At 39.9% G+C, this 118648-nt stretch overlaps 2 protein-coding genes across 5 annotated transcripts; both read right to left on the bottom strand.

Moving 5' to 3' along the window:
- Positions 1-7961: 7961 nt before the first annotated feature.
- On the bottom strand, positions 7962-59492 carry mybl2b (v-myb avian myeloblastosis viral oncogene homolog-like 2b). Of its 3 annotated transcripts, none has more exons than XM_060836120.1 (15): positions 59239-59492; positions 52888-52987; positions 50995-51066; positions 47818-47910; positions 40113-40333; positions 37533-37689; positions 28702-28770; positions 26209-26448; positions 23419-23775; positions 15400-15542; positions 12617-12719; positions 12428-12502; positions 11799-11912; positions 10858-10992; positions 7962-10106 (listed from the first exon to the last, which is right to left on the bottom strand). In XM_060836120.1, exons 1-15 carry the CDS (start codon positions 59289-59291, stop codon positions 9981-9983), a joined length of 2058 nt encoding a protein of 685 aa, XP_060692103.1. In that variant the 5' UTR covers positions 59292-59492; the 3' UTR covers positions 7962-9980. The 3 variants fall into 3 exon arrangements, with proteins under 3 accessions (XP_060692103.1, XP_060692102.1, XP_060692101.1); XM_060836119.1 differs by having other exon boundaries at positions 10858-10989; positions 12428-12523; XM_060836118.1 differs by having other exon boundaries at positions 12428-12523.
- An 8119-nt stretch (positions 59493-67611) lies between these two features.
- Positions 67612-106436, bottom strand: ift52 (intraflagellar transport 52 homolog (Chlamydomonas)). Of its 2 annotated transcripts, XM_060836123.1 has the most exons (15): positions 106382-106418; positions 94026-94146; positions 91451-91575; positions 87945-88032; positions 85429-85558; positions 85258-85333; positions 84167-84238; positions 82947-83073; positions 78859-78945; positions 74194-74262; positions 73552-73706; positions 72645-72732; positions 72052-72160; positions 68136-68275; positions 67612-67971 (listed from the first exon to the last, which is right to left on the bottom strand). In XM_060836123.1, exons 3-15 carry the CDS (start codon positions 91567-91569, stop codon positions 67918-67920), a joined length of 1314 nt encoding a protein of 437 aa, XP_060692106.1. In that variant the 5' UTR covers positions 91570-91575; positions 94026-94146; positions 106382-106418; the 3' UTR covers positions 67612-67917. The 2 variants fall into 2 exon arrangements, with proteins under 2 accessions (XP_060692106.1, XP_060692104.1); XM_060836121.1 differs by lacking the exon at positions 94026-94146 and having other exon boundaries at positions 106382-106436.
- Positions 106437-118648: the final 12212 nt, after the last annotated feature.

Consider the following 118648-nt stretch of genomic DNA (forward strand, 5'->3'; position numbering starts at 1 on the left):
TCAAAAATTCTGTGATTTACTCTGTACAGCTGTATCTTAAGAAAATAATTTTAATCCAAGACTAAAAATGAGTCAGTATTACCAAACTAGATGCTTTATTAACAGAAGGTAGAATTGGATAAAGGCCAATTATGTGACATTATTGGCTACAATATGGATTGATGGGTGATGAAATGAATCCAGTTGCAATATAATCCTCCTATACAGGAACCAATTCCTGCTAATTTTCTTGGCAGTACAAATGTAAGTTTCTTGAATACAGAGTAGTATTTCATCAAAAGTGTTTGTATTAAGGGACAGGTTCTAGTGTTCCATTAAAATCAGAACTGTTACAGCACAGGAGGCCACCGGACTTGTTAAATTTGCACCAACTCCCTGCACGGACAGTTCAGCAAATTCAACTCTTTGGCCGCTTTTCTTTGAAGAAAGGGTATATTGTTTTGCAATTTGATTTCCCTCTTCAGGCATTTATCAAGATCTCTTTCAAAAGTCACAATTAAAATCATCCCCACTTTTTTTTCTAGCAGCATCTAACAATTTGTGCCCAGTCATGTTTTAAAATCATTTTTCTCATGTCACTTTTAATGAATGCCAGCTTCTCCAATCTATGCGATTGAAGCCCCTCAAGTCCCAAAACTATTCAGGATTAAAACTTCCTTGCACCTTCTCATAACCCCTGCATATCCTGCCTAAAGTGTGGTGCCTAGAATTGAACAGTACTCCTGTGTAGGCCAAACCAAATATTATGTAAAAAAGGTTCAATGTAAGTTTCATTTTTGTAGTCCATGCCTCCATTTATGAAACCTAGGATCTTGTGGGACTTTTAAAAATATCTAACTTCTCAATCTGCTGACCACATTCAATGACTTTGTTTCTGCACCCCTTTAGAATTGTACCTTTTGGTTTAAATTGCTTCTTCCCATTTGTCCTACCAAAAGTTGCCATCAACCATTTTTCATATTATCTCATTTAAAAAAAATTTGGATTGATCACAATTTGCCTTTAGTAAGCACTTAACTAATCCACATTTGATCTAGTGACTAACTCCTCCTGAGCAAGGTTAAACAAGCTTTTCTGTAGTTATTGAATTTACCCTTGGACCATTTTTTGAATATGGACACAGCATGCACCAATCTATGCATAGGGGTTTTGAAAAATTATGGTCAGTGCATCTGCAATTTCTACCCGAGTTTCCTTATTATCTTTGGATGCATCCAATTAATCCTCATGCTTTGTCAGCATTAAGTAAAGTGGCTTTTGTAGTAGGTGTGTTCATTCATTTTAGTCCACCTAGTATCTCAACTACCTCCTAGTTGCTATAATATTGGCAGCATCTATCTTGGTAAAGACCACTACAGAAAAGTTTCAATAATAAAGTCAGTCAGACCACTTGCAGGGCTCTGGGCACTGAATAGATTGCCTTCATTATCAATCAATAGTGCAAAGTCTTATCATTATTATTCAAGAACATGTAACAAATATGGACAGCTCTCATAAGGACTAATCAATCAACAGCCTGACATGGTCATACTCATAGAATCACACCTTATAGCCAATGTCCCAGAGTTCTCAAGCACCGTCCCAGAGTATGCACTGTCTCACCAGTAGGACAGACCCATAGGAGGTGACAGGCAGAATGGATTAGTCAGGAAGGAGTGGCCCTGGAGGTCTTCAACATTAACTCCATATTCCAGGAGGTCTCATAGCATCAGGCCTAATATGAGCAAGCATACATCTTCTTGGGGCTTTTCTTCAACTGATAAATTGATACTCCATTTTGAACACCATTTGGAAATACTGAAGGTAGAGTTTCAATCTCTGTAGATAACTTTAAAGAGTTTTGAATTCCTAGTGAACTTGAGAAAATTCATGATGAGATCTTAAAATGGAGACTTTACTATAACAGAATATAAACAAAATCAACTAAAAACATTAAACATGCAGTCCATATGGCATACTTGGCAACTGATTGATCCTAATGTTACGACATGGGGTATACTCTCCTGCTTATTTTAAACCAGCCACCGAGAAAAAAAATTATCCTATGCAGTAATCTGTGAAAATTCGATAGGCCAAGAACTAGTTAAAGTAACAACTATTTCTTAAAGTATAACAGAATAATTAACTAACCAATATTTACAATTCCTTACTCTAACCTATCAGTTACCTTCCCTTCTATAATACTCGTCCGATAAAACTCGATTACAATTTACAGAAACATTTAAATTTTAAAACAAGCTCGGGGCCGAATCATCTTTTATCTTCGTTGGTAGATATGCTCCCCGGGTCAGTGGAGAGGCTTCTCTGTGTGAACTCCTTCTTTGGACAGGTACTTCTCAAAGTTCTGACTGGCAGTCTACAGCTGTTAATCTGGTGGCAGTTCTCCTTCCAACTATTCAATTTCCTCCAGTGAAAGCATCAGATTGTGTCATTGGCTTTTAAGATTGTCAATACAATCAATTCAAACTTGATTGGAATTTGGTATTTTTTCAGACTATAATTTAAACTGATTAGAATTCAGCCAATCTGTTTCCGGGCAACTAGCTACCCCAGTAGCTGGAGCACATATTACACTGTGTCCTATTGAGAATACTTGGTGCTGTCATTACTAGCTTTTAACTCTGTTTAAAAAAAAAAGGTATAGTAAACTCATTTCTTCATAACACTAATGAGAAAAACAATGCAGAAAGTGTCAGCTCCTAATGGGGTCAGTCTCCTGGTTTCTCAAGAGATATATTTTTTTTTGAGAATTCTCAAACAGACCACCAACAATCCAGTGACTTCTCCTCCCAAATCGCACTAGGGCAAATCTTCCAGCGTGATTTCTCCTACACGTTTGCCTGGTAGCTCAGAGGATCAGGAGTTTTGTCCTTTCCACCGACCACACCAGTTACAATCTTTGTCTCAAAGACCTCCCCTCGCTTGCTTTCTGTGCAAAAACCCAAAAAGAGAGAGTCTGTTTGTTCAGTTAAAAAGGTGCTGAATGTTTACATTTATAACCCAGAGCAGCTGGGCTCTCAGCAAATCACAATAGTAATCAAGCCTGACACAGGCACATTGGCAGAAGTCATGGCTGCTTACATGGCAGTCTTCACTGCTCCATTCCACCTTGAATTAAAGGGATGGCCCAAATTAAAATCTTATTAAAAATTTCACATTTGCAACAGTACAAAGAGCACAAAACGTACCCTAGGGAGAGCACTTCCATCACCAAGTGTGGCTTTGTAGTATCCGCTAATGAACAAAGTTAAAAATCACACCAGGTCATAGTCAAACAGGTTTAATTGGAAGCATTAGCCTTTGGAAGCACTAGCACTAGCCTCCGTCATCAGGTATTGTGGAGTACACAATTGTTAGACATAGAATTTGTAGCAAACATTTAGTGTGATTTAAATGAAATTATACATTGAAAAATGCATTGATTGTTTGTCAAGTCTCTCATCTGTTAGAATGACCATGCTAGTTTCACTTCTTTCATATGTAAATCACAGAACCTTTTTTAAAAGTTACATTCTTAGGTGAACTTTATCAATTTGTGTCAGCCAAGATAATGTGTTGGTGTTAACCCCGTGTGCTGCTGTCTGTGCCATAATGTTTAGAAGGATTCTAATCTAAAAAAATGAATGAACAGAAACTGGATTCATGCAGTTTTTGAGCAAAGTACAATGTAACTCTAAGTACAAATGCACCCCACATACGTGTGCAAGCGTGTGCGTGTGTGGGGGGTTGAGTGTCTGTGAGAGAGAGTTTGTGTGTGAGAGAATGTAAAGTCTGTGAGAGGGCGCATGTGGGAGTGTGTCTGTAGGAGTGTCTGTGTATGTGTCTATAGTGCAATGGGGTCACCTGTAGTGTAACATTAACCCAAGGTCCCAGTTGAGGCCCTCCCAATGGGTACCGAACTTAGCTATCAACACCTGCTGCCTATCCCTAAGTCTGCCTTAGAGGATGGTCACCCAAAGGTCCGAGGTCAAACTGAAACACTCCTGTCTGTCGATTGTTGTGCGGTGCCCATTCATCCATTGCTGTAGCCTCTGCTCTGTTTCACCAATGTACCATGCCTCAGGGCATCCTTGCCTGTAGCGTATGAGATAGGCAACGTTGGCTGAGTAACATGAGTACCTGCCATATATATGGCAGGTGGTATCCCCATGGTATTCATGTCCACACTGACATGTTTTGCAGCGCCTACTGTGACAGGGTTATATGGAGTTATCCTGAAAGCCGGGCAGTTTGCTACAAACATTGATTTGTTTGAGGTTTGGTGGTTGTTTAATGGCGAACAGTGGAGTTGTGGGGAAGGTCTTGGCGAGATGCTCATCCTCAGTGATAACATATTGCAGGCTGCAAAAAACATGGCATTGTTTTTCAGCTTCTGGGAAGTACTGGATAACGAAGGGTACCCTGTCGGTTGCAGCACATGTCTGTCTCCTGAGGTCATTACGGTTCCTTGCTGTGGTACATCAGAACTGGTAGTTAATGAGTTGAGCATTGTATCCTGTTCTTATGAAGGCATCCCAGAGTACTTTCAGGTGCCTGTTCTTCCTCATCTGAACAGATCCAGTGTATGCGTAGGGCTTGTCCATAGGGGATGGCTGTTTTAATAAGTTCTGGGTGGAAGCTGGAGAAGTGTAGTAATGTGAGGTTATCTGTAGGTTTGCGGTAGTGAGTTGCTGAGGTGTCCATCCTTGATGGAGATGCATGTGTCCAAGAATGAAAGAGATAGTAGAGTAGCCCATGGGGAGTTTGATTGGTGGGATGAAACTTGTTGATATCACTGTGTAATTTTATCAGTGATTCCTTGCCATGAGTCCAGAGGAAGAAATTGTAATCAATGTACTTGGTGTCTAGTGTTGGTTGAAGGTCCTGTGTAGAGAAGTCTTGTTCGAACCTGTGCATGAAGATGTTGGCATATTGAGGTGCAAATTTGGTCCCCATGGCTGTTCCATGTATCTGGATGAAGAACTGGTTATCAAAGGTAAAGATGTTGTGATTGAGGATAAAGCAGATGAGTTGTAGGACGGTGTTCGGAGATTGGCAGTTGTTGGTGTTGAGTACTGAGGCTGTTGCCGCGATGCCGTCATTGTGGGGGATATTGGTATGGAGTGCTGAAACATCCATTGTGACAAAGAATATTCCAGGTTTGATTGGCCCATGGGGTGTTGAGTTTCTGTAAGAAATCCGTAGTGTCGCGACAGAAGCTGGGGATCCCCTGTACAACAGGTTTCAAAATAAGCTTGAGAACGCTGAATGTTTGCAGGTTGCAATTTTCTAAAGTATAATATTTTTATACAAGTTATTTGGCAAAGGACTTAGTTTAAATATAAAATCAAAAGATGAGAATGCTTCCTGTGATGATTCAAACACAAACTCCTACAACAAATCTGCCAAAACTATTAGGAGGCATGCAAGAACTCAATCTAGCAAAAGCTATGTTCAGGAAGTGAATTTAACTCAATTCTTCAAAAACAACAAGCAATTCAGCACTTCTTGTAAAATGATACTTTAAACAAAACTGAAATAAATTTGGTTGCCATGAAGTGATTTAAAGACACAATCTTTACATAAATATGAAAATCTATTGATTTTCTTTCATTAGCTATTCATAATAACTTTAATGCAATTGAATTAAGATAACTTTTTTTTTAAACACTGGTTGAAAAACTGAACACATTTAAAGATGATCAAATTTGTTCTGAAATAATTTCAGCACAAAATTCTTAATCACAGCATAAAATTAGAGCAGCAGTTACGCACATGAAACTAAAGACCGCATAATGTGTGCATAATGAGCATGATTATGTAAAGTTTACTTTGATTGCAATTAGTCACTCAACTTATGTAAGTTCTTAAGAGAAATCACAAACTTACAAAATCAAAATAGGTTTACACATCAACATTTTGCCTACTGGTCTGCCCTGCCAGTAAAATTTTCGTCTTTAGATAACAAATTGGACTTCAGGATTTTTGATTCTGTTACAATATACAACAGGGTAAATTAAAGTCTCTGAATATCAATCACAAATGTGCTGGCACACAAGAACTAATACTTGAAGCATTTTTGCAAAAGCCCTGATGCAACCTACCCAATTTCAGAACTCATTACCCTACCATGTTCAATCAAGGAAACACAAGTGCATTCAAATTCAATTGCATTAGGTGCCTGGCTGAAAGATGTTGAAATAGCCTTGTTCCTTAAAAGGTCGAATATTTAAATGATGAAATTTGTATGCATTTAACCAACGTTAATACAGGAATAGTAAATTTGTTTCATTTTAAAATTCAATATACCTTTTCAGTCTACACTACGTACTGAATGTGTATGTTCAATCATTTGATAGTACAGAATTTGAGTATTGTTGATGAGACATTGTCAGTTTGCACTCAACAGAACATTCATAAGAATACCAACATAATAGAGAATGACATTTTATACTGTTTAAGAAGCCCATACTGATGGCACAGACATTGCCATGAAGAATGCACCAATTACACAAATGACTATGTTTAACTGCCAAGCTCGTTTAAATTTAAACCAGCCCTGTCGACGCAAATTGATCAGGTATTATCTTGAGGAATGAACTAGTAACAAGTCTCCTACTCTGTTGAGATTTCAGAGGCAGTGTGTACACATGTTTTTTCTGTCTGCAAACAGTATGTTTTAATATATGTAACCTCTTGCACATATAATTGTGCTAGTGAGCCCAACAATCCTAAAATGATTTTCCTTAGCACAAAAAGGATTATTTAGCAATTTGTTAGGCAATGGAAGAATCACAACTAAGGTTGGATACTTCTGAATTTTATAAGCCAATATGGGTCCTGTTGTTACCTTGTTCATTGCAAGAAGCCAAAATGTTTTGTTCTTTGATGTGATCCACCACTTTTTGGGATGTATACAGCATTTCATCCAGCACTGAATTTCATACACAATCATTTCGTGTGGAAGGCAGAACGTATTTTTGCCTCGAATCAGCAACTTGTTAGTGGCAGACAGTAGCTTCATTTTATTTTTGAGATAGCTTAGCTTTCCAAGCTAGCCTAATATAAATGGGACACGTTTCAGGACCAAAAATAGTTGCATTAGGCACAATCTTTAGTTTGCTGGATAATAAGAAAAGATTCAATCAGTGTACCCATTATCTCACAGCATGGCTTTGATGCACTCCATTTCAACTTCATGTTTGCAAGATGAGCAAGTGACTTGGACTTCATTTGCGGTTGCCAATGAAACCAACCTTATAGCCATGCAACATAAAGATTGCCATTGTGTATATTGATTGCCGATAGTTTTGTGATTGGGAGCATAGAACAAAAGCAGATTTCTCAACTAGCACATCAAGGGGTACTCCATTTCAAAAAGGAGAATGGAGTGCACGCAAGACGTTCTAAGACAAAGAAATTTGCATATGCGACTGATTCAAGCATAGTGTTGTATCATTTACATACTGCAAATATGCAAAGAGTAAGAGATTAGATCTTGTCCCATCGGAGGTGTTTCTCACCGAACCCAAAAAGAATGTTTGAGAGAGCTGGGCTTAAGAGACGATTATACGATACTACCAACCACTTGAGCATACCTGGCATCATTAAAACTGAAATCAACAACATGAGTCATTCAATGAATATTGATTCTCACAATGCTGGCAGATCTAGATCACCATGAATAATGCTGCAGTGCAAATGTGTCTGTCTTCCTTAAATGACACACTGCTGACTGGAATCTCAAATGAGCACTTGGACTGGCATCACTACCAATATGCAAATATCACGGAATATTCTTTGTAGATGTGAAAAACCTACTCAAAACTGATAAAATTTCCCATCCATTTTGTCAACTCATGCTGTGCAGAACCAAAGACGGGATGTAAAGGACCATTGTTTCATCTAACTGGAGCAATCCACATACCAATGTCTCTATCACAGACTGTCTGCCAATAAATTAACACCACCTTTGCACAGTATAAAATACTATTCTTTTATTGATCTGCAAATATGAGTGCAGATTACAAAACTAATATTTTTAACACTGTCATTTTGTTTAAAAATCACATCCTTTCAACGCTTATTATGTTTTTAACCTGGTTACTTAGTCCAAAGGATTTTTTCAACCAAGTGCAATTGGACTTTCAAGCCATGAAAACTTGGCTTGATCAAAATAAGGTATTAACATTATCAATAAAAATTCTCTCTATTGTACTGAAGCAGTTTATTGAGTATACATGTTCATATGTTACTACTATCAACACTTCTTCTGTAAAAAAAACAAGCAAACTCCCAAAATCTCTATCCAGGAGATAAGGGAGCAACTGGCTGCTTTACATTCTACCTACTAAATTAACAATGTTGAAATTCCAATCGGTAGGACAGGAAGGAAAATAATTTAAAACAATTTAAATTCTAATCAACTGTGAAACTCAAATCTATCCCATCTATTTTACATGAGAAGAATGTTGAAATAAACATACAAAACATGATTCAGATTGTTTGCAGCAGTTTCAAAGGTTCACTCAATGTCTTTCCTTTTGAACCTTAAAGGTCAAACTTAACTTAGGTACCAGTGATATAACAGATATGCAGGTTGCTCTTTGGAGAAAGTAGAGACTAAATTGACATAAAATTATATTAAATATGTGCATCTTATGTACATGGGAGAGATGGGTAGGTGACAAGAGACAGGAAAAGGAACATTGCTAGGATAAAAATCACGCAGTTACATGACCTTACACAAGTTGGGAAATTGAATAAAAGACTTCTAGTTAGAACATAAGTTGTTTGATTCTGATGGAAATTGATGAGTATTAATGTCATTAGGTTATTAAGCATTCCATCCTTCTGCATACTACAGTCAACATTAATAACTGAGGCCCGGAAGGCCAGAGCAATATATCTCAGAATTTCATGCATAACTCATCATTGCAGTTTAGGCAAAATTCTTGCATCTCAACAGCTGGGAGAGAACTGTGACAACTTTTCCACAATTTCTATCGTAACCATATCAAATTTTATATCAGAGTCCTAAATGATCAGTTGTGCATCCTTTGGCATTGGAGTTACTGCTTTTAGGATTTAAAATGATCACCTTCAATTCCCTGACAGGAACAGAGACCAATGATATGGGACAGAAGGATCTCAAATGACAAATTATCACATTCCAGCAATGCTCAGTACTTTCAGTCTTAAATGTTGGAATGGTGCAAATTATGAAAAATAGAATGGAACAAGTTTTCTACTCGTGTTTTGAATAATGGTAACTAGCTTTATAACAGACTTGGGAGGATTAGTTGATGATAAAATCGATACTTTGTGAAAGATCAACTGAGTTACCTTGGAAGCAGACTGTCATATTAACTAGTATTTGAGTTATAAACAGTGGCTTTGTTCCAGTGAAAACATTCTTCTGCATTAAACACTGCACATCTTTTGTCATGCCAGAGCTATAATATGAGAATATTGCAACTGGAGAAGCAAACTTAACTCATGCTGTTGTTGGAACAAATAAGAGCTTTCACTCTTGATTTTATGCTACAAGCAACAAAAAGTGCACTTCAATTTGAAGAGCTAATTGAACATAGTTACATTAATAATGTCTTATCACATTTGTCAGAGAACTCTTCTCAATTACCTAAGCACAATTTTGTCGGTGCAAGTAACTGTTCCACTTTGAAGCTTTCCAGTGAAAAAAGTTAGATGGTTATTAAATTAATAATTTTTTGTTATAAAGGTAAAGTCTACAATCGGTCATGTTCTTATGACTTGAAGTTTCCAAACCAGTAATGCAGCATGTAAATTGGCTTTACAAAATTAGTTGTTCTCAGATAGGACAATATTGCCCTCCACTATGATATACTGTTTTGACTCAAAAAAATAAATTGCTGAAGCATCAGTTTTATAAATCCATGATTGTTTAGTTTGTGTTCCACAAACTAAATCTTTCCATTGAAAGAGTCATCCAAGCACAATGTTCAAAGCTGTTGGACACATTATAAAATCAAAGTCCTAGATGTGTGAGTTGTTTTGAATGCCTTTAAGTACTTTCTGGCTTTCTCAGTCATTATAAGCTGATCTTTTGTTCTTCCATAGGCTACTGTTTCCCAAGCACTACTCATCTGCAAACAATAAGGGAAAATATTTTTATTGCCACGAACAAAACATGCTTGAGTTCCAACTATGCAAGTTACTTTTCAAGTACATTATTCTCAAAGAACTTTAAAATACTGAAGGCTAAATGTATCATAGAATGCAACGCATGAGATTGTGTCAAAATGTCTACATAGGCCCATAATCTACATACATCCCTTTAAACCCTTCCCTCATTTTCCAGTTGATAAATGCATGCCATATGGAGTGCTCCTCAATTTTCCAGCTCAGAAATATATAGTAAGGGTTATATTTGCCCTGTGTTCAAGCAGGTGGTACGGGCTGAGTCATCAAGAAAATAAATGTAAGTTTAAAAACTCACACACACCCCCAACCATTTACATTAGCTAGACAACAGAAAACATTTAAAGAACAATTTTGAAGGAGGGTTACTGGATTCGAAACATTATCAATTTTCTCTTTACAAATGCTGCCAGACCTACTTGGGGGTTTCTGCAACAATTTCTATTATCTCAAGTTTTTATTGAATTACCAAATCATGCTGTAAAGCAAAGACATTTTGTAGACCACTATAACGATAATTTTCACCGAGCTGAAATCAAATAACCTGAAGAGTCAAGACAGAATCAACTACAAGACAAAAAAAGCTATTAAATTGTGAACTGCACACATTGTAAACAAGCGGTTAGTGGCCCTCAGCTGGCATTTCTATAGACAAATAACTAAACAAATCCACTTTGAATTAGCAACATGACTTACCCATTTTGGAGTTTCTGGTTTAGAAGGCTTGAATGAAAAACTAGTCTCTTTATTGGGTATAATAAAACCTCTGTTCAAAGTATCATTTTTACTTGAAGAGCTGTTCAAAGACTTTGATAAAGAATCTTTTGTCTGCTTATAAAGAGAAAATAAAATTACAGATAAGACCACACCAGTAATTGTGTACAGTCCCTTGTTCCACACCAAAGGAAGACTATATTTTCTTCAAAAATTTATTTGCAGTGAATACAAAAATGTTTACTAAATCGTTCCCTAGGATGTAGAGACTAACTTACAGGACACAAAGTGGACCAAGTCCCACGCTCCTTATATCCCCAGAGATGTATGCCTGGACTCATTTTTAAAATATTTTAATGAACCTACCTGTGCTCAAAAGTGTACTTGTTCTTTTTGTTTCAAGATGATTGTTTTTAATAAGATTGAACTGAGCCTCAGAAACCTTGCTACTTCAATTGCTGAATACTAAAGAAAAAACTACATCAGGAGATTTGATAAGAAAGACTAAAAGTTTGAAAAGTGTTGAAGACCTTCCTTTACTTTATCGCACATAAAAGAAAAATCACCGTTCCACTTCCATTTGGATACAGCAGTGAGTAAAAGTCATGGCTAAGTGATTCTCTCTCTACTGAAAGCCAACTGATCAAAGATCATCTTTGGGAAAGCTAATCTTTATCTGTTCTTACTGAAATCTTATGTAACTGCAAAGACGTCTAAAACCAGCATGGTTGACACTCTTTAGCCAGTTATTGAACAACAGGTGTTTGGTTCTGAATTATTTTGACTGGATAAGTCATCAAACAATTAAAGCAAAGAAATATTTGAACTATTTTCAAAATTTAAAAAATAAGTTAAATATTACCATTTACCAGATTCTTATTCTAGCTCAACATTGTGCATACTCCTATTTGCAGGCAGGTTACCTGTTTGGTTATGCTGAGGGTGCTGAAAACAGGCTGATTTGTTTTACCCCCATCCTTTTCCACAATATCCAAAGCCAAGGACTTCCGCACTTTCTTCATAAGAGGTCTGTGTAGCTAAACAAACAAGAGCAGTCGCACTGAAACAAATTATTCTTTGCAGGATTTTAGACAGATTATAAAACATTCCAGACATTAGAAATACTTAACAAGCTGCAAGGCACAAATTTAAACGCAACCTATAAAATAATTTTGACCTAATAACTGGTGAATTTGTGGATCAAGAGGAAGTCAGAAATTATTTGTCTCTTGAAAGGACTTCACAGAAAAAGCCCTAATTTCTGTGCCTCATGCAAGACCCGTATAATGGTTTCAATTATTCTACTTAAACCCATTAAAAGCAGATCTCTATAAGTCAAATTTGTGACAAATACTACTGTTATGCTGATAGACGCAAGTTGCGAAACAAGCAACTCTACAAATAACCAGTAAATGAATCTATACAGTTTCATAAAATAAATGTGAACAAACTTCATAAAATGAGAACCTAGAGTGAAAAATATGATCTAAGAAGTAATGACTAAATAGTGAAAAAAATCATAATTTTATTGGCTAAACGTATGCATACTAACCCCATGCTGCTTTCGTTTTGCTAACTGAACTTCCTCTTCCTGCAAAACATTCTTCAAACCATCTTTTAGTTCCTCCTCAATTTGAGACACAGGATACTAAGTTTACACAAGAGGGAGAATCACATTTGTGCAATTATTTTCAGAAATACATTAGTGATAAATCCTGTTTACAAATTAATCAATACAAACCCGAGGTTTTGCTGCTCCATATTTTTCCAGCCCATTTTTGAAAGGAGTAGGTGTTCTTGGTGTACTGTCTAAAAGAGACCTTCGACTTCTGGGTGTTCGAAAACTATGAAGTTAAAAAATACATAATAAATAATTCACAACAAACTACATATTCCTTCAGTCACAAGCTGCATGACCTAATCAATTATTGAAGCAGTATGTCAAATTAACACTAGTTAAAATTCTGTTTACTATTGTTTTGAACATGCTTTATACAGCTAAGAAACAAACTTAATTTTCCTTCGATCTCCTTCAATCTAAAAAGGGGAGGGTTTTTTTTGCTACACTGGGGGAACAGCAACAACCCAAGTGTAATTAGATTCATGATCAGTTGCTTGGCTGAATTAGGATGCAGAGGGGGATCTTTTTGAGGAAGCCTATTTATTAGGGGTGGTGGAAGAGGGGATATGGTTTGTTTTGTTCATATTATTCTGTTCCTTGAAAATATAATTAAAGTAGTAAGTAAATGATAGATACCAAAATGTTCATAAAAATCAAAATGAACTAAAGTTTTTATGATGTTTTTGCACATCTTCATGTTTAAAAATTACAGCAAATTGTATGATACAAGAATGAAGCTGGTTCATAGTCACCCATATTTAAATGACCTAAGCAAAACTAAAAGATATTAATTTGTTTGACTTCAATGGTTGGCTTTTACACAATACATTATGTATACGCGTATATCTCTTAAATCTCCACATTTTAAAATTGTTAAAAGCCCTGGACTGCCCAAGTACACTGTAAGTCAGAATAGTTAAGTTTGTGGAAAATAACTTTCCCAGTTTGCAACAGTGATCTTGCTACATTGGCTTACCGTGTATCAGTCACATAGTTAATAAAACATATTACTGTCAGTAGTTTTAAAAATGTAAACCACTGACATTGTATCAAACTAACTCAACTCAGCACTATAATTTTGTTTTAAAAATAAATTTTATTGTAAAGCTTTTAGGCTATTGGCTATAGAAACTAGATATACTAAATATAGTGAATGCTGGAAATCTGAAAATCAGAACAGAAAATCTTGGAAATGTTCATCTGAAGAGAGAAAAGCAAAAATCAATGTTTCAGGTTGATAATTTCTAATCACTCCAGCTTTAGATAGTCTTGTATCAGCAGGAACAGATGAAACTATTTAAAAACAAGTCTTAAATTTCTAGCAGATAAGAAAATAATTAACTGCTCTCAGTGGAGTTTAACGAGTTCTCATAACTGAGCAATAGTTTTATTAGGGTTACCAATAAAATTTAGAAATGCAAAATACTGCAAATACTAGAAATCAGATAAAAGCCAAACATTGCATGTGCTGATCAGATCAGGCAGCATCTGTGGACAGAAATAGAGTTAATATTTCAAGTCAATGACCCTTCATTGGAAGGGGGAAATATATTTGGCTGTGCCTCGGGGAGGAGGATTACTTGCTTCCATGATTGTACATGATCTTTCCACTGCTTGTGCTTGGCCTCCACTTGCTGCTGTTATGGACCAGGCCTGACCCCTCAAAACATTTTTAAGCAGGTAGCTCAGATCCTAACTTTGCTAACTGTTTTAAGCAAGTGTATAGTGGATATTCACGGATGCTGTTCTGAAACTACTTGCAACAGTCCCAATAGACACATCCCTTAGCATGAAGAGTCAAAATGACACAAAAGGCTGACAGGTTACAAAGTCAGAAGGGCAGAAACAGGGAGAAAGCTTCCAGTTTCAACGGTGACTCAGACTCAACTAACACTCGAACTGAACTGAAATGTGCAGTTAGAGCTGGCCATGCCCTTTGATTATACCTTTGTTTTTAAAAAGGCATAAAAGCCTTAGACCGCAGGCATCATCTAGTAGGGGTAAACAAAAATGGTGCCAATAAACCTTTCAAACCCAGCCTAGTTGGAGTCTGGCCAATTACCTCTCTCTGGAAAATAACTCAAGAGCATAGTAACCTTGGCAAAAAGGACCAGCATTGTGACACTGCACTCGATGATGCTCAAAGCAGTTGGTGTCATTGAGGATGCCCTAGTGTGTCTTCTAGGGCAAGCGATTCCCACATGTCAGTGGAGATGTTGCATTTGATTAGGCAGGCTTTCCAGGTATCCTCAGAGCATTTTTCTGCCTGTGTTGATTTGGGGCCTGGTTGATGGAGATGGTAGAGTGATTAGTCTGTGATGGGTCAAGCAGTCAACATTCAACATGGGTGACATGGAAGTGGAATGGGGTCATAGATTCAATGTAAAGTTGACTGTTAATGTCTTGAAATTCCTTTGAAAACAGGTTAACTTGAATATAAAGTGTAAAACTGAACCACCAGCGTAGGTAATTGTCATCTGTCATTCATCTTGTGGGCTCTGCTTTATTTGCTTAGCTTGAACTTCTGTGGACCTCTGCAATACAGTTCATAAACACTTTCTTGATCCCTTAGTCTGTTTTAAGCACTACTTAAACACCCATTTGTGGGGTGAAAAAAGAAGTCAACGAGGAATGCACATATATATCAAGGTGTAAAAGGAATGTCCATTCATGTAAATTATATACAAATATACCCTTTTTGAACCCAACGAAGTGGTATTGTCTTGTGTCAGTTCTATTGATCCCCATCCCACCCTGCTTCCAAACTCTGTTAAAACACATCACAAACTTTTCTCAAGTTCTATTGAAAGGACATAGACCCAAAACATGTATTCTTGTCCTTTGGACAGATGTCCCGCATCCACAGTACATTTTCTCAAGTACTTATGCATTTAACTACTTACACAGAGTTCTCTTTTTGAACTTTGGGTGTATAGTCTCGTTGGAGTGGAGCTGTAACTATGATTTTCTGGCTACAAACTGGGGTTGAGGTAAGAGATGGATTTTCAAGATCAAGATTATCTTGTTTGGTCCAGAAGTTTAAAAACTACAAGAGGAGGAAAGAGGAATATGCAACAAAATTGTATTTAACAATTTCAACCAGCATACTTAAATCACATTAAATTACAGAAGAAAATTAAAATTGAATCACCTGTGAAATTTCCAAGTCACCTAACTACATTTGTTCTTATCCCAACAAATTAATTAGACACTTCTACTGAAATAGTCCCACAGACAAACACTAGAAAGAGATGAACCTTGAGTGTAGGAGAAGGCAAGGACTAGGATAGGGAAATGGGATTAAAAATATCATACCCAAGTTTAAACTTTAGCTAAAGAAAACATATCTTATTAGAAACGTAATGGAAAAGCGCAACAATTTTCCAAAGGAAACTAGCAGTGATTGACTAAAAGGAGCTCAGAGAAAACCAGAGGAGGTACTTATTAAAATTTGAGGGGCGATGGACAAACAGTACCCCACAAGTTAACTTGTTCCTTACTACCAGTTAAAATCCATTCTTCAACCAGCAATTGTTCTCTTCTCTCGGATTTAAATTACATTAGAGGAAAAGAAAGCTGATGCAATGCAAATAGAATGAGCACAAATGTTGAAAATGTGTTGCTGGAAAAGTGCAGCAAGTCAGGCAGCACCCAGAGAGCAGGAGAATTGACATTTCGGGCATGAGCCCTTCTTCAGGAATGAGGAAAGTGTGTCCAGCAGGCTAAGATAAAAGGTAAGGAGGGGGGACTTGGGGGAGGGGTATTGGAAATGCGATAGGTGGAAGGAGGTCAAGGTGAGGGTGATAGGTCGGAGTGGGGGTGGGGGAGGAGAGGTCAGGAAGATGATTGCAGGTTAGGAAGGCGGTGCTGAGTTCGAGGGATTTGACTGAGAGAAGGTGGGGGGGAGGGGAAATGAGGAACTGGACAAATCGGAGTTCATCCCTTGTGGTTGGAGGGTTACTAGGCGGAAGATGAGGCGCTCTTCCTCCAGCCGTTGTGTTGCTATGGTCTGGCGATGGAGGAGTCCAAGGACCTGCATGTCCTTGGTGGAGTGGGAGGGAGAGGTGAAGTGTTGGGGTTGCTTGGTGTCCCAGAGGTGTTCTCTGGAACGTTCCGCAAGTAAGTGGCCTGTCTCCCCAATATAGAGGAGGCCACATCAGGTGCAGCGGATGCAGTAAATGATGTGTGGGGATGGGCAGGTGAATTTGTGGTGGATATGGAAGGATCCCTTGGGGCCTTGGAGGGAAGTAAGGGGGTGGGCGCAAGTTTTGCATTTCTTGTGGTTGCAGGGGAAGGTGCCGGGAGTGGAAGTTGGGTTGGTGGGGGATGCGGACCTGACGAGGGAGTCACGGAGGGAGTGGTCTTTTCGGAACGCTGATAGGGGAGGGGAGGGAAATATCTCTCTGGTGGTGGGGTCCATTTGGAGGTGGCGGAAATGACGACGGATGATGTGATGTATATGGGAGGTTGGTGGGGTGGTAGGTGAGGACCAGTGGGGTTCTGTCCTGGTGGCAATTGGAGGGATGGGAAGTGGAGGAAATGCGGTGAGGGCATCGTTGATCACATGTGCAGTGAGAGAGGGACTCATTGAAATCCTCCCTTTACAAGGATTTCAGTGAGTCCCTCTCTCACTGCATACCCCAGGTCGTCTCCTCTACTCGGACCAACCAACCCAACCACCCCGTGGCTCAACACTTTAACTCCCCCTCCCACTCCACCAAGGACATGCAGGTCCTTGGACTCCTCCATCGCCAGACCATAGAAACACGAAGCCTGGAGGAAGCACGCCTCATCTTCCGTCTAGGAACCCTCCAACCACAAGGGATGAATTCCGATTTCTCCAGTTTCCTCATTTCCCCTCCCCCCACCTTGTCTCAGTCAAATCCCTTGAACTCAGCACCACCTTCCTAACCTGCAATCTTCTTCCTGACCTCTCCGTCCCACCCCCACTCTGACCTCCTTCTACCTATCGCATTTCTAACACCCCTCCCCCAAGTCCCTCCTCCCTACCTTTTATCTTAGCCTGCTGGACACACTTTCCTCATTCCTGAAGAAGGGCTCATGCCCGAAACATCGACTGTCCTGCTCTTTGGATGCTGCCTGACCTGCTGCGCTTTTCCAGCAACACATTTTCAGCTCTGATCTCCAGCATCTGCAGTCTCACTTTCTCCTGAGCACAAATGTTGACAGCTTGAGCAAAGTCAGGTGACAAACTAAAGTTGAACTAGTTTTTGGAAAGCAGTAGATGCACAGAAATTACTAGGAAGATAGTGTTCGATTGTGCAAAGCAATTAGATGGAAATTGGAAGCATACTCAATTTGTTTTGTCCTTGGGAATCTGACTTTGCCTAATCTTCTCACTGGCAATTCCTGCTTCACAAAGTAAACTGTTATGCTAAACAGCAAGTTTCTAATCACAAACCTGCGCAGAAAAGAGGCACCAAGTGCTTTCCTTTATAAAAGTAAAATTAGAACTCAACTGCAGGAATGAAAACACTTTCAGAGAGGTAAAGTCGACTGGCAGCAGGTATTTTCACAGTGTAAAACACATCTGTCCGTATAGCTTCCAATGCCGTCCAAGTAAACTACTATTTAGATGACAGGAGCTTCAGATTGCATGGAGCAACTATTGGCAACTTAGTGTCTGAGAATCCTCTGATTTGCTTTATTAATGCAATTGGCTTTTCACGATACTGTTATTTGTCACACTTGCAGAACTAAACACAGAAAATACAGCAGAAGGTGGCTATTACAGCCTGCTCAGTCATACAATAAATATCCATTTCCCGCTTTCTCCCCACATCCTTGATCCTTTCAGCCTCAAGAACTATATCGGACTCCCTCTTGAAAATAGCTGAAAATGTGTTGCTGGTTAAAGCACAGCAGGTTAGGCAGCATCCTAGGAACAGGAAATTCGACGTTTCGGGCCAGAGCCCTTCATCAGGAATGAGGAGTGTGCGCCAGGCAGGCTAAGATAAAAGGTAGGGAGGAGGGACTTGGGGGAGGGGCGATGGAGATGTGATAGGTGGAAGGAGGTCAAGGTGAGGGTGATAGGCTGGAGTGGGGTAGGGGCGGAGAGGTCAGGAAGAAGATTGCAGGTTAGGAGGGCGGTGCTGAGTTGAGGGAACCGACTGAGACCTGTCCATGTACACCTCCATCCCCCATCACGAAGAACTCAAAGCCCTCCACTTCTTCCTTTCCTGCCGCACCAACCAGTACCCTTACACTGACACCCTCCTTCGACTGACTGAACGGGTCCTTACCCTGAATAACTTCTCTTTCCAATCCTCCCACTTCCTCCAAACTAAAGGAGTTGCCATGGGTACCCGCATGGGCCCCAGCTATGCCTGTCTCTTCGTAGGATATGTGGAACAGTCCATCTTCCGCAACTACACTGGCACCACCCCCCACCTTTTCCTCCGCTACATCGATGACTGCATCGGCGCTGCCTCGTGCTCTCACGAGGAGGTTGAACAGTTCATCAACTTTACCAACACCTTCCATCCCGACCTCAAATTCACCTGGACTGTCTCAGACTCCTCCCTCCCCTTCCTAGACCTTTCCATTTCTATCTCGGGCGACCGACTCAACACAGACATCTACTATAAACCGACTGACTCCCACAGCTACCCGGACTACACCTCCTCCCACCCTGCCCCCTGTAAAAACGCCATCCCATATTCCCAATTCCTTCGCCTCCGCCGCATCTGCTCCCAGGAGGACCAGTTCCAATACCGTACAGCCCAGATGGCCTCCTTCTTCAAGGACCGCAGATTCCCCCCAGACGTGATCGACGATGCCCTCCACCGCATCTCCTCCACTTCCTGCTCCTCCGCCCTTGAGCCCCGCTCCTCCAACCGCCACCAAGACAGAACCCCACTGGTTTTCACCTACCACCCCACCAACCTCCGCATACAACGTATCATCCGCCGTCATTTCCGCCACCTCCAAACGGACCCCACCACCAGGGATATATCTCCCTCCCCTCCCCTATCAGCGTTCCGCAAAGACCACTCCCTCCATGACTCCCTCATCAAGTCCGCACCCCCACCAACCCAACCTCCACTCCCGGCACCTTCCCCTGCAACCGCAGGAAATGTAAAACTTGCGCCCACACCTCCTCCCTTACTTCTCTCCAAGGCCAAAAAATGAGGTCTGCAGATGCTGGAGATCACAGCTGAAAATGTGTTGCTGATTAAAGCACAGCAGGTCAGGCATCATCCAAGGAATAGGAAATTCGACGTTTCGGGCATAAGCCCTTCATCGCACCAAGGGATCCTTCCATATCCGCCACAAATTCACCTGCACCTCCACACACATCATCTATTGCATCCGCTGCACCCGATGTGGCCTCCTCCATATTTGGGAGACAGGCCGGCTACTTACGGAACGCTTCAGGGAACACCTCTGGGACGCCTGGACCAACCAACCCAACCACCCAGTGGCTCAACACTTTAACTCTCCCTCCCACTCCACCGAGGACATGCAGGTCCTTGGACTCCTCCATCGGCAGACCATAACAACACGACGGTTGGAGGAAGAGCCCTCATCTTCCACCTGGGAACCCTCCAACCACAAGGGATGAACTCAGATTTCTCCAGTTTCCTCATTTCCCCTCCCCCCACCTTGTCTCAGTCGGTTCCCTCAACTCAGCACCGCCCTCCTAACCTGCAATCTTCTTCCTGACCTCTCCGCCCCCACCCCACTCCAGCCTATCACCCTCACCTTGACCTCCTTCCACCTATCACAGCTCCATCGCCCCTCCTCCCTACCTTTTATCTTAGCCTGCCTGGCACACACTCCTCATTCCTGATGAAGGACTCTGGCCCGAAACGTCGAATTTCCTGTTCCTAGGATGCTGCCTAACCTGCTGTGCTTTAACCAGCAACACATTTTCAGCTCTGATCTCCAGCATCTGCAGACCTCACTTTTTACCCTCTTGAAAATATCCAAGATTTTGATCTCAATCACTTTCTGCAGCAGAGAATTCCACAGGGTCACCAACCTCAGGGTGAATAAACCTCTCATCACAGTTTTAAATGAGACAGCTTTGGTAAATAGGGTTAAGGAGAACCCAAAGGGATTCTGAAAATACATTAAGGACAAAAGGCAACTAGGAAGAGAACAGGAGCCCTCAAAGATCAATAAGGTCACCTAAGTGTGGAACTGCAGGAGATGGGAGAGATACTAAATGGATTATTTTGCATTAGTGTTTACTATGGAGAAGGATATGGAAAAGGATATGGAAGGTATAGAATGTGGGGAAATAAATCGTGACATCTTGAAAAATGTCCAGTTAAGAGAGGTGGTGGTGCTGGATGGCTTAAAAAGCATAAAGGTGAATAAATCCCCCAGACCTGATCAGGTGTACCCCAGAACTCTATGGGAAGCTAGGGAAGTGATGACTGAGCCCCTTGAGATATCTTTCATCGATAGCCACAGGTGAAGTGCCAGAAGACTGGAGGTTGGCTCATGAGGTGCCACTATTTAAGAAGGGTGGTAAGAAAAAGCCAGGGAACTATAGACCAGTGAGCCAGATATCAGTGGTGGGCAAGTTGTTGCAGGGAATCCTGAGGGGCAGGTTTTACATGTACTTGGAAAGGTGAAGACTCATTAGGGATAGTCAACATGGCTTCGTGTGGGAAATAGCACTACATGAACTTGATTGAGTTCTTTGAAGAAATAATAAAGACTGATGAGGGTAAAGTGGTGGATGTGATCTATATGGGCTTTAGGAAGGCATTTGACAAGGTTCCTCACGTAGACTGGTTACCACGGAAAACTAACCATTTGGATACAGAAATTGTTCGAAAGGTAGAAGACAGAGGTTGGTAGTGGAGGTTTGCTTTTCAGACTGGAGGCCTGTGACCAGCAGTGTGCCGCAGGATTGGTGTTGGGTCCGCTGCTTTTCATCATTTACAAAATGATTTGAATGCGATCATAGGAGGTATCAGTAGTAAGTTTGCAGATGACGCCAAATTGGAGGTGCAGTGGACAGCAAAGAAGGTGACCTCAGAGTACAATGGGATCTTGATCACATAGGCCAATGGGCCAAGGCGTGGCAGATGGGGTTTAATTTAGGTAAGTGCAGGGTGCTGCATTTTGAAGAATGCAAATCAGGGCAGGATTTAATGGTAAGGTCCTGGGGAATGTTGCTGAACAAAAAGACTTTGGAGTGCAAGTTCATTGAAAGCAGAGTCACAGGTAGCTAGGACAGCAAAGGCAGCCTTTGGTATGCTTACCTTTATTGATCAGTGTATTGACTAAAGGAATTGAGAGGTCATGTTGCAGCTATACAGGTCATTGATTTGGCCACTTTTGGAATATTGTGTGCAATTTTGGTCTCCCTACTGTAGAAAAGATGTTGTAAAACTTGAAAGGGTTCAGAAAAGATTTACAAGGATGTTGCCAGGGTTGGAGAGTTTGAGCTATAAGAAGAGGTTGAACAGGCTGAGGATATTTTCCCAGGAACGTCAGAGACTGAGTGACTTTATAGAGGTTGGTAAAATCAGGCGGAGCACAGATAGGGTGAATACCTAAACATCTTTTCCCTGGGGTGGGGGGGGGGGGGGGGGGAGTCCAAAATCAGAGGGCATAGGTTTAAGGTAAAGGGCACCTTAAGGGGCAACATCTCATGCAGAGGGTGGTGAGTGTTTGGAATGAACTGCCAGAGGATGTGGTGAAGGCTGGTTCAATTACAGCATTTAAAAGGCACCTGCATGGGCACACGAATAGAAAGAGTTTAGCAGAATATGGGCCAAATGCTGGCAAATGGGACTGGATTTATTTAGAATAGCTGGGCTGCATGAATGGGTTGGACCAAAGGGTCTGTTTCCATGCTATACAACTCTATGATTCTATAAATGGCCCACCTCATTCTTAAATTGTGATCCCTGGTGCTGCACTCCCTGATCACCAGGAATGTCCTTCCTGTATTTACTGTTTAGTCATAAGTAGTTTATAGGTTTCCATGAGATCCCTCTTAATTCTTCTAAACTCCAGTGTATGCAATCCTAACTGATCCAGTCTCATAATTCAGCCCTGCCATCTAAGGAATCAGTCTGGTAACACCCTCTCTATAGGCAGAGAAACCTTGCGGAACGTTTCAGAGAACACCCCTGGGACACCCGGACCAACCAACCCAACCAGCCTGTGGCTCAACACTTCAACTCCCCCTCCCACTCCACCAAGGACATGCAGGTCCTTGGACTCCTCCATCACCAGACGATAGCAACATAACGGCTGGAGGAAAAGCGCCTCATCTTCCGCCTAGGAACCCTCCAACCACAAGGGATGAACTCAGACTTCTCCAGTTTCCTCATTTCCCCTCCCCCCACCTTGTCTCAGTCCCAACCCTCGAACTCAGCACCACCTTCCTAACCGACAATCTTCTTCCTGACCTCTCCGGCCCCGGCCTATCACCCTCACCTTAACCTCCTTCTACCTATCGCATTTCCAACGCCCTCCCCCCAACCTTTTATCTTAGCCCACTTGGCACACTCTCCTCATTCCTGAAGAAGGGCTCATGCCCGAAACGTCGACTCTCCTGCTCCTTGGATGCTGCCTGACCTGCTGCGCTTTTCCAGCAACACATTTTCAGCTCTGATCTCCAGCATCTGCAGTCCTCACTTTCTCCTATCACTGTTTCTTGTTCTTTTGTACATTTTATCAGCAGCTATGAAAGAGTACTATGTTGGTTGAAAAACTTGGACAAACAACAATAAACCAAGTGGTGGGGAGGGATTTTGTTCATGAAGTAAAACAACAAACCAAGTAAATTGTTACAAAATTTACCAACATTACATTATTTAGTAGTGGTCTGTAGCTAAATGATTCTGGTCTTTTCTGTTCATTTTTGGCATTCTATTTTCCTACAAGTCAACCTGGAAGGCAAAAGAGAATTGCTGAGTTTGCATCATTACCTGTGATGGTGAGAAAGGCAATGTCTTCACTGGAGTACTTTTTGGAGTCATGCTGCTGCTGGTACTGCTTTCAAAAATAGCAAAGCTATTCCCACAACTGTCATTGACAGGTGAAAGTGTAATTTTTGTTTTTTTCTTGCGCCTCAGGATTGTCGGTGGTGTACTAAAGCTTCCTGCAACTGGCGAGGTGATCATGGGTATGAGTTCACCCTTCTTGGCACTTTTGCTTAGGTCGGAGATGGTATGTGCATCAATGCGATATTCTGTCAAAGTCTGCTGTGACTTCTTATCAGGGGTCTGTTTGATTAGATCCTCCGGTAAATCAAAGCAAGACAGGTCAGACCATGTATCTGGATCCTGAAGTATGGAAAACAGAAAATAAACAAGACAGTAAGCAATTCCGTAGAGATGTGACAGATTACCTGCAATGTGCTTAGATTATCACCCATTCGTTCACCCATTAATATCAGAACTGGAAATTAACAGAATTAAACACAGGAGGTAACCATTCAGGTCTTCAGATATTAAGAGCTGAAGTGAAAATCTAGTACTATACATCAAAAACCCAAAGTAAATGTTTGTAAGAAAGTGACTTTACAGTCTCTCAGGAGGTATGGGAAAGACAAACCAGTCCCACCAATCAGGTAGGTTCACACCCAAAACAAATAGAGATGATGTCTCATATTGCAAATACTTGTTGCACCATATAAATGTGTTTCGTTAATAATATAAACGTTACTGATATCTAAACATTTAAGTGCATGTTTAGGTTAATCCAGTGTCTAAAACTGAAGTGACTTTATGGAAACTTTGGGAGTATTTTATGTTCATATTGCTCAATGAGCAATGGGAAAACACTTATTTAACAGTGTACGTTGAATAATGCAGAATATTTAAAATGTAACTCACATGGAGCAAGCCAAGATCTTTAATGCATGTCCTCACTAATTGCTCAGACAAATATCAGGCCCAGATGACCACACATCTCAGATATGCTAACAACTATCAACATACTTAACGTAATACAACTGAAGGAACTCTGCGAATAGTTGGCAAACCCAACTTATACTGAATAACCTCCGAGGTCCTGGGAATGCGGATTTATTTCTTCCTCAATGTATGGCAATATGAAATTATCCAAACAATCATCTCCTTTCAACTTATCACAGCCAAAGAAAGGAGTTTTGGCGTCCCATGGCAGGAAGGAGAGAGAGTGAAGTCTGACTTTCACCTCCCCCACATCCCCCAAACATGTTTCAGCAACACAAGAGAGATGAAATCAATATTATTTCCACCTAGTTGACCTTTGCCTCTTACTGGAACAAAGGCAAGATCTGACAGGATCATAATCATTAACTAAATTGCAAAGCGAAGAACACCAAACTCTAAGAGAGGAAGAAAGATTCACATACTTGGCAGTCCATATTGGTAGCAAGGATGTGGAGGTGGCAGTGTTAGACCAGGGTGGACAAAGTTAGAAGTGACTTCAACTGACGAAGAAACAGCACTGTGAAAGCTTGTGATTTCAAATACACCTATTGGACTATACCATGGTGTTGCATGACTTCTGACTCTGGCAGGCTATGGTTCAGTGCAATGCAACCCCCCAGCCTCTTTTTCAAAATAAATTGAAAAACTCTGCTACAGGAACGGTTTGAAGTTTGCCCACCCTTCCCTGTTGAATAAATTGATTTTCTGGGTCCCACTTCTAATTCCAGTACCTCAGAAAAACCATTGTTTGCTGTGTCTCAAATCAGCTTCATCTTTGTTTTCAAATTATCCAATAAGTGGCAGAAACCTTAGGAGCACTGATATACAGATAGCTTTGGGCATGTACGCCTACAGATCCCTGAAAGTGACAACACAGGTGGATAAGGTGGTCAAGACAGCGTACACAGCATGCTTGCTTTCATCTGCTAGGGCTTCAAGTGCAAAAGTTGGTAAGCTGTATAGAACTTTAGTTAGGCCACATTTGGAATAGTGTGCGCAGTTCTGGTTGCCACACTACCAGAAGAATGTGGATGCTCTGGAGAGGTGCAGAGAAGGTTTACCAGGAAGTTGCCAGGTCTGGAGGGTTTTATTTATGAGGTTGGAGAAATGCGGATTGTTTTCATTGGAAAGACGGAGGCTGAGGGGCCACCTGATACAAAGTTATGAGAAACATAGATCGGGTGGATAGTGAGAGGCTTTTTCACAGGGTGGGAAGGTCAACTACAACGGGGCACAGGTTCAAGGTGAGAGGAGAATGTTTAGGCGAGAAGTGCGGGGATAATTTTTCCAGAGGCGGTGGGTGACTGGAACACATTACCAGTGGGGGTGGTGGAAGCAGGTACATTATCAACGTTTATGGTGTATCTTGATGGACAGATGAACAGGAGGCAAACAGAGGGATAGAAACCACGCATTGGCAGTAAGTAACTAAATAAAAGATTAGAATCGATGCAGGCTTGGTGGGCTGAAGGGCCTGTTCCTGTGCTGTATTGAATTGTACTGTATGCATTGTATATGTTTACTAACAGAGTGGCCGTTATACACAAGCAATTAAAGACACAAGATAAACAGTTAAAAATTCAAGAGAGAGAGAGAGAGAGAGAGAGAGAGAGATCATTATAGAACTTTAACAATTCGTACCATTTATCAGAATCCATCAATATCCAGAATGGCACTTGAACAGTAGGCAAGTTCTATGCAAATGAACAGAGCCTGCTACTGACTCAGAAAACATTCCTGCACTGAAAAATCTTTTGAAACAGTTGCAGAGTGGCTGTTTTCAGTGTTTTGGAAACTTACACATTTGATTAGCTCCAGAGGCTCAGAGAATTCAGGAGCTGACTGCGGAGAAAATATTGTCCCAGAATCTACAATCAGAAACATGCTGCCAGACCCCTCTTCTACAGACTGATTAGGTTCCTGGGATTGATCAGAAATCGACTGATCTTGCGGAGTTTCAGAAATGCCCGATTGTCCATGATCACTAGGTAATGTGTTATCCGCGAGAATATTGCCTAGCCAGCTGGCAACACTGTCCTCCTGATGACAAAGGAAAAAGAAATGTAAAACCTTAACTCAAGAGGAATTACAAAAGATGGATTTTGCTGTGAAGTGCAAAATGAACCCAAAATTGGAGAAACGTAGATGAGCTTTGTAAACATTGGTAATCATTAAAAAAGTCACCTAAACGTATTTTAATGGAAATTTTTCTTTTCATAAATATTTCTATTTTCACATAGTTCTCGAAAACTACCTCTCAGAATAAGACCATAAGACACAGAATCAGAAGCAAGCCAGCCACTTAGCTTATCAAGTCTGCTCTACCATTCAGTGAGATCATGTCTGATATGCTAATCCTGAACTTCATTTTCCTACTTTTTCCCCATAACCCTTGATTCCATTACTAATTAAAGGTCTTTCAGCCTCGAATATGCATATTAACTCAGACTCAACAGTCCTCTGTGGTAAAGAAAAATTCCAGATTCACTACCCACTGAAAAGAAATTCTTCCTCCGGTGAGTTAAATATATGATCCCATATCCTTAGATTATCTCCTCTGGTCCTAGACTCTCCCATAAAGGGAAACTACCTTTCCACGTCTCTCCTGTCAAGTCTTCTAAACTTGTATATTTCAAAAAGGTTTCCTCATTCTTCTAAATTCTGAGCACAGGCCCAAATTATTCAACCTCTCAAAACAGTGCCCCCATACCTGGGGTCAGTTGAGTGAACTTTCTCTGGACTGCCTCCAACGGCAGTATATCTTTCCTTTGAAACTGGGCCTAAAACTCTTCACAGCATTCCAGCTGTGGTCTGACGTTTGTTGTGTCTAAATATTAGCAAACTTTATAGTCCATTCCCATGGAAATAAAGGTCACCACTGAACTTTGATGCTAGCTTTGTTTGATTCATGGACAAGAATTCCTAAATTTCTGTTCTGGAGCTTTCTGCAGTCTTTTTCCATTTAAATGGTATTCAGCTCCTCTATTCTTTTGCCAAAGTACACACCTTACATTATATTCCATCTTCCAAATGTTTGCTTCACACAGCCTGTCTTTCTCTCTCTCTATACAGGCTCGGTTTCATCCTCACCACTTGCTTTTCCACCTATTCTTGTGTCTTCTGCAAATTTGGCTATAGTACATTAGTTTTCTCATTCTAAATCATTAATTTGCATTATAAATAATTGAGACTCCAGCATTGATCCTTATTGCAGTTACAGGCTGTCATCCTGAAAATGCCTCCTTATCTTAGCTGCCTTGTACCGTTAGTTAATCCTCCATCCTTGCTATTTTACTGTCTCCAACGCCATAGGATCTTAAGTAGCTAATGTATGACATCAAAAGCCTTCTGGAAAACCAAATAAATTATATTCACTGCTTCCCCTTTATTTACATTGCTTGTTACCTCCTCAAAGAATTCTCGTAAATTTGTTTTTCCCAAGTTGAAAATCCCAGGTTACTCTAAATCTTTCCTCATAGCTCAAATCTTCAAAATGCAATCACCCTCAGTTCTTCTCTGCTCAACCTGTACTTGGATATCTCTACAGCATACTGGATGCAGTACAGAGAAGTGCCAAAGTTATAAGAAATAACATGAAAAACCTGGACTTGCAAAAGGAGACATCTGAGATCATTATGGAAATGGAAAATGTAACCTCGAGTGCTAGTTTAACTTAAATTGAGATGTGCTGAAACAAGGACACTGTTTAAATGAATTTAGAACAGATGCCAGGAACAGCAACATACAGGTGAAATCTCCATATGGAATTTTTCTAGATAAAGTGTTTTAAGACACACTGAATTACCTTCATTATTTGCAATCTTGTAAATGTTGAAATTGAGTAGTTAGTTAATCTGACAGAAAACTAAACATATAAAAGGTCTAGTCAAATAAATGCAAAATACAGCAGGTGCTGGAAATCCAAAATAAAATTAGAAAATGCAGTAGCTCTCCCCAGATACTGCCAAGTCTGCTGAATTTCTGCAGCTTTTTTTTTAATATACCAAAGAATTAATGTTCTGGCTACTCATTAAGAAAGTTGCTTTACACATTTTAGAAAGAAACAAAACTTATAAACATGATATTGAGCTTTTAATTGCTTTTCAAGTGTTTTTGAAAGTAAGAAATTTTGTAACTTCCTTAAAACCTTGAAGGAAAAAGCATATTGTATAATATATGTTTTACAATTATTTTAAGCATTCTATATATTAAAAATGTTCATACATATAACAAGCCTAGTAAATGTTAAAGCTTGCAAATAATTGCAGTGTTTTATTCCCACTATTCTCTAACCTGCTTTATAGTAACAGATGGCTGCTGTGGAACTGGTTCTACAGAAACAGGTTCATGTTTTGAAGATGTCTGAAAGGAAAAGAAAACAAGATCATGTCACAGTTTTGTTTTGAATGCGCTCAAATTATTCAGGAAATTTATCAAAAGTGTTTCCTAAGTTTAAAGCTCTCAAGCTGAAAGTTTGTACTGCAATACAGTCAATGCACTTAATGAAAATATTCAGAGAAGATTAGCAAGGAAGGCTAGTTGATTGATTGAACAAGAAAATTAATTCTATGCCTCCTGGGGAAAAAAATGACAGGACCACAGTAAAGGAAGAAACATTTACCTATTTGTCCCTTTTCAAAAACCATGAAGGAAAGTGATGTGTGCAAAGCATCTCAAATTTTGAGGCACAAAAAGCTATTTGGTCTTAATGTTGGCACCAGCTCTCCAAGACAACATCATGACATAGCCCATTCTCCTTCCTTTTCACTGTAACCCCACACCGTTAGTTAATTATAAATAACCTCTAAACTACTCTTAAATACTTAAATAAAACTGCCTCCACCACACTTCCAAGCAGCACATTCCAGACCTGAACTACTTGCTGTGTGAACAAGATTTTTTTTCCCCCTCACATCACATTTGGCTCCTTTGCAAAGGACTTCAAAATCTGTGCCTCTCATTCTTGATCCATTTATGAGTGGGAACATCTTTTCACTATCTACTCTGTCCAGGCTCGTCATGATTTTGAAAGCTTCTAGCAATTCCTTCTATTGAATCTTCTCAGCCTTCTCGCTGAAGAAAACGGTTCCAACTTCTTCAATCTATCTTCACAACTAAAGTTCATCCAGAACCACTCTTGTAAACTTCTGCTTTCCCCCAAATGCATTTATATCCTTGAACCGTGGTTCCCAAAACTGTAGAACATTCCAGCTGAAATCTGCATACAGGTTCAGCATGACTTCCTTAATCTTATATTCTATGTCTCCATTAATAAAAACTAGATACTGTATGCTTTAACTGCTGTCTCCACCTGCTGATACTTAAACGACTTATGCACTTACATAGCCATGCCTCTCTGCACACCTAGAGTAATTCACTGTTTTATAGCGTCTCTCTATGCTCTACCAAAATTAACAGCTAACCTCTCCACACTGAAGTTCACTTGCCATGTATCCAACCATTCAACCATACTTCTTGAAATTCTACACTGTCCTGTTCACAAAGCTCCCAAATTTTGTAGAGTCTGGAAACATGGAACTTGTCCACTGTATGCCAAACTCTAGATCACTAAAATATTAGCAGGAAAAGCCAGAGTCCCAGAATTGACCCTTAAGGAGCTCACTACAAACCTTCCCCCAGATGGAGGAATATCTATTACTTTCCATTTCCAATCACACAGCCAATTTTCTATCTATATTGTTACTGTCCCTTTTAATCCACGAACTTTAACAGTTCTCAAATGTTATGCAGCATTAATTCAAATGCCTTTTGGAACACTGTTTACACATGGATTGCATTAACCTCTGTTTTAACCATGTCATTTAAGACTATTCTGAATTATTGCCTCTAGCAGTTTCACAACCATCCAAACTAAACTAGCCTGCCTGTAATTGCTGGGGGTTTATCCTTATATTCTTTTTAAAAACAAAACATTTACAATTCTTCAGACTTTCAGTACATAGAACATAGAACAATACAGCACAGAAATGGCCCTTCGACCCACGATGTGCCGAACATTTGTCCTAGCTTAAGCACCTATCCATGTACCTATCCAATTGCCTCTTAAAGGTCACCAATGATTCTGACTCTGCCACTCCCACAGGCAGCGCATTCCATGCCCCCACCGCTCTCTGGGTAAAGAACTTACCCTGGACATCCCCCCTAAACTTTCCACCCTTCACCTTAAATTTATGTCCCCATGTAACACTCTGTTGTACCTGGGGGAAAAAGTCTCTGACTGTCTACTCTATCTATTCCCCTGATCATGTTATAAACCTCTATCAAGTCACCCCTCATCCTTCACCGTTCCAATGAGAAAAGGCCTAGCACTCTCAACCTATCTTCGCACCACCTATTCTCTATTCCAGGCAACATCCTGGTAAATCTCCTCTGCACTCTCTCCAAAGCTTCCACATCTTTCCTAAAGTGAGGCAACAGAACTGCACACAGTACTCCAAACGTGGCCTTACCAAAGTCCCGTACAGCTGCAACATCACCTCACGACTCTTGAATTCAATCCCTCTGGTAGTAAACGCTAATATACTATAGGCCTTCTTACAAGCTCTATCCATCTGAATGGCAATTTTCAAAGATCTATGAACATAGACCCCAAGATCCCTCTGCTCCTCCACCTTACTAAGAACACTTCCGTTAACCCTGTATTCCGCATTCTTATTTGTCCTTCCAAAATGGACAACCTCACACTTGACAGGGTTGAACTCCATCTGCCACTCCTCAGCCCAGCTCTTCATCATATCTAAGTCCCTTTGCAGCCCACAACAGCCCCCCTCACTATCCACAACTCCACCAATCTTCGTATCATCTGCAGATTTACTGAACCACTCTTTGACTCCCTCTTCCAAGTCATTAATAAAAATTACAAACAGCAGAGGACCCAGAATTGATCCCTGTGGAACTCCACTTGTAACTGGGCTCCAGGTTGAATATTTACCATCTACCACCACTCTCTGACTTTGACCGGTTAGCCAGTTCTCTATCCAACTGGCCAAATTTCCCACTATCCCTTGCCTCCTGACTTTCCGCATAAGCCTACCATGGGGAACCTTATCAAATGCCTTACTAAAATCCATGTACACTGCATCTACTGTTCTAACCTCATCCACATGCTTGGTCACCTCCTCAAAAAATTCAATAAGACTTGTAAGGCAAGACCTACCCCTCACAAATCCGTGCTGGCTGTCCTTAATCAAGCAGTGTCATTCCAGATATTTATAATCCTATCCCTCAGTACCCTTTCCATTACTTTGCCTACCACCGAAGTAAGACTAACTGGCCTGTAATTCCTGGGGTTATCCTATTCCCTTTTTTGAACAGGGGCACAACATTCGCCACTCTCCAGTCCCCTGGTACCATGTCTGTTGACAGTGAAGACGAAAAGATCATTGCCAACGGCTCTGCAATTTCCCACATAATCCTAGGATATATCCCGTCAGGCCCGGGGAACTTGTCTACCCTCAAGTTTTCAAAGTGCCCAACATCCTTCCTAACAAGTATCTCCTCTAGCTTACCAGTCTGTTTCATACTCTCCTCTTCAACAATATGGTCCCTCTCATTTGTAAATACATCAAGTACATCAAGTCTACAGGCCACAAACATTATGGCCAGTGACACCACAACTTACACAATCTCTGTAAGTATGCGTAGATATATCTCAGTCAATTTTGGATCCTTACCAACAGATAAGAGAAAAAAAAAGCCATTTGGTCCCCCAAGCCTGTTTTGCCAGTTAATAATATCGTGGTTGATCTGGGTTACGAAATTCACATTCCCAACAATTGACAATATCCTTTTAATTCCCACGCCAAACAAGAATCTACTTTGCCTCAACAACCCCAAGTCCACCACTTTCTACAGCAGAGAATTCCAAAGCCTCAGATAATGTTTCTTCTCATTTGACCAAAATTGACAACCTCCAACCTTAAATCAATGCCGTCGAGTTCTCAATTCACTCTTAAGAGGAAACATCCTTTCCATGTCTAACTTATTAAGACGATTCATTTCAGTCAAATGAATTCTTCATTCCTCACATTTCCAATAAAAACAAGCACATTCTGTCCGATCTTTCATGTGAAAAACAAGCCTACTCTGTCCAATCTTTCCTTAATGCAATCTGAACCACTTACGAAACATTTATATCCTTTCTTAGATAAGGCGGCCAAAACTGCACCATGTATTTGAGATGTGATCTCATCAACGTTCAATAATTGTACACTTTCACTCCCCCTTCCCTGAAGCGCTGAAATAAATTGTAAAAAGTTAAGGCCCCAACACAGATCCCATGCAGTTCCATCACATCCTGCCAATCTGACATAAAAAAAGCTTACATACAAGTTTTCAGCCAAGCAGCCAATCTTCTAACCATGCTCACATATTAACCCAACATTATGAGCTTCTACTTTGTGCAACAATGTTTTATGGGGCAGATTGTCAAATTTCTTCTGGAAATCAAAAAGTATGTCTATAGGCTCCCTTCAGCCATAGCACAAGTTATTCCTTCAAAGAATTCCATCAAGTTATTAAATGCCATTTCCCTTTCAGCTTCCCAATAACCTTGAGTTTTCTTTTTTTAAAAGACAAAAATACGTGCTAAGCCAAAACCTCCTCATTTCCCACAACAAACATCAAATGAATTGGCCTATAGCTTCCTACCTCCTTCAAGGAGAAATATATGTATGACTTTCCTGTTTGATGAAACCTTTCCTAAATCTATTGACTTTTGGAAAGTTAACACAAACTGATCTACTATCTCATTAACCACAATTTTTAAGACCCTCGGATGAAGTCCAACAGGACCCAGGGATTAGTCAGCCCACAGTCCGTATATTTGCACAATAGAACTTACTTTGAAATTATCACTAAGGTCCTATTTTCCTTCCTTGTCCCGATTTACAGCTTTACTGGAACTTCTTTATATCCTCTAAAGAAGCAATATTTGTTCATTTCATCTGCCATTTCCTTATTACTTACTATTAACTTCCCTCTCACTCTCTAAATGAGTAACACTCAAATAAAAGCAAGTACTGTTGATGCTGGAAATCTGAAATAAAAACAGGAAGTGCTAGAGAAACTCAGCAAATCTGGCATCTGTGGAGAGAGAAGCCAAGATAATATTTTAAATCTTATATCTTTGCAACTCATTCAGTTTACTTCCTCTATTCCTCTTCAAATACCTGCGGAAACAATTGCTATTGATTTTTTAAGATTTATAGCTAGTTTCTTCATACTAATTTCTTTCACCAGATTATTCAGTCATTATTTTCCATTCTTTAGATTCTGACTAATCATCTCACCTGCCTCTCATGTTTGCACAGTATGCTTTTCTCAATTTTAATTATTCCTTTAACTTCAGATAGGGTCTCTTGAATTTGTTGTGGTAAGAACATATGTATTTTGAAGTATCACCTTGCTTCTGTACTGACCCATCCTCTAGTCCAGTACCTCATCAAGTTGCTCAGATTTCATGGTCTTACAAACAAAGGTCTTAAACCCATTTTTCTACCTTTGAAGCTAGATATAAATTCAAACCATATTGTGGTAGCTGCTGTAGTTACTCTGATGTTATTTGTCAATCCTGTCACATTACACAATACTAAATTGAGCAAAACAGCTCTCTGGTTAGTGCCAAAATATTTTTTGAAGTATTGATACTCACCTAGACTACCAACATCAATCTGATTTTACCAGTTTACAGGTATCGCAAAACCAGCCATGATTATTGCCGTTCCTCTAATACCTCATATCTACTTTTGCATACTTTGCTAAAGAGCTGTAGACATCTAGTGATTTCTTTCTCCTACTACTCATCTCTAACCAAACTGATCGCACATCCTGGTCTCCTGAACCAATGTCATCTAACTCATGCACAAATGTATTATTTGTTAAACATTGTTAATTCTCCAACTTTATGTAGCCTCCTATTCTTGAATATCAAATACTCCCAAACATTCTGTATCTAGTTCTTATAATGAAATGAGTTTCAGTAATTGATCAGAGTGGTGCTGGAAAAGCACAGCAGGTCAGGCAGCATCCGAGGAGCAGGAAAATCAACGTTTCGGGCAAAAGCCCTTCATCAGCCTCGGATGCTGCCTGACCTGCTGTGCTTTTCCCGCACCACTCAGACCTAAACTCTGGTTTCCAGCATCTGTAGTCCTCACTTTTGCCTAGTTGAGTTTCAGTAATGGCTATCGTGTTTTACTTAATTATGACTCATGTTTCTTATGAATGCTGCACGTATATAGATACAGAACCTTTAGTTTTCAGTTTTATAGAATCTGGTCTTGACCTTTGGTGTAGATATTTTTAACATGTTATGCATGTCTGAGGCAGATGGGACTTGAACTGAGGACATTACCTTGGTGCTATAGGACTCTCCCCGACTACAGTCTATACTTGGGTTTGTTCTCTGTCCCTTCCTGTTGATCAAACTTAAATTTTCTATATTGCTATTATTTTATTCTCAGCCTTGAATCTACTGCTTTATTCACTGGAGAAGGAATACAAGTGTATGTCCAAACCAAGATGTTGCAGGACACAAGGACAATTTGGAGGTCCAATGATCTGCTGTTCTTCTCCTGGTTGGAGAAGTTGCGTGTTTGGAAGGTGTATATAGTTTGAGAAGTGGCATAAACTGCTGCCACCATACACCAGTGGTGAAATGTGAATGCTTAAGAAATGTGGATGGGGCTGATCAAGTGCACTGTTTAATCTCGGATGGTATAGAGCTTCAAACAAGTTGTTGGCACACTCATCCAGACAAGTGGATGGTATAACCCTGATTTCTACCTTGCATAAGTTTGGGAGTAAGGAGACAAGTTACTCACTGTAGAATACCCAGCCCCTGAGCTGCTTGTGCAGCAATTATATGGCTAGCTCAATTCAGTTTTCAGTTAATTGTAACCCTAGGATGCTGGTGGGGATTTCAGCAATAGCAATGCCATTAAATACGATGGGGACATGATTAGATCGGAAATATCATTGCCACGAACTTGTGTCATATGAATGATACTTGTCACTTGTCAATTAAAGCCTGATATGCTGTCCAGGGTAAGCAAGTATCTGCATCGTTTCAGTGGGACTGTACACGAAGCATCAGCAAACATCCCCACTTCAACGTTAAATTCGAGAGATAACACATGAAGATAATTATGCTCGCAACAGAGCACTGAGGACTTCCTGCAACAATGCCCTGGAAGTTAGATGATTGTTAAATATAGAACTTAAGGCCAAAGGTTATCAAAGGGTATGAAGAGAAAGTGTGTACGGGGTATGGAGTTGAATGATCAGCCATGATCAGCTTGAATGGCAGAGAAAGCTTGAAGGGCCAGATTGCCTATTCCTGCTCCTTATTTAATATAAACACAGCTATTGTTGGAGGACACAGCAACAGAGATAATGTGATCCAGCCAGTGAAGAACTTGCCAATTCTGTTGATTTTAATTGTACTAGGTTTCCTGATGCCACACTTTGTCAAATGCCACATTATCATCATCAGCCATGCAAACCTCATATCTGGCCAACTTGGGCAAAAGTTGCAATCAAGTTGGAGCAGATGGTCCTGGCGAAAACCAAATCAAACATAGTTACAACTCACTGAGGGAGCATTTTGGAAATCAAGTCCTGCTATTCTCAGAGTCATCAGAAAAGTAAAAGATATGCAAAATTTCCTAATTTACCCAACTTTTGACCCCAGGTTGATAGAAAGCATGGACCAGATTTCTATAGCGAACAAGTAATAACTATATATTACAAGTAATTAGACTCAAGCCAATTAAAACTCAAATTATTTTATAAACTCTTTCATTCATAGATTATTGGGCAGAGGGGGAAAGAAAACTGGAAAGACACTTCAGAAACATCTCTCTCCAGGTTCTGTCATTGAGATGACCTTCAGAACATTTCTGCTGGTCAGCAGATTGCTTCAGTCATCTTTCTGCAGGTACTTCCTCTGGTTGGAAAGAGACACAAGGTGGTTGGTTCACTTCAAAAAAAGTGAAAAGTCACAGCTTACAACTGTTGCAGGGAAGGTAAACTAGTTTTCAAATTTAAATTTAGTTTTGACTGCAGAGAACAGATAGATTGTTCCCGAACTTTGGAAGAACTGAACAGCTCTTTCTAACTTGCAAAACCTCCAAGCTGCTTAGTTATCAAAGAACCAATCACACAATTGTTGGAAGGCAAAAGGACTCTCGTTGATAACTGGTCTCTAGTCCAATCAGCTTCTTATTGCCAACAAAAGCTGCATCTGTACACTGTCAGCTCAAAATCATCTATAACTCAAACTTCAGAGGTGGTTGATTGAAACAGTTGTTTACATGTTGCTTAACATGGGTACACTTGCTTTCAAAACATACAGCAGGCTTTAAAATAGCTCTTCATTTCAGTCCACAGTTTAAAAACAAAATGAACAGACACAATCCTTACACATCACTTAGCTGGTTAATGCTAAGTAAGCACCTCTTGACAGTGTTGACAGAAAGCTACTGATTTAGAATACACCACTGGTGCTGTAATTGACTGGATTGAATTGTGTTCCTATATGTACTGGAAAAACCTGAGCATTTTCTATGTTGTTGGGTAGATGGTGGCATGGTAGCTGATCTGGAAGAGCGTGGTTAAAGCTGCAGCTAGTTTGAAGCACAAGTCTTCAGTTGGGCTTTTGCTGGGGCCCAAACACTTTAGCAAAGTGAACGTACAAGCTGCTATGGGAACATCTGAAGAAAGTAAAGGCGTTCTCTTCCCGGTCTGACCAATAGCTAGTCCTCAACTAATATTACTGAAATAGTAAAGAGCTAAAACACTTTGGGCACCCCTCGTGTCACAGTAGGTGCTGCACCAAAATGGGGTTGAATCTCTAAATTTCACTTCAATCCAAACGATTAACTGGAAAAAAGCATAACTGGAAAGCAGAGCAAAAATTAGCAAACAACAGGGGAAAAAAAAAAGTAAGTAACTTGGGCATTTTATTATTAATTCTGATTTCTAATTAAATCAAAGATAAAAATGACATTCATTTTTCTTTCCCAATGAAAGATTTTACCAAGTTTCTTATTAACTAGAGAAAAAAAAATCAGTAAACTATTACAAATCTCTGAAAGTGAACAAACCTGAGTCAGTTTGGTCCTGAAACACTGTATTTCACCATCCTCCGAATGAGCAAATAAAAACATTGGCATATCCTGGTTACCATCTTGTAAGTAGCCTTCAACCTCTACCTTCCTTTTCAATGTCGAGTTCCAGTGATTTTTTACAGCATTGTCTGTTCTGTAATTTGAAATAAGTGCCATTACTCAGAGTTGCTATATTAAATTAAAAAGCCAAGAATGTTTAAAACCTGATCAAAACTGTCAAATTATGGCAGACCTCAAGTTATGTAAATACAACATGTGTAAGGAACAGGAGTAGACCATTCAGCCCCTCAAGCCTGCTCCACCATTCAATAAGATCATGGCTGAACTGATTGTAATCTCAAATTTACATTTGTCTAGTATGACAACTCCTCGCCCCATTAAAAAGAATTTACCCCTGGATTTACAAAAAAAAAAATCATGGACTCTGGTCCCACCACTATAACTCTGCAATCTCATGCAAATCCCAGTCACTTTTATGGCAATAGCAAAGCAATAATCTATCAGAATGACAAAGTAATTTATGAACCAATTATTGTGTAATTAAAATTTTGTTACAAGAGCATGTAGCCACTCTCTCAAACCTAAAATGGAGTAGTACAGCATGGTTTAAGCTTCTTGGGTTCAACAGAACGAACACTCAAAATTCAGTGATTTTTACTATTTTACAGCATATGGACATCATTAACTAAGATAGCCATTATTACATAGGCTTAATTATTTGAGATGATGGTCGTGAGCCATCTTCTTGAAGATCGCAGTCTATGTGGTGCAGGTACACCCACATTTCTTATGGAGGGAAAGGATGCTAAGCTAGTTACAGTAATAGGTAATACATTCTAAAGTTAGGATGGTGTGTGATTTGGAGGGAACTTGTAGATGGTCAAGTTCCCACGCATCTGCTGCTTGTGTCTTTCTGGGAGGTAGAGATGCCATCTTTGAATGGCATAGGAGGCAGCTGGCAAATTGTGATAAACTGCAAGGCATTAATAGCTAGGGTTTCAGTGACAATGATGCCATTGAATATCAAGGAAACAAAGCTTCGATTTTTTTTTGGAGGTGGTCACTTCCTGGTACAGGCATGGTGCAAGTTTTACTAAATACCATTTCACCCTAACCCTCAATGTTATCCAGATCTTTTTGCATATGAAGCAGGGGATTGCCTCAGTATCAAAGGAGTTACAAATGGTACTGACATTGAGCAATCATCCCCACTTCTGACCATACAAATGCAAAGAAGGTTATTGATGAAGCAGCTGAAGATGGTTGGTCTCAGGACATTACCTGGAAGACCTTCTGAAGGAATATCCTGAAAATTGGCCTCAACATCCAACTTATCTTCCTTTCTGCAAGAGTGGAGCATTTTCCTCCAGACTTTCATCAGTTTTGCTAGGGCTTCTCATTTCTACTCAGGCAAATGCTACCTTGGTATCAAGTGCAAACACATTAGTCTACCTTCTGGAGTTCAGTTCAATCGATCCATGTTTGGACCAAGATCGTAATGAAGTCAGAAGCCAATGGCAACACTGAGCAGGTTATTGCTGTTTGATGGCACCATTGATGATGCCTCCCATCACTTTGCATATCAAGGTGCTTAATGGGTCAAAAAGTTGAATTATGTCAACAAGTTAGAATTGGAGCAATCTTCTATATTGTCTGGCAGTATTATATTTAAACTTGAACAACTTGGATAGGATACTACATTTCTGGAGCATAAGTCCACTATATTATAGTCAGAAAGTTGTCAGGGTGCATAACTTTTGCAACATACAGTGTCTTCAGACATGTCTTAATATCAAAAGGGATGAATCAAATTGGCAATGATGATGCTGGGGACCTCAGGTGGAGGCAGAGATGGATAACCCAATCAGCATTTCTGCATTATCATTTGCACTAATAATATATGAACTCATTAATTTAATCTGGACAAAATAATGTTGATGTATTATCACTTCCTCTTTCTTTCTCCAATGCACCCAATAGGGCAGAACAGTGACTCCGTGGTAAGCACTGCTGCCTCACAGCACCAGGGACTTGGTACTATTCCCACCTTAGGCGACTATGTCGAATTTGCCCATTTTCCCAGTGTCTGCATGGGTACCTCCTGGGGTCCAAAGATGTGAAGGTTATGTGGATTGGCCATGCGAAGTTGCCCATATAGGTGTACAGGGATGTATTGGCTAGGTGGGTTAGCCATAGTAAATATGGGTTATAGGGTGTCTTTCCCTCCGTTGCATTTTATGTTTTGACTCAATTCCTTTCAATAGTCCCACTTCCCCTTTTTTAAAAACTTCATTCACTGAAAAATAATACTTTCACAGCAGATGGAAAGCTAGTAATCAATCTTACTTTATTAAAAATGTATTCATCCACATAACCATTATAGCATGCAGAACTTAGACTATAATACTAACAGCAACCAACTGAAACGGTGCAAGAACAGTTTTGTAGCAATCCAAGTACCCATTGGCTCTTACTAATTTTTAATCCAATAGAAAACAAGCTAAAAGAAATGTTAATTCCTAGCACATTGGTGACAAAACCCAATGGAACACTTGCCTCCCTGGTAGCAGTTTTGCAATCTCTGCCCAGCGGTTACCAAGGACCTTGTGTGCTTCATAAATAATCTTGTCCTCCTCTTTAGTCCAAGATGACTTCTTAACCTCAGGGTTGAGATGATTGTGCCAGCGCTCACGGCATTGTTTGCCAAGTCTACCTTTTAGATGTCTTGCAATCAATGACCAACGTTTTGGCCCATGTTTCTGAACTAATTCAATTACCTAAAATGAAACAATAGGAATCAAAGGTCAGTTCATTCACCCTGCTATATTTAATGCACTAACTTAATACATTTGTACATTTCTTTCAAATTTTCCTACACATGCAACCTGATCTCAGCCCTCAACCAACATTGCTGCACCTATCTGCAGCAATAAGGGAAAAAAGCCAGGTGATTTTATTCAACCTTTCCACTTCTCATCCCAATTAGGTCGGCACATAAACCATTACTCAGACTGTTTGTCTATTAGGCATCCACAGATGAAGTTGCGGGGTTATCTGTTCTGCGGCCAGCAGCGAACAATCATAATGATGTGTTGCTTCTCTGGTGCCAGGATCAAGGATGTCTCAGAGAGGGTGCAGAATGTTCTCAAGGGGGAAGAGGGCCCAGCAGGAGGTTCACTGTACACACTGGAACCAAAGACATAGGAAGGGAAAAGGATGAGATTCTGTAAGGAGAATTGAGAGAGTGTTAGGCAGGAATTTAAAAAGGAGGTCCTCAAGAGTAATAACATCTGGATTACTCCCAGTGCTACAAGCTCGTGAGGGCAGGAATAGGAGGATAGAGCAGATGAATGAATGGCTGAGGAGCTGGTACATGGCAGAAGAATTCACATTATTGGATCATTAGAATCTCTTCTGACGTAGAAGTGACCTTTACAAGAAAGACAGATTGCATCTGAACTGGAAGGGGACCAATACACTGGCAGGGAGATTTGCTAGAGTTGCTTGGGAGGATTTCAACTAGTAAGGTGGGGGGACCCAGGGAGATAGTGAGAAAAAAAATCAATCCGAGACTAGTACAGTTGAGAAAGGGAGTCAGTCAGGGCAGGCACGGACAAAGCAAAAAACAAAGGTAGGACTGATTAATTAAACTGCATTTATTTCAATGCAAGAAGCCTAACAGGGAAGGCACATGAACTCAGGGCATGGTTAGGAACATGGGACTGGGATATCACAGCAATTACAGAAACATGGCTCAGGGATGGGCAGGACTGGCAGCTTAAATGTTCCAGGATACATATGTTAAAGGAAGGACAAAAAGGGATGCAAGAGAGTAGGGGGAGTGACGTTTCTGATAAGGGATTACAGCTGTACTGAAAGGAGGATATTCCTGGAAAAGATAACCAGGAAAGTTATCTGGGTGGAACTGAGAAATATGAAAGGGATGATCACCTTATTGGGATTGTATTGTAGACCATCTAATAGTCAGAGGGAAATTGAGTAGCAAATTTGTAAGGAGATCACAGCTATCTGTTAAGAATAATAGGGTGATTATGGTAGGGGATTTTAACTTTCCAAACATAACACTATGGCAGTCCCAGTCTAAGAGTTGAGATAAAGAGAAATTTGTTAAGTGTGTACAAGAAAATGTTCTGATTCAGTATGTGGATGTGCTTACAAGAGACGGTGCAAAACCTGACCTACTCTTGGGAAATAAGGCAGGACAGTTGACTGAGCTTTCAGTGGGGGAGCACTTTGGGGCCAGCGACCATGATTCTATTAGTTTTAAAATAGTGATGGAAAAGGATAGACCAGATCTAAAAGTTGAAGTTCTAAATTGAAGAAAGGCCAATTGACAGTATTAGGCAAGAACTTTTGAAAACTGACTGGGGGCAGATGTTCGCAGGTAAAGAGGCAGATGGAAAAAAGGTCCACAGAAAGTATATTCCTGTTAGGCTGAAAGGAAAGCCAAGTAGGCGTAGGGAATGTTGGATGACTAAAGAAACTGAGGGTTTAGTGAAGAAAAAGCTGGAAGCATATGTCAGGTATAGACAGGATAGATCGAGTGAACCCTTAGAAGTGTATAAAGGCAGCAGTATACTTAAGAGGGAAATCAGGAGGGCAAAAAGGGGACATGAGATAGCTTTGGCAAAGAGTTGAGGAGAATTCAAAAGGGTTTTTACAAATACATTAAGGACAAAAGAATAACTAGGGGGAGAATAGGATCCCTTAAAGATCAGCAAGGTGGCTTTTGGATGGAGCCACAGGAGATACTAAATGAATATTTTGCATCAGGGTTTACAGTGGAAAAGGACATAGAAGATATAGGATATAGGGAAATAGATGGTGATATCTTGAAAAATGTCCATATTACAGAGGAACAAATGCTGGATGTCGTGAAACGCAAGGAAATGGATAAATCCCCAGGAGCTCATCAGGTGTATCTTAGAATTCTGTGGGAAACTAGGGAAGTGATTACCGGGCCCCTTGCTGAGATATTTGTATCATCGATAGTCACAGGTGAATTGCCAGAAGATTTGTGGTTGACTAACGTGATGGCACTATTTAAGAAAGGTGATAAGGACAAGCCAGGGAACTACGGACCGGTGAGCCTGACGTCAGTGGTGGGCAAGTTGGTGGAGGGAATCCTGAGGGACAGGATGTACTTGCATTTGGAAAGGCAAGGACTGATTAGGGATAGTCAACATGGCTTTGTGCGTGGGAAATCATGTCTCAAATTTGATTTAGTTTTTTGAGTAAGTAGTAAAGAGGATTGATGAGGGCAGATGGACTTCAGTAAGGCATTTGACAAGGTTTCCCACTGGAGACTGGTGAGCAAGGTTAGAACTCATGGAATACAGGGAGAAGTAACCATTTGGATACAGAAATGGCTCAAAGGGTAGAAGATAGAGGCCGGTGGTGGAGGGCTGTTTTTCAGACAGGAGGCCTGTGACCAGTGGAGTGCCACAAGGATTGGTGCTAGGTCCACTTCTCTTCGTCACTTATATAAATGATTTGGATGGGAGCTTAAGAGGTGTAGTTGCTAAGTTTGCAGATTGCACCAAATTTAGAGGTGTAGTGGAAAGCGAAGGTTACCTCAGATTACAATGGGATCTTGATCAGATGGGCCAAGAAGTTGAAAAGTGGCAGATGAGTTTAGTTTAGATAAATGCGAGGTACTGCATTTTGGGAAAGCAAATCTTAGCAGGACTTATACACTTAATGGTAAGATCCTAGGGAGTGTTGCTGAACAAAGAGACTTTGGAGTGCAGGTACATAGCTCCTTCAAAGTGGAGTCGCAGGTAGATAGGACAGTGAAGACATTTGGTACGCTTTCCTTGATTGGTCAGAGCATTGAATACAGGAGTTGGGAGGTCATGTTGCAGCTATACAGGACATCGATTAGGCTGCTTTTGGAATACTGCGTGCACTTCTGGTCTCCTTCCTATTGAAAGGATGTTGTGAAACTTGTAAAGGGTTCAGAAAAGATTTACAAGGGTATTGCCAGGATTGGAGGATTTGAGCTCTAGGGACAGGCTGAATAGATTGGGGCAGTTTTCCCTGGAGCGTTGGAGGCTGAGAGGTTACTTTATAGAGGTTTATGAAATCATGAGGTGTATGAATAGGATAAATATACAAGGTCTTTTCCCTGGGTTGTGGGCAATCCAGAACTAGAGGGCATAGGTTTAGGGTGAGAGGGGAAAGATATATTAAAAAAAAAGAGAGACCAGAGGGGCAACGTTTTCACACAGAGGAATGAGCTGCCACAGGATATTGCGGAGGCTGGTATAATTGCAACATTTAAAAGGCATCTGGATGGGTATATGAATAGGAAGGGTTGAAAGGGATATGAGATGGGTGCTGGCAGGTGGGACTAGATTGGGTTGGGCTATCAGGTCAGCATGGATGAGTTTGCTCAAAAGGTCTGTTTCCATGCTGTACATCTCTATGACTCTAGGACATCCAGGAATGGGGGTCGATTGTTGGTTTCCTCCTGTCTTGTAAACCTAATCCTTGTGAGTATGGTGCTGACAATCCAGTGTTCTCAATTTCTGTTCTCTTAAATGATAACAAAAGTGTCGTCTACATATCTGATCCAGATTTTGGGTTGGATTTGTGGTAGGATTTGGGTTGGATTATTCCAATCTTTGCATCACTGCTTCTGCTATTAAGGGTGAGCCCATAGGGTGTTCCATTGATCTGTTGATCAATTTGGTTGTTGAATGTGAAGTGTGTCGTCAAGCACAGGTCTAGTAGTTTGAGCATGCAGTCTTTGTTGGTAGGTTCCCTGTCGTGTTGTCTGTTCTGCTTGTCCAGGAGGTTGGGTATGGTCTCTCTGGCTCGAATTTTGTCAATTGAAGTGAACAGTGTCGTTACATCAAATGAAAGCATTGCTTCATCCTTGTCAATGTTTGTGTTGTCCAGGAATTCTTGTGATGATTGTATGAGTGTTTGGATCCGCTAAGAGGTTGTAGCTTTTGTTTGAATTCTTTTTCAAGTTTATGTGATGGCATTCCTGGGAGTGCCACAATGGGTCTAAGTGGAGTGTTTGGTTTGTGTACTTTGGGTAATCTGTGAAACTTTAGGGTGTTGTTGCTTTTTTTTTCATCCTTTGTAGGTCAACCCTGTTATTAGTCTGTTTTTTGAAGGTTCCATAGTGTGTTGTTTACTCTATTGGTTAGCTATGGTGTGGGGTCACACTCCCTCTGTAGGTATGTGTCAGTATCTGCAAGTAGTTTATCCGCTTTCTGAATATATTCAGTCTTGTCCATGATAAGCATCATTCTGCCCTTGTCCACTGGTACTATGATTATGTTATCATTTTTGAGTGTTCTTAGGGCTTTTCTCTTTGATGTTGAGATTGCTTGTTTGTCTTTTGTTAGTAAGGATACAATAGTTTGTCTGACTTTGCTGTGTTTCTTTGGTTAGTTTGGAGTATACATTCCAGTGCAACTAGATAGTTGTTGTTTTTGCATCCCTGGGGTTGTAGTCGAATCCCTTGTAGTATGACTTTTTAGGTTTCTGTAAGCTGTTGGAGAGGTTTGTAAATCAGGTATGCGTTATGTTGTCTTCTCTGCTGTTGGTTAGCTTAGTTACTTTGTCCTGTAGTGCCGTTCTCTTTCTGTATGTGGTTCTGTTCTGTCTTATGGTGATGGCCTGTTCGATTGTCATGTTCCACTCCTGATTGGCTGTTTTTGAAATTAACGATTTTGTGGCATGCAAAATCTTCTCTGTACCTGTATAGTCTGTTGTGTGCATCATAATCATAATCTGGATAATCCCAAGGCCATTTTTGTCTGACTACTTCCCTGGCTTGTGGTTGTTGATTGGTGGTGTTTACCTGACACAGGGTGGTAGTATTTGATTCTTGCGGCACCCACGTAGGAATCACAGTTGTTCGTAGGTAGCGCTTAGGCGGTTGGCACAGTACTCCCATTTCTTTGCTTGTCTTAGTGTCTCTTGCCCGTAGGTTTTCAAGGTTTGTGTAAAGGTTTGTAGTTTGGATGTTGATTGTTGTAGTTGTGGGTATGTTTGCCAAGCTGGAAAATTGCTTTGCAGATGTTTCACTTCTGTCTAGATGACATTCAGTTCTTTGGAGCCTCCTTTGAAGTGCTGCTATACGGTCTTCTGCAATTTATTTGGTTCTGGTGCTGCTATTGCTTCCGATTGCCAGTTCTGGTTGATCGTTGAAGTGGCTGGTAAATAAGGTGTAGGTCAATGTGCTTGTTGATGGAGGGTGTGGCAGAGTGCCATGCTCCTAGAAATTCTCCGGCTGTCCTATGATAATTGTGCTGTCCTAGTTGAATTTGAGGTCCTTTTCAACTGTGTGTATGGTTACAAGGAACAGCTGGTCACTAGCCACACTATCTCAAATTTAAAAAAAAGTTGTCTTGGAACTGACAGCCAGACTTCTCTGATGATTCAAGTTCATGACAGCCCATAAACCAACAGCCATGCTCAGACAACAACTCACCAGAATAGAAGACTCCATACCCATCATGTGCAAGACAAATGTAATTTACAAGATTCCATGCAAAGACTGGAACGAAACACGATATTGGGCACAACAATGAGCAATCCTCACCCAAACACCAACTAGCCACTAAACGCCACGACCAGCTGTTCCTAGTAGCCATACATGTAGATGACAAGGACCACAAATTCAACTAGTCCTATGATAATTGTATTATCCAAGCTGAACATAGGACAGCCAAAGAATTTCTAGAAGCATGGCACTCGGCCACGGACTCCATCAATAAGCACATTGACTGAGACCCAATATACCAGCCACTATAATGAACAACTGGAACCAACAACCAGAAACGGAACCAAATAAATTCCAGAACAGACAGTACAGCAGTGCTTCACAGGAGGTTCCAAAGCACTGAAGACATCACCTAAGCAGGGAAAGAAATGTCTGCAAATCAACTTCCCAGCTTGGCAAACATACGCACAGCCACAACAACTAGCACCAGAGCTATAAATCTTTGCACAAACTTTGAACTAGTAACCTGTTTAGAATATGGCGTTTTAAACATGTTAGCTAGAGATATAAAGAAATCAGGATCAAGCTTATGGTGAAAGAAATCATGTTAACCAACTTACTGGATTTTGTTGAAGGAGTAACCTTCACTGTGGGTAAAAGGAAGCCTAAAGACACATTGTACTTGGATTTCCAGGAGGTATTTGACAAGGTGCCACGTAAAAGGTGGCAAAGTAGGAGCTCATGGTGTACTGGCAGCATACAAGTATGGATAGAAAGTTGATTGGTATGCATAAAATTGTACACAAGTGGGTTCTTGTCCAAATGGTAGGATGTGACAAATCCTGCAGGGAGTCGTGCTGGGGCCTCACCTTCTTACAATTTATACCAACGAGTTTGATGAGAAAAGAGAGTGAAAGCATGGTAATTAAATCTACTAATGATACAAAAATAGGAGAACGTATGCTGCGAAGTGGCCATAAGAAAAACGCAAATGGATATAAATAGGTAAAAATCTGGAAAGTGGAGGTTTTGATTTTGAAAAGTGCATTACTTTACGGAACAGTTGCAAAAGTCCAAGGTTCAGGGGCATCTAGGTATCCTACTGCACAAGTCACAAAAGCTTAGCATGCAGGTAGCTCAAGCAATACTATCCTTCATAAATGACAGGAATTGAGCATAAAGTAAGGATATTATGCTTCAGTTATAGAAGACAATGTTGAGACCACATCATGAATACTGTTTGTAGTTCTGGTCTCCTTACTTGAATGAGGTACAAATGGGTTCGATGTGATTCTGAGGAGGCTTACGAGATTGATACCACTAATTAGTGTGTTGTCTTATGAGGAGTGGCTGGGTTTTATTTTCACTGGAGTTTAGGAGAATGAGAGAATAACTTGACTGAGGTATGCAAGATTCTGAGTGGTTTTGACAAGTTGGATATGGAAAGGATGTTTCACCTGACGAGCAAACCAAGATCCAGGGGATACACTTTTACGAGAAACAAAGAAACAATTCCTGAGGATTGAGACTTTTGAAACTTTCTGCCTCAAAATGATGTCATTGCTTTTGTACAAGTGCAGGTAAAAATTAGAAACAAATACACAAGGGAATTAAAAGTTATCAGGGGTTGCTAGGAATGTAGAATGCTAAATACAAATAGCTCCAGTCATTCAGGCTCAAGGGTCAAAATGTCCTACTTCGACTCCTATTTTGTACGTTCCTAGATTCATGGTACCTATAAAAAGTTTGCAACTTCATCCATTTTCACACTTTTACCTTCTGATCTTCTTCCTTTGTCCACGGTCCTTTCACAAGCTCTGGATTCAGAACCTTCAGCCATCGGTGTTGGCACTGAAGATCAGTTCGGTTCTGTAACAAAGTCAAATTATAACAGATACAAAACAAAAAAAAAATTACACACGAGACAGGAAAATCAGCTTCATTCACTCCAAGGTGACTTCTGCTAAAATTCAAGATTCCATCCTGGTTTCTTCCTATTCCCATTTATTTGTTACCTCTCAGCAGCATTATCAATTTTTTTTTAAAAAAAGAGCCAGTTCCTACATGTACAAGGATAGCATTCCACTATGCATCTCTTCCAGACATTCAATCAACCTGATTGGTGACTGCAATATAATGTAATATAGGATTATGGTAAAGTTTGAATATGTTGGGGTTTATGTAGAGTGTACTTGGAGAGAAAGTGAGGAAAGCATTGCAAAACGGCGCAACATCGTGTGCAGAAGGGCCTGTTCTGTGCTGTATTGTTCTATGTTCTAAAAGTCAAAACCTGAAAGTAACAAAAGAATGGGTAAACGTTTCTGCATCATTATGAAGACAGACCAAAAGAGACAGCTGATTTTAGGAGGTAAGCAAACAATTTTGGCAAGTTCAGCTTATGTTGACCAGGATTTGTGCTTAATAAAGGTTCAATTCGACAAAGCATGCACAAAGAACAATGGAGTGAAATTGGATTTTTTTGAATTATAAAAAGAATAGAATGGATTTTATCTGTTAAATTGCATGACAGCTCATTTATAGCTTGATGTTGGAGAAGTAACTTGACTACACAGTGGAGATTTACCAACTGCATTAAATCTATATCTTCATAAGGGTCACAAATTCTCCTAAGCATCACTTATCACATCCCTGTTCTTTTCCAACTCCACATCCCTGCAAATTTCTTTTGATTAATTTCTGTATATCATGTTCCTTCTACTATTATCTCAGATGTACTAAAGTTTTTTATCAAAATCTATGCAACACGAGTCTTCCCTTTATCCATAAAAGCTTCCTCAAAAATCAAATCTAAGCCACTATTAAAGCAAATCCTTAAGAGAATTTAGAAAACACACTAACTTTGTGAAAATAAGCTATACTTATAAAAGTTACATTAAAATCTAAGAGTATCAAGCAGTCGGTCGCCAGTTCAAAATCCACTTTTCCCCTAAAATAGGAAGCAATCTAAACAAAATTAAACCAAAAAATTCAACTTTACAGGTTATTAAAATGATTTGCTCAAATACATTTAAATGTCCAATAATGGGTATACAGAACAACCTCGGTTATCCAAATGTCAAATATTTGAATTTCAGATTATCCGAACAAGATCTCAAGATCCCGTAAAAATGTTATCCAAACAGTTATCCGAACAAAATACTCCCTGCCTGTTCCGTTCGGATATTCGAGGTTGTTCTGTAGTTTGATGTTATTCAAAACAATTATGCACTTTGATGGACACCATATCCCCTTCAATAGTAAGACTGAACACATTTCAAATTATGGAAAGACAGTGGCATCTTTAGGCGATAATACATAGCCTAGTACTTTGAGCTTGGGTCCTTAAGCAAGACTCTGTAGAAGTTGAACAAAAATATGTCAATTAAAAGAAATCATTTTCACAGATCATATTCTCTCTCATCCACAGATGTCACGCTGTCCTCAACTTTTCTCCCACATAACCAATTATCCCACTGACAGCCTCATTTTTCTCACTTTCAAAACATTTCTTTGGGAGCACTGTTCTTTTACAATACCCTCATCCAACATTCTATTGACTCCACAGTTGGCCATTCTTCCCTTATGACTTTCCAATCTGGCTGTGGGAAAAAAAATTAACAGCTCATGTGCCAAATACACACAAGGATTCATGTGCAGTTCCTCTAATCTAGTACACTATATACAACATTCAATTTGCTTCTCCACTATAGGAGGCCAATATGTAAATTGAGTGATAATTTTCCAACATTTCTGTTCTACCCATAGGATACTAGATTTACTGTAGCTCTGCGATTGAGCCTCCCTTATTTCAATTGCAACCTTTTCACCTTTGCCTTTTCCCCACTTCCAAAATGCAACATATTTTAGGGAACAATTTCAGCAATGAAATCCCATTCATCTTCAACGTTCTGCTACTATCTGATTTGGGCACATGATTTTCATGACTTTGGATTTCTTTTCTCATTTCCTGCATCCACCTATCACCCACTTTAATTATACAAAAAAAATTCAATCGTCTGATAGTAAAATGTTAGTCTAACCTTTTGAAATATTAATCAACCTGCAGTATATTTCAGTCATTGACAAAATGAGGTTAAAACAAGATTTTCAAAACCAGAAATAATTTAAATGCAACTAAAACGTAGTTCAACCTGTGACAGCTTCAATGGGGAAACTGTGGGATATTTGAATAATATTTTTGAACAAAAAAAATTGCTACAAATGTCAACATTTTCAAATCACATGCATTAAAACCAGCAGCACAAATTATTTTTCAAAAGGTTAGTGCTGAAAATAGTGTTAACACAAAGCATGTAAGGTATATCAGCATGATCACATTCTAATCTAGAATTTTGTAAAAATATGCGTACGCCCCCAAGTAGCATTGCCTGGTATGGGAACCTGCAACTCTAAGGCCAAGAAACAAGATTGCAAAGTCCTGTGGATGTATTAAAGACTGTGATACCAGCACTGTCAAAAATCATTGGGGCTAAGCAGGCTTGTTCCACAATAGCAAAGGCTGACAATATGCATAAATAAAATCAAAGTTCCAAAGTTAACCAACAAACTGAATACTGATGAGCCTATTACCTGACCTGCAGGCAGCAATTCTATAAAAATTAGTGATCACATACTTCTTCCCAAGAAGTGGAGGGTTTGTATTGTTCTTCAATGATCTGCAACAAGAAAATGTAGTCCTTTTTTTTGCACAGGTGGTTTTTTTTTTGTATATGAGCAGAGGCTAAGCTCGTCCATTTGAACTGCTAGTTTTTTTTCCCCATTTTACCTCTGCTTGTTCACAGCACTCAAATATGAGTCTAAAACTTTATGGGGTGCATCTGCTTGTGTAACGTTTTGACTATGCCAATAACAGGAAGGTAGGTTGTAAATCAGCTTTACTCAAGAACCAGAAAAAGAACGATTACCCTCAGAAGTCAAAGCTCAGATACTTACAGAAAAATTACTTGCTATAAATCTCCAGTCATTTTTGCCATATTGATTTACCAGCTTCTTCAATTTTTCATCCTATATGAAAGCAAAAAGTTTAACTTAAACATTATAATGTCATTAATACCCTGTTGTAGATAGTGTGATGCTTCTTGCAACTTTTATATAGGTTATAGGGCTTTGTGCCACAAAGATTCAAACCAATTAAACTGACAGATTATGTTTCTACACTAAAATTAGAATAATTTGTATAAGAGCATTAAACTAGATTTGGAGCGTGTTTAATAAGTTACTTTAAAAGATAGCAATTTCCTCAAAGCTCTACAATAAACCTATTTACTATATAGAATCAATGACAATCAGTGCATTCATGTTTCTTTTTCCAAGAACTACATGAAATGCTTCCATTAATAGATTTTATCATTCAGGCCATTTATACCATTAACAAAATTTTTTTAAACAAAAGAAAGAGTGACCCCTTTAACAGGTTACTCTGGTGCAGTGGTAGCATCTCTACCGGTCCCATCTGGACCAGTCGTGTGTCATAACATGTCTGAACAGGATAATTAACAATATCTACAACTGACCAGCATACCCACTGCCAGTATTTTAGAAACTTGAATTCTAAAACCTGTTTGAGTTTGCTGCAGCAGATAAGGCAAAGCAGTAGATGGCATCACAAACCAGCAGAAAGTCAATCAAACTACTCTGCTTTCAACCTATCGAGGCCCTGACACATGCTTCAGTACGGTTGAGAATCAGCATGTAAGCAGCTGCATTGGGTATAATAAGTGAATTTGTTGAAATACATGTTTCCACACTGTAGGGAATCTAATCAAAAATCGAATTAAAGTGAAAAAAACTGAACAGCCTGATACAATGATCACAATGTTTGATTGTTGTGCACAACGGTATCCAAGTAAATGAAATACTCATGTCAAAAATTCTCTCTTTTCAGCAGTCACCATGGCTATTTTTACTGCTGATATGCTGCATGGTTTCGGTGACACATGCTTGAAGATTGACATTCATACTTGGAAACATCAATGCCTTAGAGATCCTTAATTTTTCCACTGCAGATCCCTTCCAAATCCACTATGAGAATCTGATGCTGTTACTGCTTCATCCAGTACAAATGGAGCACGCTGCACATTGCTCTTACTGAAAGAACAGATTTGATGCTCATTAAATTCTAACCCTTCCTTTCCGATGGATTTTCAGAAATTGATTGATTTAATTTATTGTCACGTGTACGTAGGTACAGAGAAAATCTGTTTGTGAGCAGTACAGGCAGATCATGACAATCAAGGATCAACCATAGGGTGAACTAGAAACTTGGACAGCGTAAAGCACACAGGTCACGCCATGCAAGGCAAGATCAACATTAACAAGATCAGTTGTATTTGAAGTCAGAGAGTCCATTCATAGGTCTAATAAGGGCAGCAAAGAAGCTGTTCTTGAACCTGCGTGTGTGTGTGTTCAAATATTCTGATACAAACATAAAATCAGCAGTCCTGAAAGAGTAAGAAGTTTAGGGCCCTAAAAAAATTGGGAACAATACCTGGACTCAATACCTGACTAGAGAGTCCATGGTAAGTTTTAAAACAGCAATAAGAGAATCTTTGAATGTTTTTAGTAATATCAATCCATTACAATCCAAGAGTTGGATTTCTTTCCAAACAGACAGGTTATCAATGAAAGATACTCCACAGTTCTGTAGATGCTCTTTACTTCAGATTCAAAAAATAACTTCAAAACATGGCACAGTATGCTTCAGTTGATAGAAACTATGTCATTGCCTTTCTGGGGTACCAGGCATTAAAATTTTACAATGGATGGTATTTTAGTATATTTGTTGCTTTTTAAAAAATAAAACAACATTTGTTTCAGAGCAGATACCTCTTCCGAAGACCATTTGACTTTGAAGAACTTATTTGCATCTTTATTGTCTGGAATATCGAAATCCAAATCCTGTGAGGGGTCATCCAATTCTTCACTACTATAAGCATATATGAGAAGAAAGCATATCATGAATTAGAGATTCATGCAAGCACTCAGTGTGAGTTAGAGCTAAAACAGCAATTAGTAAGGTTAACTTAACTTGTGGAAGGAAGATGAAGCTAGTTAATTCTAACTTGATTTATATTAACTCTGCTCAGGTGTAGTACTATTCTTCCTTCTAGTTTATCAAAGGTCAATTTACTAGACAGAAATTTGTTTTGAACACGGACCAACGTCATGTTTCTTTCTACGCGAAATAAATCAAAACTATGCAATATCCCTGCCAGCAAGCGAAGATAAAGCAGGCTCTAAAATTATAATTAAGATCAGAAGGGAGGTGAAGAGGCTAGCACGTTTAGACCTTCGGAACTGATGCAGAAACAGCTTTCTGAAAGCAGTACCGATACATGGCCAGGAACAGATGAAGTCTAATCTGGCAAAGGTAGAAGATAAGGGGTGGTTGGGAGGGTTGTTTTTCAGACTGGAGGCCTGTGACCAGTGGTGTGCCACAAGGATTGGTGCTGGGTTCACTGCTTTTTGTCATTTATATAAATGATTTGCATGCAAACATAGGAGGTACAGTTAGGAAGTTTGGAGGTGTAATGGACAGTGAAAGTGGATACCTCAGAGTAAAATGGGATCTTGATCAGATGGGCCAATGGTCCAAAGAGTGGCAGATGGAGTTTAATTCAGATAAACGTGAGCTGCTGCATTTTGGAAACCAAGGCAGGACTTATACACAATAGTAAGGTCTGGGGAGAGTTGCTGAACAAAGAGACCTTGGAGTACAGGTTCATAGTTTCTTGAAAGTGAAGTTGCAGGTAGATAGGATAATGGAAAAGGCGTCTAGTATCCTTGCCTTTCTTGGTCAGAGCATTGAGTATAGGAGTTTGGAGGTCATGTTGCAGCTGTACAGAATATTGGCAAGGCCACTTTTGGAATAGTGTGGGCATTTCTGGTCTCCCTCTTATAGGAAGGATGTTGTGAACAAGGATGTAGCCAGGAATGGAGGGTTTGAGCTATAGGGAGAGACTGAATAGGTTGGTGCTGTTTTCTGAGCGTCGGAATCTGAGGGGTGACCTTATAGAGGTTTATGAGGTCATGAGGGGCATCAATCGAGTAAATATACAAGGTCTTTTCCCTGGGGTGGGGGAGGCCAGAACTAGAGGGCATAGGTTTAGGGTGAGAGGGGAAAGATTTTAAAGGGACCTAAGGGACAAATTTTTCATGCAAAGGGTAGTGCATCTATAGAATGTGCTGTCAGAGGAAGTGGTAGAGGCTGGTACAATTAAAACATTTAAAAGACACCTGGTAGGGTATATGAATAGAAAGGGTTTAAGAGGAATATGGGCCAAGCACTAGTGAATGGGATTAGATTAATTTAGGATATCTAGTTGGCACAGACGAGTTGGACTGAAGGGTCTGTTTCCGTGCTGTACATGACAGCAAACTGTAAACCATAAAAAAAAAACAAAAAGGGGCAGCATGATGCTTCAGCGGTTAGCAGTGCTGCGTAACAGAACCAGGGACCCAGGTTCAATTCGATCCTTGGAAGACTGCGCAAACTTCAAACAGACACTCTCCCCACGTCTGCATGGGTTTCCTCCCACAGTCCAAAGATGTATCGGTTAGGTAGATTGCTAAATTGCCCTTGGTGTCCAGGCATGTGCAGATCTAGATGGATTAGCCATGGATAATGCAGAGTTGCAGGGATAGGGTTGGGGGTGTGGAACAGTTTTCGGAGGGTCGGCATGAACGCAATGGGCCAAATGGCCTGCTTCCACACTGTAGGGATTCTACTTAAAAAATCTTGATGTCTTCTGGATTCTATGGGTCAACTTTTAAATTTTTAAGATTCAATGGCAAGAAAAGCACAGAACTGTTAAAGTCAACACTTGTTTATGAATTTTAAAAGAATACATTTGGGGAAGAAAATCTATATAAGATATATCAGTGCTTTCTGGATGATAGCATCTAAAAAAAACAATTCATAACTATTTTCTCCTACCAAATAATTTTAATTAAGTATTTCTACACAATTATTTTGTTTACAATTTAATCAAAGACCAACAAGACAAACTACTGATGCAGTTGGTACTCAGAAATATTGTTAAATTACTTCAAGACCGAACATATAATTATAAACCTTGGTGATGCAAATTCACAACCAAAAAAAGTCTTATTGTTTCACTATTTCCTTTTACTCAAAAAGGAATCAGCAATATAAAAGACCTCAGTGTCTAAGTTTCCTCACTTAGCTGGTAGGTTCATTCTCAGATGTTTTGTCAACATCATCAGTGAGCCTCCGTTAAAGGGCTGGTGTTCTGTCCCACTTTCTATTTGTGTGTCTTGGTCTGTTATGGTGGGTGATACCATTTCTGTTCTTTTTCTCAGAGGTTGGTAATTGGGTTCCAAATTGATGTGTTGATTGATGGAGTCCCGGTTTGAATGCCAAGAATTCCCATCCATGTCTTTGTTTAGCTTGTCCTACAGTGGATGTATTGTCCCACTTGGTGGCATCCTTCTTCGTCTGTGTGTAAGGATACGAGTGATAGTTGGTCATATCTTTTGGTGGCTAGTTGGTGCTCTTGTATCCTGGTGGCTAGTTTCCTGCCTGTCTATGCAAAGTAGTGTTTTTTTTTCAAGCCTTGGAGTATTTTGCATCTGACATTTGTTTTGCTGGCTGTTTGTAAAGGGTCCTTTAGGTTCATCAGTAGCTGTTTCAGTGTGTTGGTAGGTTTGTGGGCTACCATAATGCCAAGGGGTCAGAGTAGTCTGGTTGTCCTCTCAGATGTCTTGGATGCATGGTAGTGTGGCCCGAGTCTCTGGGCACGTTGTGTTTTCTGGTTTGGGTGTGTTGTTTAAGAATCGGCAAACTGTGCTCATCAAGTACCCGTTGTTCTGTATATATTGTATAGGTGTTTTTCTTCTGCTGCTCAGTTCCTGGGTGCTGCTGCTGTGTTGTAGCCTGTTTAAATAATGCCTTGATGCAGCTGCACTTGTGGGCGTTGGGATGATTGCTCCTGTAGTTGACTATCTGCTGTTTTCCTGTAGACGCTGGTCTGTAGTTCTCAATTGACTATTTGTTCCACGGTGATATCGGGTGGGGGGTGGGGTTGGGGCCTGTTGTTGTTTTCCTCCTCTTTGGTGAAAGTTATGCCAGTAAGGACATTCACTTTATGATGACCAAGGCATCCTCTACAGTTAGAGTCATAGAGATGTACAGCATGGAAACAGACCCCTCGGTCCAACTCGTCCATGCAGACCAGATATCCCAACCCAATCTAGTCCCATCTGCCAGCACCCGGCTCCTATGTCCCTCCAAACCCCTCCTATTCATTTACCCATCCAAATGCCTCTTAAATGTTGCAATTGTACCAGCCTCCATCACTTCCTCTGGCAGCTCATTCCATACTTGTGTGAAAAAGTTGCCCCTTAGGTCTCTTTTATGTCTTTCCCCTTTCACCCGAAACCTATGCCCTCTAGTTCTGGACTCCCCGACCCCGAGGAAAAGATTTTGCCTATGAAACCCAATAGATCTAACATATCCCATTTCTATGGATTACTTAAGATACACAAACCAGGAGCCGCCCTCAGACCCATAGTCTCACTTGCCGGCACACTGACATTCGGACAAGCAAAGGAACTTCACCGTAAACTGGAATACCTAGTAGAAAACGCATGCCACTCCATCCAAGAATTCCTGAACAAAGACACCAAGATAGAAGAGGACGAAGTCATGGTCACCTTCAATGTAATGGCCCTATTCACATCAATAAACATCAGCTTGGCCAAAGAAACACTGATGAAAATGTGTTGCTGGTCAAAGCACAGCAGGCCAGGCAGCATCTCAGGAATAGAGAATTCGACGTTTTGAGCATGATGAAGGGCTTATGCTCGAAACGTCGAATTCTCTATTCCTGAGATGCTGCCTGGCCTGCTGTGCTTTGACCAGCAACACATTTTCAGCTGTGATCTTCAGCATCTGCAGACCTCATTTTTTACTCAAAGAAACACTGATCACACTACTGGACAAACCAAGTACACAAACACCAGACAGCGCCAACTCCATCAGCAAAGATATTATCCTCAAGCTAGTAGACCTGTGCCTCATTACCCACTTCACCTTCAACGACAAGACTTACAAACAAATCAACGGGACACTCATGGTATCACCAATATCAGAATACTGAGCAGAGACAATTCTGCAAAGACTAGAACAAACAGTCCTCCCCAAGATCAAACGCAAGCTTTGGGCCACTATGTAGATTATACCTTGGTCATCATGAAACAGAGCTGAAAGTGTGTTGCTGGAAAAGCACAGGTCAGGCAGCATCCAAGGAGCAGGAGAATCGACGTTTCAGGCATGAGCCTTCCACCAATTCTTAAACAACAAACCCAAACTAGATAGCACAACATGCCCAGAGACTCAGGCTACACTACCATACAACTCAGAGAGGACGACCAGACTACTACGATCCCTTGGCATTATGGTAGCCTACAAACACACCGAAGCAGCTACTGATGAACCTAAAGGACCCTGTACCAACAGCCAGCAAAACACTCTGCAAGGCCTGAAACCAACATTACTTTGGACAGACAGGCAGGAAACTAGCCACCAAAAGACATGACCAACTATCACTAGCATCCTTACACACAGATGAAGGACACCAGTTAGAGTGGGACAACACATCCATCCTAGGACAGGCTAAACAAAAAACATGGATGGGAATTCTTAGAGTTCTGGCATTCAAACCAAAACTCCATCATTCAACGCATCGATTTGGAACCCATTTATCAACCTCGGAGAAAAAGGATCAGAAATGATATCACCCACCACAACAGACCAAGCCACACAAAAAGCGGGACAGAACACCAGCCCTTCAACTGAGGCTCAATGATGATGTTACCTAGCATGGTGACAAAACATCTGAGAACAAACCTACCAGCTCAGTGAGCAAACTTACAACCTGAACCTCAACCTGAGCTACAAATCTTCTCAAAAGTCACAAGTGTAAAAGACCTCTCAAAATTCCTATTAGTTTTTAAACTCGAAATAAATTGACTAGTTTTTCTTGGTTTTACATTTACCATTTCTACAATGCATTTCTCAACTTCAGGAAGTCCTCAGAAGCTCTTCACAGAAAAGATTTGAATCTGTTCACTGGTATAGTATAGGAAACAATTTGTTCACAGCAAGGTCCCACAAACAAACAGTAACATAATGATGAAAGTAAAACAAAGACTGCAGATACTGGAAAACAAAAGACAGCTATTGTTAAAAAACCCAGCAGGTCTAGCAGCATCTGTGAAGGTAAAGCAAAGTCAACATTTCAAGTCCAGTGACCCTTCAGTTCAGATGAAACATTGACTTTGCGTTGTCTGCAGAGATACTGCCAAAAGTGTTGAGTTTCTCCAGCAATTTTTGTTTTGTACAAAGTCATGATTTTCTATTTTTAATCCAGCATAAAGCAACAAAGCTGAAAATGTGTTGCTGAAAAAGCGCAGCAGGTCAGGCAGCATCCAGGGAACAGGAGATTCGTCGAATCTCCTGTTCCCTGGATGCTGCCTGACCTGCGCTTTTTCAGCAACACATTTTCAGCTCTGATCTCCAGCATCTGCAGACCTCACTTTCTCCTTAAAGCAACAAAGGATCAGGTCCACCCAAGGAGGATAACACAATATTACAGTGGAGTGCCAGCTTTTAATAAATACTTAAATCTCCAGATTAGGACTTTAATCCATCACTTCCAATGTGAAAGTAGGCCGACAACTGGAAAGGGAAGTTACTGACAAAGGTTAAAAGGCAGGTTTCATTACAAATGCACATTCCTTCAGACATTCATATCAGCCAGCTAGCTCAATTTGTTCAGAAGGAAACAAAAATCAACTTTTATCCCATCACCCTGCCCTTTGCAACATTCATGTTTTACAATGTTTATAAATGCACAAGTTCCCATTTAAACGTAATTTGCCCCAGTTTTGAAGAATTCTCTACTTCAATAAGCCTCTAAGAATTAAAAAAACAACTTTTGGCTTTGTTGTACTGCCCCAGACGCAAGACAACACTCATTATTAATTCACCGAAGGACAAACTATCTGCCCCGCATAGCTTTGTCAAAGATATGAAATATTGCAAACATTAAGTTATTCTACCATTGCGCTCTCTGAAAGGAGATGTCGGAAATCAAAATGAGCTTTATCTGTGTTTTTTAAGATAATATAGCGTCAAGTCGGTCAGTCACTCACCACAAAGTCTGCTGTGCCATGGGGAGGGGAGAGAGGCCCACAAGGACTTCCATTACCTCAGGCTCACTATCGCCTGGGGGTCGACCACCATCAAGCGGGACACACTAGAAAAAGTTATGACTTCTTTTTTTTAAAAAAAGAAATAAAATAACAAAAAACTGCCTGAACCGCTGCTCATACATCCGACAGAGCCTTTGTCTCAGACACTCTCCCGCTCCGACTCCGGGAAGCCGTTTCTTAAAACCCGCCAAATGCTCCCCTTTTCGCTGGCCACCGCCGCGCCTGCGCACTGGCACCCGCCTGCCCGCTGGGTCCATCGCCGCCCAGCGCGCGCACCACCACCACCACCACCACCAGAGGTGCCCCGCCCACCCGCTGGTGTGCCCCGCCCCTTCCACTCCAACACCTCCCGGGCTCTCGTCCCACTGACAAACATGGGTCTGGATGGTGATCCGTGGGGAGGTAATCGTGTAAAGGGAGACGAAAACTGCAGCCCTACCTTTTCTACTCGGCGAATCCAACGTCTCTGCTCTCTTTCGGATCACTGAGGCATGACTTTAACTTTAAGATTGTTTGGGGGGGGGGGGGGGGGGGGAGGGAAGGGTTTTTTTTGGCAGAATGCCAGATAGCATTGCTCACGTCATTCAGCCCACTCCCGGGCCAACGTTCCATCTGGCGGGATGTCCAAACCGTTTCTTCCTCAAACTGTTTCAACAGTGCGCACCTAAAGAGGCATTCAAACCAGTGTGGAAGCAGCACCTATGCTAACGAAAAACAAAGAAATCTTACATTCATATCGCAAAAATATAAACTACAAGCCAACTTCAACAAGTCTGACAGCATCTATGGAGTGAGTCAAATTTTCAAGTCTACTGACGGGCCAAACCTGCTGAGTTTCTCTAGCAATTTCGGAAACCCTAAACATTCACCGAAGGGTCTGTTTCCGTGCTGGACAACTCTTTGACTCCATTAACTCTGATTTCTTACCATATCTGCTGAAATTTTCCAGCAATTTCTATTTTGTTGCAGTTCTTTGTTATATATTATTTCATTTGTATAGCACATTTCACGACCAAAGGTCTCAGTACATTAAAGCCTTTAAATACTTTTGAAATATAGCCACTTTTGCAAATGTAGATGTGGCATCCACTTGTGTGATACTGACAAAAGATAGGGCACTCTTGTAGCACAGTGATAGTGCCTGTGCCCTGGATAAGGGAGGCTTGAGCTCAAGTCTCACCTGCTCCGGAGGTGTGTAATAACATCTTTGAACAGGTTGATCAGGGAAAAAAAATTAATAAAAATAAAATTAACGTAACACAGACGACATTTAATTGGAAATGGGAACATAATATTTGGAGAAGGGTAAAACTCTGTTTCTTGTGCGTCATTAAACCTAAATGGCATTTGCAGTTGCTAAGATTTTTAAAGTTAGAATATTTTTTCTTGAATGGCTTGCAAAAAGCTGGACAAACTGAATTGGTAGAAAGATTAGACATAATTCAGAATCACAAAATTTGCTATGCTATGAAAAGAACCCATTGAAACCATTGTGTTCATATTAGCTTCTGAGCCCATTAACTTACTGCCAAATTCCTGTCTTTTCCGAACATCCTGTACATTGGCTGACTATTTAAGTAGAAACAATGCCCTATACTTTATGAAAAGTGTTATTTCTTGCATTGCTTCGTTTGCAAAACACTTAAAAATGTCAAGAACCAGATGGGACAGTTTTAATGAGCAGGAACAATTTATTTCCTTATCAACTCTGTCAGGACCCCTCGTGATTTTGAAATTCTCTATTTAAAACACCCCTCAGCCTTCTCCTCCAAAGAAAATGGTTCCAATTTATCCTCATATCCAAAGTTTCTCATTCAGTGTTCCATTCCCAAAAACCTTCTGTACTCCAATGCATTCAATTCTTTCCTCTGTCATGGTACCCAGAAACATACGCAATGCCCCAGCAAAGGTTCGAACAGTTTTCCCTCCTCTTGTACTCTATTCCTCTATTAATGAAGCCTAGAATACAACCTGCTCTTTCTAATGACTTATGCACATGTACATCCAGGTCTCTGTTCCTGAACATCTTTTGAATAAAGTCATTTATTTTATATTGTCCTTTCATATCTCTACTTTTCAGTTCTCTGCAGTAAACTTCAACTGCCAGCTATCCACTCCTTCTACCAACTTTCAATGTCTAAACTTCATACTATCCTTCACATGGTTTTAAATTTTGTCTGCAGCTTTGAAATTTTCCCCCGCACGCAAAGACCTAAATCATTTATATATCAGGAAAAGCAATGGTCCCAATACCTACCGCCGGGGTACTCCACTGCAAAACCTTCTTCCAGCCCTAAAACTACCCATTTACTATTAATCTCTTTCCAGTTACATCAATTTTACATCCATATTGCTACCATCTCCCATTCCACTAATTCACTTTCCTCACTAGTCTGTTGTGTGGTATTGTATCAAACACCTTTCAGAAACCTACATAGAACACCTTAACAGCCTTGCTCTCCGACTTCACATATTACTTACTATTCTCTATTCTAGTGTGTCTGCCTCTTCCAGTACTTTTTCCTAATATTTTCTCTCGGTTCCCATACCATTGCTAAACAGTCAACAGCGACAGCACAACGCCCTGCAAAGTACTCAGTCTCAACTCTGTATAGATGGAACCCAACTGGCTTGTAAAAACCGAAAGAAACGCATGTGCTGTAAATCAAACAAAAACAGCAATTGCTGGAAAAGCTCAGCAGGTCTGGTAGCATTTGCGCAGAGAAATCAGAGTTAAATGTTTCGGGTCGGTGACTGTTCCGAGGAAGGGTCACCAGACTCGAAACGTTAACTCTGATTTCTCTGCACGGATGCTGCCAGACCTGCTGAGCTTTTCCAGCAATTGCTTTTTTTTTACAACTGACTTGTACATGTGCAGTCTCCCTCAGAACTATCCAAGTGTCGCAGGAATCTAAAGTCCTCCCTCTTGTACTATCTTTCCAGCCACACAATCATCTATCTTATCTTCCTATTTTTGTACGCACTTGCACACGGAATTATCTAGAGATTATGAGTTACGAAGTCCTGGTTGCAACTTTCCTCTTGTATCTCTATATTCCAATTGCAGGACCACATCCCCTCCTTCCCATTTTGTCAGTTGCGAGAGTCCCCGACGATGATGATATCAGTACTAATTTGGATCACAACTTTGGCTGTTGCACGAGTTAGACCAAAGGGTCTGTTTCCGCGATGTATATCTCTATGACTCTATTCATTAGACATTGACTATGGTTGTTATTGGGTGTGATTGAGATTGCAAAAGGTTCAGCTTCAGATAAACACTCCCCCATCCCCTCTTTAACTAAGATTGTCTAATTATTTAAAATGCAAAGCTTCTCACAAAGGAACAATTCCCAAGGTATTTGGATTGTCATTAGATTTTTATTGCCCACGGTGTAATCTATCCTACACGTATTTAATATTTACTCTGTAAGGCCAGGTGAGAATGCATTCTAAAGGCATTGGCTCATATTTTAATTATGATCTCTCCGGCTTTAAGCACGACTTGAACCATTTAAACGGTTGTTTGAAAATTACTTTCAATAGAACGATTCTACGATCTAGCCAAGCTCTAATAGCGCGCAATCCTTTTGTTGACTCAGGAACATTGAAAACTCGTGAATGAATATTACTCTCAGCCTGTCAAGTAGGTGAACATAAACCTACCAACCAAAACCCACAGCCAAAAATTGAAATAGCTGATAGCTCTATTGATGAAAATGACTATGTGTCAAAGAGCAACCATACAGGAGGGGACAATTTCAATAATCACTTTATGTTCACTTACGTAACAAGCGCCGAATGGGACCTGAACTAATTAGATCATCGGCGTTGATAATTCACACCAATCCCAGAATGTTCAGAAATCGAATAAATCTGAGAGTTTTCATTAATTGCACGTGATATGCGTGGACATAGACAGCGATGGTACAAAGCATTTCCAAAAGACGGGCTTGTTTAGTTTTGATTCACGTAACCATGAATTCAGCTCTGGATAAAGGCTTTGTGACTGATGGAATTGGGACAATTTCTTCGTCCAGTTTTGACCAGTCAGCTAACCTCTCGACAATAACAAGTGGAGGCCAGTTTATCAATACTAGACAAAGACCAAGCTGTTCTAAGGGGGACCATGGAAAAACTGGTAATGAAAGTTGCCAGAACGGCGGCGATTTATTTTGTAAATTCAAAGCCTCATGTGTCCTCTTAAGAAGTCTCCACACCTCATCCACTGACGACCAACTGGCCTGACTGCCCTTCTCTCTCTCTCTCTCTCTCTCCAGCAGATTCAACTTTACTGAGTCGGTCAGCAGGTACTCCGTCGAATACTGACTTCAGTATTCAGGAACATCGGCCGTGTCCTTCTCCCTCAGAATCGAAGAGTTTCTCTTTAGATGTGTTGGGTACTACATCGTCCACTCCACTCTGGGATGAAGACTCGAAGGGCTTTGTGGACTTTCCGCAGTCTGCAGGAATCCCAATCGATCTCTCCAGCATACAGGTCACCTTAACCCTGGAGGATGTCTCTGAGATTGCAGCGCCCAGTAATATTGAACCTTCTGCAGATCTAAAAGTTTCCTCTTCCCCTTTAGAGATGGAATGGGCACAAATCCTGTAAATAAATCTCCTCTCTGCCAGAAAGGCAGATTTGCAGAAGTGTGTAGTAAAAGCGGGGGAAAAAAAATCAAACTTTCACTTTTTGGGGGATAGTAGTATCTTTGTAATGTCTTGTGATGCAGATAATGTTTTTACATGGTTAAATAAAATTTGAATTGTACTAACGTTCCACTGACAAAAATTGTCGTCACTAGTTTCTCACTATTTTATTCTGTTTACCAATTTTGGTTTTTCTACTTCATCCCGAAAATCTTTTTTTAAAAAAAACTCTGCTGTTTGAAACGAAAATTCAAGCTCCGTGGACTCTCTCTCTCTCTCTCTCTCTCTCTATTATTTGAAAAAGAGAGAGAGGTACACCTCAGGGCTAGATAAAGTTTTCTCTACTCAGTTAAACAGTGTAAACTGACATTCACCATCTCAACCAAGCAATCCCAAGGTACAACACGAGATTAAATAATGTCCTTCTACTGTTTTTTTTAAACTGGAAATAAAGCTTCCTCAAATCCATCCCTGTCAGACGCTCCTAGGACAGAAAAATATGGTGTAAAGCTTTGGATTTAACACCTACTAGCTTCAAGTACTCTATAGCTTATGTCCACGGCTTACTTTTAAATTATTCTTAACGTTTATTGTTTGAACTTTTGGCTACTATTGCTACTCCTGCATCTTCTCACCCGTTTTCCTGAAGGTGATATTGCTGTTTCAATTCGCTTAGTTTGCCTGTATCAACTAAGCTTTTTGTCTTTGGAGCATCCTGGTTTCACTTCAAATGAATGCTGCCCAGCTATTGCTTGCATTTACTACCCCACTGTAATTTCCCCCTTATGAATCCAGATCATTGTGTTGAATTTCTTTGGCTTGTCAGGTGCAGCAGATACACACACTTGTTTACAACTGGAAGCTTGAACGTGATTGGTTTGTGTTGTAATTGTCAATGGGATTGAAACTATTCAAGTGCAGACTTATGATAATGTGTTCCTTTGGAGTTGAAGGCTACGTGACTCAAGTACACTGACCTTTTGAGCAGCCAAAATTTCCCCCAGAGAAACAAAAATTGCAAGGTTGCAATCCAAGGTTGTCAAACAGGAGGCTGGAGAAGTTGACATTTTGGGTATAACTCTTCAGGACTTTTCCCCAGCCAATCTAATATTTAAATTCAATAGTTGATATTGATTCACGATGTTCATCTTTCAAGCCATTAACCATATCCTTTCTGGCACAAGTGAAATGCTCCACATAAAACTGTCAATCAAAATTTACCAGCAAGCCCTGTTTCGAATTCCTGTAAGTCACAAGTTTGGCCTCAGCTGCAGTCCTGGGTCCAGTTGGGATGCTTTATAAAGGATATAAATGCTAGAGGATATTAAACAATTCAGGAGGGTTGCTTCAGGGATAAGAAACCTCAGATATTAAAGGCAGTTCCAACTTCCTTTTCTTTGGAGAAGACTGAAGAGATTTGATAGAGGCATTGAAAATAATGAGGATCTATGATGAGAAAGTGTTCCCACTGGTGGGAAGCATAGAATGAGGACACAGATTGGATGAACAAAAACAAAAATGAGGAAAATCTTTCACTCTGTGAATGATTAGGATTTGGAAATGGTCTGTATTAGTGTGTGGTGAAAGTAGATTCAGTTAAGTGCCACAAGGATCAGTGCTGGGTCCTTTACTTTTCATCATTTATATAAATGATTTGGATGTGAGCATAAGAGGTATAGTCAGTAAGTTTGCAGATGACACCAAAATTGAAGGTGTAGTGAACAATGCAGAAGGTTACCTCAGATTACAACAGGATCTGGACCAGATGGGCAGAGAAGTGGCAGATGGAGTTTAATTCAGATAAATGCAAAGTGCTGTATATTGGGAAAACAAATCTTAGCAGGACTTATACACTTAATGGTAGGGTTCTAGGTAATGTTGCTGAACAAAGAGACATTGAAGTGCAGGTTCATAGCTCCTTGAAAGTAGAGTCACAGGTAGATAGGATAGTGAAGGCGGCATTTGGTATGCTTTCCTTTATTGGTCAGTGTATTGAGTACAGGAGTTGGGAGGTCATGTAGCAGCTGTACAGGGCATTGGTTAGGCCACTGTTGGAATATTGCATGCAATTCTGGTCTCCTTCCTAATGGAAAGATATTGTGAAACTTGAAAGGGTTCAGAAAAGATTTACAAGGATGTTGCCCGGTTTGGAGGATTTGAGCAATAGAGAAAGGCTGAACAGGCGAGGGCTGTTTTCCCTGGAGTGTCGGGAGACGGAGGGGTGACCTTATAGAGGTTTACAAAATTACGAGGGGTATGTATAGGATAAATAGACAAAGTCTTTTCCTTGGGGTCAGGGAGTCCAGAACTAGAGGGCATAGTTTAGGGGGAGAGGGGAAAGATATAAAAGACACCTAAGGAGCAACTTTTTCACATAGAGGGTAGTATATGTATGGAATGAGCTGCTAGAGGAAGTGGTGGAGGCTGGTACAATTGCAACATTTAAAAGGCATTTGGATGGGTATATGAATAGGAAGGATTTGGAGGGATATGGGGCAGGTGCTGGCAGGAGGGACTAGATTGGGTTGGGATACTGGTCGGCGTAGACAGGTTGGTGCAAAGAGTCTGTTTCCATGCTGTACATCTCTATGACTCTATGTTGCTTTCAAAAGGGAAAACAAGTAAACTGTACAAGAATGTGCAGGGTTATGGGGGAGAATGGTAGGAGATGAATAGCTCATTTGAAGGGCTATGCAAACAGTGGACCAAATGGCCTCCTGCACTGTAAAGATTAAGACTGGAAATCAATTATACAATTGATTCAGAAAGAGGCATTTGACTAGCTATGTTAAATATTCAAACAAACAATTTCACTCTTCCTTTTTCCAGCAATGTTTTATTAAATACATTAACAACTTTTTGAAACCTGCATTTCAACCCTCAAATCACACTGCATTCCACAAACGTTCTTCATAAATTCTCCAAAGGCACACCCACATCTCATTCTTTGTAGGCTTTAGTGCTGTTTGTTTGGGCATTATTTCTTACATTATATATCTCAACCAATTCAAAAAAAAAGTTGTATTAATATAGGGAGATTGGTACAACTAAATTTCTGTACCCCTACATCCACTCCTGGTTTTCACAGTTCAAGTAGCTGAGCTATATGCCCAACAATGTCTTAGAATTAACTGCTTGCAAGTGTTAATTAATATCACCTAGAATAATAGTGTGATCATGGTCGGGGACAGAAATTGGGAAATTGTATAGTTGGACTCTGGATTGAAGATCAGGATGAGGGAACTGGCTGTGTTTCTGGGTATATGGCTCAAAAATTCTAATGTTTGAATATTCCTGTGCAAGAATCAAGTGGTTCATGATTTGAGATAACCAGTTCCATGAAGTTGACATTTTTGGGTCCTGACTGACAAAAGTGCAGCCATTCAAGTTCCATCCAAACTTTGTGCATCAATGTCCAGAAACAGTTATTGAATTTCTGTAGCCTCAATTTTATTGTAACTTCAGTCAGGCCAACTCTTTACTGTCCTACTAATGATTTCAAAGGGCCAAAATTTAAAGTAACAAACGTGAATGTGTAATAAAAAAAAACGTTTATTTACAAATTAAAGTACAAACCAGAAACTTAACAGAAATAAAACAGTAATGCTCAAGTAAATGTGTGCAATTTAAAATCAAAATTCTCACCTAGATACTTGACACTTTAAATAAAATACAATGGAAAGATGGACTTGAGATTAAAGTTAAGTGATAATCAGTAACTGGAGGTATTTAGAAGCAGGAATGCTTTACAATATGATAAGTTCACCATCATCTTAAATGTAACAATGTAGTGTATAAAATGCCTTTGTGTACAGACAAATGATTAACTCTTTCAATACAAAAATATACATTTTTGAATAAGGAATCTAACATTTTGTAAGTTACAAGCTGTAGAAGAACCAAGTCCTGTTGATATCTCCATCGTAAGGAGATTTGCTGAATCCACGCAGGTGCAACAGTTCAGTTTCAGTTATTTGGCAAAGTCATTACACCAGCCTCCTCTGTGTCTAGGTAATGATCCTGTTGAGAAACAGTATAATCATAAGTGTACTGCAGTGCATCTGACAGGATTTCAATTGAGCATAATTAATTATTTTGTAATGGATTACATTTTTAAAAGGTCAATATTTGCAAGCTTGATGGTTATACGCTTTCACTGCAAATTAAAAATTTCTTAAATTCACCTGATTCAACTTCTTAAACTCCACCACCTGGAAAAAGATGTGCTCCAAAATTTCTTTTGCGCTGCGACTACCTTGCCTATTTGTTACACCGAGAATATCACCGCACTTGCGAACATAAAATTCAAGATCGTCATCAGAACCTGGGAAGAAATCCAAAAGTTTGAGTCCTTTCAATGTAACAATATCTCACTATTAAACAGAAGAAATAACTGGAATATAGAAAAGGATAATCCTAGATGAAGATAAGTAGGTCAAACTTGCTTCACATTATGGTGCCTGACAACGGAAAATCAGAATTCTCAGTTGTGACAGTATAATACTGAGTGCCCACTATATGTAAGGGCATTGTTCAATAGTTATTCTGCCATGGTTGGATTATTGCTGGAATTCTCTACAGGTGACTTCGGCTGATCTGTAAACTGAAGTCCCAAATAAGTAGTCAACTCACAACACAAGGTTTCCTTTTTGGGTTATGGATGACATTGCCAGAGTCAACCACACAGATCTAAAGATAAATGGAACCAGGATTTCTTCCTCAAGAGGGAATTAGTAAGCTAGTCATTTTTTGTTTTGCAATCCAATAGCTCAGTCATAGAGATGTACAGCATAGAAACAGACCCTTCTGTCCAACATGGCCATGCCAACCAGATATCCTAACCTAAACTAGTCCCATTTGCCAACACTTGGCCCATATCCCTCTAAACTCTTCCTACGCATATACCCATCCAGATGCCTTTCAAATGTTGAAAAAGCCTCCACCACTTCCTCTGGCAGCTCATTCCATACACATGTTACCCTCTGCGTGAAAAAGTTGCTCCTTAGGTTCCTTTTAAATTTTTTCCCCCTCAGCCTAAACTTATGTCTTCTAGTTCTGGACTCCCCCACCCCAGGGAAAAGACCTTATCTATTTACCTATCCATGCCCCTCATGATTTGATAATCCTCTATGAGGTCACCCCTCAGCCTCCAATGCTCCAGGGAAAACTGCTGCAGCCTGTTCAGTCTCTTTCTCACAGAATAAAAGGGAAAGTAACATGGAAACAAAAATTAACTGAGTGACAGGAAACAATGTTTCAAATATGTTTTTCAGATTGGAGAAGATTTATAGCGGAATTACCTCAGGATCAGTGTTCTATTAATGATCTAGACCCTACAGAGAATACAACTTTGGAAATATTGTTAACTGAGACGATAGTGGAAAAGTTCAAAAAGACGTAAGAATACTGGTGGAAGGGGGAATCATTTTGGAAGAACTTAGAGACAATATATAATGAAAGGTACAACTCTAAAGAGGGCGCAGAATTAAAGGGAGTTGGGGTATATTTGTTTAAATCATTGAAAGGTGGCAAGTTAGTTTCACAAAACGATTAAGAAAGCACCCCAGACTTTATTAATGGAGACAGAATACAAAGGAATGGAGGTTACGTTAAATTTGCATCATTGTGATTGAACCTCGATATGAAGTATTGTCATAAAAGGATGTGGAGATATATGTACAAAAGATTCACAAGAATGGTTTCAGGCTTCAATACTCTATATTTTCTTATCATAACAGACTTCAGTTACGTAAATGGAATGCAGGTGTCGGGGAAATTATCCCGGGGGAGGTGGGAGATTAACCCGAGATATTCAAATGATAAGAAACCAAGCCAGGGTAGACAGAGAAAACAGTTCTGGTTAGTGGAAGGATTATGAACAACAGTGCACAGATTTAAGATAATTGCCAAGAAGTGATTAAAAAAAGAACATTGCCAAAGTTCACTTGCCCAAATTAAGTCCGGAAAAATGGATCCCATTCAAAGTTTTATACCTTCGTCCAAAGGTTTTAATTTAACAGTTTCTATGTTTGGAAATCTTGAGAAAAAAATTTGATTAAAATGTGTCAATCGTGTACAGTTTTTTAAAATCAATTATGGGCGGCACGGTGGCACAGTGGTTAGCACTGCTGCCTCACAGCGCCTGAGACCCGGGTTCAATTCCTGACTCAGGCGACTGACTGTGTGCAGTTTGCATGTTCTCCCCGTGTCTGCGTGGGTTTCCTCCGGGTGCTCCGGTTTCCTCCCACAGTCCAAAGATGTGCAGGTCAGGTGAATTGGCCATGCTAAATTGCCCGTAGTGTTAGGTAAGGGGTAAATGTAGGGGTATGGGTCGGTTGCGCTTCGGCGGGTCGGTGTGGACTTGTTGGGCCGAAGGGCCTGTTTCCACACTAAGTATTCTAATCTAATTTTAAAAAAAATCTAATCAAAAGCACTTTGCATGGCCAAAGTTTGCACTTGCATTTGTACAAGATTATCTATTTTGTAAATTAAGCCCATTGAAGTGAATAATGCGTATCTCCTCCATAAGGCACCACAAAGAAAATTCATCTGGACCATTGTACAAATCACAAGCCTGAACAGTAAACGTTGACAGCTAATTGACCATGTAGAACATCACAACAGACTGAACTTTCGCTTGGTTGATGCTTTCAGAAGCAGATACACCATAATTTTAATGGAACAAATCATTACATTCAAACTGAATTATATTTTAAAGCTTATTTTTAAGTTCATTCTTACAACACATTATAAGCGATAAACAAAAGTGAAATTAATCTGTGCAGTCCTCATAGATTGGCCAACTCTGCCTGAAATTTCAAATTCATTCTTTTGTCTCTTTTATGGGAGATACAAATACTAGGATTCTCTTTTCCTGCAATTGTGAAATTCAAAAGCACATATATCCATTGGCTTATTAAGCTGAATAAATGACAATTTCCTTCTTCCCTTCCTGTTCTTCTCACTCATTCTCTTGCCATTTTTTGTTGACACCAATTGATCGATTTTCCTCTTTTACTGCTCCTTGTCTAAGTCATTCTCCTGTCTACTCAAATCACTTTTTCTATTCTCCAAACTTACTTTTTTGATTTATTTTCCCTAATTTTCTGCTTTGTTATAATTCTCTCCATTTCGGATTCTTATACCCTTCTGTGTTGCATCCGCTCTATTCTAGTTTGTTGTCTCCTGTTAACTAATTTTCCTGCTTAGAATGGAGCGCTCTCTCTCTCTCTCTCTCTCTCTATCCCCTTCTCCAACCACTCTGCTTTTAGATTACCCTATCTTTCTGGTGTATGAACTCTTTTTTTCCTTCTCTCAAATTCTCTATTTTCTTTCCCTTCCTATTGAGGATGCAGAAGGAACAATAATCAGGGCATAAAATAGCTTAGAAATCTGGTGTTCAAGAAAATTGGGGATGGGAATGTGGAAGCATCTGAGTCAGGATACTGAAACAAGATACAGAACAGCAAAGAAGCTAGAAATCACCAGATCTAGCTGGAGATGAGAAGGATTAACATAAGTAATCTAATAAAATTATGACTGAAAGAAGGTGTAACCAAGTGGATGGATGGTAGGATCTTCAGGTCCTGCCAGCATAAATGAAGTTCAGCTTTTTTGTTAAATGAAATTACTCAACCTGTAGCAAATTCACAAAGAACTGAAGCAACAGATTTCCCATCCTTTGCCTGGGCAGCAGGGATCAAGGAAAAGCTAGGGAGTAGGACACGAGCCTTTGGATAAAAACCATACTACTGCCAATGCTGGAAATCTGGAAGAAACTCAATAGGTTTGGCAATATCTTCGCAGAGAGAAACAGAGTTAATGTCGAGAGCAATATGACTCTTCTTCAGAACCTGACAGAACATGAACCTTGGTTGATATTCTCCTCCACATGTCCAAAGTCAGACTAGTTGTAGTGTTTCCTTGGCTGATATTAACTAACTTAACACATTAAAGTATTTTCCAATCTGTAAAGTCCCCATCATAGACAACATTTCTGCAATGAGGAAAAACTGGATCAGCAGGAACTGTTCAAATAGTTAAAACAAACTCAAGAATAGTAGCTTAGAAATAAGAATTAGACAAAAAGAAATTGCTCACATTTGTTGGTCAGCTGAGCAAGTCTGACTTTCTCAGATGAAAATGTTTCATCAAGATCAAAGAGGTCCAAGGTTGGCGCTGGTAACTCTCGAAATGAGGGAGGAAAGACCTGTCATATTAAAACAATCCATAAGTAAGCATTACTGTAGACATGACTCAAAAAAATTGAACGATGCCACTAATTTTCTTTGGAAGTGATACATAGTTTTGAAATTCACAAAATAGTTCTTGCAAATGTGTTGGACTTAACAATATACTAGCTGCATTGTGAACTTGTTGACTGACTATTAATGTGACAATATTGCCACCAGGACACTTGTATAACGTAATCCTCAGTAAGTATTCATTTTCTTATCATCTCAATGTTTTTACCATCACTTCTGAGATCCTGAAAAAACAACTGGGTATGTTGTTTTTCTTATATCATAAATTATTTTCCAAAAAGTACATTGCTGAAGAAAGTGAATTTCCATATTAAATAACTGTAGCAAATACAAGTTAAATAAAAATTAAAACACATAGCCGATCCAATTTGCACATATGTTGTCACATGGCTATTTCTAATATTCTGTAGCCTGAAGTTTTGTACTTACAGCTGGCTGCAGTGTAGGGAGGGGTGTTTCAAATTGAGGTTGTATTAGTTGCAGTGATTCATGTTTCACATTTAGTTGTTCATAAGCACTGGAAACACACAAAGATTGAGAATCTGGCAATATTGAAATACTGTAAATAACAGTACAAACAGCAGATTTTGTGAAAAAGTGAGTCAGTAATTTCAAGAAAGTCACATTTCATTAGGACCTAGATTTTAGCACTTCACTATTTTGTTTGCAAAATTTGTTTTTGTCAAGATTTCCAAAGTAGGCAAGACTAGTAAATGCAGACATTAATGAAGTATAAATAATTTTTTAAAATACATATTAGAATGAATGTCAAAGATTCACTATTCATGTCTATTGCGAAGAAAGGCAATTATAATAAAACATTATTGCTGTACAAGTTTTAAGTTTGTTACATAATAATTTCAAATAAATAATCATTTGATTTTTAACACTCTGTAGTCTACTCTTTGTTTTTTCCTCATGCCACATATCATTTCCTATCAGAGATAACAGGATGACAACTTAATTCCAAGTCTTTGAGAATGTTTTTCCTTAGTTGGATAATACATTGCTCTCACAGAAACAATCTACATTAACATTCCACATGACCGCCAACTATAGAGTTTCAGGAATGCATCATGGAGAATTACTGATATGTCAAGTCATTCTGTGGTGAAACACTTTAATATTTCAATGTACCTATGTGGAATAAGGCTACCAGGCCACAATCTGCTATGAAACAGTAACGGGCATGGGGAAAAAAGAAGAAAGGAATGAACAGTTTTTAAAAATGTAATCAAAGATGTGTTACTTTAAATTATATTCTCATTCCACTGAAAACTTGTATCTCAAACAAATAAAAGTTTAGTTTTGAATATTTATTTTAACTGATACTGACGTGATAACTTTTGGAAGAGCCATTGTGTCCAGCTTAAAGACTGACATGTCGAAAAGAGTGGTAAAATCTCTTGGATTTTCATCTCCTTCCTGCAGACAAACCCTCAGTCTTTCAGACAGTTTAGCTGTATCTGGAAGCATGGTGTAATCTGAAATCTTTATAACAAAAATGTCCTCAATAATGCAAGAATACTATCAAAATAAAACAAAATTATTCAACAAAAAAAAATCACTAAAATGTTAAGCTTTATAATTTTTGAAAAAGTTCCAGATTTAGGTATGCACTTTGTTACAGTAGCCAATAAACTAAATGAGACACAGATTATTCAAACTCTGCCCTGCCCATTAAAAAACTTTTCCCATGTTGTTATGTTCTTTTGTACCCCAGGTGTCAGTGTACTGTGATCTATTAAGTTCTGCCTATGTAAAAGGCAGTTAAAGTAGGATTAATGCTGCACCCTATTGGCTCAAGTTTATTTTTTTTTAAAAAGGGTTTCCTCAATGTTCAAGGTTTTAATTTTTCTACAGGAATATTGCTTGTGGATTTTTAGGATAAATATTTTGTACTGTTTTGAGTATATAGCTTTTCTTTCAAGAGGATTGAAGCATTTCCAATTTTTTTACTCCAAATTACTATTTTTACCTCTGGATCCTCTGCATCGATTTGGTTCAACTGGATTTCATTTGTAGTCAGCCACTGAAAAACAACATCCTGAGACAAAAGGAAGAAATGATGGAGGATCAACAAAGTAGAGCACAAAGTTTCTCTGGAGGACAAGCCTGTCTCTAGACCTTTTTGTTTCCTGAATGCAGCTGACTAAGAACTTGCAAAGACTTGCTAGCATGGGCGCATAGGACATTTAAGCTATTATCATATTATGCAGCAATAAAGGAGGCAAATAAGATAACTACAAGAATATCGCAAACATCTTAAAAAGTGATTAACTTTGCACCAAGTGCCACAAAGCCCCATTTGAAGTATTTCATGATGCTGGCCTCCCTATGATAACAAAGAGGTCAAGGCACTTGTGAGGGTCAGTGAAAGGTAACTGATTTGATATTTGAGATTATGTAGCTGACAGTTAAGATCTTGAAGTTGGGAATATTTAAATATTGAAAAGAGTCACAGATTTTAAAGATTATAGAAAGTATAATCAGAATAGATACAAACACAGCTAATACAAGTGAATTCTACCAGGAGACAGTCTTAAATTTAGAACAGGGAGAGCAAAAAGGCAACTTTAATTTGATTTTTTTATTCACTGTTAGGGAATTAGGAAATGAATTACCAAGGGAAGCAGGGCAGTTGACTGCATAGGCAAATCCAAGGAAGTATATGAAAACTTCGATAGAGGATGTACAATAGATATTAAAAGGATACAAGTTCTAGTCAGTGGAACCAGTCAGATAGTATTAGTAACATTACAATGTGATTATATCCAGACAAGATAGCTCAGATGTTGGGATGGCGATTTTAAAAATTACATTAATTCAAAACTCTCCATTACTGTATTTTGAGTAAAAGATTGATGGGAAAAGCCTTAGATAGATGAAGATAAAATATTTTCACTCGTTGGAGATTCTAGAACTGGGGCCACAATCTATAAATTGGGGCCGACCATTCAGGAGAGATGTTCAGAAGTACTTCTACACAGAAAGGGGGGGTGGGGGGGTGGGGGGGAGAGGGGGGTAGGAGTTTGAAACTCTTTTTCGCAACCAGAGTTGATGCTACATCAGTTGTTAATTCAAATTGGAGATAGATAATTTTTTGTTAAGTAAAGGCATTAAGGATTATGGGCCAAAGGCAGGCACACAGAGTTAGGTCACACATCAGCCATGATCTAACTGAACGACACAACAGGCTCAAGGTGTTGAATGGTCTACTCCTGTTCCAACAATACAACCATAAAACAAAGGTATTCCTGTCATTGAGTTGATTTATGGTAAAATTGATTATTATAACATTACATGAGTTAAGGACATTCAAGTTCAGTGACCAAAGCCTCTTTAGAGAAGCAAATAATCTAAAGCTGTTTAAAACAAGTAATGAGTCAATGAACTGGACAAAAAGAGGGTATCTTTTGCAATAACAAGTCGATGAAGATAATTTTAAATTGAAATAGTTAAATACTTAGGTTATTCTAAACAAAAAGTGGTGTAAAGGAAAAAGGATAAATCTAACAAATACAAGCCAGTCAGTCTAACACTGGGGTGGAAAAGATTTTAGATACCATAACTTATGGGAAAAAATTAATAATCACTTCAACAAATGGGGATTAAGGAAAGTTGGTATGGATCTATTACAGGTAAATTGACTAACATAACACCCCTGTTTATGAGGAGAGGGAGGCAGCAGACAGGAATCTAAAGACTGGTTAGCCTGACCTCAGTTGTTGGTAAGATTTTAAGAGTCCATTATTGAGGGTGAGATTATGGAGTACTTGGAAGTGTGTTGTAAAATAATGCTGAGTAAGCACATCTTTGTCAAAGGAAGGTTATGCCCTATTAATCTATTAGAATACTTTCAGGAGGTAACAAGCGACTTAGACAAAGGAAAGCCAATGGATGTGATCGATTTGGGTTTCCAGAAGGCCTTTGAAAAGGTGCCACACAGAACACTGCTAAATAAGGTGAGAGTCCATGATGTTAGGTGCAAAGTACTGTACTGGCACAGAAACAGGATTTGCTGACTGGCAGAAAGCAGTGAGTAGGGATAAAGGATATTTTCCAGGATGGTAGCTGGTGATTAGTGGAATTCTACAAAGATCAGTGTTGGGACCACAATCATTCACATTATACATTAACGATACGGATGAAGGAACTATGGACATTATGTCATCTGCAAACTTAGCGACAAAGTGGAGAGGCTGCAGAAGGACTTGGACAGGCTGGGGGAGTGGGCAAAGAAGTGGCAGATGGAATACAATTTGGGAAGGTGTGAGGTTATGCACTTTGGTAGGAAGCTCAAACGTGCAGTCTATCTTCTAAATGGGAAAGGCTTCAGAAATTTGAAGCACAATGGGACTTGGGCATTCCAGATCAGGAGTCTCTTGAGGGTAACATGTAGGTTCAGTTAACTGTTAGGAAGGCAAATGCAATGTTCGCATTCATTTCAAGATGGCTAGAATACAAGATCAGGGATGAGCTGCTGAGGCTAGGAAAGATTTCGGTCAGAATGCATTTGAAACATTGTGAGCAGTTTTGGTCCATGCATCCAAGAATGTGTTGGTATTGGGAGGGAATCTAGAGGAGGTTTACAAGAATAATCCTGAGGATGAAGGGCTTTTCATATGAAGAGCGCTTGAGGACTCTTGGTTTTAACTTGAAGTTTAGAAGAATGAGAGTTATCTCATTGAAACTTATAGAATATGGAGAAGTCAGGATAGAATGGACATGGAGAAGATGTTTCCATTAATAGGAAAGACTGGATCGGAGGATGAAGCTTCAGAGTGAAGAGATGACCCTTTGGATTGGAAAAGGGGAGGAATGTTTTTCAGCCAGAGGGTGTTGAATTGTGGAACTCATTGCTGCAGGGAGGTGCAGAGGCTCAGTCATGTATTTAAGACAGAGACAAACAGGTTCTTGATTGGTAAGGGGATCAAGGAGTATGGGATGAAGGCAGGAGAATGGGGTTGAGAAACATACCATCATAATGAAATGGCAGAGCAGACTTGATGGGCTGAATGGTCTAATTCTTCTACATCTTTCAGTCTAAATTTGTGTAACAAACCTGTGTTTTTTTGAAGGAGTAACTTGGGGGGTGGGGTTAATGCGGGTAATGCAGTTAATGTGATATACATGGATTTCCAAAAGGCTTTTGACAAAACATCACCCAAAGTCAGCAAAAGATGTTGTTCAAGTAATGGAACAGACAAGGATAATGAAGTTCGCAGAGTTACATGAAATAGGGAATAGAGGTGAAGAGTGATTTTCAGACTGGACGAAATGATGAAATGGGGTTCATATTGGGGTTCAGGTTGGTATTGGGCTGACTGCTATTCTTGATTTATATTCTGAAAATGGGGGTGCAGGACAAAATTTCAGAATATGCAGATGACACTAAACTTGGAAGAACTATGTATGAGGAAGAGGATGGTAATAGACCTCATGTGGCTTTAGGCTGGTGGAATGGACAGCAAATGGCAGATGAAATTTAATGCAAAGGAGGATTAACTAAAACATCTTGGTTAGAAGAACAAAGAAAGGCAACATCAAATAAAGGATACAATTCTAAAGGGGGTGCATGAGCCAAGGGTTGAGGGGTAGATATACCCAACCATTGAAAGTGCCAGAGCAGATTGAGAAAGCAATTAAAAAGGTAAACAGGATCTTGGACTTCATAAATAGAGGCACAAAAGTATGAAAAAGAAAGAAAGTTATGTTGATTCTTTCTAAAATACTGATGTTACCTCATATGCTGCTCTGAGCATCATGCTTTGGAAGGATATGAACATTTTAGAGAGTTTGCATGAAGGATATTGGAAGTGGTTCCAAAGTGAGAGAATTCAGTTACAGGATAGGTTGGAGAAGCTGGGGCTGTACTCCTCAGAAAATATTTGAGGAGATTGATAGAAATGTTCTAAACCAGAATGCTCTGGACAGAGGAGCTACAGAGAAAGCATTCCCATTTGTGAAAGTGTCAAGCACCAGAGAAAGAGGACGTGAATAATAGCTAGGATCTGGAATGCATGATTAAAGAGGGTGCTTAGGGCAGATGCAATCATTGGTTCAAAATTAGACAACTATAATTCTAATTCTAAAGCTTTATGTTGGCAGTTTAAGCTTTGTTGAGTGGGCAGGATGGGGAGGAGACATTGGGGGAAGGATGCTTGGTATCAGTTTAGATGTTGAAATAAATGGACTTTACATTCTTAAATCACCTCTGTAAATTATGAGTGTGTTACTGGATCATACTCTGTTGGATTCTTGTTGAACTACTATCTTCATTTGCAGAGTAACAAACTCTGGGTGTCTAGGAAAATAAATTTCACTAAAACCAGGAAGTGACGTATTTAATAAACAATAGATGTTTCAAGCTGTTAAATATACTTCAAACATAAATAAGCATTTAATCGTTGAGAATCAACAAATCCAGCATTTATTAAAAATAAATAAAAGAAGGTAATTCATCCATTCATTAGGCAATACAGATTATTTTGTCAATGGGCTTCTACTTTAATCTGTTTGCCAAATGACTCGTTCACTCCTTAAATAAAACTGAACATGTTAAATCACAGATAAAGAAATGACATGACTATAAAGTTAGTATTGATTTTTTAAAAATAAAAACTGACCCAAAAACACATACCATAATTTTGCCATTTTCTTCTTTGTCAAGGTACTGGTCACTGATCATATGACAAGACCCTAGCACAGCCAACTTTCCACCTTGGAGCTGTTGACAAATTTCACACATTTTCCAGTTATTAGGACAACCTGTAACACCAGTTCACTATTCTGATACATGACGATCTTTTAAGGTTAAATATCTATAACTTCTTTCTTAAATGCTTTAATAAACATGAATCTGCTTCAAGTATTTCCCTAAATGTATGGCTGCTTTCCTCTGGAAGAAAGGAATGTAAGAAAATGTTATGCAGTTTAAAAGTACTCAATAAAGTCATACAGCAGGAAAACAGACCCTTTGGTCCAACTTGTCCTTTCCAATCAGGTTTCCCTAACTAAGTTAGCCCCATTTGCCTGCGTTTGGCCCATATGCCTCTAAACCTTTTCTATTTACGTACCTGTCCAAATACCTTTTAAATGTTGTCACTGCACCTACCACTTCCTTTGACAGATCGTTCCACATATGAACTACCCTCTGTGTGAAAAAGTTTCTCTCGGGTCCCTTTGAAATCTTTCGTTTCTCACCTTGAAATTATGCTTCTTAGTTTTTAAATCCCCAACCCTAGGGAAAAGACCGTATCCATGCGCCTGATGGTTTTATGAATCTCTATAAAGGTCACCCCTCAACCTCTTACGCTCCAGTGAAAAACGTTCCAGCTTATTCAGCCTCTCCTTATAACTCCTTGTAAATCTTTTTTGCACCCTCACCAATTTAATAATATCTTTCCTATAGCAGGATAACTAGAAATGCACACAATACTCCAAAAGTAGCCTCACCAATGTCCTGTACAATTGCAAATGACATTCCAACCTATACTCAATGGTCTGAGCAATGATGGCAAGCACGCCAAACACCTTCTTTACCACTCAAACTTGTGTCATAGGTAGACAACGAACTGTGTACTTGAACCCCTAAGTATTTGGTCTACAACACTCCCCAGGGCCCAACCAATAACTGGGTAAGTCCTGCCAATGTTTATTCTACATGTGTTAGTTAAGATCTAAACATCCTCAATTAGTTGCAAGAAAGATTAATGTTCTTAATTCAAGATGGCATTTGCAGACAAATGTGATACTTTACAACTTTCTACCAGTTAATAATTTACCTTATCTAAGAAATAAAGCATTTAAAAAACAAACAAAAATTGCATTATCTAGAACGATATCATGGTTTCTAAATTCAGGCTACATTTCAAAAGATACCTTGACTTTTAAAACAGATTCTTATATGAACTGTCACTCTTGTGGTTCAAATTTTGCCAACGTAACTCACCTTTTTTTTAAACAATTAAATTGGACAGCAATGTCTGGTATTCATATTTTAATATAAACCAGAAAGTTGCTCTCTGTATTGTCTTTCTTGTTCAGCAATATCTTTATATCACTACCTTGGTGAAAAATTTGGCCATTATAACAGTCTTTGAAAGATTATGAAATTTATATGTAAGAAGCAGCAGCAATATAATTAGTAATTTGAAAAGAAAAATGGAAAATAATTGCAGCAAGTCACAATTTGATTTAACCAATGATCTTTGATAATTGCTTCTACCCCATTGAGGAACTGCCCCTCTCTTACATCCTCTTCTATTGGGAGCTTGAATCAGTTTGTTTCTGCTTCCTGTACTATCATTTAGAACAATTATATTAGTGGCTTATAGGTTTATACTCATTGTTCCTGTATTCTGGCACTCATTTGTAAAGTTACTTTCTGAATTTACCCATTTAAAAAAACCCTTAAAATATACATTTTCCACCTGGTCTTCAATCTCCCCTTTCTCAAAACTCTCCTATGTCTGCTTGATATCCACCTTTCAGTCTTGTAAAGGCCTCAAAAGATCTTAGATAACAGGAGCGGTTACATTCTCATTAAAGGCTATGGTGTTCTACAAGCAAAAAAAAAGTGCAAATTATATGAAGTCAGATAGGCTAACAGAAATAAAAAAGACTGAAAATATTTAATTTGCTCAATTTCACAAATCGTCTCATTTTATTTCAGTACATCGTTGAATGGAAAGACACTTCTAATCAATATGAAATTTGGTCACTTTTTGATCAACAATGTGAAACTACATAGAATAAGCAAGAAGGCATCCAAAAAATAACTATCTCATAGAAGTTGGGCCTTTCGTGCAACAATTCGACACCAATCCTCTGAAGAGTAACCCACCCAGACCCATTCCCCTACTCAACCCAATATTTACCTCTGACTAATGCACCTAACCTATACAACCCTGAACACTATAGGCAATTTAGCATGGCTAATTTACCTAATCTGCACATCGGAGCACCCAGAGGAAACCCACACACACACGGGAAGAATCTGCAAACTCCACACAGTCAGTCACCCAGGGCTTGAATCGAACCAGGGTTCCTGGCACTGTAAGGCAGCACTGCTAACCACTGAGCCACCTCGCCACCCTGTGCCGTAACCAAGCAGAACTTTGTAGAAAAGGTTTTTGTTCAGAAGCTTTGAGAACGTGGTTCAAATCTCATTGCAGCAGCTGATGAAATTTAAATTAAGTTAATGAAATCTGAAAATTAAAGCGAGCCATGAAATTATAATTGACTCAAGAACAACAATTGGGTTCACTAATGTCCTTGGATGGAAGGAAATCCTTATCGCGCTGGACCAGGCTCCAGACCTGGCCAGTATAGCTGACTGTTAACTTGCTTCTAAAATGGCTAGAAAACCCTTCAGCTCAAGGACAATTAGGATGGGCAATAAACACGGACTTACCGGTTTCATCCAGATAGCAAAAAAGAATGGAAATACAGCAAACTTTGTTTTAACCAGCACCTTAAGAAAGGCACTCTTGATAAACTGTCAAAAATTATATATCTGAAATACTGGATGTTTACTGTATTATCACAATCTTTGCGATGCCTGAGGATCTAGTTGTGAACACGAGTGAGAAGGTTTTCTGCCGGTAAATTTTCTTTAAGGCAAAGCTACATTATCTACAGCATAAAATCACTGAAATAATAAATTATAACAGTGACGGGTACACCCCCACATTACATTTCCATTACTTAGCGTGTGTTTTTACACCAATTATGTGAATCTCTTGTTCAACCGGTACACTCCTGGTCCCATTGGTGCTGGTTAATAAAGTCTGCTGTTAATAATTTTTCCAGTATCTTCAAGCAATCAATAAGTTGCAAAGTGGTACAACAGACACTACAAATATGCTAGTTCATTCATTAGCAGTGTGTGCCCTTAACTACTGCTTTAACTAGGCATAGTAATTAAAAGTACAAACATTTTTAACATTCTGTTTTATTGTACATTGCATTGCACGTGAAGTGTCTTGTGTTAAAGTGGAGTCAGAAGATGAGGAAACAAACAGATCTGGGTACAGAGATAGGATTCATTCTGAAGTGCAATACATTAATTCATGTCACATCTATTTATACTTTCATGGATGCGAGCATCACTGGCAAAGCCAACACTTGATTTGCTTTTTGTTGGGAGGTCATATTGCGACTGTATAGCTCATTGGTTAGGCCACTTCTAGAATGCTGTGTTCAATTCTGGTGTCCCTGCTATAGGAAGGATGTTATGAAACTTGAAAGAGTTCAAAAAATAATCGACAAGGACGTTGCCAGGGTTGGAAGGTTTGAGCTATGAGGAGGTTGAATAGGATAGGGCTACTTTACCTGGAGCATCAAAGGCCAAGGGTGGCCTTAGAGAAGTTGATAAAATCATGAGGTGCATGGATAGTAAGAATAATCAAGGTCTTTTCCCTGGAGGAGGAGAGTCGAAGCCTAGGGGTTTTGGTGAGAGGTTTAAGGTGAGAGGGGAGAGATATAAAAGGGACCTAAGGGGTAACCCTTTCTCGCAGAGGGTGGTGCGTGTATGGAATGATCTGCCAGAGGAAGTGATGGAGGCTAAGTAACAGGTTAAGTAACAGGAAAATGGGAGGCATTATTACTGGCGAGAAAGTTCTGTTAGAATATAACAAGCTAAAGGTGTTTCCATCATAAATAAGATAAGAATTCCATTTTCACAGAAGTAAGTTCTGGCAGAGTCAAGTGTATTTGAAATGGCACCTTGGAATTGTAGAATGCTAGAATCGGTCTGTTGAGGGGAAAACACACAGAACCTGTTGACAGCACTGCAATGGCTGGCTTCATTACACTCAGTGTGGCACCAAATGGATAAACGAACGTTAGAGCTCTGTAACATACAAGAACAACAAGATTACTAAAAGTCTACTTGTCAATAAACCATGTAACCTAATACATTAGATTTAACATACAAGTCAATCTTTGAAGTCTTAAAAAAGTCCTTGCAAAAACAGGGGTCAGCATATATGCCTTGCATAAAAGTGAAACATGGATATGGATGGTTGCCCCTTTTGTTATATATCCATGTGGGCTCTTAGCTGTTTGGGCACACTCTAAACTCCCATGAAATACAGCAAATGATGATTCACGGGGCTGTAATAAGGGTCATCTTATATACTGTGATCTACAGTAATGAAGATGCTTTCCAAAAGTCCATTTAGTCCTACATTTTTAAACAATGGCCATGCATTTCTCATTGCTCTGAAACAAAATGCAACAAATTTAAATTTTTATGTCCAAGTATGAATTATATAAATGACCAGAATCTTTCTTGAAATGTTTAAATCACATTTCAGATTCATTCATTGCATGGCAACTAATAATGATTGGTAATCACGACTCAGACCACTTTATTGACAATATAGTGGAGCTCTTAACTATTTTACCATTAAAAGTAAATAACTGCAATTGTAAACAAAGTAACTGTGCAAGCACACCACAAAATAGTGTGGAATTTTGGAAACTGAAATTATTGCATTGATTACTTATCATTTAATGAACTCTCCTTAATTATGTGTTCTGACTTGTATCATTGCTTTATCAACAAAGAATACAGCAGAAATCACAGCAAGTTAGCTTTTGAATTTCAGTAAACTTCTTTGCTACTCAATGCATTATTTTGTTTACATAATACGAATGGAAATGTTCACTGATTATCAAGTTCTTTAAAACACATTTAGGACATCAAAATTAAATGTATTAAAGCAATTTTTTGTCTTATTCTCAATTAATCCAAGACTACGCATTCTGTTGGATGACAGTTTTGCCTATTAAAATGTTTCTACAAAACTAAAGTTTTTAAGTGGTGAATTTATGCATTCAGACTGTCAGTAATTTTTAAGCAAGACTGCCACATAAAGTAGTAGATGACAGTTTGTGGGACAGAAATCATTGTTCTACTTGAAGACTTTTGGAAAACCTACTGTAGGTTGTTGCCATTGTTGTCGTCATCCATTACGCCTGGCACAGATTTTCCAGCCGCTCGACTAATTTCCCTGTGAACAACAATTAATTTTCCATATTCTCATTTGAAGGAGAAACAACTTTACCAAAGTAAACTCTAAAGCAATCTATTCATTTCACAATGAACATACACAAGCCTATATGTCACTTAAGTTGGATTTTAGAAAACACCTGAAATCCACGTCTAATCTGATCCTCCACCACCTCCTTCCCACCATTCCATACAACTGCAACCTTTAGAGGCTTTGATTGTAAGGTTAGATGAAACTCTGCATCATTTAATAAATGTTTGTGGCAGTAAGTGTCTTCAAAACTTCCCAACAACATTGTAATTATTTGTCTTTGCAAATAATGAAGCTTAACCACTTAAGCAAAGTGGAGCACTTCTCAATGTTTAATACATTGGTTTAACCAACTTTTTCATTTGGCAGTAGACTATTCGTCAATCTGTGGTTCATTGTTCAGGTTAGAGTAATTTCAATGTTCGGAATTCACTAGATTAAACAGAACAGGCAAGATGTGTGCCTTGTCAATGACAAATCAATGCATTTTCAAAATGAATGGCTTACTTCTACTCCTATATCTTACACCATAAGACCCAGCAGAGAAATCGTAACTTAATTTCAATAATAACTACTGCCTGCACACTTCTCTGTTATAACTTTGTGTCAGAAAGTAAGATGACAAGTAAGTCTGACATGATTTGAGACCACTTACACTTGGAAAACATGGCTTGGCTAAAGGTTTGTAGTCTCAACACAATCTCCGTATCAACTGAGATGAGGAAGATTAATATATCCTTACCCCTCAAACTTTAGTCAGACAAACATCAAGAACCCAAGTGGAAAATAACAGCTACAAAACATCTCTGTTCTAAAGAATTGACAATAAAATAAAAATGCAATTTATGTAATAACCAACCGAATAAATGGAGTATTATTTTATCCTCTTCCCCCAAAAGTAATTTATCAATAAAAGATGTAAATTACTTTACAAATAGCATCACGGGGTAGAATGAAATGACTAAGCTGTAGGTGAAACACAAGGTTACCTGTTCAAAATTCCATTTGATATTAATGCTTCTTTAGGGTGGAAATATTTGTAGTACATATTTCTCACAACAGCATCTTGAGGATAAAGATATTTAAAATTACAATTAAGATTATCCATATTAAAGTACAAATGGCAAAAACAAAATTTCAAGAAAATTTACAATGCTCACCATTATTTACCATAATTCCATATTCCTCTAACAAAAAGTTTATGTTTGTGTCATATTTAGATTCTCCACCTTCCCCCAGCATCACAAGAATACGCCCTCCATTTTCGAGGTATTTTTTCAATATTTCAAGCTTCAACAAAAAAATTACAATGATCAATCAAATGTGCAGTACTTCTTCAAAATCAAATTTGGCTCAATCACAGCCAGAAAATAACATAACTTTTTAACAATTAAACAATTTGTTTACATTACACCAGAGTTTTTGTGACACAGTGGATAACACTATGTGCCTCTGAGTCAGAAACTCAGGGTTCAAGACCCATCTGTGTATTTATAACCAACCAAATAGCTTGACTATCAACCTGCAAAACCTGCCAGCAAAAGCAAGTGAAAGTCTTGGTCAGCATGTGTTGAAAAGACTGTTGGAGCCTCAGCCATCATTATCCATAGCTGCAGACTACACCATGTGATACCACAGCAGCACAGACTTGTTGAGTGAACTTTAACAGACCACCAACATAAAACATTAGTTGCTGCAGGTTAACAATCATTGACTTTGAAGTGTTTTGAGATGTAAATATATTAATAATTATTAATTAATAATTAATAATAATATATATTAAAGCTATATTAATACAAATTATTTCTTTACAAAGATCCTTCTCAAAACATGAAGATCTGAAACATAATCTCATAAGTAGGACATTAGTTACAGAGAAAAAGAATACTTGCCAGCTTTTAACTGGAAGAATTTCACTTCGGTGCTTACTGGTAAATAATTTATAGAAGGCATGCATATGTTTGATATGGAAAGACTTTTCTGGAATATTAGCTTATTCACATTCACAGACACTGTCCCATTACTAAATGTACTGCAGAGAGTCAAAGTCACACAGATGTTCAGCACGGAAACAGATCTTTCGGTCCAACTTGCCCATGATGACCAGATATCCCAACCCAATCTAGTCCCACCTGCCAGCACCTGGCCCATATCCCTCCAAACCCTTCCTATTCATAAAACCATGGATGTAGGTTTGCTTGCTGAGCTGGAAGGTTCATTTCCAGACATTTCGTCACCCTACTAGGTAACATCTTCAGTGGGCCTCTGGGCGAAGCACTGTGGTTAATTCCTGCTTTCTATTTATATGTTTGGGTTTCTTTGGGTTGGTGAAGTCATTTCCTGTGATGATGTCATTTCCCATGGTGATGTCATTTCCTATTCTTTTTCTCTGGGTGTGGTAGATGGGATCTAACTTGATGCGTTTGTTGACAGAGTTCCGGTTGGAATACCATGCTTCTAGGAATTCTCATGCATGTCTGTTTGGCTTGTCCTAGAATGGATGTGTTGTCCCAGTCAAAATGGTGTCCTTCCTCCTCTGTTTGTGAGGACACTCGTGAGAGAGGGTCATGTTATTTTGTGGCTAGTTTATGTTCATGTATCCTGGTAGCTAGTTTTCTGCCTGTTTGTCCAAAGTAGTGTTTGTTGCAGTCCTGACATGGTATTTTGTAAATAACATTAGTTTTGCTTGTTGTCTATATAGGGTATTTCAAATTCATTAGCTGCTGTTTTAGTGTGTTATTGAGTTTGTGGACTACCATTATGCCAAGGGGTGCGAGTAGTCTGTAGTCATTTCCGAGATGTCTTTGATGTAGGGGACAGTGGCTAGGGTTTCTGGACGTGTCTTGTCTGCTTGCTGCAATGCAACGAGAAACCCTAGCCACTGTCCCCCTACATCAAAGACATCTCAGAAATGATTGCCAGACTACTTGGACCCGTTGGCATCATGGTAGCCCACAAACCTATCAACACACTAAAACAGCAGCTAATGAATTTGAAAGACCCTATACAGACAACAAGCAAAACTAATGTTATTTACAAAATACCATGCCAGGAACTGTAACAAACACTACACTGGACAAACTGGAACAAAGCTAGCCACCAGGATACATGAACATCAACTAGCCACAAAATTACATGACCCTCCTCCTTATAAACTGAGGAGGAAAGACACCACTTCGACTGGGACAACACATCCATTCTAGGACAAGCCATCAGAGACACGCAGAGAATTCCTAGAAGCATGGCATTCCAACCAGAACTCTATCAACAAACACATCGAGTTAGATCCCATCTACCACACCCCGAGAAAAAGAACAGGAAATGACATCACCAAACCAAAGAAACCCAAACATATACATAGAAAGCAAGAATTATCCACAGTGCTTCGCCCAGAGGCCTACTGAAGATGTTACTTAGTTGGGTGACGAAACGTCTGGAAATGAACCTTCCAGATCACCGAGTAAACCTACATCCAAAACCTCAACTAGAGCTACAAATCTTCTCAAAACTCGCTCATGTACCCAACCGGATGCCTTTTAAATGTTGCAATTGCACTTCATAGAACATGGTACAGTACAACATAAGAACAGGCCCTTTGGCCCATCATGTCATAACACTGATCATAAAGTATCAAATTCCTGCAAAATCCATTTACAGAATTAATGTGCTTTCTTACTTCAGCAGCAGTGAATTTTTCTCTGGGTCCTGCTGTGATCCACAGTTTCACACCTATCAGTTTTTCTTCAGTGATTTCATCTTTAAAACTGTCAACCACAAGAATGAATTAAGTTTGAAATTACTTTCTCAAAAAAAATAAATACAAGCTTGTTAAGGTTTAATAAATTTGGTGGTTGTTAGAAATAAGATTACTCTTAACCCTCAATATATGGAATTATAATTATATGGAGACTAGAAACGTGTTTATTTATTCCTTTTAAAGTCTTACTAAAAGAACAAATCCATAAAGTTCACAGCTTAAAATCAGAATTTTACTGCAGGTAGAAATCAAAGAACTGAAGTGCTAAAAACTACACTCCATCTTAAATAGACTAGCTTAAATAGTCAGTTACATTAAAAAAATTTAAAATAAAATAAACAAAGATGATTACACTTAACATCAAACTCATTAAAAACTTACGTCAATACTCATTTGACTCAGACTCCAAAGTATTTAAAAGAAATCAGAAATTTAACCACTTAGTCTGCGTACTAATTCAAAGATTCGCGTAAGGATTTAGATTTCTTGGGCCTTTTGCTTCATTTAAAGGCAAGGCTGTGTCTTCAAATTCCCTCAAACAACTCTACTGTTATAGACTTCCATTCAATACAAAAGTCACTAGCTTATCTGTCATCACCTTGGGTCAGAACTCTCCTGGTTCCAATGTTCTTTAACTCTCTTCTCAGCTTGGCTATTGTAGAAAACTAATCCACTGTTCAGTCCTTCGATTATCATTGTGTTCAGGAACAGATAAAATTTTAAACAGAATCCTCCTTGAAAATAAAAACACCCTTCCTATACAACTTCTGGCTAAACTAGCCCCAAACTACTTGAACACAGAACTACATCCAAGGAACCACTTACTCCCACTTAACTTTTAGTCTACCCTTTTTCCTAGTATTTCTCTCAAGGCAGCTTGGTCACATGATCAATTACTTGAAGACAGCTGCATTTTATAAGAAGTCCTTCTCAGAAACCTAGCTCTAAAAGCAATCATCCCACAGTTTTCTTCTTTCCCAAAAGCTCATGGATCGTCTTAAATTTGTGTAACTTCCAAACTAGAGAGAAGACTTTAAATTATTTTCAACATTATAACTAAAGTATATTTAAAACATCATGAATGGACAAGCCATTCTTGATTCAGATCTTAAGAATTTCTACAATGTTTATATTTAGGAATTTATAGCTTTCTCATTACGAATTGACGGGATAGAAAGACATTTGCAACTAACTGTCTAGCTTTGAAACAAAATGAGAAATTTTTGGCAAATCTCAGCATGTCTGGCAGCATTTATCGGGACAGAGCTGAGTTAATGTTTTGAGTATTTATTAGAATCCAGTCACCAGACTTGAAATGTTAATTCTATTTTGTCCGCATAAATGCTGCCAGAACTTACGTTAGCAATTTCTATTTTTGTTTCAGATCGCCAGTGCTTCTTTGTTTTATTATATAGTTGTCTAACTTCTAAATGTTTACAATCTCAAGTAACTTTTAAAACTATAATTAAGCGTTAGTGAACCATTATGAGAAATTGCATGTCTTTGACCTAACTATACTAAAGGTAATTTTGTTCTCCTATTATTTAAGAGTTGCTGGAGCAAACTATCTGTAAGGTGCTGACCAACTACATTAATTGGTAGGCTTATTTCTCCTGCTCACACTTTGTCAGATCATTAATTGAATGTGAGACATGTGTGGGTCAGATTTCAAAGCACCAATGACATAGTAAAAGTGGCTTTAAAACTGATTTTAGTCAAAATAATGCAAGTACCTTCTTGTATGTTAACCTGACTTCAAGAAAAATCTTGAGTCTCTTTCTGAATTTCAACACAGGCAATATTCTGTATGTTTTACCTTACTGTTCTGCTATATATTATAGTAACAGTTCATCAGATTCCCAATAAGATGTAAGTGTCACAGTACTCAACTGTTGTCAAATACAAAAAAAGTTAAAAATCCCACAACATCAGGTTATTGTCCAACAGGGGGGTTTATTTAAAATATTAGCTTTCAGAGCAGTGCTCCTTCATCAGGTGCATAATCGTCAAATATGATAGTGGTTAATCTTCCAATGCAATTATTGCATTTTTTCCTGATTAGCAAATAAAATGTAAATGATAAAGATAGTCAGTGGGCAAGTGGTCTCAATATCCTTCACTCAGTGAAAGTGTGTGTGGTTTATATTTGGAGATTGTTAATAAAATGATAATATCAGAAATGGAGTGTGAAAGTCTTTTAAAAAAAACTTCAGAGAGCTTTTCTTTTTTGGTTACTGATGGCATTTTTACCCATTTTGTGTGAATTTATAAAAGGCATTTTTGACTAAAAGTAGTGCACATGATGAAAACAATGTCATGGTCGTCACAAAAGCACCCAGTCAATAATTTCTACAAACAGCACTGATGTAAATATTTTCATCATGATTCTATGCTCAAGTTACTGAAGAAACACTTTTAGGTATTAATAATTTAAACAATTTGAAGGAAAAGTAATTACTGCAGTACGTATACATGGGGAACCTCGGTTATCTGATTACCAATTATCCGAAAATCGGATTATCCAAAGGAGACCTCGGAGGTCCTGATAGAAACATTACATCAAAGACATGTTTCCAACAGTGATTGCGTATTTTGTTTACAGTGGTTAAACTGGCACCGTCTCCAAATGACTGCCTGCCTGCCCCCTCTCTCTCCTCACACTTTCCCTGGAATTCTACAGAGGGGTGTATCCAAGCACCCCCCACTCCAGCTTCCCAGGAATAATCTCTCCAACATTGTCCTGTGTAGGGCAAACATGGAACCTGCCAAAGGTTTGCAGTAAGAAGTTGTGTGTGGCTGTGTCTGTGCGCGTGCGCTATTTGGAGACTTACCCCACAAAGACAGCTGCAACAGCTGCAATTATTGGTGTGCAGTCCGGATGGCCCAGGCCAGGGTGGGGAGGTTGGAGGAGGAGGTGGGAGTGGTGGGGGACTGTGTTGGGGGTCGGGGATTGCATGCTTTGTGCTGAGGGTCGGGAGTGGGGTTGGACCAGGTTGGGGGGCAGTGATGGGGGGGGGGGGGGGGGGTTAGACTGGGACGGGTTTGGACCGGGTTGGGGGGCACAGTTGGCCAGGAGCAGTGTTGGTGGCAAGGCCTCGCACGCTATGTGCTGCTGCAGTCTCCTGAACGGGGAGCAGACTTTAAAACTCTGAGCCCCAGAGGAAAGGAATTTAAATCGATTTCCGTATAATTGATTGTCCGATCAAAATAGTGCCCGCCCATCACGTTCAGATAATTGAGTTCCCACTGTAATTGATTTTCATTCTGTTTAATAAACATTTCCAATGCACAAATAGTAATCTTCTGGATTCTGTTTACAGTTTGGGAAGTTACTTAAAACAGAAAAAAATACCTTGCCTAATATACTTGAATACCTAAGGTGGGTCTGAATATAGAAATCACAAGTTAAAGATGCAAACACCTGCCTTTGTATTTTCCAGTTGGTCCGAAGTTTCTTCTGCAATGACTTGTAACCACTATTGGCAGTAAAGAGTTCTTTTTTTGATGCATTAAAAACTATTATATTTCGTTGATCCTTCTCCATGGTTTCCTTTAAGAAAAAGGACACCTTCTAATCACTATGTTTTGAATTATGCAACTTAGACAGGAATTTGAATTCAAACCTTACCTCATACCCTTTTCACTCTTCTGAGAGGAAAAAAAGCAAAATTGACAAATGGTAACACTCTCTGATGAAAAGTACACTATATTTGTGAATGTGGCCATAAATCAGATTGTACAAAGTTGTTCCTGCTATTTAAGACACATGCTTAAAGTTTCTATTAATGTGTAGTTAATCACAGTATAAAGAACTACATGGTTTGTATTAATATGTTGTCTTTCCACCTATAGTTAGTAGCGGCACAGCACAGATTAAAACAATCCATTTCTATACTGAGGAACATTACACGTGTATCATTCAATTAAGGTATCACAGTGACTGGAGTCCTGAGTTAGCAAGCAAGTAAAATAGTTGCTATCCTGATCACCATACGATACCATCTTTAGAATGGCAGATAAGTAGGAAAATTTATTGGACACACAATAACATACAGATATATGAATTACACTAATATTAACAGTGATAAAATCTGTACAAAAAAGGTACAAATTGCATAGTTATTGAACTTCAGGAGGGAAGCAACGGCCTAGTGATATTATTGTTGAGCTGTTAATGCAGAGGCCACGGTAATGATCTGGGTTCGAATCTTGTCAAGGCAGATGGTGGAATCTGAATTCAATAAATATCTGGAATTAAAGAGTCAAATGGTGACCATGAATCCATTGTCGATTGTTGGAAAAACCTATTTGGTTCACTAATGTCCTTTAGGTAAGACAACTGCCATTCTTATCTGGTCTGGCCCACACAGGACTCCAGATCCACAGCAATGTGGTTGACTCTTAGACTGGCCCTCTGAGCAATTAGGGATGGGCATTAAATGCTAGCCTCCCCAGTGATGCCCTCATCCCGTGAATATGAAATAAAAAACTGCTTTCAGTAAAGTTATATATTTTAAAGTCAGCACGTAACAAGCTCAACAAGAGAAGGGACACTTCTGAAGTTGCTTTTAAGAAATGTAGGTTTGTAGGCAGAAAGATTATCAGCACAACTGCGTTTTAGTAACTAATTATATTTCAGACAAATTGAATATGGTTATAGAAAAGATGAATACAGACAAAGTGCAGAAGATTTAAAATGGGAAAAGGATGATTTTATCAAGTGGAGAGATGATGGAGGGTGGAAATTGCTACTTGAAGTTAAATTGGTGTCAGAGCAGTGGGAAGCATTCAGAAGATTATACAGGATTCAGGGCAAATGAGTTTCTGGAAAGGAAAAGGAGTAGGAGTACCAAACCTAAATCCTTCTGCTACCAGATGTCAAAAAGTAAACAGGGTAGGCTGGAGAAAAATGAAAAGCTTATGTCAGATACCAGAGCTCAATACAGCAGAAAGACTACAGCAGTGTAGAAGACTAAAGACAAGGCTAAAAGTTAAAAGAAGTTTAAAAAAAAACACAGGGTAGGGAAAATAATTTGGAAGTACAATTTAAAACAATGTATATTTTATAAAAAAAACTAAGGTGATAACTAAGAAAAATATGGAACCAATTACATTAGTGGTCAGGGATAGGAAGGTATGACTGCAAGTGAGGCAGTATGGGAACCCAGAATTTAGCTCTGGAGGCGTCTCAGCCAGTGCCATTGTCCATTCAGTATGAGGTTGAATAGTATCATGATCCAAAGTGCTATTCAACTGGTGTTCAAAGAGAAATATAGTAATAATATAGGGTATCATAGATAGGGAAATCAATACTGCTCTTAGCAGCAAAAACAGATCCTGAAGCCTATGTTGCCTACCTGGTTCCAAGGTTGAGAACGTTTCATCTATGCTGGAGAGAAGTTGGAGTGGAAGGAGAAATGATCCAATGGTCCTTTTAGATACTAATGACGCAAAGCGACTAGGAAAGAATTCTGCTGAAGGACTACAAGCAGTTCTGGGCTGAATTAAAAAGCAGAACCAAAGGCAAGGTAATAAGTTCTGGAATTACTACTTGAGCCACATGCAAACTGATGCAAATTAGAGACCTAAATTGGCAAAGTGCTAAGAAAATTAGGGAAGTAAACATGTGGCTAAGAGATTGGTGTGGGAAAGAGGGATTCCATTTCATGGGACACTGGCATCAGTTTTGGAACCAGGGTGATCTATACCGATGGGATGGTCTCCACCTGAACCGATCTGGAACCAGTGTTCTGGCAAAAAGGATAAATAGGGTGGTCACTAGGACTTTAAACTTGTGAGTTTGGGCGGGGGGGGGGGGGAAAATGAAGGAGGAAAAGGGAAAGCAACAGGGAGTATGGAGTCAAGAAGATAGATAAGCAGCAGATTAGCATTAAGAACATGGGAGAGGCGAGAGGCTGGACCAGCCGTTATCTCTGGATGAGCTGACCAAGGCCCTCGAGTCCTTCGAAAAGAATAAAACTCCCGGAAGCGACGGCTTACCGGTCGAGCTCTATTCTGCTCTTTGGAACTTGATTGGCCAGGACCTGCTGGAGGTGTATGTCAGTATGCTTCTGGCGGGTACCATGAGCGCATCCATGAGGAAAGGCATCATCACCTTCATCTACATGGGGAGAGGGAGGAAATTAGAAATTGGAGACCAATCTCACTATTAAACGTGGATTACAAAATCTTGTCAAAAAGTCATCACCAACTGGGTCAGGTCTGCTCTGGGATTGGTGATTCACTCTGACCAAACCTGTGCTGCACCGAGCAGGAAGATCGCTGAGAGTCTCACACTCGCCAGGGATACGATTGCCTATGTGCAGGACAGGGGGGTAGATACCTGCTTCATCAGCCTGGACCAGGAAAAAGCCTTTGACAGGATATCGCACATGTATATGAAAGATGCTTCTCCAAAATGGGCTTTGGGGAGGGAATCTGCAATTGGATCAGACCGTTCTACACCAACATTGTCAGTGCAGTCTCAAATCAATGGGTTTGGAGCTGGAGTCAGGCAGGGCTGCCCTCTCTCTCCTGCCTAGTTTGTGCGCTGCATAGAGCCATTTGCTGAGTCCATCAGGAAGGATGCAAGCCTGAGGGGGGGGACTATTCCTGGCACTGGGGGCCTACAGGTTAAGGCCTCCCTGTACATGGATGACGTCGCTGTTTTCTGCTGAGATCCGCTGTCCGTGCACAGATTCATGTGCATGTGTGACCAGTTTGAACGGGCCTCGGGGCCGAGGTAAGCCAAGGCAAGAGTGAGGCCATGCACTTTGGGAATTGGGCCGACCAATCCTCGATCTCCTTCACCATCAGGACTGACCACCTGAAGGTGCTGGATATTTGGTTCTGAGAACGTGCCAAGTCTTGGGAGGAGTGGATCAGTAAAGTGAGGCAGAAACTAGACAGATGGGAGCAACAGTCGCACTCCATCGCGGGAAAAAACCTGGTCATCAGGTGTGAGGTACTGTCAGTGTTGTTATATGTGGCACAGGTCTGGCCTATTCCCAGAACCTATGCCACTGCAGTCACCCGGGCCATCTTTCACTTCATGTGGAGATCAAAAAGATGGACTGGATCCGAAAGGACACCACGTGTAAAGATCTGGGCAACAGGGAGAAAAACACGGCCAATGCCACCCTCACCCTCATGGCCACCTTTGTGTGTGGATCCCCAGTACACAAACACCAAGTGTCACTACGTACTGAGGTTCTACCTGTCCCCGGTGTTGCTAAGGATGGGCCTGGCCTCGTTGCCACAGAATGCTCCAAGCAGTTGAACCGTTCCATACCACCTGTCCTTCATGGAGAAATTTATGAAGAAAAGCATCTTTGACCACAAATCCATCAGGAAGTGATCAGCATGTAGTGCCCTTGAGACCTTTCGGGAAAAGGAGAGGGCGGATCCTATCAAGCAGTCCCCTGAGCAGACTGTCAAAGTCATTTGGCAGAATGCCTTATCGCCAGAACTTTCAAACAAGCACCAAGACATGGCTTGGCTGGTGGTGAGAAGGGGTCTGCCGGTGAGATCCTTTATGCACGCCTGGACTCTCTGCCCCACTGCACATTGCCCTAGAAGCAGCTGTGGAGGGGAAGAGATGGCCACACACCTCCTTCTGGAATGTGCCTATTCAAAGGAAGTCTGGAGAGGAATGCAGAGGTGTTTGTCGAGGTTCGTCCCGAGCAGCTCCGTGACGCGGGACTCTGTGCTCTACGGTCTGTTCTCAGGGACACACACCGAGAAGAACATCAACTGTGCCTGGAGGATCATCAACTCGGTGAAAGACATTCTTTGGTCTGCCCGAAACCTGTTGATCTTCCAGTTGAAGGAGTTGACCCTGAGTGGAGTGTTCCAGACTGGCACATTCCAAGGTCCAGGACTACATGCTGAGGGATGCGCTGAAGCTTGGGGTAGCTGCCACCAAGGCGAGGTGGGGAAAGACCACCATGTAAGGTCTGCCTGCCTAAGAAGAACAGGGGCTGAGTCAGTAGTTGGGCTCCGCTGATGCATCAGCAGAATATCTGGATAGTCAATGATTATGAATGTACGAATGATTAATTCCGATCTGTATGTAAAGAAATGGAATGTTTACATATGCATGGCATCACCAATTATATAGATATCAAAATAATTTTATGAATAAAGTGTATTTTTGAAATTTAAAAAAATGCGCGCAGGGTTTAAGTTCGAGGCAGACTAGAAATGAAGCAAAAAGGAAGGATAACTTAGGACATATTACTAGAGGTGATGGAAATCATGAGGATGAGAAAGTTAGCAATAAAGGTGCTTTACCTGAATGCTCGTAGTACTGGTAACAAAGTAGATGAATTAACAGCACAAATCATCGTGAATGATTATGGTGTGGTAGGCATCACAGAGACACGATTGCAGGGGGTTCAGGACTGGCAGTTAAACATCCAAGGATTTACAACTTATTAAAAAGACAGGGATGTGGGCAGAGGGGGCGGGGTTGCCTTGTTGGTTAAGAATGAAATTAAATCTATGGCACTGAATAACATAGGGTCAGATGAGGTGGAGTCTGTGTGGGTGGAGTTGAGGAACTACAAAGGCAAAAACACCATAATGGGAGTTACGTACACATCTCCCAATCGTGGTCAGGGTCATAGGCATAAAATATACCAGATATAGACAGGGCATGTCAGAAAGGCAAGATCACGGTGATCATGGGGAATTTCATTTGCAAATATGACTGGGTGAATAATGTTGCCTTGGATCCAAAGAAAGGCAATTCATGGTATACTTACAGGATGGCTTTTTGGAACAGCTTGTGATGGATCCCACAAGGGAGCAGGCTATTCTGGACTTAGTGCGATGTAATGAGCCAGACTTTATAAAATATCTTTAAGTAAGGAAACACTTAGGAGGCAGGGATCATAATATGGTAGAGTTCAGTCTGCAGTTTGAAAGAGAGAAGGCAAAATCAGATGCAAAAGGTGTTACAGTTAAATAAAGGTAATTACAAGGGCATGAGAGAGAAACTGACAAAAATCAAGTGGAAGCAGAGCCTCGTGGGGAAGACAGCAGAGGAACAATGGCAGGAGTTTCTCGATGTAATTGAGGACACAGTACAGAGGTGCACCTCAAAGAAAAGAAAGCTTATCTTGGGGAGGGGGGTTACACAGCCATGGCTGACAAAGGAAGTCTGGAAATGTATCAAAGCAAAAAAAAAGAGAACCTATAAAGTGGCCAAGAGCACTGGGAAATCAGAAAATTGGGAAGACTACAAAAACAGAGGATAACAAAAAAGAGAAATAAGGAAGCAGAGGATCAAATATGAAAGGTAAGCTTGCCAGTAATATTAGAAATGATAGTAAGTTTCTTTCAATACATAAGAAATAAATAAGAGGCAAAAGGTAGAAATTGGGCTGCTTCAAATTGATGTAGGAAGGCTCGTGATGAAAGATAAGGAAATAGCTGAAGAATTTATTAAATACTTTTGTTTCAATCTTCACAGTGGAAGATGTGAGTAATATCCCAACAATTAAGAAGAGTCAAGGGGCAGAGTTGAATATGGTAGCCATGACAAAAGAGAAAGTGCTAGAAAAACTAAAAGGTCTAAAAATTGATAAATCTCCTGGCCTGAATGGGCTACACCCTAGAGTTCTGAGGGAGGTGACTGAAGAAATAGTGTGGGCGTTGGTTGGTTGTAATTTTTCAAAAATCACTGGAATCAGGGAAAGTCCCAGATGATTGGAAAAATTGTTGTTGTTCAAGAAAGGATCAAGAAAAAGATGGAAAATTATAGGCCGATTAGCCTTACGTCGGTTGTAGGTAAAATTCTAGAATCCATCGTTAAGGATGAGATTTCTAAATTCTTAGAAGTGCAGGGTCGGATTAGAACAAATCAGCATGGATTTAGTAAGGGGAGGTCGAGCCTGACAAACCTGGTAGAATTCTTTGAAGAGGTAACAAGTAGGTTAGACCAGACTTGCAAAAGGGCTTGATAAGGTGCCTCACGGAAAGCTGCTTAGTAAGGTCCATGGTGTTCGAGGTAAGCTACTGGCATGGATTGAAGATTGGCCATCTGGCAGAAGGTAGAAAGTTGGAATAAAAGGTTCTTTTTTGGAATGGCAGCTAGTGGCAAGTGGTGTCCTGCAGGGTTCAGTGTTGGGGCCACAGCTGTTCACTTTATATATTAATGAACTGGATGAAGGGACTGGGGGCATTTTGGTGAAGTTTGCTGATGATACGAAGTTAGGCTGACAGGCAGGCAGTTCTGAGTAGGTGGGGAGGCTGTGGAAAGATTTAGACAGATTAGGAGAATCGTCCAAGAAATGGCTGATGAAATTCAGGCATGGACTATTTTCTAAATGGTAGAAAAATTCATAAAGCCAAAGTACAAAGGGATCTGGGAGTGCTAGTCCAGGATTATTTAAAGATTGACTTGCAGGTTGAGTCCGTGGTTAAAAAAGCAAATGTGGGGATCTAAGATGGCGGCGATCTGAGAAGATCACATTGCAGAGCTTCGCATCGCAGCAGGAGCAGAACGGTCCTTTAACCCACCCAACCCAGGTCATCAGGATTTCTTGGGGTGTTGGAAAGATTGTGGAGCCCCAAGAAACATTTAAAAATTAACTTACCCGTATTTTCAGCTGTCCAGAAATGCCTAAAAAGGGAGGAGGAACATCTGAGGCCAGGCCTGTAGCTCAGCCTGCAGTAGCCTCAGAGCAGATTACTCTCCAGGACCTGGTGAACCAGCTCTCAAAATCTCACGAGATGTTGGGGAAACAGATTGAAGAGAAGCTGGCTCCAGTCTCTCTCATGCTGCAGAAGCATGAGCAGCAACTGGGAGACCTGGAGAAGAGGACGGATGAGATGGAGCATAGGGTCACAGCGGTGGAAGCAGTTCATTCAAGGAAGAGATCCAAGCAGGTTCGTAATTTGTGTGACCAAGTGGATGGTCTTGAAGACAGGGGCAGGAGGAAAAAAAAATTCGGATCATTGGTCAGCCCGAGGGTAAGGAAGGTGAGCGGCCTGCGGAATGTGTTGAATATTGGCTTCCGAAATTCCTTGACTTGGAGACTGGCATGAGAGGACTGAAGATAGAGAGGGCTCATTGGGTCGCAGCACAGAGGTCGGATCTGGGTCAACGTCCTCGTCCTTTCCTGGTGCAGTTCCATCATTACCAGGATAAGGAGAGAGTCATAGAGGCTTCCAGACTCCAGGGGAAGGATCCAAAGGCCCTAATTTACGAGGGGTCTAAGATCATGTTTTTTCAGGACTTTTCAGCGGCGGTGATCCAGAAATGAAAACCGTATGATGGTATCAAGAGAAGATTGAAGGAGCTTGGGATTCAGTACTCCCTGAGATATCCGGCAGTGCGTCAGATCACCTCAGATGGATCCATGCATCTCTTTGACACATCGGAGAAGGCAAGAGACTTTGTGGACAAACTAACCTAAGTTAAACAATTATAATATGTATAAATATTGTTGCTTGGGTATGCGTTTATCTTTCTGTAAAAGAAATGGAGGAAATCCGGTTGGAGCTTTGTTTTTTCCCCCTTTTTTTAAACCTCTATTGATAATAATTTGGTTCAAACTATGTCTGGCAGTGGTTAAGATGTACATTTTAAATTTCTAAGTTAGGACATACCAAAAGATGGGTGGGGTATTTATTCCCCTTTTTTTTTAAATAAAAGAATTTTTTAAAAAATTCATATTGATATTCTAATGGGGTGTTTATTCTTTTTAGCTTGTGCTTGTGATGCGGCTCTAGCTGGGAGAAATGAAGGTAGTTGAGATGGTTAGATGCCTATTTATGGGCAGTTCAGAACGGGTAGTTGCTCCCTCCGGGCAGGGGGTGAGTTTCCCTACTCAGCGCTATTGGTGCTTTATAAGTTGGTTTGTTTTCTGGTTTTTGTTTTTTTTTATTTTTAATAATTTTGTATGTTTGTTAAATGCAGTGGTTTTAATTTGTGCAGTTTTTATATTCAGTGGATCATGCGACACTAAGGCTCAGCAATTTGTGGTTCGGGTTCCTGCTCTCTGGAATTTAAATGTAATTGCAGAAGATTATGGCTAATGATTTGATTAAATGGTGTACCTGGAATATCAAGGGAAGTCACTCATCAATTAAGAGGAAGAAGGTACTCGAGTGTTAGAAAGGAGAAGGTGAATATTTCTTTGTTACAGGAGACACATTTGGATGACAAGGAGCATCTGAAATTACAGCAGAATGGCTTTGACAGAGTTTATTTTTAATCATTTAACACCAGAAGTAAGGGAGTGGCTATACTGGTTAGGAAGAATCTCTCATTTAAATTGTTGGAATATGTTAAAGACACATATGGGAGGTTTGTAATTCTTAAAGCCTTGATAAATGGGGAAGAATATGGCATTTTAAATGTTTATTGTCCCCCAGCTCATCCTCTTAAATTCTTGGCAGATGCTTTCTCTAAACTGATAAAGTCTCAAGTCTCGGCACATCATTATAGGGGGATATTTTAACTGCCTCATGGACCCCACAGTAGACAGGTTGCCTAAAGGTCCCTCGATACTCTCTGCACAAACTAAACAGTTACTTGGTTTGTGTGGGGAATTAGGATTGGTGGACATCTGGAGGTGTCTCCACCCTACAGGTAGGGATTTCATGTTTTTCTCCAATCCGCACAGATGTCACATGAGGATTGATTTTTTCTGACCCCTGCGGTAACCCTGGATCTGGTGGCATCCTGTACGATTGGTAATATTGCCATCTTTGATCATGCTCCAGTGTACCTCATGGTTAAAACTAAGGATGTTACAGTGGATTCAAAGATACTGGCAAATGGACTCCTTATTCGGTTGATAGCTCATCTGTTCTCTGGGAAACTGCCAATGCTTATGCCAGAGGGTTAGTTATTTCATATTCCACAAGTAGGAAGTGGCAGAAGGGTGAGCAGCAACATCTCCTTGAAGCACGGTTGAAGGCAGCTGAGAAGGCCTATTTTGACAGAACCTGGTTAGTCAAACTACAGAGAATTAAGGCACTGCGGTCTGCACTAAATTCCATGCTCATTCAGAAGGCAAAGAAGGAGCTGACTTTTGCAAAGCAAAGGTTATACGAGCATGGTGACAAGCCAGGCAAATACTTAGCATACCTTGCCAGAAAGAAAATGCCCCAAAACCATTACAGCGATTAGGGAAGGGTCTGGAAACCTAACATGTGATTCTAAAAAGATTAATGTAGTATTCCAGAGATTCTACTCTAAATTGTGAATATTGTGAAATTGTAAGTCTGAGAATTTTGAGGAGAGGCAGGTCAAAATGGAATCGGTTTTTAGAGATCTGAAGCTCCCGGGTGTGACTCCCGAACAACAGTCCTTTCTCAATGCCCCATTATCAGAGCAAGAAGTGCAGGAAGCTGTGAGGCAGCTTCATAGTGGAAAGGTGCCCGGTGCTGATGGACTTCCCAGTGAATTCTATAAGTATTTATAAGTATATGGTCAGGCCCGATGCTGAGTATGTTTAATGATTCATACAGTCATGTTTGTCTCCCACCATCTCAGAGAGGCCAATATTTCACTTATCCTTAAAAAAAAGGGAAGGATCTGGAAGAATGTGCTTCATACAGGCCCATCTCGCTCTTAAATGTGGACTTTAAGATCCTTTCTAAGGCTCTCGTGTTAGACTGTGTTACCTTCTATTATTAAAGAGGATCAGACGGGCTTCATAAAGGGTCGCAGATCCTCCAACAATGTTAGGAGGCTCCTTAACATGATTCAAGCATGCCAACAGCAGTCTATACAGGAATTGGTAATTTCTTTAGACGCAGAGAAAGCATTTGACTGAGTCGAGTGGCCGTACCTTTTCTATTCTGTAGACCAGTTTGGTCTGGAAGACGTTTTCAGAAGATGGGTAAAGGTTCTCTACAGTGTACCTCTCGCTGCAGTCATTACCAACGGGGTACGATCAAGCAATTTTAATATTTCTAGGGGCTGTCGGCAGGGCTGTCCCCTTTCAGCATTACTTTTTACTTTGGTGATTGAACCATTGGCTCCAGAAGTGGGGTCAAAATTACATAAGATCTCGCTGTATGCAGATGATGTTCTAATTTTCTTGACAAATCCAGCAATCTCAGTGCCTTGCCTGATACAATCCATTCACGCGTTTGGCGCTTTTTCAGGGTATAAGATTAATTTTGCCAAGTCAGAGACTATGCCTATGGGTGGTCTTACCTGTCAAGTGTGAGGTTGTCCATTTTGGAAGTACAAATAAGAATGGGGAATACAGGGTTAACGGTAGGGTTCTTAGTAAGGTGGAGGAGCAGAGAATCTTGGGGTCCATGTTCATAGCTCTTTGAAAGTTGCCATTCAGGTGGCTAGAGCTTGTAAGGAGGCCTATGGTGTATTAGCGTTCACTAGCAGAGGGATTGAATTCAAGAGTCGTGAGGTGATGTCGCAGCTGTACAGGATCTTGGTAAGGCCACATTTGGAGTACTGTGTGCAGTTCTGGTTGCCTCACTTTAGGGAAGATGTGGAAGCTTTGGAGAGGGTGCAGAGGAGATTTACCAGGATGTTGCCTGGAATGGAGAATAGGTTGTACGAAGATAGGTTGAGAGTGCTAAGCCTTTTCTCATTGGAACGGCAAAGGATGAGGGGTGACTTGATAGAGGTTTATAAGATGATCAGGGGAATAGATAGAGTAGACAGTCAGACTTTTTCCCCAGGTACAACAGAGTGTTACAAGGGGACATAAATTTAAGGTGAAGGGTTGAAGGTATGGGGAGGGATGTCAGGGGTAGGTTCTTTACTCAGAGTGGTGGGGGCATGGAATGCGCTGCCTGTGGGAGTGGCAGAGTCAGAATCATTGGTGATCTTTAAGCAGCAATTGGATAAGTACATGGATAGGTGTTTAAGCTAGGACAAATGTTCGGCACAACATCATGGGCCGAAGGGCCTGTTCTGTGCTGTATTGTTCTATTCTACGTTCTAACATTTTTATTCATTTGAGTTCAAATAAATGAGGGGTGATCTGAGTGACACATATAAGATTCTGGTGGGGCTTGACAGTAAATGTTGAGAAGATGTTTCCATTACTGGGGAAATCTCAAACTAGGGTAGAGTTACAGAATAAGGGAAGATCCATTTGAAATGGAGATGTGAAAGAATTTCTTCTCCCAGAAAGCAGTGAATGTCAGGGATTTCTACTCCAGAGAGATGTGAAGGATAGATCATTGGAAGTACTTAAAGAGATAGGCAGAGTTTTTAAAAATGGGGGATTTAAAAATGACAATGAGCAGGTAGAAAAGATGAGTTGAGGTTTGGACAAGGTTAATCATGATCTTGTTGAGTGGCTGGTCAAGCTCAAGGGGGTCAAATGGTTTACTCCTGCTCCCACTTCTTATCATTCCAAAAAGGCTCTTTCTATGTGGAGCTACGCAGAGGCATAGATTTCAATTAATAATTTACATACATACATCTTCACAAAATAGGAATATGCTGGCATTATGGTTAAAATATGGAATGTCAGATAAGCAACAAGGTGAAATATTCCAGGATTTAGTATCCTAAAAAGTAAGCAAAATACTAGGCCCTGATTAAACATCTCCCACATTCTTAAGAGAAGACCTTAGAGGCTCTGAACATTATTTTTCAATTTCCTCTGGCTTTTGGTACATTGATGTACCAATGTATACTGTACATTGTACTGTACACAATGTAAAGTTATTAAGTTCTAGAAGGAAGAGATGGACTGACTATTCTACCTAGGTTTGCTGATGTGCAAAGTCTTGGAAAATAGTCCGAGGGACTGTGCACATTGTTGGATTTACGGGATAAGTAGTACCCAGATTCTGATGCACTTAGGGTCTTCAAAGAAATGACTAATTTGATAGTTGCTCCATTTGCTTTTACTGTTCCAAAGCTTCCTAGTGAACTCTTGTTTGCACATTCGCCTGTCTCTGCATGTGTTTCCTCCAAGCGATCCGATTTCCTCCCACAGTCCAAAGACATTCAAGTTAGGTGAACTGGCCATGCTAAATTGCCCATGGTGTCCACTGATGTGTAGGCTAGATGGATTAGCACGGGAAATGCAGGATTACAGGGATACCATTGGAAGGTGTGCGTGGGTGGAATGCTCTTTGGAAGGTCATGTTGACTTGATAGGCTGAATGGCCAGTTTCCACACTGAAGGAGTTCTAGGATTGTACAATGATGCTGTCACATTGGAATATAGCAAATCTAACATTTTTATTCAAAAGGGGAAGGTGACAGAAAGCAGGAAACTGTAGGCCAGTTAGCCTAACATCTGTCACAGGAAAAATATTAAAAGCTATTATTAAACAAATTATAGCAAGGCAGTTACATAAACTCAAGGTATCAGGGAGAATCAATATGATTTTGTGAAGGGGAAAACATGTTGAATGAATCCTTTGGAGTTCATGAAGGAAGTAATGTTTAGTGGATAAAGGAGAAACAATGGATATACTAAGATTCCTAAAAGATATTTGATAAAGTACCACATCAAAGTTTACTGCTGGAATAAAAAGCATTCATGCTATAGATGGAAAGCATTTTGGTAGCCTAATGGGTAACCTTTTCCAGCTTGGCAAATTGCATGCCACAGGGATAAGTGTTGAGAGTTCAGCTGTTTAGAATTTATATGAATAACTTGGATGTAGGGTGGGAAGGTATAGTTGCCAAATTTGCTGATAACACAATGATAGGGAGGAAAGTAAATTGTGGAGAGAGAAAAGGCAGCTACAAAAATATACATATGTTACGTAAGTAGGCAAAAATTTGGCAAACAAGAAAAAGGTGAAATCACCAAGAATCACTATTTACAAATATATGCATTTGCTGCCACCAGTGAACATACACTTCATGCCACTTTAAATTGCGCATTTAAATTGCCTCAAGGACTCAGCCTGGAACCATGGAGGGGGCAATCGGGATCCTGGGGGGAAATCTGGATGCAGGAGAGGAGGATGATTAGAACCCTACAATGAGGAAGTTTTCAGGGGAGAGGGGGACTCCTCACTCTCCACTTCTCTAACAAAAACCAAAAGAACTGTGAATGTGATAAATCTGGAACAAAATCAAAAGTTCAGCAGCATCTATGGTCAGACATCAGAGTTAGCATTTCAGGTTCAGTGAGGATTTGAGTTATAGGGAGAGGCTGAATAGACTGGGACTGTTTTCCCTGGAGCATCAGAGATCAAGGGGTGACCTTATAGAGGCTTAAAAAAAATCATGAGGGGCATGATAGGATAAATAGACATGGTCTTTTTCCCTGGGGTGGGAGAGTCCAGAACTAGAGGGCATAGGTTTAGGGTGAGAGGGGAAAGATGTAAAACAGACCTAAGTGGCAACTTTTTCACAGAGGGCACTGCATGTATGGAACGAGTTGCCAGAGAAAGTGGTGGAGGCTGGTTCAATTTCAGCACTTAAGAGGCATCTGGATGGGTATATGAATAGGAAGGATTCAGGGGGATATGGGCTAAATGCTGGCAAATGGGACTAGATTATATTGGATATCTGGTCAGCATGGACAAGTTGGACCAAAGGGTCTGTTTCCATGCTGTACATCTATGACCCTTCCTTAGAACACTATTCTGATTATTCAGTTCACATATCCTCTCTACTTGTATGAGATCCATGTTTATACAGTAATGCAGGAAATTTGTAATTCAGTACACAGCCAAATGGTTTTGATAGATTACAGACTCCAAACAGCAAACTAAATGCTTGTAAACTCAAGCAGGCTGGGTTCTGCTAGTTACATAATCTGCATAGATCATAAATGACTGGTCAATTTTTAAAAGATTACAATATTATGGGTGTCAATAATACAACGTTAATGAACAATCAAGTGGACCATGTATGAATTCACTCTCCCCATCTGCAAAATATTTCAACATATAAATAGAAAGCAATTAATGGTAAAAACGTGCACAAATATAATCGACATTGCAAAGCACTGAAACCTTCTACACTGGTGTCTTCATTAATCAACATTTAACAGCGTTTACTTGCGAGGGAACTCTTAAAATGATAGACAACTTCAATTTACATAGCACCATCAACGCGCCGAAACACAGCATTTCACTATTAAGTTTTTTTCCCCCTCCAAGCAGCATTTCACTATTAAAATTTCTTTTTTCCCCTCTTAAGGCAGCATTCTCACTATGAAGTTCATTGCTGTAGCGGTACTGGAAATCATCGGCAAACTAGCAGTTCCATAACAATTCCTATGGTTACCATACAACAACGGATTTCAATAAGAGAGGGAGACTTCAAATGCACACGATCTCTCTCGCTATCTGAACAGTTACTAAATTCCCTATATAGCAAGGGGCATCCTGCATTGCCACAAATTAAAAAGCCCAGAACGTACCCGCCTGCAGTTTCCTACCTGTAAACTCGCCACCATCTTCCTCCTCTTCATTGGTGGGAACCGCGCTGCATCCTGGGCCCGTAACCAAGGAGCCGCGCTGCATCCTGGGCCCGTAACCAAGGAGCCGCGCTGCATCCTGGGCCCGTAACCAAAACTCTCCTCCTGTTGCTAGGAGGATGTTGGACCTGCCTGTTGTCAGGTTATAACTGCCTGGTGAGGCAGAACGTGAGAATCTTCAAAGGCTCAACAATAAATTGTACATATAGTCGGAATAGACTAGAATTGATGAGGCTGGAAACATATTTGGGCCAACCTGTGACTGAACTTAGAATAACGGAAACAATAACTTGGATATAGAGTGGAAGTTACATGATGGTGACAGGGGAAGACAGGTATAAGGATAAGATGATATCAATCTGACTAAAGCAGTTTCTTTTAATCAATAGCCCATCGAGTGCTTTCAGCAATCATCTCCTCCAGCAATATAGAATGGTGGCAGTACAAGATGTACTGCAACAAATTGCTAAGGTTCAATTCCACAGAATATTCCGAAGCTACAACCTTGATCACTGACAAGAACATTGAATTTCAAGGGATGCTGTTTAGGTTGTCTTTTATTGGAGATTATCATTGCCTGGCATTTGTGTGGCACAAATGTTACTTATGTATGTTAGACAAATGTTGTCTAAATTTTGTTAAATTTGAATATGGACTGCCTCATTATCTGAGGAGTTGAGAATGGTGCTGAACATTGTGCAATCATCAGTGAACATCCTCACTTTTGGCCTTATCATGAATGGAAGGTCATTAACGAAGCAGCTGGAGATGGTTTGGTTGAGGACACCACCCTGAGGAACTCCTGGAGCTGAGTTGACTGACTTCCAACAACTACAACCGTCTTCCTATATGCCACATCTGACTTAATCAAGTGTAGGGTTTGCCGCCTGATTCCGATTGATTCTAGTTTTGCTCAGGCCTCTTGATGCCATACTTGGTTGAATGCAACCTTGACGTCAAAGGCTGTCACTCTCACCTCATCTCTGGCATTTAGCGCTTTGACCATGTTTGAACAAAGGTTATAATTTGGTGAGAAACTGAGACGCTTTGGCAGAACCCAAAGTGTCCCTCAGTTTGAGCGGGTTATTGCTGAGTACATGCTGCTTAAAAGTATTGTTGATGACACTTTCCAACACTTTACTGATGATCAAGAGTTGACTGATAGGGTGATAATTGGCCAGGTTAGATTTGTCTTGCTTTTTGTGTACAGAACATATCTAGGCAATTTTCCACAATGTCAGGTAAATGCCAGTGTTGTAACGGTAGTAGAATAGCTGGGCAATGGGAATGGCATATTCTGAAGCACAAATCTTCAGTTTGCAAAATGTCCAGATTACAGAGGAGGCAGTGCTGGATGTCTTGAAATGGGTAAAGGTGGATAAATCCCCAGGACCTGATCAGGTGTACCCAAGAACTCCGTGGGAAGCTAGAGAAGTGATTGCAGGGCCTCTTGCTGAGATATTTGTATCATCAATAGTCACAGGTGAGGTGCTAGAAGACTGGAGGTTGGCAAACGTGGTGCCACTGTTTAAGAAGGATGGTAAGGACAAGCCAGGGAACTATAGACCAGTGAGCCTGACCTCGGTGGTGGAGGGAATCCTGAGGGACAGGATGTTGAAGTATTTGGAAAGGCAAGGACTGATTAGGGATAGTCAACATGGCTTTGTGCATGGGAAATCATGTCGCACAAACTTGATTGAGTTTTTTGAAGAAGTAACAAAGACAATTGATGAGGGCAGAGCGGTAGATGTGATCTATGTGGACTTCAGTAAGGCGTTTGACAAGATTCCCCATGGGAGACTGATTAGCAAGGTTAGATCTCATGAAATACAGGGAGAACTAGCCATTTGGATACAGAACTGGCTCAAAAGTAGAAGGCAGAAGGTGGTGGTGGAGGGTTGTTTTTCAGACTGGAGGCCTGTGATTAGTGGAGTGCCACAAGGATCCGTGCTGGGTCCTCTACTTTTTGTCATTTATAGAAATGATTTGGATGTGACCATAAGAGGTACAGTTAGTAAGTTTGCAGATGACACCAAAATTGGAGGTGTAGTTGATAGCAAAGAGGGTTACCTCAGATTACAACAGGATCTTGACCAGATGGGCCAATGGGCTGAAAAGTGGCAGATGGAGATTAATTCAGATAAATTGAGGTTCTGCATTTTGGGAAAACAAATCTTAGCAGGACTTAATGGTAAGGTCCTAGGGAGTGTTGCTGAACAAAGAGACCTTGGAGTGCAGGTTCATAGCTCCTTGAAAGTGGAGTCGCAGGTAGATAGGATAGTGAAGGTGTTTGGTATGCTTTCATTTATTGGTCAGAGTATTGAATACAGGAGTTGGGAGGTCATGTTGCAGCTGTACAGGACATTGGTTAGGCCACTGTTGAAATATTGCATGCAATTCTGGTCTCCTTCCTATCAGAAAAATGCTGTGAAACTTGAAAGAGTTCAGAAATGATTTACAAGGATGTTGCCAGGGTTGGAGGATTTGAGCTATAGGGAGAGGCCAAACAGGCTGGGGCTGTTTTCCCTGGAGCGTTGGAGGCTGAGGGATGACCTTATAGAGGTTTACAAAATTATGAGGGGCGTGGATAGGGTAAATAGGCAAAGTCTTTTCCTGGGGTCGGGGAGTCCAGAACTAGAGGGCACAGGTTTAGGGTGAGAGGGAAAAGATATAAAAGAGACCTACGGGGCAACGTTTTCACACAGAGGGTGGTATGGGTATGGAATGAGCTGCCAGAGGAAGTGCTGGAGGCTAGTATAATTGCAACATTTAAAAGATATTTGGATGGGTATATGAATAGGAAGGGTTTAGAGGGATATGGGCCAGGTGCTGGCAGCTGGGACTAGATTGGGGTTGGGATATCTGGTCGGTGTGGACGGGTTGGACCAAAGAGTCTGTTTCCATGCTGTACATCTCTATGACTCTATGGTGTTTTCAAAAGGGAAATAAAGTAAACTGCACAAGAATGTGCAGGGTTATGGGGGAGAATGGTATGAGATGAATAGCTCATTTGAAGGGCTAAGCAAACAGTGGGCCAAATGGCCTCCTGCACTGTAAAGATTAAGACTGGAAATCAATTATACAATTGATTCAGAAAGAGGCATTTGACTTGTTATGCTAAATATTCAAACAGCTTCACTCTTTCTTTTTCCAGCAATGTTTTATTAAATACATTAACAACTTTTAAGAGGCATTTAGATGGGTATATTAACAGGAAGGGTTTGGAGGGATATGGATCGGGTGCTGGCAGGTGGGACTAGATTGGGTTAGGATATCTGGTCGGCATGGACAGATTGGACCAAAGGTCTATGAGGTACATCTCTATGAGTAAAAAATGAGGTCTGCAGATGCTGGAGATCACAGCTGCAAATGTGTTGCTGGTCAAAGCACAGCAGGCCAGGCAGCATCTCAGGAATAGAGAATTCGACGTTTCGAGCGTAAGCCCTCTATGACCCTACTATTGCTGGAATGTTGTTAGGGCGCATAGCCTTTATAATATCCAGTGCCTCCAACCATTTCTTGATGTCAGTGAAGTGAATCAAATTGGGTAAAGATTTTCATCTGTGATATAGGGGACCACTACAGAAGGCTGAGATGGATAATCCACTTGGCATTTCTAGTTGAGGATAGTTGCGAATGTTTCAGCCTTATCTTTGCACTGGTATGTTGGGCTCTTCCATCATTGAAGATGGGGATATTTGTGGAGTCTTTTTCTCCAGTGAGTTTTTAATTGTCTACCACCATTTGTGACTGGATGAGTTAGGACTGGGGATCTTAGATCTGATCTGTTAGTTGTAGAATTAGCTCTGTTTATGTCTTGCTGCCTATCCTGTTTAGCACACAAGTAGTCCTGTTTGGTAGCTTTACCCGATTGACATCTCATTTTCAGATATACCTGGTACTGCTCCTTATCTAGGGAAAGATGTACTGGCATTGGAGGTGTTTCAGAGAAGGTTCACTAGGTTGATCCTCGGTAAAGAGGGATTGTCTAATGAAAAGACGTTTAGCAAGTTGGGCCTATAATCACTGGCGTTTAAAATACTCTCCATTGAACCATTGTTGTTGGATCACAGTCCTGGAATTCCCTCTGCAGTAGCACAGTAGGTGTGCTAACATCAGCTTTTTTAAATGCATAAAAAGAGAGAGAGGCCAAAGTAAAACCGAGGCTGGGAAATAATCATGGCGAACCAGGAAATGGAAGAGGAGTTGAATCAACTCTTTGCATCAGTCTTCATAGTAGAAGACACGAGTAGCATTCCAGAAATATGAACGAATCAAGGGCAAAGGGGAGAGAAAATAAGTAAAATTACTATTACTAGGGCACAAGTACTCGGGAAACTAATGGTGCTAAAGACTGATAATTCCCCTGGAATTCATGGTATGCATGGTCGGATATTAAAAGAAGTACGATACACATCGCAGGTGTATTTGTCACGATGTTCCTAGAATCTTTAGATTCTGGAAAGTGCCAGAGCATTGGGAAAATGCCAGTGTAACACTTTTCTTCAAAACAGGAAAGACCATTAAAAAAAAGCTATAGGCCAGTTAGCTTAACAGATATCATTTGGAAAGTGTTAGCGTCTATTATTATAAAGTATGTAACTTCAGAACATTTAGAAATACGTATTATGATCAAGCAAAGCTAGCAGGGTTTCATGAATTGGAAATCATGCTTCACAAATTTATTAAATTTTTTTAAAGAAGTAGCAAGTAGTATAGATAAAGAAGAAGCAATGAATGTAATATATTTTGTTTCTTTAAAGGCAGTTTGACAAGGTACTGCACATTAAGTAACCTAATTAAATAACAGCCCATGGTTTAGGAGGTAGTATATTAGCATGGATCGAGGACTGGGTAACTAATAAAACACAGAGAGTTGGTATAAAGGCCTTATTTTCAACATGGCGAACTGTCACCTTTGAGGTGCCACATGATTAGTACTAGGACCACAATTATTTATGTTTATATTAGTGATTTAGATGAGGAAAACGAATGGACTATTGCCAGGTTTGCGGATGACACAAAAGTAGGTGAGAAGGCAAGTAGTGAGGATGCCATAAAGAGGGATGTAGATAGGTTAAGTCAAAATTTGGCAGATGGACCATAATGTGAGAAAATGGGAGGTTAGGCATTTCAGCTAGAAGAAGAGGAACTAAATATTATTTAAGTTGGGAAAATCTTAATGAAGCTAGAGCACAAAGATTTGGGAGTACCCATTCATAAATTATAAAATGCTAGCATACAACTTTAGCACATAGTAAGGCAAATTAAATGTTGGCCTTTATTTCAAAGGAAATGGCATTAAAATAAGGAAATCTTGCTAAAACTGTACAAGGCACAAATAAGGCCATACCTGGAGTACTGTGAACAGGTTTGGTCCCTTATATAAGGAAAAAATATACTGATGTTGGAGGTGGTTCAGATAATGTTCACTAGATTGATCCTGGGTATAGAAGGATTGCTAATGAAGAGAGGTTTAGTAGGTTATGCCTGTGATCATTGAAGTTTAGAAGAATGAGAGGTAACCTTATTGAATTGTACAGGTTTTTTATTGGTTTTGACAGAGCAGGTGAGAGGGTGAGAAGGTGAGGAATTTCTTCTCTCAAAGGGTAGTGAATCTGGAATTCTTTGCCACAAAGGCTGTACAGTTTGGGCTATTAAGTATAGAGTCAAAAAGTGTGGTGCTGGAAAAGCACAGCCAGCCAGGCAGCATCCAAGGAGCAGGAGAGTCGACGTTTCGAGCTTCATTCCTGATGAAGAGCTTATGCTCAAACTGTCAACACTTCTGCTCCTCAAATGCTGCATGACTGGCTGTGCTTTCCCAGCACCACACTTTTTGACTCTGATCTCCAGCATGTGCAGTCCTTACTTTCTACTAGTTCTACTATTCAAGGCTGAAATGGATAAATTTTAATTAGGCAAGGAACGAAGGTTTATGGCAAAAGGCAGCAAAGTGGAGTTGTGGATTATCAGATCAGCCATTATCTCGTTCAGTGGCAGAGCAGGCTTGATGGGCTGAACAGTCTACTTCTGATCCTGTGTGTTATCATCTAATGATCACATGTACATTGGTAGTTCTCGAAGGTGACTCACCAATATCGTTTTAAGGCCACTGAGGGTTTGGCAATAAACACAGGCCTTGCCAGTGATGTGCACATGTGACGCATATATACCTGGCTGAGTGGTATGGTTTTATATATTACCTAAATTGATTAGAAATATTGTCATACAGAAAAATTCCTTAAAATATCAACTGATGCTGTTCAGATTAGGACAAGGGAAGTAAGTGTTTTGTGCCTGCAGGGAGCATTCTCATCTGAATCTAAAGGTTTGGGTACAGTCCCTATTTTAGAAATTTGAACACATCAGCTGGGCTTTTAGAATTCAAAGCAGTAGGTATAGAATGCTGCACTGTCAGGACTGTTCAACTTTTTTTAACTAAGAAGCTCTTCCATTTTCAAGAGAAAGTAAAACATTTGTGGATAGCAAAGGCATTGTCTTGACCTGACTAACATTTAGTCCTGAACTAATATCATTAAAAATGATTATCTGTGTAGTTTATACATTTTGATATTAAGCTTCTCTGCAGCAAAACACTCACTACACTTAGAAAGATGTCCAAGGGGGTGCCAGAGTCGCAGCGCAACATCAGGCCTCTTGACTGCAGCTCATCTACACTGTTTGCTTACACTGGTTTCTTCCTTCAATCTACATACCTCCTATGGAGTGTGAACTTGTGCAGCTTGGTGAAGATCAGCATGGAGGAGAATGAGCCCAGCATATGGATGTTGGAGCCATCGTGGGGAGAGTGAGCCCAACATGCTGCCATCTGTCCCCATGATGGCTCCATCTCCCATATGCTGGGCACCTGCGGCAGTGTCAAGAGCAGACAGCCCAGATCTCCTGGTATCTGTAGCAATTGCAGGGGAGATTGAATCTACCTTCTCGAGAGAGCTTGATCGTGGAGGCGTGGCAACGATGGCATCATGACTTTGTTGGGTCTGGAGCGTGACAGCGGCTGGGAGGCCTGGTTCAGGACTTTGACATTTGGAGATTGAGCCCAAAGTGAGAAGAACAAGCCCAACACGATGATGAGGGAGGTCCCCCCGTACCTACGCCGGCAGTGATAGTGTGCCCAAGTGGAGGAGATTGAGCCTTTGTAGGGAATGTGAGCTCAGCATGGCTAAGCACTTAAGAAGGACTGATGAATTCAAAGAAGGACTGTGATGCCTATCTTTTGACTTTGTTCCTTTATTTTTCTACTTTGTTCTAAGAAGGCACCGGGGATGGCAATGTTGCATACTTTTCAAAGTACTCATGTACTTCTGTACTTGAGTATCCATGACAATAAAATCTAATTCTAAGTTCTTCAGTTGCTGTAAAGCACTTTGAGATTTTATAATGTCAGTTAAAATAATACCACAATGCAAGTTTGTTCTTCATATTTCACATGGATTTGTAATTTAAGAATAATCTCCAGCCCAATTGTGTTAATGAAAGTTTACAGAAACCAGCTTACATATAGATTATCTACAGAATTGAACAGCTACCAGTGGCATAGGTCATGCATGACCTGCATAAAAAACTTAAAAGAAGAGTGTCATAGTATATAAAAAGAATATAGTATTGAAAATATATTTAAGTATTGTCACTTTTTGGTGAAAGTGACTCTTCAGTCATTATAGGGCCAATATATTTGTAATAAAATCATGTATGGAAATTGTCAATTTTATTAGAGATTTTCAGCCATTTGACAAAAGTCAGGAAATGAAATACCACAGAAAGAGAGCTCTGAAACAGTGTTCTCAATGACTAGAGAAATATAATATTTTCGTGTTTTCCTTTGATCAAGTATTAGACCTACTGTGGAGGTTTCAATTGTCCATTGAGTCAGTCACACATGTTTTAGCTAACCTGATCCTCAAAATACCTCGCTTACTTTTTTCTCTGACAAAAGCATAATAATTACAAGTTGGTCATTGAACAACTAACAAGGAGGCAAAGGTTCAGCCTCGTGGATTGGGTTTTGGATGTTAGCATCAATGTTGATTTGTTAACAGATAGAAAACAGTTAAACATGGAAAAAAAGTCATGAACTCTGCAAAGATGTGTACTTGTGCATCAAATCAAGGACAACTAGGGACAGGCAATAAATACTGGTCAGCTAGCAATGCTCACATCCCATGAATGACTAAAGTGAAAGGATTGAATGTAATGTGATGCCACTTACTTGAATAAATGCAGCTCCAACATTCAAGAAGCTTGATACCATACAAGACAAAGTAATTTGATTGGCACTACATCCAAAAATATTCAGTCTCTTGACCACCAAAGCTCAGTAGTAGCAGTGTGCACCATTTGCAAGATGCACCAGAGAAATTTACCAAAGCTCTTTAGACAGCACGTCCCAAATCCATAACCACTACCATCTAGAAGGACAAGCACGGCAGATACATGGGAACACCAGTACTTGTAAGAACCCCTCCAAGCGACTAAACATCCAGCCTATATCATTGATACCTTCAGTGTTGCTACGTTGAAATCCTGGAACTCTTTCCCTAATAGCACTGCGGATGTAACCATACCCAATGGACTGCAGCAGTTCAAGAAGACAGCCCACCACCACTTTCTCAATGGCAACTAGGGACGGATAATAAATAATGGCCTAATAATAATTGAATCCAATTCTTACGCAAGAAACTTTGGCAAGGAATTGCATCTGCCATAAAGTAAATTCCTCCTTCATGGACTTTAGTGACAAGTTAATGCAGGATAAGGACTTCCCACCGTGCAAATATTTGATATTATTTCCAAACATCTACCTTGCAGTTTGATCCTGAATCTCTCACATGGGCTTTAAGAAGTCCTTCAATTATATGCTTAGGGACTTGAAATCATGAGCAAAAACCGAATAAACATATGCCACAAGCTTAATCTGCTTTGGCTTTTTACCCTCAACCTTTCAAAGACCACAACGACCATATGGTCCTATAACACATTTATAAAATAACAAGTTTACATTCAAGTTGACATTCGCCTGACCTCATAAGGAGCAAACAAATACGTAATTGGAATAGGCAGTACACTTCCGGTCACCGCATTATAGGAAGGATGTGGAAGCTTTGGAAAAGGTTCAGAGGTGATTTACTAGGATGATGCCTGGTATGGAGGAAAGGTCTTATGAAGAAAGGCTGAGGGACTTGAGGTTGTTTTGTTAGAGAGAAGAAGAGGTGACTTAATTGAGATATATAAAATTATCAGAGGGTCAGATAGGGTGGACAGTGAAAACTTTTTTCCTCAGATGGCAATGGCTAGCACGAGGGGACATAGCTTTAAATTGAGAGGTGATAGATATTGGACAGATGTCAGAGGTAGTTTCTTTACTCAGAGAGTAGTAGGTGTGTGGAATGCCCTGCCTGCAACAATAGTAAACTCGTCAATTTTGAAAGCGTTTAAATGGGCATTGGATAAACATATGGATGAAAATGGAATAGTATAGGATAGGTAGGCTTCAGATTGGTTCCACAGATTGATGCAACATCAAGGCCAAAGGGCCTGTACTGCGCTGAAATGTTCTATGTTCTATGCACACTTTTTATCTTCCACTCAAAAGTTTGGAAATCGTAAAGTCAGGCAAAACTCTAATAATTAGACATGTGGGTATCTATTATGCCATTGTAATCAATTGGTTAGTCTATAATTCAGGATAAAGAATAGAACACATCAGATTCATGGCAATTCCACCAACGTAATAACTTCTAAAAAAAATTACGGTAATGCTTTGAAGAGTTTTGAATGAAAGAAACAATTTCACTTACAGGATATGATACTCATTTCAAGAAGTTGAATTTATACCTGTGAACAAGTATTTCCAGTTCAAAAGAATCCTTGCCCAAATCACAAGATGTTTAAACATCCTGGAAGAGGACAGGTGACATTTTACTGTTCGAGGCTGCTTTTGAAGGAATGAGATCTAAGTTGCAAAATGGTGTTCTAAAGTAGCTGCTATTGCAAATTATTCTAGGTTTTAGATTTCAGTTTTAGTTAGTCTAATATTCTTGGTGTCTTTTTACAAACACACGCATTTTGTTAAGCTAAAAAAAGGAAAACACCAATTATTTTCAGTTGTACCATACTATCATTGAAAGAAACCACCTTGTGCTGCATATCTATCAATTCTAGAACCACTGACATACTAAAACATGTGTAGCAGCCAACAGTACTAGGAGAATGGCCTCCGTCATGCTGTAATTGAAGAATAAGTAATCATCATTAATGGATAAAGGCTGGATTTTCTTAAAATTGTACTGCTAATTAAATTGCTAACTTCCTTTTTGAAAAAGACTATGAGAATGCTGTAGAAATGGAAGAGGAAACACGTCTCCAGCTTCTTATCCCAGCCATGACCAACCAATCTAGAAAACATAGATGTTAATGAATGATATATTATTCATTTTAAAATAAAATGAGCATAATGAGATATTCCATTATTCTAAAGTGAAACATAATCTATGCATAGAAATATACAACTAAATTAATTAATAACTAATTGGATTTCAATAACTACTTCTAAGTAATGTGCTGGGGTGGTCCCATAGAGACAATAAAATCATGCTTCTGAATCCTGAAAGCAGATGAACTGTGGTCCTGCACTTGGTTGAATTTAAGTCAATGTAAAGGTATCAGTTTCATTACTGTTAGTCAGCATTTTTTGTAAATGTGGAAACTTGAGGTCAAGAGAGTTAGTTAGGGAGTCTGTTCAGGTTTTGGCAGTTTTTAGAGACAGTTAATCAGGGATTATCATTGGTTGTAAAAGCTTTACATGCTTTACATCAAGTAAGGAAGAGGTTTCCTGTCCAAGTGCAGCGTTTTGGATTCAGTTTGAATTCTGTCTTGTTCTTCTAATAAGTATAACTTCTGTGTATTTTGTTTGTTAAACAGTTTTAAGTTTTTAAATCAATTATACTTGATACATAATAAAATCTAATATAGTTTAGTAATGTATAGTTTGAAGGAATTCATTTAAAACTTCATGAGCTCACCCAAATTGAACTAATCTAAAATTATTGATTAATTTATTGTCACATGTACCATGTTTATGAGGAGTATGGGCAGATCATTGGAAGCAAGGATGTAAGGATCAGAGGTTGTAAAAAGACTTAGACAGAGACATACAGGTTATACTGCACAGGGCGTGCACTAGGTTAGCAAGATCAACATTACTTGAGGCTAGACAGTCCATACATCAGTCTAATAACAGCTGGGAAGGAGCTGGTCCTGAACTTGCTGCTGCATGTGTTCAGGCTTCTGTATCTTCTGCCTGATGCGAGACGTTGTGGGAGATCATTACCAGGGTACGATGGGTCTTTGATGATGTTGGCAGCCTTTCTACAGCAGAAGGTGTGTAAGTGGAGTACATGGATGGAAGGTTGGCTTCTGTGATAGTCTGGGCTGTGCACAAAAACTTCTCTAGTTTCTTATGGTCCTGGTCAGATCAGTTGCCTTACCAGGTTGTTACACATCCGATGATAATGCTTTCAATGGTGCATCTGTAGGAGTTGGTGAGGGTGCTTATAGACATGCCAAATTTCCTGAGCCACCTGAAAAAAAAAAGAGGCTTTGTTGTGCCTTCTTGACTGTTACGTCTATGTGGGATGTTGAGAACACGTTGTCGGTTATTGTCACTTCAAGGAATTTGACGCTCTCCACTCTCTGAACTTGAGCTTCATTGATGTAGATGGGGGCATGTTCTCTTCCAAACTTTCTGAAGTCAATGATCAGTTATTAGTTTTGCCGACATTGAGAGAGAGGTTATTCACATTGCATCATGCCACCAAGCCCTCTATGTCCCTTCTGTATTTTGACTCATCGTTGTTAGATATCCATTCCACTACGGTGGTGTCATCAGCTAACTTGTAGATGGCATTCATTCAGAATTTGGCAACCCAGTCATGGGTGTAGAGGGAGTATAGTCGGGGCTGAGGATGCATTTGGGGGGGGGGGGGTTGCGGTTTGGGGGCTCCAGTTTTGAGTGTTATTGTGGAGGAGTTGAGTTACCTATCTTCACTAATTGCAGTCTGTGGGTCAGAAAGCTGAGGATCCAGTTGCAGAGGGTGGAGCTGATGTTATGGTGTTTTGAGATCTGCCTGGAGGAGGTAACAGTGTTGAAGGCGGAGCTGTAGTCAATGAGCAGGAATCTGACATAGGTGTCCTTGTTGTCCAGATGTT

This window comes from Hemiscyllium ocellatum, chromosome 15, assembly GCF_020745735.1.
Source record: "Hemiscyllium ocellatum isolate sHemOce1 chromosome 15, sHemOce1.pat.X.cur, whole genome shotgun sequence".
Lineage (NCBI taxonomy): Eukaryota > Metazoa > Chordata > Chondrichthyes > Orectolobiformes > Hemiscylliidae > Hemiscyllium > Hemiscyllium ocellatum.

What these genes read in the sequence shown, in the direction of transcription:
- mybl2b (XM_060836118.1), bottom strand. Translation starts at nt 59,291, where the DNA reads ATGGAAGTCCTTGTGGGCCTCTCTCCCCTCCCCATGGCACAGCAGACT. An exon ending in TGCCTTTCTCACCATCACAG is followed by an intron (nt 15,543 to 23,418) that starts GTAATGATGCAA and finishes CTCCTCTTGTAG; the next exon opens with TTTTTAAACTTCTGGACCAA. An exon ending in GTTCAAAAAGAGAACTCTGT is followed by an intron (nt 12,720 to 15,399) that starts GTAAGTAGTTAA and finishes TTAACTTCATAG; the next exon opens with TTTTCGAACACCCAGAAGTC.
- ift52 (XM_060836121.1), bottom strand. Translation starts at nt 106,414, where the DNA reads ATGAAGAGGAGGAAGATGGTGGCGAGTTTACAG. An exon ending in AGATGGTGGCGAGTTTACAG is followed by an intron (nt 91,576 to 106,381) that starts GTAGGAAACTGC and finishes TTTTTCTTAAAG; the next exon opens with GAAACCATGGAGAAGGATCA. An exon ending in AAGAAAATGGCAAAATTATG is followed by an intron (nt 74,263 to 78,858) that starts GTATGTGTTTTT and finishes CTTTTGTCTCAG; the next exon opens with GATGTTGTTTTTCAGTGGCT.